General features: G+C 37.6%; 1 pseudogene; it reads right to left on the bottom strand.

The window, feature by feature from the left end:
- Positions 1 to 48,235: 48,235 nt before the first annotated feature.
- On the bottom strand, positions 48,236 to 101,818 carry LOC110678098 (annotated as a pseudogene).
- Between the last annotated feature and the right edge of the window lie 42,361 nt (positions 101,819 to 144,179).

Raw genomic sequence — 144,179 nt, 5'->3', positions numbered from 1 at the left:
TCACTCAAAAACATATGTTAAAATTTAAGTTATGTCTGATATTCTGTGAAAATTTCATTCAAATCGGTCCATAAATAACTGAGATATAGTTTATCAAAGTTGGTCAGTTTGCATGAAAAATCAAAAGAGTTGCAGTTTATTTTTCTCAGCGAAGAATCACACCATCAACGAAAATAGCGCGAAAGCAATAACCAATCGCGTGCGAGTAGCGAACGGAGTGACGAAACAACCAAGCGAGAACCCCACCACTCGCCATCGGTGAACGGAGCTCGAGCAAATAAAACCACTGGTTGTTCTGCTCCCAGCTCATTCACAAATCGAACGGCATAACGAACGGATCAAGCAGCGGAGCAGCAAACAAGAGCGCGTGAAAGCCACAGAAGTGTGCGAGTAGCGAACGGAACCAGAGAGCAACGAAGCGAAAGCAACAACTGAAAATCATTCAGTGGACGGATTAGTAGTCAGCGCCAACCGGCGACCTGTTGGAAAGTAACGCCAGCGAAATATACACCATCTGCCTCTCCTTACCATTCATATTCTTGTACTTGATGAATTCAATGAAATGGTTTGGTTTGGCGATGGAGCAAAGAGTTATTTAGGATGATTTTACTTGACAAAGAGTTGTTGATAAATATTCCAATCAATAAGAGTTGTTTTGAAAAAGTTCACTTTTAGCAGAATTTTCCTCGGAAAATTTATGCTTTACCAAAGAGTTGTTAATGAAATTCCTGCAGCAAAGGGTTGAGTTTCTCCCCACGAATATTTTCAGCCAGGACCAGTCATAGCCCCCGCTTCCAAAATTCTCGAGTACGGAATTTGGAAAATGTATTAAAATTGCGACAGATTTTAAATACTGTTCAATAAACTGTTTCTTGACCAATTGTAATAAGCAACTATTGATCTGAATTGATTTTTCTACATGTTGTCTATTGCGTTAATCTGAGAAATAGGCTTTATGAAATTGATGTCTTGGCAAGGGATGTACAAGATGAGCATTATGCTGTTATTGCATCCCGACGGCACTGTAGCAGCGTTCTCGGACCATCCTCAAATTGTCGTATTGTCGATTATTCGTGATAAATCAGATATTGTACGAGATGAATTAAGAGATTATAGCAAGTATGTGGTAAGCACATTAAGAAATATTACTAGCTACACTGTGTTTATCACGAGACGTTCTTACTAGCTCGAAAGTGTAAATGAAGTGTACCGAATCCTGTTGTTGTTACAGAGGGATTTTAATCCGAAGGTCATTCGTCCCTTAAATGAACCGAATCTGTCGAAGATAGTATGTTTTACATAATTTGAATTGCAGACGATACTCCTCCCTTTCGTATTCTTCGCCTTCTTCTGATTGACCAATCTAGGATAAGATACATGAAGTTGATGTCTTGGTTAGGGATTTACATACCTTGGAAAATTCACATGCGCGTTCGTATGGACAGTAAAAATATCAGCATTACTTTAATAGCTTACAATTAATTAAAATCACGCATGTTTTGGTTTCGTGCAAATTTTAAATATTTCTGATCAATGTTCAATGTGTTCTGATTTATATACTATGACATTTGCAATAGACTAACCTGTAGAAAAATTTCAGATCAATAGTTGCTCATTACAATTGGTCAGGAAACAGTTTATTGAACAGTATTTAAAATCTGTCGCAATTTTAATACATTTTACAATTTCCATACTCGAGAATTTAGGAAGTGTTCCCCCATTATATGATAAATCAACGATGCTGTTAGAAATACCATACAATGCTGAGTAGTATGGTGTTATTACGGTCCGACGGTGCTGCAGCGGTAAATTCTCAAATTCATGTAATTATGTGGGGTAAACTATGTGAACCAAATTATAGTATACCGTGATATTTAGATCATTATAGATAAATCAGTAAATATCATCCAATAAACCCTTTTATGAACGTATGTTGGCCCTGAAAAGGGCCGATTGAGCTTGGATGCTGTGACCACGAGTTTACCACGAGTCGAAATTTAGAAGCGTGGATCGGTCAACCTAGAAATCTTGAGCGATTTCACAAACCAGATGCTGGATTGGCAGCTTGAAGATTAACAGCTCAGCAGATTTCTAGCAGCGAGGTACTTCTCGCTGAGCAAGTTCGGAGGAGCTCTTACCAGCTCGAAAGCGGAATTGGAATGAAACTGAATCCGACGAAGGAAGCGTGTATTATAACCTCAGAATAGCAGATGATGCTCCTCCCTTTTGTGCTCTTCGCTTTCTGATCGACCAATCTGGGAAATGGGTATGTGCCAATAATGTGTTGGGCTTGGAATTACTTGAAAATTGCGGAGAATGCTAATGCGTGAGAAATTGGTCGAACGTGAATTGCTGGAAGGGTTGACATTAACTAAATATTCAATACGAGCTATTGATAATCAATAGTTTTCTTTATTATGACGGTAAATTTTCTGATCCATGGGTGCCAAAATTATTACAATTGTTCAATGAGAATGTCTTATCAAAAGCATTCTAAATAAGGCGCAATTTTGTTGCATGTGATAATTTTGCTAATCAAAGTGTTCCCAAAAAATATGGAACATCAAAGATGCTGTTGGAAATGCCACTCTATTTTACAATTGTTGTGGAATGTTGAGCACTCACCCCGACGGCACTGCAGCAGCGTCCGCGATTACAGTGTCAAAATGTTTAGTCATAAATTATTCATGACAAATGAAATTTTGTATGAAGCTGTGAAATTGATTTAGGAATATTAGAAGTCATATATAAAGTCGGAAATATTTCTCTTTTAACTCTTTTCCACTAATTTGATGGCCCTTAAAAGGGCCGATGGCTTTGTTAGCTTTGATGCTCTTACAGATAAATAACACTGCGGGATGTTATCAGTTGATTGCCATGGTCTAACGGGGAATCCTCAACTCAAATGTATAAATTTGAGCAAGTTATTTGCTTATACGACGAACCGAAAGTTTCGTGGCGTGGATGGCGCACAACAGTAACAGGTAGTGGATCACCGGGCTTAAGTCGAAATCTGATGATGGCGGCGATGACGATGGCTGGGTGAACGCAAACAAGCGGTGAACCACAAAGCGAGAATGACTTGCCCGATCGTGTTCACAGTTCGACCGCAAATTTTCCTGTGGACTGCTTCCCCTTCTTCTTCTTCTTGGCGGCGGCAGCGGTGATGACTTTGGCTTCGGACGGCATCTTCTCTCGCTCGCTCTACAGTTTGATTTGAGCGGATCAAGACAAACGGGGAGGTCCTTCGCTATCGATGTCTGTGCCTGAGAAGCATGCCCGGTCAGAGCCAGACGATCTATTGCCTGCTGAGATGCGATCCAAGCGGAGAATGGAAAGCAAATGACGTCAAATTTTCTCTAGCACCCCTATTTATAAATTTGCTTGAAATCAACGTTCTCTTTTAAAACAGTTATTAAACTATTTGGACAGGTATGTGGGATTCAGTAAGTAAACGACATGACCCTTTGATGTCTTGTCTTTCAATTGAGGTGCCATTCAAGGAATTTCGTTAAACCAGCAAACAGTTATAAGAGTTCAAAATATTTCATGCCAACGTAAGGCTCTTGGTTTTGAAATTCCAATTTCACTCCTGTATAGAGAATTTTTATTTTACTTTCAAACTGTGCGGCATAATCAAATGCAAACGCATTCAGTTCTCGATGGTTAGTACCTGTGCTCTTACTGTTCATAAGTCGCAAGGTGGAACTTTCCCCGAGGTCGTGTACGACTATGACAAAATCAGCAATTGGTATTTGTTGGTTTGTCGCGGGTTACTTCATTGAAAGGACTATTTTTGACAAACTCTGCTTTTTTCAAGTTTCATCACGCCAAAGGCAGCAATTTTCCCAAGAGGATTGACTTAAGAAATGAGCTGCAGCGCTTAGGAATCATCGATTAGTGACGCTTTGAGACGAACTGCGTGAAATACTGGATCATAGCGGCCAAGCCTGCATATTGATGAGTATCAATGTACAGAGCCTAAATGCTCATGCAATGGATATTGCTACAGACCAAAGCACTGGACCGATTCTATCGATTCTAACGATCGAAGCACCCGAGCTATCAAACATCTAATCTACTGGAGGAGTTTGGCGAACTCCAGCTGGAGCCAGAAACCGATCACCCAACCAAGCAACACAAGGAAGCAACGACCAAACAAACAAATTCAATCATCTGGCATTATTCCTGGAACACCAAACACTGGTTCTCGGAACCACAGAACGACAAATGGTTCTTTTCAGGACTACCAAAATGAGTCCAAAAAGAGTTAACTTCTGAAAACTTCATCCGATCAATAACAACACAAAACTAGTACACTTACAAATTCATACACATGACAAATCATATTATTAATCATCGTAGTTCTACGTCAACCCCGCGGTAATGTAATAGACATTACCCACCCCAATTTTTTCAATAGGGTAACGACTGTTTATTTTGATTTTAATCGCTAACAGTTGGCGCCAGTGGCAAAAAGTACAGACAACAACCCTTTGAACATTCAGTTTATCTGTGCTGGCCGACTAGCGGCGACACTGATGTGTGTATTCCTTTCACTGATCGCGCTACGCTGGAATCTCAAATTTCTCAAATTTCAAACACAAGCGCATGGAAGAATGGTAGTCGGTGAACTGTCAAAACGTAAGAAAAAATAATGAAAAACGTAAATTACTTGCAAATAGGAAACTGGATCGAAAAAGTAGTGATTAGAAATCAAACGTAATATGAATACATAACTTTTTGTGTTTAGTTCATTTTCCATTGTGCTTTCTTTGCTTCAGGATTTCGTTTTTACTACCACTGAAAAAGAGTCATCTATTGGCTTTTCAGTTTTGAATATCGCCCTATTGCTCATTTTCAATTTTGAGTTTACATATTTCTGCTCTTAAACACAGTAGCTGATCAACGAAGTCGTCAAGTTTGTTGGATAAAAACTGTTGACTTCGTTCGATATTAGCGAGTACCTTGTCAGCATGATTCGATAAGTATTCAGAAATCAACTCTTCTATGCTACGAGAAGACATTGTGCTTGTAGTTCAATGCTGGTCAAAAGATGGCGCTTTTGAAAAATCAAACAATGGATCAATGCACGCGTTCACTCATTGACGTTTGAGCGGTACCGTGTTATTTACGTGACCATAGAAACCAGTGAATTTGGCACCGCTTAAACGTCAAATTAGTGAACTCGTGCATCGGTCCATGGTGTAGTGGTTCCCTGATGTGGCCAAACGTCAACGTAATCCGATCGAGTTGTGTGATGCTTACCTACACACTTACACGGATAGTGATAGAACTTCTTCAGATGTGTCGGAGTAGGGCGATGATGGGTACGCAGGTGTATTCAGCAGATGATTACAGCAGAGCAATAGAACGGTGGTTGGACGGTAGCGGTAGAGCAGTTGGCTGTAGTGGCAGGGCGGCGGTGGGCAAATAAAAACAACCAGCAAAACACTCCGTTTATTTCAGCATATTCGGCAGTTCAAAATTATCGTCATTATCAAGATTCTTTGATTTACAGCAGCAGGACCACTGAGCGTTCTCTAAGAGTGGCGCAAAGCTTATTAAGAGCCTTCAACTTGGTAACAACAGCATATTAACAAACAGCATATCAACAACAGCAGCTGCAGAATTCACAAAGCGGGTTTGTGTTTACACACAGAAAAAAATCCGTTCTCGTATCCGTGAACAGCAGACGTGAACTCGTCAACAACAAAAATACACCGTGAACTAGATCATGTTTATGTGACCATATGTGGTAGTTCATGGTGTATTTTTGACAGTTCACGTTTTCCAGAATACTTTTTTGAGCGTGACGAGCACTAGTATGGCCGATGGTATCTAGCAGCAGCACAGCAACTTTACGGAGGAATTTCCCAGGAGTTTTTATTCACGTATGTGATCTTTGTGATGGCAGGACAGCAGCGATTTTGGAGCGATTTTTATGCAGCAGAGAGATTTTTTATCTGATATTTCAATCAAAATTTTCTCGATTTAGGCAGAGCACAGAACACAACAGCTAGTTCACAGTAGGGTTGCCAGCAGGGTATAAGTATAAGAGATGTTACATTTCTAATGTACCATAAATTTGTAAAACAAAAATTATATATACTCACAATTCAATAAACACTAAAACAATTGTGAAAAACTCGCCTATCAACACGCAGTAGGAAAAAAGTCCCTAGCTCAATATCCCCCGCTGTTCTAAAACCCCATTCGCGATACGAATGAGCGAAAAAGTTTAGACCATGCGATGCTGTTTCCGACTTGATCGGGGGGATAGAAGATCGCTCTCTTGGTGCTTGTGTCTCGTGAAATTTGGACGTGCTTGGCAAGAAGTTAAGAATACCTATACGATGCGGTGTGCATAGAAGTTAGAAAGTGAACCTAAAAACTCAATAAAACCTAATTGGCCCAATTGGCCGCAACGAAGTGGAATAAATTGTTACCCGGTAGTGCCCAGCGTAAATGAGAAGTGGCAGTGACCACGTGAAATGGCCCTGTAGGTGTGACCGCGAGTACCGTGTCCCGAAATAGTCCGAAATTAGCCAGTGGACCGGGGTTACGAAAGAAGATACAAAATTCTTAAAGTAAATTCCTAAACCCGAAATTAGTGTGGGAACAGTGCGGCGAGGCCCGCTGAAATGAAGTGTCCGCGCGGTGGAGTGGTGTGAACGAAAGGCATCCAGCATCCGACGGCTTAGGCCGTCATAAAGTAGAGAACGTAGGCTAGGCATCCCCTGGGGAATATAAAGGTAAGTCTGCATGCTCTCTTTGGCCTTTGGCAAACCCTTAACTTATAGAGAGTAACAAGCCACTAAGACCCACCTATTTGTCCTGGATGGTCGAAGTAAAAAAAATGGCTCAATCAGCATCTGAGTTTGGTTTCAAATCATGAGACAAGTTTTTTTCAAGTTCAAGAGTTTATCTTTCGATATCTAGGAGAGAAACGATTCCGAATCAGTGGAGTAGCAGACCTAACTTCTAAAATAAGCTTCTTGTTTCAAGGAATCTAAATGTCTCATGCGATGAATCCTGTTCACAGTTTCAAACAACGACTTTGAAGCTTATAAGCAGAAGCAATAACTTGATATGCTAGAGTACCGATGCATGGTTAAAATCAGTATCATTCAACCAGCTTAGTGGCCGAACCTGATTAAGGGGCGCGCTTTTGAGAGTTTAATGGTGACAAACTGTTTTCTCCAAAAGGTATACATAGCGATATATTTTTCTAAAGAGGCTCTTTGCAAAATGATAAAGAATGATATATGTATAAAAAACGACTACTTCATTATTTCTCAATAGTAATGGAGTAGAATGACATGCACTAAACAAAGGGCATGGGTATACCATAAAAGATAAAAAAACTGGTCGCTATGGTTTATCCCGAACAGAAATAAAAAAAAAACACCCATAATCTTCTAGCTGTGAGGATGCTGAAAATATATCCTCAAAACATATGTTAGCATCAAAATTCGTGCAAAATTGCTCGTTTTGTTGAAATAATTCAATTTTTGACCAATGTTAGGCAGTGTTGTAAGCAATAACGGTAGTCGACACGTTTTCGCCGATATTCGACAGCGCTTCCCTTAAACATGCACAAAACGGGCGATCAAACGAATGTCGAAAAGAAAAATGTCAATTGAATGCCACTGACCGCGATAGCTTCGCTAGGAAACATTACGGTTTTGTTTGTTTTTGTCCTGCTTTCACGGTATGTGTGTCACATTCGACATAACAGGCAAGATCAAACTATTCATGTTGCTTATGATCCGATGTCTGAATTTTATGTCAAACTTATGATTTATGCAAATGTCATCGTGTGAGACGACATTCAATAGATACTTTTTTGTGTTTGTCGACGTTCATTCTATAGCTTGTGCTGTGACTGCTGACCACGGCAACGAAACGAACGTCGCGCAAAGTGTCGAATGTTTACAGCACTGCCAATGTTAGGGAATTCTTCAGCAATTTGCCCAAATTTAGGCGTTTTACTCAGTGTTCTTGAAATTATCATCTGCGTATCATCTGTAGTAGATTGCAAAAAAGTTAGGATATTTTATCTTCATACTTGCAAAAATGAAAACTTTCTCGTAAACTAACCAAAACAAACAACTAAATTTCAAATTTCTCAACGATTCATCAACATTAGCTCTCAAATAAAGAAACCGTTTGCGAAATTGTGGAAATAAAATTATTCAACGGAAACATAAAATCCGTTTGCTGGCAATCAAGTAGAATCTATGGGAGCCATAAGCTACTTATCGAGTGTTTTAGAGCCAACTCCAGGCAATAAAACTTTCGAGTGGCCTTCTCCATTAGAATACCCATCGCTCTTGAAGGCAAACATTCCAGCTTTTCCATCGGCTTAATGCAGCAACGCTATGAATGCTGATCAAATTCCATTAGCCCTTGACTTTCCAATAGAATCGAAATGCGAAGTTTAATCCACTTCGAAGTATCACATGAATAAGCAAAGGCTATGCAATTTCATTTTCCAAGTATAAATTTTCGCCCGCACCACTCCACCATTGAATATTCGAAACCGATGATTACAATATCAACATTTATCTTCCGAATCTCTATCCTAGCTTCCGAGCGCAGCCTCCCAGAACTAACTGCGATAAAATGCGGCAGATACTTCATTTCCGGTCTCTCCGCCGCCGACCTTCTTCGTCTCGTCGTCGTCCGCGTCATCATCGGGGCCCTGTCGTCTGATAGACAATTCACCCCCTGGAGAACTCTGCCATCCTCGGGATGAGAAAGTATTTCTAATGCACAAACAGTCTTGTGTAAATTGCTCACACCATCACATCAACAGCAGAATGGAGAACGTGTATCCACCGCACGCCAAAGCAAAAGCCCATCCATCTTCGTTTCCGTCTCAATGCTACTTACCTTCCTACTTCTTGGACCCGTTTTCTTCCCAGCTCAATTCGATGCAGATGAGTCCCTCTTCAATTGCTTTCTTTCTGCGTTGAAGAATACCGAACTCCTCCTCCTTCTCTCCTTGCTCGTCCTCAAGCGTTCTTTGGAAAATTGCTGACACTACTTACTCCACCAGTCCCCCCACTTCCATTTCTCCAGAACAAACCAACTCTGCTGAAGAGGCGTGAAGGAGATCCATCCAAACCCATCAGAGAACTTCTCCCGTCGAACTCGGTATTCAAATTGCGTTGAAAGCTCATTTTATGATAATCAAACAAACAAATATTTCAGCTTACCGGCAGCTCTCGATTCCGGTTCCGGTTGAGTGGAGGGGTAGGGGAGGCTGTGAAAGATGCTCTCGAGAAGGAGCTACGTGTTTCGATAATGGCCTCTTAAGAGCCATTTGCAAATTAGCCACCAGTCCCATCATCATCATCATCATCATCGCCGTCGCCGGCGTCGTTTTCTGCCATCTTGACAGGGCGCGGGAAAATGACGACTGGCTAGCTGAAGGCGGGTTCGTGGGAAAATCGTGCGACTCTGACTACAGCAAGTCTGTCCAGGTCAGGCCGAACGATATCTTACGAGACGTGGAAATGGGGTTGCGAGGACAATTGGCTTCCGAAGATTTTTGCTTTGTGTTCGGAGAAAAACTTATTATTCACTTCATTATGAATTGAGTACATCAGTAGAAACATATTAAATTTTTTTTTGCAGATTTTCATCGTAATGTACTATTTTTTATCACGTAAATCTATCTTGAAACTAACTAAGTCCTTATATTGTTGTATGAAATCAGTTGGGTAATGACTCATTTCGCAATTCAATTTGATTGCGTTTGTAATGGCGAACGTTCTGTCAGGCTATTAAACGATCGACTTACAATGTCCATATAATTCGCGAAGCAAACATATCGACTGAATCTGTTGAAAATCGTTCCTCAAATATTGCAACAAATTATTGATTTTGAGCGTTAATAATTTACTAACGCCTTGCACCAATCGATTAAAAATTTAAGCACATGTCTTCCTTCTCTGGGTTAAATTACCAGTCGGTCCAGGTTCTTTTCGTAATTGATATTTCTTTGATGCCTTAACTTAGAGTAGCATCGTGCCTGCCTTACGGGCATTTTTTTTTTATCATCGTACAAATTGGGCCGAAGGGTCTCAGACTTTCATGAAATTTTTCCACAGGCAGGGCTCATATGGATAAATGAATAAAAAAAAATGAGAAAAATTCAGGGTCGCCTATTTTTCCGGAAAACTCAGGTGGAAATTTTTTGTTTTCCCTTGACACTACTTACATTGAAAAATCATAACTCAAGAACGAAGCATCGTAGAAACAAAATTTTCATATGAAGCATTTAAAGCAATTTAAGCAAATTTTCTCAAAAATCCAAAAAAAAATATGAACTGGAAAAAGTTTTCCTCAAAATTTTCCACCGTTGGGAAAATTCGTAAAGAAAAGCCGAAAAAACTATGCCCGAACTCGTGGAAAATTAAAAAAAAAAAAATTTTCGAGAAGGTAATTTTATAAGCTTTTATCACTGAAATTTTTGGAATGCACTTTTTTTTCGTTTTTGAGTTATGGCCAATTTTGTGAAAAATGTCCAGATGTGCCATATAAGACTTTTCTTTGAAAAATCATAACTCAAGAACGAAAGATTGTAGAAACAAAGTTTTTATATGAAAATTTAAGCAAATTTTCTCAGAAATCCAAAAAAAAAATATGATCTGGAAAAAATTTTCCAAAAAATTTTCCACCGTTAGGGAAATTCATAAAGAAAAGCTGGAAAATCTATGCCCGAACTCGCGGAAAATTTTTATTAAAATATTTTTGAGAAGGAAACTTTATAAACTTCAATTCTAGTAACTTTTAGGATGTACTTTTTTTGTTCCTGAGTTATGGTCAATTTTGTAAAAAATGCAAAGATTTGCCATACATGCCTTTTCGTTTAAAAATCATGACTCAAGACTCATCATGACTTGTCGAACCGGTAATGGAGCACTTCACGCAAATTTTCATCTTTTCCGTAATCCACCGAACTCCATTGAATGAAGCTTACTGATGAGGCCTTGGCTGATCGATCGTAGATTTGTCCTTACTGATTTGTGGCCGTCCAGTCCGAAGGGGTTACAGCATGAAGAATTGTATTCGTAATATTAAACTTTGTCCATTTCAACAGCTTCGGGAAAATTTTTTCACTTTCCAAAAAATAATAACGAGGAATATACAGCTGATAGACAACACTTGCACTTTCTCACTGCTCTTTGTTAGTTTTTGGTAAACTTATGATTCTCAAGCCATTTCAACGCTTTAAACTTGAATTGGTAAATAGCTATTTGTCATATTGTCTACCCATTTATTTAACTGTCAATTTTGTAGTTACCTAACAGGAAAAAATTGCCTACATTCTGATTGAAGAAAACTTTGTTTCTATGTAGTTTCGTTCTTAAGAAATTTTGTTTATGAACTTATAAATTTGTAAATATCTTCATCCTAGCAATATTTGATAATGTTTTAGGAACGAAAAATGAGCGTATTGAAAAATATTGTAGGATTGGATCTTATTGATCGCTCTTTTCAAATATACTTTGTTTGAAAGCTGGCATAGCTAATCGGGTTTTCATTATTTGTTTTCATAAACAGTGAAAAATGTCCTGGGAAACTGATTCCATTTCAAAAATTTCATATTTTTGAGATAATTTGAATCCGGTTCGACAAGTCATGATGAGTCATGAGTCATGATTTTTAAACGAAAAGGCATATATGGCAAATCTTTGCATTTTTTACAAAATTGACCACAGATCAGTAACTAAAGAAAAGTACATCCTAAAAGTTACCAGAATTGAAGTTTATAAAGTTTCTTTCTTAAAAATATTTTATTAAAAAATTTCCGCGAGTTCGGGCATAGATTTTCCAGCTTTTCTTTATGAATTTCCCCAACGGTGGAAAATTTTGTGGAAAACTTTTTCCAGTTCATATTTTTTTGGATTTCTGGGAAAATTTGCTTAAATTTTCATATAAAAACTTTGTTTCTACAATCTTTCGTTCTTGAGTTATGATTTTTCAAAGAAAAGTCTTATATGGCACATCTGGACATTTTTCACAAAATTGGCCATAACTCAAAAACGAAAAAAAAGTGCATTCCAAAAATTTCAGTGATTAAAGCTTATAAAATTACCTTCTCGAAAATTTTTTTTTGAAAATTTTCCACGAGTTCGGGCATAGTTTTTTCGGCTTTTCTTTACGAATTTTCCCAGGGGTAGAAAATTTTGTGGAAAACTTTTTCCAGTTCATATTTTTTTTTTGATTTTTGAGAAAATTTGCTTAAATTGCTTTAAATGCTTCATACAAAAACTTTGTTTCTACGATGCTTTGTTCTTGAGTTATGATTTTTCAAAGTAAGTAGCGTCAGGGGAAAACAAAAAATTTCCACCTGAGTTTTCCGGAAAAATAGGCGACCCTGAATTTTTCTCAATTTTTTTTTATTCATTTATCCATGAGCCCTGCCTGTGGAAAAAGTTTCATGAAAATCTGAGACCCTTCGGCCCAAACCCGTACGGTAATAAAAAAAAATCCCCTTACGATAAACGAATGCGAAAATGGCAGGTATCAGCTGGAGATTTTTTTTTATTTCCGTACGGGTTTGGGCCGAACGGTCTCAGATTTTCAAGCAACTTTTTCCACAGGCAGGGCTCATCAATATATGAATAAAAAAAAATTGAGAAAAATTCAGGGTTGCTTATTTTCCCGGAAAACTCAGTTGGTTTTTTTTTGTTTTTCTCTGACATTACTTACTTTGAAAAATCATAACTCAAGAACGAAGCATCAAAGTTTTTCTATGAAAATGAAAGCAAATTTTCTCAGAAATAAAAAAAAAAAATTAACTGAAAAAAGTTGTCCAGTAAATTTTTCACCGTTGAGAAAATTCTTAAAGAAATCCGGAAAAACTATGCTCTAACTCGTGAAAAATTTTCAAAAAAATGTATTTTGTATTATAAGCTTCAATCGATGAAATTTTTGAAATTGTATTTTTTTTCGTTTTTGAGTTATGGCCAATTTTGTAAAAAATGTACAAATGTGCCATTTTGTGCCTTTTCTTTGAAAAATCATAACTCAAGAAAGAAGCATCGTAGAAACAAAGTTTTTTATGAAAATGAAAGCTAATTTTCCGAGGAATAAAAAGAAAATTAACTGGAAACAGTTTTCCACAAAATTTTCCACCGTTGAAAAAAAATCGTAAAGCAAAGCCGTAAAAAGTATGTTCCAATTAGTGGAAGACTTTCAAAAATATATTTTTGAGAAGGTAATTTCATAAGCTTTAATCGCTGAAATTTTTCGAAATGGTATTTTTTTTCGTTTTTTGAGTTATGTCCAATTTTGTGGAAAATGACCATATAAGCCGTAAGCCGTGCCATTTTGAGCCATTTCTAGATTTTGGCTAGAGATGCTAGTATTAGAAAGTCAGCAGAAATTAATAACGCCAAACAATTTTTCGACTGGGCTGTGTCGCAAAAGGTGAAAGACCAATTTAAAAAAGATTGGGAATTTATCTATGCAACTGAAAATGACTATTCAGAGGCTGAAAAATTTCTTCAGGAAAGATTTTCTAACCTTGTTACAATTCCTGGAACAAAAATATCATTCATTTATACCAAAAAAAGAACGAAGCATTTTTGCTAGTGAATTCTCAGATGCACATGAAAACCAAGAAAATACATCATGCTTTGTACTTAATAATACAAAGAAACGAAAATCTTCTGGTGTTAGCAACCAAAGCAACCCGGTTGAAAAATTGATAGTATTAAGATGAAAATGTAAGTTATATACTGAATAATTGAATAAATAAAATTAAAAAAAAAATAATAATCTTATTTGTTCCATAGAAAAGAAAGAATCCCTTTTCAGTGTAATGAAAAATTAAGGCAGAAACAGTTTTTTTTCAGTTTTTCTTGGCGGTGTAATTTTTCATGAAAAATATCATCCATTCCGACTCCTACTTCATTAAAACCAATCCCATATCTTTTTTTCAGATGTTTTAGAAAATTTGCAATTGCTTTGATAAAAAACTTTTGTTTTTCCGATGCTTCGATTGAAATATGGGTTTTCAAAAAAAGGCTTATATGGTCATTTTCCACAAAATTGGCCATAATTCAAAAACGAAAAACAAGTACATTTCAAAAATTAAAAAAAAAAATACTTTGTTTCTACGATGCTTCTTTTTTGAGTTATTATTTTTCAAAGAAAAGGTTCAAAATGGCACATTTGCACATATTTTACAAAATTGGCCATAACTCAAAAACGAAAAAAATGACATTTCAAAAATTTCAGCGATTAAAGCTTATGAAATTAACTTCTCAAAATTTTTTTTTTGAAAATGTTCCACGAGTTGGAGCATAGTTTTTCCGGCTTTTCTTTACGAATTTTCTCAACGGTGGAAATTTTTTTGGAAAACTTTTTCCAGTTAATTTTTTTTTATTCCTGAGAAAATTTGATTTCATTTTCACAAAAAAAAAACTTTGTTTCTATGATGCTTTGTTCTTGAGTTATGATTTTTCAAAGTTAGTAGTGTCAGGAGAAAACAAAAAATTTTCAACTAAGTTTTCCGGGAAAATAGGCGACCCTGAATTTTTCTCAATTTTTTTATTCATATATTGATGAGCCCTGCCTGTGGAAAAAGTTTCATGAAAATCTTAGACCTTTCGGCTCAAACCCGTACCGAAATAAAAAAAAAATCCCCAGCTATCAGAAGGCCGGCTCCAGAGGCAAAATTCCGCCAATTGGAAGATTTGTGCGGTCGTTATATCTTTTTCATCATCTATTTATTTTTACAACTTAAATACACCACTATAAGCGTAAATCTCTAGCGCATTAAAACATATTTTTTTCACAATTTCTCATCGTAATAGGCTGTTTTCATCACGCCAATCTGTCATGAAACGGCCTACTTTCCTGCACTGAAGTATGCAGTGCAGGAATAGTCATTACGCAACTGAAACCAGTACTGTAATGATTCATTACGAAACGCTTTTTCATTACGCAACTGTTTTGAGTTGCGCAATGAATCATAACGCAACCATTTTTCAGAAATTGTAAAACAATGGTGAATGCATTACGCTATTATTTCTGATACCCTCAAGTGGTCTTCTACGAAATTGCAAAAAATGTTGTACGTAACTTATTCCAAAACTCGATTTGTACAGCACTCGTCGTAATTATCCTACTCGGCAAGTCTCGTAGGATAAATTTACGACTCGTGCTGTAAAAATCATCATTCTGCAACTTGTTCCGTAAACTACTATTACAGAATCGCAAATAACTTTTGATTAATATTTCTGATTTTTACACATTTTTTGTACAGCCTTCCATTAATATTAAACCTTCAAAATTGGTGCTTGCAAACACCATGAAAATACAGTTTTTCTAATATAATCCATATATATATATATAATATAATCTAATATAATCCATATATATATATGGTGACCAAATTTATTATGGCTGCCAAAAACGTTTATTGAAAGTGAAGCTCCTATGTTTACTCATTCCAAAAATAGGTTATTGCGTTTCTCTGAAACTGTTTTAAATATACTGGACTTCTCCAATATGACCATTCGAATACAGATTCTTTACTTACTCGACAAAAACTTTCAAAGAGAGCATAAATATAAACAGTTTGAGAGACCAAGTGTAAATAGCGGGACGGTTTTAACGAAAAATACTCACAATTGTTCATTCTCCATTGGTTCATCGATTGGTTTTCGGCGAGAGATGTCCCACCGATCGTTAATCAAACTGCAGGTGAAACTTGCGAAGCTGAATAACTCAAAGATTTTCCTTCTGAACTGCCGGTGGCTCAAACTAATGCCGTCATACCTGAATTTCTCCATTCACATAGGGGAATTAGGGGCATAATGGACACGTTAAGCAAATGTTCGTTTTAAGACCATTAAATGGCAATGTTTTTAATTTACCCCCGGCTAGTTTTCAAGTTTGATGTTAGTACGACGTGCCACATTCATTCATAGTGATAAAAATCATATCATATGTCAGAAAAGCGAGATAGAAAATTGGGTCGAAAACAAGGCTGGTAAAAAGGTATCGGGGCGAAATGAACACCTGCATGAAATTTAGTTATTCCAATATATTCAATGACTGCCAATCATTCCGATATGCAAAAGGGCTCTCCCTCAATCATAATAGCTAAAAAGAACCTTTCTGGGTTCGTTACTTTGCTCAAACATTAAATTCTTCCACGGTCTTGCTTATATGCCAATTTGAAACTGAGAAAAATTTTAAGTCAAATTTTGAAGAACAATTGATGCAAAAAATAAACTTTTATACCGTCAAACATTTCAAATGCATTACAGATTTCATGCAGTGAATGAACTTTTGATAAAATATGCGTATTATCAGATATTGAGATGGTGTCCATTTCGCCCCGTATGTTCATTATGCCCCTAATCCCCCTATGTGTGGAGAACAGTACATCAGCTGTCAAAGTGAACAAACTGAAAAACAGATTCAAGCAACAGCTTTTTAATGTATTGATCTCGGACATCATCACCAGCTGAGAGAGAGGAGACAGCTCACTGACAACTTGCTTGTTTTCTTGGCTTCTTTGATTTCTTCTTCTCATGTTTGGGTTGTGGACAATGGTTCGAAGAGCACAAACTGGGTCAAAACCATTTTCACATCCTATTTGTTATCAAAAAGATCATAAAATTTAACAATTTCAATAACAATTTGAGTCCAATCGACAATATTTAAATAATCAACGATTTTATATGCGAGAGCACAGATAAACAACCTGATTTTTCAATCAAATCCAGTTTAAGTTTGGCCAAATTTTGACGGTTTTTCGCGCTCTGCCCTCCGAATGTGCGGTTTTCTGACAGTTGATGACAGGTTCCCTTGACTTTTGGGAGCTCGCAATCTAAGCCAGCTGTCTCCTCTCTCTCAGATCAACAGTATCAGCAGAACCAAACGATCAGCAGAAGGAAATCAAAACAAGCTCGAGACTCGCCGAAAACCAATCGATGAACCAATGGAGAATCAAGTTCGCGGTGATTGAACCATAGAAACCATAATTGTTCAGTAAATCAAGGGCTAACATGTGGTGGTAATTGAAATGCAGAATTCTGCCACCAGGCGGCGCTAGTGAGCATGAAACTTTTGTTTTGCGTTTATCTTAGGATCCTGGCCACTAAGAAAGATGATTGCTTTGGCAAAGTTGTTCATTAGCTCAAGGACTATCATTATAAATGCTATGAGATTCAAAATTTTGCCTCCAGGCGGCGATAGTGAGCATGAAACTTTTGTTTTGAACCCTTCATGAAAAACTGGATTACAGTTGAAGAGTATTGCTATGTTGCTAATTATGACAAGTATTATTAAATGTATTGTTCATGATTTTCTCTAGGAGTTTCATCACAAATTTATTAAGGTATTCTCCCAAATGTTCAGATATTTCTCCGCAAATTTCTAAAGAAGCACATTTAGTGAATATTTCTCACGAGTTTTCCTAGAGCTTTGTTTAGAATACCTCAGGATCATCCGAAATTCTCCAAAAATTTTGTTAACAGTTTTCAAAATTCCTCCAAGATTTTATCCAGTGATGAGTCCCTCGATTTCCCTTGGACATCTTCCAAGATTTCTCCAATTTTTTTCTCATTCAGAATTTCCTTTCAATTGTCTTTCAGGATTTATATAAGATTTCAAATATGGATTTATCTTGAAATACCTTCAGCAATTGCTCCAGTAATTCTTTGAGATTTTCTCAAGTAAGTCCTGAACGTTTCTTTTTTCAGTAATTCTTGCAGGCAAGTGTCAAGGATTTTTTTCTGAAAAAAATAGTCCGGGAGGTATTTCCAAAGAAAATTCAAAGTAACCTCTGATAAAACTTGTGTAAGTTTCTAAGTCACCCTTAATGAACAAAATTAAATCGTGATTTCTTGAAGAAGTTTTTTAAGATTTCGTAGATAATTTGCTTAGATAATCGAAAAAAAAATCAATTTAATCTAGGGTATCCCGCGGGATTTTCTAAAGAAATTTTTCGAAAAAGTTTTACAGAATCTCTATAGATATTTGTGTAGGAATGATCGGAGGAATTACTGAGAAAAATGTTTGTTTAATAAACTTTTGAAGATTGCAGAGGCTTTTTAAGAAATATTTGGTAAAATTTCATGGAGTAAATGCTGGACATATTTCTATAAAATATATATTTGATTTGTTTGAAGAACAATTGAATTCTTGATGAAATAGCGCTGAATATTACTAAAGGACCTATGCACAAATGAGAGATTCTCTCCACTCTCGCTCTCTTTCGATTATAACAGTGGAATACTGAAGCAGATGTGAAGTTTTTCACTATAGATCGAAAGGCAATTTCCTTGACCTGCGTTTCATAGAAAAAGAACGCAACAGAAGTGGTTAATGTGACTCAGTTATTGATTAAAGAGAAAGTAAACAAAGAGAGCCTTGCAATGTTAAATAGGTCCTTTTGGAACGTTGCACAAGAAATCCACATTAACAGATGGAGGCATTCCTGCAGGGTTTGACAAAAACCTTGAGTTTTTTTTTCAAACATTTTGGAATAAACCTCTGGGGATATCCTCGGAAGAAATTCCGCAGAAATTTTTTGAAGAATTCCTAGAGTAACAACTGACGAGTTTGGTTGAAGTATTATTAAAAAAATATCTAGAGGATATTGTAGTTTTAGAAAAAAAACAAAGGAATACATGTTCTGTTTCCTGGAGCAAATTCTGGAGAAATACATCTAAGCATCCTTTGAAAAATTGCTGGGAGAACTTCTGGGATAATTGGTAGATCGATCTCTTAAAGACTTTCTGAAGAGATCCCCGTAGGAGACCCTAATAGTATTCTAAATAAAACAACAATGATAAATGATGGAGCTTTTCCTCTGGGAATCTGAGACGAAATTATTGGAGAGCCTGTAGAACCCGTTATAGTCTCTAAAGGTTTCTTTAGGTCATGTACAATTTTGCATCAGGATTCAAGGCACGCACCATTTTGGTTGAAATAGGAACTTTTTAAAAACTAGCATTGAAATGAAGACAAAGTCTCTGAATAAAAAATACTACCAGTCCTGTCTTCAGGATTTCATAGGATCGACATTCGTTATCATTCATATTTAATAATATGAATATCCCTTATGTTGATATCATTTTAAATTATTTTAATTAAACAAATTTTACAAAAAAAGATTAAACTGCTTGCCTTTGCAACCAGTAGGATGTTCTAATTTCCTCATCTATTTCTAGATAACAAATGGATGAATAGTGGGTGAGACAATCCTTCAATTGTCCTACCCAGATATTTTCGTGCGTAGTATATGTCCTACCCGCCCTACCCACTTCCCGCGATTGTACCCCGTTTGGCATAAAGTCGTTTGGCATAAGGTCGTTTGGCATAAAGCCGTTAGGCATAACGTCGTTTGGAATAATGGTCGTTTGGCATAATGATTGACTTAGAATGAATATTGGCATTTTCGAAGCTTTTACCGAGATCAACACCACTGAGCCCATAGCAAAGATTTTCCGTAGGTTCTAAATAAACGTGGTGATCGTTCAGAGATAATCCAAGCTATGAGTGTCAAAAATTGTAGTGACACTAGAGAGCATTACTAAATAAAACTCGTGACGGGTCTGATGGAAGATCTTTTCGGAATAAGAATTTTCTCTACATTCCAGAACATAGAGTATCTTTGAGATTGTTGCGATAGAGATATTTGAAAGTAGTAAATTGGCAAAGAATGTTTGCAGTTATTAATAAAGGGAACGCTCATAGAACAGTTTGCTGCAGATCAAGCTCTGTACCAGTTTGGACGTAACACTTAATGAAAATTACTTGGTAAAAGAAGGGAATTTGCAAAACATTAAAAGCTACAGGTTATTTTTCGTTTAAAATGTTTAAGGCTCTAACGCGAAATATTTCATCACAACATAACTCAAATGAACAACACATTTTTGAAAGAAAATATTTGTGGCAAAACTTTTGAATGATTCAAAATAAATTTTAGTTTTGAAAGTTTACATCAAAAACACTGTCTATTATCGAAAGGAGGGAAGTTTGACTAAATAGTAAAATAAAAAACAATATAAATATAAAGAACAGCCTATTTTTAAAAGAAGTTAAAATTTATGATTAAACCAATAGAAGATTGGACATCAAAAATTATTGCTGAATAATTAAACGAAAAGACATCAAAAATTGCGTTCAGAATCATATAAGTGATTGTGCTACCTTGCCTCTGATGTCGTTTCTCTGAATGCCGGTTCCCAGAATGTCATTTCCCAGAATGACTCGTTTCCACGGAAAGTGGTGCAGTTTAAATTGGCACTATAATTGTCTTTAGTAGCTGCCTGGTGAACGAGCAAGAACGATACGCAATCAAAAAAAAGGAGGTATTCTGTCATTCTCGGCTATACACATGGTGGCAAAAATGCTGAGGACGGTTAAACTCGAAAGAACCGCCAATTAAATAAAGAAGGGTGCATATCAGATGGCCAATTCATTCACCACCCTGAAATGTATAATGTTACGACAAATATGAGTGCCACAAACTTTTAGAGGAAGTGGACTATTCAGCGAAACGGGATATTCGGGGAACTGGCGTTCGGGGTAACGACACAATCCATCAAAGTAATTGCAGTAATCGATTTATCTTTTCGCTGATAACTTGAGTAGATCAATGTTATCAATTGCCGCCCTTTTGTCAGTTGGAAACAAAAAAATATCTAACATGCTTCAAAGAACATCGAGATGTGGAAAGTCGACTGTAGTAAAGCTTCAAAGAACGGTCTATGTATAAAAGAAGGTGCAACTTGTTTAAATTTCTAATCAACAGTTTTTATGCCTTTAATTAGGCTGATACAAATATTAATTTTCTTTTATGTCCGAGATCACTTGGAAGGTACGAGGGAGGGGGGGGGATAAAAATAAATAAGGAACAAAAAAATAAAAATGAAAAACATTTTTTTTTTCGAATTTTTATTTTTAACGATTGTTGTAAAACTTTTTCCAATCGTCATCTGGATCATTATTTTACCTGGTTTTTACTCTAAAAATTAAGAAAACCTTACTGATGTCAAAAAAATGATGAATCTTATTTTTCTCCCCTTCAAAATTTTTGAATTTTTGAAGGGGGGGGGGGTGACGTAAAAGAAAATTAATATTTGTATCAGCTTTATGGTTACATCATATTTAGAAAAAAATTGATTGAATTGACTCCACAACAAGCCTGATGTCATCAGAAAAATTCAATAGAAACGTAAAACCGAATGTCATCTTAAGAAATTCTTGGTTTCAGACTCATTATGCCAAACGACTAAAGTTTAGATTTTTGTTGCCCAATGATCACGGTGAAGACAAATTTCAAAGTTTTTATGTGGTCAAAAATCACGAGAACAGAAAGGAAGGGGGTCAGAAAATCCCGCAGAAATGTTCACGTGGTTCATGGTGTTGAAGTGTTAACCGAACCAACCAAAACTAATAACACAATGTCTAAAGTAGGTCATTGACATGCAACAAATAGTGTGAAAATTGAATAGATTTGTATCAGTACCTAGAACTCTTTTCTTAGAAACCGGGGACGAGACTGGTGTAGTGGTTAGAACGCCTCTCACACCGAGGACCTATGATCGTATCCTATCCCCAAGATAATCACTTATGACAAAAAGGTTATAGTAACGACTTCCTTCGGAAGGGAAGTAAATCCGTTGATCCAGAAATGAAGTAGCCCAGGGCTAAAAATCTCGTTAATAAAGATAGAAAAAAAAAACATTCTTACCGTCTCCGTACAAAATTCTTCGTTTCTTTTGTTTAAAAGGATACAATAAGTTTCTAAACCATAAAAACTGAATTTTTATTCTTGAAAGTGCTAAGATTATTGTTAACAAATATTCTTTGATTGATAAAATAGGTTTCAATTATGTGGTTCATTAAACAAAACAATTGCCATACAAGCTGGTAAACTTGAAAATTGACTTCAATCTTTGAATAATGCAGTAATAACAACCAATATCTCAAAAATTAGACGTGTTTTCTGAAAATAGCGTAAGTTTCAGCAACCCTAAATTTAGTAAATATCAGTATTTTTGTGCTTGAGATAAAAAAAAATGTTCCACAGTGTTAGGTATTTTTCATTCCAAAGCATGAAGTTGAACATTAAAATAGGCTTAGATTCAGAGAGCATCTTTTCAGCTTCTTGTTGAGCAAAGTTTATATTCAGCTATCATTATCATTATTTAACAATAGTTTAATTGTGGCTTGGTACCCAAACAACTGAAGTAGACTAGATACTGCGGAACGCAGTACTCAATATTGGAACAATTATCATTTTCACACCGTTCATCTCGCTTTATAAATATCAAGACACCACCGCATCTGAAGATCATTGAATCTATTTCGTCTTTGTCGTTTCGGAATGAGGTACGTATATGAGCAATCGCTCTTGAAGAGCACAAACACGTCCCCAGTATCTACCGCACTTGTACGAGCTCCTTCACACAATCCCGGACACTCCAGACCAAGAGGGATCTGAAATTTATCTGTTATGTCCTCTTGGATTTTTTTTCGCTTGTGCCATCTGCTTGGGGTTTCTTATATGGGAAGGTTAAGCAATATGTGAGTGCACAAACCAAATGTAGATACCTACCTACAATCTTATCAGCGGCGTGGAGGTATGGGGCAATGGCAATTCAGGGAAACACTTCTGCACAGAAGCGACTGCGATAACAATGGTCCAGATAATGTGACTGGCTGCTGCTGTTGATAATACCGTAGAACTGGGTAACATTGATAATTTTTAAAATGATCTTATTTTTCTGCATTCTTTCATTAAAATTGATATTTTATATTTTTAAACAGTATACCAGTCAGTTAAATGATTACGTATCGTGTCATATTGAATACATTTTGAATTTTTGTACAACTGATAGTTGATTTTGGTATAAACTTCTATATAGATGGATATAGATTGATTCTCGTATTTCGACATTAAATCCAACATAAATCAGTTTTGTAATATGAATAAGTATATTGCAAACAAAATCGAATGACTATCAAACTGTTCCGCATTACCAAAGAAACCCCGTTTTACGGTGGTTCTACTTTTCGACCGCCAAGTATAGAAAATGAAGACGGTCACGCCGGTGAGCAGGAATAGCTCCAGTACCGAACGACAGCACGTTCCTTTTGGCCAGTTTCCCCCAACGAGTCGTTGTCGTCGTCTTCATAGGAAAACAGCGACAAAAGAAGCCAAGGCGTCGCTCTTGATGATGCTGAAAATTTTCTGCACTTGTTCCGGGGTTGCACTTTTGTACGACCTTCGCCTTCGTTTTGCTTGTTGCCTAAAGTCCAATTGTGGTCGGTAATTGGCAAGGACGTTTTTTAAAGAGAGATTCATTATTTCATAAGTTGATGTTTTTTACGTTTATTTTCAATACAAAAGGTATGCTCTGGGGATTGATTAGTTATATTAATACAGACAAGCAGACGATAAACGCTAAATTGAACAATCGCCGGTATTAACGATCGTTTTGTAATTTTGAATTTTCTCCTTTCGGAGATTATGTACGAACCTGATCAACCTTTTCGAGAAATCCGTCCAACGTGGTAATTATGTATGTATGTATATGTATTCGTAAAAGTCTCCTGATAATAAGAACTTATAAGTCCCAGATGATCTTAGCAGAATTTCTGCATAACCAGTGGGGGATTTCTGACGTAATTTTTAAGTTTTTCAGAAAAGGATATCTATTGATTCATATTGTAGATGCTCATTTGGAATAAATATAGGGAAAGGGAGAGTTCGAGACAAAGAACAAATTTGTGATGTATACTAGATTGAAAACACTCCGTTGCCAAGAAAGTAATACACAAACAGACGTCATTTTGCACTCCTAATTTGTTTTGAATCCCAAAGCTTTGGTTTAGTAACCTTCGATCGATAGAAACCAGAGGCGCGTCCACGTTCGAAACCATGGGTAGGACAAACGTTGGCAAATATTTTGTGCATAGTGAACCTTAACTTGAACTTGAACTTACTATATGTAAGGGACCCAAATGCAAAGAAGTGTAAGTGCCATTGTGGTCGGTTTTAAAATGAGTTAAGGAAATTAAATTCTACTGTTTCCAAGCGTTCTAACGATATTTTCATGAGATTTTTCCGCTCAACAGGAAGAATGACATAATTCTCAGAAGATTAGTTTGTTTTTTCGACTCCCATACAATTTGTATAGAATTAAAATCTGTTGAAAATATCAAAATAGATTTTCTCAGAAATAGGTTTTTGTCACTTACACTTCTTTGCTGCTTACCCCCTCATTTCCATGCCACTTGTTAGCACAAGATTAAGAAAACCTTCCGTCTTTTTAAAGCTGGTAGCGACTAAGTGCCCCTAAAAATAGGAAATTGAAGATTTATTGCTAGAAAAAAAGAGCCATAAAAGAGGAAACATAATAAGAGCAAGTTTAATTCTTCATAGCATCAGAGCAAACATTTCTCAAAGATCTAATACGTTTTGTTTTGAAAATTTATCGGAACATTACTACAAGTAATACAGTCTACGAAAAAGATTTTCTCCAAGTATTTAATCAGAAATTTATTTGGGAATTTTTTTTTTCGCCCAAAGGTCTAGATATTGTTCTGGAAATTTCTAAAGGATTTCATTTAGTGATTATTTCCCAAGCAATTTCTCCAAGAGTTTTGTGTAGGATACCCAAAGAATTCTACTTATATTTTTTCAAAGAAAACCACAGAAATGTAATTTCTTCAAATATTATTTCAGAAATCATCTGAAGTTTCGAGAAATTTATCAAAAAGGTCCTAACTTTTTCAAGGTTTTATCCACCGATTCCTCCATCTATTTCCCTGGGACCTCCAAGATTCCCAGCCAAAACGTCCTGTAGAATTCATTCAATAACTTTTCCAGAAAATTCTAGGAATTTCTAGTCTTTCAGGAATCACATAAGATTTCAGCTAGGGATTTATCTAAAGAATTTCCAGCATTTGATCCAGAGATTCCATCCAAGATTTCTACATACATTGCTCCAGTAATTGTTTGAAATTTTCTCAAGTAAGTCTTTTTACGGAATTCTTCCATAAATGTCTTCAGGGAAATGCCAAGAAAATTTTTCAGAAAAATAAATCCGTAGTATATTTTTAAAGAAAATCCTAGAACTTTGATAAAACTTGTTATGTTTTGAAGTCACCATTAAAGAATAAGGATATTTGCAACAACTCCTGGAATCTTGAGGGAGTTTTAGAAAATTGCCTAGTTAGTTTGCTAATGTAATCGGAAAATCAATTTATATATAGTATGCCGAAGGATTTTTAAAGGAATTTCACGGAAAACATTGGACGGAGTCTCATAGAAATTTGTGTAAGAAAAAAATGCTGCAGTATAAACTGGCGTGATAACTTAAATAAACTTATGAAGATTGAATGGGATTTTTCTGATATACTTTTTAAGAAATGTTAAGTAAAACTGCAGAAGTAATACTTAAGTAATACTTGGATGAAATGCTGATAAAATTCATAGAAAAAAAAAACAGATTTGTTCGGAAAACCCCTTAGCACAGGTGGAGTAATTCTTGCATGGTTTATCGCAACAAAAAAAAATTAAGCTATTTTTTTCAAACACTCTGGAAGAAACCTTTGTAGATTTCCTCGGAAGAAATTATTTAGAGATATTTCGAAGATCTTTTAGAGTAGCTACTGGAGAAATTGGTTGAAGGATTAGTGAAAAATGTCTGGTGGAAATTCTACGATAATTTTGGAGAAAAAAATGTCAAATTTCAACCTTCTGAAATCACTGGAGGTAGTAGCTATGGTGTTTTCAAAGATTGTTGATGCAAATTTTGGAGAAATTCGTCTAAGCACCCATTGAATGTTATCATTCATATTAAAAAAAATATGAATATCTTTGATATTTACATCCCTTTATGTCAATTTTATTAACCAAATTCGTCAAAAATAGACCAAACTGCATTCCCTCAGCACTGCTGAGGTTGTACTAATTTCTTCATCAATTCCTAGGTAAGAAATGGATGAACAGCAAACATTCTGTGAATTTTGTGTAGTTGTTTTTATCTTTGCATCGAAGTGACCCGAGTAATTGCAAAAGTTTTCAGCAGAAACAGAAGATGCTTGAAAAAAATTTCATCGTGCAGAAGCTCTATCAAATATTTTGCTGGAATTTCTCCAACAAATCTGCAAAAAGAATCATTTCTTGTATCAATTATACAATTAGTTTCCCAGGAATTACACTATAGATAATCTCAATCGTTCTCCTCACGAGCTAGAATTTTTGGGTGTCATGCTCAAATACCATGCAAATACCATGCAAAACCTTATCGTGTCTTTCATCTTCCATAAGACTAAGTACGACATTGATCGAGTTTGTATGTAGATTGAACAGATGATAAATAGTTTCATTTATTTTTCAAGCTTCTGCTGACATTGTTTTTTTTTTATTGAATCGTGGGTAGGACAATCTTTTGACTGTCATACCCAGGTGTTTTTGTGCGTAGTACATGTCCTACCTGTCCTACCCACTTCCCGCGCCACTGATAGAAACGCATCGAGATATGGAGATATCGAGATAAGGAGGATATCGGGATATGGAGAGTGAAAATGTATGCAGACTGAAGGGACTTATGAAATCATCGACTAATGGAGAGATATCGAGATGTGGAGACTCGACTGTAGTTACCGGCAACACTGTTGACCGCAAAACGGAGGTGAAGCCACTGTCCGTTCCCTCACGACTGAGCCGATTCCGTCAAGTGGAATGACAGATCACGGCGTACATCAGACAAAATGGAGCACATAATACAAGAGAATAGGCACAGTTAGTCAGCAGTTTGTACAGTGAATCGAAGAGTGAAGTGCACATTTGTCGATTATAATTTAGTGAATAATCAGTCGATCTTCTTTATTTTTGTACATTTATATTGTAAAATTTTACTAGCAGTGTCAAATCCAGTACAGACAGTTGGCCCCTATAAATTTAAAAAGTTTGCAGTAAAGGTTTGTCCGACTCGAAGAATGTTCTAGTGAATTTGTAACCTGAAATTAGAAATGATAACAGTATGAATTCTGAGGACAGTTCTTGCCGTTTACGGATCGATCAGACAGGACAAACCGAGAGAAATACTGAACATGTAAGATGGCTAAATTACCTACTTATCACTTTATAACTAACTGAAATCAAATAAATTACAGCTTTGTAGTTGCTTAGTCTGTACCAGGTCAGTGGATTACAATAAAATCATATCACAATCATACCAAAATTTGTTAAAAATAACACATTTTGTTTCATTTTTGTTAGCAGAGCTTTGAGTTGGTCGAAAAAATTATGACACAATTAAAACAAAGTCAGTTATAATAACAAAAGCTGTTTCAAATTTGTTTCCTTTCAAAACTTAACTATAACACAAATTGTTATGAAAAATCTGAGAGCAAATAAATGAAAAATTGTTGTTATAATTCTTATAATTGATATGGGAAATAACAAAATGAGTTATAGTTTTGCTGGATTTGAAACAAAAGAAGTTATATTTTTGTTTAAATTCTAACACATTTTGTTTCAATTTTGTTTAGTGTAGTAGAAATTTTGTTATAATTTTTATTTTGTTATAATTTTTGTTAATTTAACTACTTACCAGACAGAGTTATAACACATTTTGTAAGAAAAAAATCGACGATCGGGAACAATTACACTGAAACAAAATGCCACTCCGGAAGCACTGATTATGACAAGGACGCATTTTACGCGCAATTCGAACGCGAGTACGATCGCTGCCCAAGCCACGACGTCAAGATCGTCATAGGACATCTGAACGCTTAGGTTGGCCAGGAGGAGGAGTTCAGACCGACGATTGGAAAGTTCAGCGCCCACCGGCTGACGAACGAGAACGGCCTACGACTGATAGATTTCACCGACTTGCCGCTCGACAACGGACCAGATCTTTTCCATGCGGCAAATCCTCCAGAAATTCCGTGAATACCAGGTCCCTATGCACCATCTGATCAACGATTTCAAGCCTGCATATGACAGTATTGACCTTGGATCTATGGAAGATCATGGACGAGAACAGCTTTCCCAGGAAGCCCACAATATTGATTAGAACAACGATGGACGGTGTGCAAAACTGCGTGAAGATCTCGGAGGAACGCTCCAGTTCGTTCGAGCTCGGCGGGGACTACGACAAGGCGATGGACTTTCGTGCCTGTTGTTCAATATTTCGCTTGAAGGTGTCATGCGGAGAGCTAGACTTAACAATCGAGGCACGATTTTTACGAGATCCGGACAACACTGCGGAACACGTTTTTGTCTCCAGCATCGAAATACCTCTATTAACTTAATAAAGGGTTGCTGAATCCATTGCCGTTTACAGAAATATCATAGCACGTCTAGTTTTTGAGATATTGGATGTAGAAAATGCAAAAATTGACTATTTCAGCCAACTTGCATGCAAGTTTGCCAGCTTGTAAGTCAATTTATTCGCTTAATTTGCCACAGAATTCAAACTTTATGTGTATAACAATACTTATCATCAAAGTTTATAATACTTTTTATGCGGAGAAGTTATTTTATGATGGTTTAGAAAAGTATTGTATTTTGCCATATAAGAGAAACGAAGAATTTTGTATGGAGACTGCAAGCATGTTGAAAAAATCGGTTTAATCTCAATTTAATCATGAAATTTCAACCAAAATGTATCTAAAACGAAAGTTTAAGTTCTCTTTTGCATGTTTGGTGGATAAGATCACAAAAAAGTTTGATAAAATATACTTCAAATTTGAGGTAAACATCAATAAAACCATTGTTTTATACAACTTTGGCGACCTGTTGCTAAAAATTGTGACGTGCTGGGAAATTTCTGAGAACGGAATCAGATTCAGTAACTCCAAATCTACTAGAGACACATAATTTGGTCCTTGAGACACGCAAAAATGTCATTTTTGTTGCGCTGTGCAATTTGTCTGCTTCGCGGACGACGTGGATATTATTGGGAGAAAAATTGAAACAGTGGCAGATTTGTTCACCCGCATGAAACGCGAAGCAACAAGAGTCGGACTGGTGGTGAATGCGTCGAAAACGTAGTACATGGTGGTTGGCGGAACTGAACGCAACAAAACCCGCCTAGGAAGCAGTGTCACAAAAGACGGGGATACCTTTGAGGTGGTGGACGAGTTCGTCTACCTCGGATCCTTGCTGACGGCTGACAACAATGTTAGTCGGAAAATACGAAGGCGCATCATCATTGGAAGTCGATCCTTCAATGGCCTCCAGAAGAAACTGCGGTCAAGAAAGATTCAGCCCCGCACCAAATGCACGATGTACAAAACGCTCATAAGACCGATAGTCCTCTATAGGCATGAGGCGTGGACTATGCTCGAGGAGGACTTGCAAGCTCTTGGGGTTTTCGAACGCCGAGTGCTAAGGACGATCTTCGGCGGCGTGCAGGAGGACGGCGCGTGGCGGCGAAGGATGAACCACGAGCTCGCTCAACTCTACGGCGAACCCAGTTTCGTGAAGGTAGCTAAAGCTGGAAGGATACGCTGGGCAGGGCATGTTGCAAGAATGCCGGACAACAGCTTTGTAAAGATGGTGTTCGCAACGCTAAGCTACATTTGACAAGTAATGGAAATAATAATATCCCTTAAATCAACATTAGGATTTGTAGTGTAAAATAATGTAACTCCATTGTTTCTTAACTGTTTACACCCGATTCTGTTTTTGCACGGGGGATGCGTACCGTGCAAAAAAAGTTTTCAGTTCAAAATTTCAAAAACCGTGTACAAAAAGTAACACCAGTTTTCGACGTTTCGTGCAAAAATAAGGTTTTGGCGGAAAAAAATGTATGGAAACTTTTTTTGCACGGCCGTGTAAAAAAAATCCGTGCAAAAACAGAATCGGGTGTATTTAGGAAATTACACGTAATGAAGTGTACCGTAAAACGGGGTAACTTTGATAGTTTTTTCGAAGAAAACTTGAATATTTATGCATGCTGTTTCAAAGATTTATAATTTATATTTTTAAAACAAGTACTGGCATCCTAACTATCGATTACAGTTGAAAGATTGCCAAAAGATTCATGCTGAATGGATATATAATTTTGAATATAATCGAAAGTCGGTTTTCTGCTTTGGGGTAACTTTGATAATGGAGTGCAAATCGAGCAAAATTGAATGAATTATTTAACATTTATAGGGCGTTGCATACCTTTAGGCGTTTAACTCTATATGGAAATTTCTGACTTAGGTTACAAAAATGGTCCCAGTTTATACAAATTGTTGTCGCTAAGAGATTTGAGACCGAATTTATGATCTAATATAACTAGGCTGTCAAGGATAAATGACGAACTTATTAAGACTTCATCACATAGTGATCGTAGAACTGATTGTTTGTGCGCATTTCAGAAATGCTAAAATCTTACAAATTTTCAATATTTGCATACAAATCCTCAAATGTGTTTGATTCCAACAAAAATAGCTTTGACATGAAGTGTCATACTAATACTCTTTACTTCTGCATTAGTTTTGCTTAACTGATTAATAGAAACTTTGTTATTTCGTTTAGTATGTTCTGGGTCTCGCACTATCAAAGTTACCCGCATTATCAAAGATACCCCGTTTTACGGTACCGTAAAATGGGGTGAAGTTGATCACTTTTAAGCGATTCTGCTCTATGGTTTCTAGTAGGATACATGTATTTTCATCCAAATATTTTTAAAACCTGTAATGGTTGGATGTTTATCGAATTATACAAACGACATTTTGACAAAATGTTACCCTAATAATAAAAACATTTTTTAGAAATCAAAAAGTGGAGTTTTTGATTCCGGGGTAAAGTTGATCAATTACTGCGATCGGTTTCCTAGAGTGAAGATATTTGCTATTTACTCAATTTGGGGTCACTGAATTTGAATCAAGTCTCAAAAATCTTACAAATTGTTAATAAATCGGTCAATTTTAGAATTGAATGTTGTGAATTACAGAATACACCACAGTAAACGCCTAAAGGTATGCAATGTTCTTTGAAATTAGCAACTCGCTCAAAAAAGAACATTGTTTTCTCTGAAAATGATATTTTATTATCAATGCAAATTCAAAACTGGATTCATAGAACATATCTGGAATGTATGTAACAGTTCATTTAAATGGTATCTTTATATAGCCTTGGCAATAGTCAATTGTTTAGAGGAGAAACCTTCAACAGTTTATCAAACATTTCATAAAAAATATGTTTTTTCATGGTATAATTATTTTCAATGTCAAACCAACTTTAGAAATATTAAGAACAACTATCAGGTAATTCGACATCATAGAAATGGAGATGATTGAAATCGTATCATAGCTCTCTTAACAGTTTATACATGTGGGTACATGAATGATCAACTTCTCCCCACTGAACAACTACACCCCGAATTACGGTAATAATTATAGCTTCTAAGCAATTAAAAATATTAACTATAATGACATCATGAAAAACGTGACCTGAACAGAACGAGACTGAACCGGTACCACAGGTTAATAAGGATTCCGCGGAGAATCAAACCAGACATGTCTCTAGGTCTTGATCAAAATGTCTGTGTGAATTCCTCGTGACGTTGTGTCAACTATTACTAGGAATATATATTCAGTGATTTTTTCCATAAATTTCTTCAGCACTTCATTCCGGTGTTAACTGAAAGTTTCCTTCAGCTATTATTTCGAAGATTTTATTGAGCGATTCCTCCTCAAACTTTTCTAGGAATTTTTCTCAGATTTTAGTATGGGATACCTTTTGGAATTGATCCTGATTTTTTTTTTCAAAAATACCCTCAGAAATTACTTTAGGGTTTTGTTAAAAGGTTCGTTCAACAATTTTTCAACGCGGTGATCTTACTCGGGACTCATCCAGCAACTCTTCCATAGATTTCAGAAATTACCATAGATATCTACTCGGAGTTTTTTTTTAGAATCTTCTTTTATGTTCGTTCAAAGTTTCTTTTATATTTCAACCAGAAATTTATCTAAACATGTCAAGAAAAATTTCTCATGAGTTTGCTTTACGAGAACCTTCAATAAATCATTTAACATTTCTCAAGGAATTTGTCCACGGAGGTGCTGATGATTTTTTTTTAGAAATAGTAGGTGGGAATTTATGAAAAAACCGGGAGAAATCTATGAAATCCATCCTAGAGATACCACCGAACCCGGTGAAATACTTGATAAATTCCTAGAAGAGAGAAGTCTTTTAGAGATCTCCAGATTTTAAATGGACTCTAGACAAGGTCTCTACAAAAACTGATAAATAATTATTGGAAAATGTACCAAACGGAACTCTGCACAATGTCCTGCAACATTTTCTAGAGTAAATACCTGGAAAATCTCGAGTGCAAGCCATGGAGGAAATACAAGAATAATTTCTGTAGCTGAAATTAAGGGGTTTAACTATCAAACTGAAGAAAGTATGGATTATTCAATGTTCGAAAGAACTCAAAATTTCTTGAGGAATTTATATGGAATCCCCAGTTTATTTATTTTGTTTTAAATTTCTTGGAAAAAATTGGTTTAAACCTTTTTATTTCTTTCTTTCTGTTTACGTTATCATGTTATGCTACAAACATGGAGACCAGCTCAGGCTCAAGTTATAGAGGGTTCTCGGATATTGAATTAAAAAAAAAACTATGTTGCTCTAAAAAGTGTTGTTCTAAAACGTTGAAATAAACGCTTCCTTTACCAATATACTGGATGCTATAGGGGCCCTAACACATTAATAATTCAGATCCCCTCCAAACCTGATCTTTCCTGCCTGTATACATTTTAGTTTGTTAAAAACTGAATCTCTACTTATATGAGAAGTATTCACTATAATTTCGGAGCCGGCATCTACCGCACCCCCTAGCTACGCTGCTGGGTCGCAGTCGAGGATGGAGAGAACGGCCATGAATCGAGTGAATTGGCGAAATATTGTTGGCAAGGTTTTATCAAGTTAATTGATGTAAAGCCAAATAAATAAAGAAATAAACAATAAATCCTTCATGAGAATCATTTCAATGCATTCCTGCATGCATGCTGCCTTTCATGATAATAGATTTTTTGGACTTTATTTGTGTGAATTTTAACTCATCCGGCTAGAACAGTTCTCTTCACTCCATGATAATAGATGTTCATAAAATTGCTTCAGTTATAAGCATAAATACTACAGAAATTTGTAAAATGATCCTTTTTTAATTTTTCCAGCAGTAATTAGAAGTTTACCCAAAGCATTAATGGTAACAGTTATTAGGGAAGTTGTCTTTTGTTCCATTTTAAAGTATCAAAAACAGTTTTCTAAGAAAAAGGGCTCCATTTATTGTGCTATTAATTTTGATAAATTAATAGCAACACGTTTTGAATACATGTTTTGAAATGCTAATAATCTCTGTTACCATTACAACAGGTGCTAACAGCATGTTTCCGATTAATTGCACGCTCCGTTCCTGATTCCACGCTAAATCTGACAAGAGCATTCCTCAAGCACGGCATGGCAAGATTCCTTCAGGAGAGTTGTCGTTTCCAGCAATAATCCCTCCAAGATCTCGCAAATAATCAACAAAGTTTCATCCGAAGCAGCCCGGGAATACTTACGATAAGCACCCATCCAGAAGGCAGAAGCGCATCCAGCGCCATTGAGTGACACTGAAATAGTTGCTTCAAAAATGCAGCTTCCGCCTTTGTGCACAGCGTCTCCCGTCCTTCCATCGAGAGTTCGCCGGGGCAGAAATATTTATTCACATCACGTTGAAGTGGATATATTGTTGGCAACTTTTCCATCCAACTTTTCTGGAGCGAGCGAGCGAGAGTTAGACACCGGATGATATAGGTGGATCTTCAGCTATACGGTTGAGTATTGTTGTTTGGCATCGGAATGACACAACGACAAGGACCTCCTCGGGCAACAATGTCTACGTTATTCTGCTCCAGGGGAGGCAGGGGAAGATATGAGGTACGTGCCGTAAGAGCTTTGCAGCGAAGACAGCAAACGGAAAATGAAAATGCTGGCGAAATAGTTAAAGAAAGCACAGTCAACAGCACTCAAGAAGCTAAATATCTGTATTGTTGCAGTTGTTGGGGAAGATGATTGCTACAGAGGGTGTGGATATGTTTGCAGCCCAGTACAAGTGATACTCTAGAAGAGGTAACTGAGCAACTTGCTTCACAAGAGTCGTTTGACAAAGAGTTGCATTTTCCATTTCAGGCGCCTTCTGTGGAAGGAAGCAGCAATTAACTTTATGGCATACTCTTTAGTGGTAATAAAGCTGGTGGTTGCATTGAGAGATTGGTTGGAATTTATGTCCTCTCGAGTTACATATGGGAGGTAAATTAATAAAACAATCAGTTTGAACAAAGCTCCTTAGGTTCGGATGTTTGAGAATTACTATCGTACATGGAATGTACAAGATATGAATAATCAATAATAAAAGAGATTATTATCAATTAAAAAGACAAGCTATGAAGCTACTTGAGGTTCCAATAACTGTTTCGGCAGCTCTCACTAACACGAGAATTCAGTCACAATTTATATTTAGTATGGTATTTGGCGTTACGTCCTAACTTGGACATTGCAATGACTCAATTTCCTTCGGGTTCTTAGTGTTTTTTTCTTTTATTGCTCACGCTTACATCAGGGGGCTGAAATATTGTAGCAGTTAACACGTAGCTACTCAGCCAGGCCAGGTTGAGGGTTATGGGTTCAAATCCCACAAATCGAGAATCTATTCGGGTTAGAAATTTTCATTACTTTTCACGGCATAGAGTATCTTCGTGATTGCTACTTTGTACATCGCAAGAATGGTCAATTGGTAAAGAAAGAGAAGAAAAATTTTAGCAAAAGCATGACACTTTCACCTGTCTCGGCTATCCGACTGCCAATGTGGTTAGGACTCTGTAGATTTGCCTATGTTGATTTATTACGTGTACCGTAATCCGGGGTACCGGGGTATCATTGATTAGCGGGGTTGATCGGAATGACTCATCTCGTTAAAAGTTCGTATCAGCATTTATTGATGGAACATTTTCAAATCATGAATGGTGCTTCACTTTCTCATATTCATAAGATAATGAAAGTCAAGATTTTTGCAAAAATTGCGTTTACCTTCTGCGTAAATTTGTCAACTTTTCGAAACAATGATTTCAATGGTTAAGGATGACACTACTGAAGATTCATGTTTGACATTAGTTCGGAAAACGATATGAACAAGGAAAATGCGGCTCTCACTAAAAATGGCATCGCCAAAAACGATTCCATTGTCAAAACTTACGTCAAGTACGCTCAATTAGGATACATTAACAAATTACTGTTAAGAATGTAGAATTCCCTTAGCATTTTTGCTAGTGAATTCTCAGATGCACATGAAAACCAAGAAAATACAGCATGCTTTGTTCTTAATAATACAAAGAAACGAAAATCTTCTGGTGTTAGCAACCAAAGACAATCTTCCCGGTTGAAAATACAGATAGTATTAAGATGAAAATGTAAGTTATATACTGAATAATTGAATAAATAAAATTAAAAAAATAATAATAATATTCTTATTTGTTCCATAGAAAAAAAAAATCCCTCTTCAGTGTAATGAAAAATTAAGGCAGAAACAGTTTTTTTTTCAGTTTTTCTTAGCAGTGTAATTTTTCATGAAAAATATCATCCATTCCGACTATACTTCATTAAAACCAATCCCATATCTTTTTTCAGATGTTTTAAATAATTTGCAATTGCTTTGATAAAAAAATCTTTGTTTTTCCGATGCTTCGATTGAAATATGGGTTTTCAAAGAAAAGGCTTATATGGTCATTTTCCACAAAACTGGCCATAACTCAAAAACGAAAAAAAGTACATTTCAAAAATTTCAGCGATTAAAGCTTATGAAATTACCTTCTCAAAAATATATTTTTGAAAGTTTTCCACTAATTGGAACAGAGTTTTTCCTGCTTTTCTTTACGAATTTCTCAACCGTGGAAAATTTTGTGGAAAACTGTGTCCAGTTTATATTTTATTTTTATTCCTGAGAAAATTTGATTTCATTTTCATAAATAAAAAATAAAAATAAAACTTTGTTTCTACGATGCTTCTTTCTTGAGTTATGAAAGAAAAGGCTCAAAATGGCACATTTGCACATTTTTTTACAAAATTGGCCATAACTCAAAATTGAAAAAAAAGTACATTTTAAAAATTTCAGTGATTAAAGCTTATGAAATTTTTTTCTCAAACATATTTTTTTGAAAATTTTCCACGCGTTGGAGCATAGTTTTTCCGGCTTTTCTTTACGAATTTTCTCAAAGGTGCAAAATTTTGTGGAAAACTTTTTCCAGTTAATATTTTTTTTTATTCCTGAGAAAATTTGCTTTCATTTTCATAAAAAAAAACCTTGTTTCTATGATGCTTTGTTCTGGAGTTATGATTTTCCATAGTAAGTAGTGTCAGAGGAAAACAAAAAATTTCCAACTAAGTTTTTCCGGGAAAATAGGCGACCCTGAATTTTTCTCAATTTTTTTTTATTTATATATTGATGAGCCTGTGGAAAAAGTTTAATGAAAAGCTGAGACCTTTCGGCCCGAACCCGTACGAAAATTAAAAAAAATCCCCAGTTTCAATTTCAATTTGTGCATTTGATACGTGTTTCGTCGTGTAGGGGGGCATGGGGCAAGAGCGACACCCGGGGCATTAGTGCCACCATGGTGCCCCGACAGACCGTTATTATGTAAAAAAAATGTCCACCAAATCTGAGCACAGGGCTCGATTCCTGAGGTCATTCTGCACCTTTGGGTCAATTTTTAAAAAAATCCCTAGGAGGAATCTCAAGAAATCTTGATTTGAAGTTTTTTACTTAAAAATTCAATATAATCAATATTAACATTTCGCAAAAGCACTTAAAAAACCTACAAAAACGCTCAAAAAGTTGGACAAACTGTTCTCAACTAGTATACAATTGTTACCTTTGTTACAATAAGAAATATTTACAACTGGCTTAACTTACCAGAGTGGCTTTAGTATATTTTTACATGGCTTAAACCAGTAAGCTTCGTTTAATAGAATGAAATCTAAGAAATAAATGTCAATATATAATTGATGTCACGTTCGATAAACGTGAAACATTCAATGCATAATATTATTAATTGACAGCTTATTTTACGACTTTCATACTAAGTGACCAGCCCACCAAAGTCTGCCGTATTTATTTTGCTTAATAAAAATTGCTTTTTGTACATCTGGTACTACTCTTGATGTTTACGTCAATTTTTTCACCGAGTATTGCCCTCAGCATTTTACATTAACAATGTTTTGTTCTACATTCTCAACTACAACAGGATTAAAACTACACGAGAAACATGATTGTCATATGGTCGGTGTTCAGACAGACTGGACCAAATGTTTTTTTATTGGTTTCAGGAAAACGCACCCGAAGCATTCGGTATAAATATAATAAAAAATGTGCATTTTTTGCTGTAAGAAGGGAACTTATCTATTTGAAGAAACATCAATAGAATTGGAAGTACTGTAATTGATGGAGTCCTTGACTTATCTTTGCAAGGCCACAATGTCATCTAGCCAGATCTGTCCGAACACCGATTATATGTAGCAAGTGTTCGACGATTAACAACTTCAAACAAATTCCCAATAAGTACTATTTAAGTATCAACTTCAATAGGACTTTCACTCTATATATTTGCAACCCTTCATTTCGTTTTTTTTCGGGATTCATCGTCAATCTGTTTATTGACTTCTAAGTCGCGTTTGATTCAGTAACAAAAAAAATAGCTGTTGCAGGTAATATCAAAGACTTAAGAATAAGACTTAAAGCTGATAAAGCTGACAAATACAATCAGGTGAAATTATTATAGACGAGGATCTTATTTTTTTTGAAAATTACATGGAATAAGAAGAGATGAGTTTACTCAATTTACTGTTCAATATTGCGTTTTGTCGCATATACTCCTTGATTTTGCAGACCATGACTTTATTGGAATCGATCGCGCAGTTCAGTAAAGAAGGGTTTCACTATTTCAAAGATGGACAACTAGGATAAGCTTGTAATGCCATTTAATCTACCGAAATGTATATGGTTGCATGTAGAAAAAGAAGCAAGTTCAGATGTGTTGGTGCTGAAGCAATGCTTGATTGAGATGTGGATGAATTTGTTGAAGAGCCGTATAACAATTGTGACGTATGATAATAATGTTTCCCTTGGAGTAAAAACACGTGTTCTGGCTGCGAATATTTCCTTTATGGATTACGTAACCAGCTTAGGGACCCGAAACTTGCAAAGGGAAACGAAATTTCTACACTGTTGCTTGATAAAGGCTTATCTGACTTCATTGATCCATTATTTCATTGACAACTTCGCCAAAACACCTCGTGATCCTTTATTGTACAACACTGAAAAGTGTTTCGAAAACCAAATCAGTTTTCAATAATAATGCAAAGAGAACAACGATGAATGCAAACATGCCTAAAAGAAACATCACTGTTAATTTGTCATGCTTAAAACACTTATTCTTGGCTCCCTTAGTACATTTATTTGACAACAGGAGCGAAAACTATTGAGCGAATAAAATAGGCAAACTTCAGTGAGCTGGTCATTTAGTGCGAATGCCGGAAGAAAAAGTTGCATCAATCAGGTGAAGCTCAGTGACCCCGTGGAAGACATCGGCGTATGATCATTCTGTTATTGACTTGAGCGTACCAGAGTAACCAAATCATTCAAAATTTGAAACAATCGGTAATACTAGCTCTAATTGACTATAAAAGTATTCACATGACTTATCTGCTAACTATTTTTGTGCAACAATTATTCTCAGATCCTTTTTTTAATAACTACATTGTTAATTATTGATTTATTTTTATTACTTTTCAATTTGTTTAATACGGAAAACAACAATCAATGAAATTTAAACCAGTAAACTATGAAAAAAAAAAAAAAGTTAAATCGAAGCCAAACATTAAATTTTTAAGATCACGAATCTGGAAAACCAAGCATCCGTTTAAGCTGAAAACCTAACCGACTGGTCACTAGCTGGTGGTGACCAATCGATTAAATCCTCAGCTAAAACGGGAATTCGGTTCTCCAGATTTGTGCTCTTGAAAATTTGAAGTATGGCTTCGATTTAACTTATTTTATCATTCATCTTCACTTTAAGGAGTGGATTAAGTTAAGCCAGTTGTAAATATTAACAACGGTAACAATTGTATACTAGTTGAGAACAGTTTGGCCAACTTTTTGAGCGTTTTTGTAGGTTTTTTCAGTGCTATTGCAAAATTTTAATATGGATTATATTGAATTTTTAAGTAAAAAACTTCAAATCAAGATTTCTCGAGATTCCTCCTAGGGATTTTTTTAAAAATTGGCCCAAAGGTGCAGAGTGACCTCAGGAATCGAGCCCTGTGCTCAGATTTGACGGACAATTTTTTTACATAATAACGGTCTGTCGGGGCACCGTGGCCACCTCTAATTTCACGTAGTTCAAATCTTTTTTTTTATGTTAAACTCAGGATAAGAATAAATTGAGTACTAATTGAGGGTTGTGTAAATATTACAGTTAAAAATGTTTAGTACAAAAAATTAGAAAAATGTCTTTAACTCACCAACGCGAAAAATGCGAAATATTATAAGAATGTATGGCTGGAAAACAAAGGTTGGACTCACAATAAATACAAAACATATTGATTTTTCCGCACAGTATTGATGATTTTCAATTGTTTAATATAGCTGTGAGGAATTTTTTTCAAAAAAGTCCTTTTCACATTAAGTTTTACAAATATAAAAACAGTATGTCTTATGGGGCAAGAGGGACACCGCAATTTTCTCATTTAAAATCAAATGAACTTTTATTTTTGTTGTTTAATATTGCATTAAATCAATGTTTCCTACTAAATGAAATCAAAATAAACCATTTTGGACATTCAAAATGGTTTCTGAAAATTTATACTTTTATTGTTACAGTCAAATAAGATGAGAACTAAATTAATTTCGTAAAATTACTTGTTAACTATAAGTCAACTTTTATCCCTCAGTTTTAATCTTTACTTACTCTAGAATTTATCGTTTAGGCGCGGAAATAATAATATACAATATTTGTGGAATTTTGCCCTGGTGGTCTTCTTGCCCCATACGAGTGGCACTCTTTCCCCGTGCCTCGTTTAAAAACCTCATAAGAAGGGACATTTTTAAAAATCTCAAATCGTCATGTGTTTCTTATACAGGTATGTTCCGTTTTTATCACGTTCCGATTTTGTCACGCTCCGATTTCGTCAACTAATTATTCCGTTTTTATCAACACACCAAAATCGATTTTTTTATTTTCAAAATGTTTAGAATATAAACTGAATATTTATTTTCAAGCAATTAAAATACTTTTCAATAGCCTCAGAGTTGAATTTTCCACATTATGTTAATGTTGAGCTTATACTATACATGGTAAGGTGTCAAGTCATGTCCCGGTCAACCAGTCAGTGATTTTCGTTTTGAACCGTTAGCGATCGTCATCGTTGGTCAAAGATCTATAAAGAATTATGAAGACTGGTTGGTGATTCAATAAGGTTCGACTCCTTGTTATCCTCAAATCAATTGGAGTTTTCAAACTTAGCATAGCCTGTTGGACAAGATTGGCCCATCCTTCAACAATCGTGAGTTGTTTTGGCCACGTCCTAGCAACAACCAGAATTTGTGACTAGTTGAATACGTACTTAAGAGAGTTGCAAAGACCTCTGCTTTTTCTATATAACATGGCATCAAAGAATTTCCTATGTAAATTTGATAGACATAGGGGCTTTCCATTATTAACGTCAGACAATTTTGGCGGTATCTCGATCCCCCTCCCCCTCTGGTATGATTTTTTTAATGGACGATCCCATATATGTTCAGTTTTTTTTTTATAAGAGATGCACTTGGGAATGAACTCAAGAATGTTTGAGCAATGGCAAGAGCCGTGATCGAGTTCATTTTATTTATGATAAGACTTTCGACCCCGTAATATTTTGGACAGTTTTTTAGCATAGCATTATAGCAAACATGTTTAAATCCTGTTCCAAGAGGTAGGAGAAGATGTCCAGAAAAACTTAGCAATCTATAGAACATTTTGTAACCTCCATATAATAAGTCTGCATCGAGGAAGAGGGAAAAGGGCTGAAGTGGCTGACAATTTGAGAAACTGTTGATACTGGACGTTTCCACGTCACGCACGTTCACATCCCTAATTTGCTGGGACCTTAATCTTTGAGCAGACCAGAACCCATTCCCCACATGGAGACTAAAAGTTTAATTAGGAGCCTTAAACCAACAGTCATACGCTTATTCATAAAACTTTACAAAAAATTGTCTTACCAAAAAGTTCTAATTTGGTGATGCTTGTTCTTGAGTTTGTACATTTTTGTGTTTTCGATGATCTTCTATATAAATAAAAAAAAAAATGGAATGGTGTTTGAATGTCACGAAATGGCTTAAGAACGGACTAATAGACTTACACGATTATTTCACTGTTGCTGGCAAAACGAAGTTTGACGGGGCCACTAGTATTTAATATTATTTTTACTTAACAAAAAAAACTAGAACTTAACCCTCTAATGCCCAAATTTTTATTATCGATCTTAACATCATTTTTAGATATCTAAAATCGTTCTAAGCACGTACTGGACAATGATTTATTTTTATTCGCAAATTTATGAATTTTATAATTTTCCTTGATTTTATAAAAAATGGGAATATTTTTATTTTCTTATTTTTAATATACGGAAAAACAGGTTTGAAATTATTTTAATATTATCAAGCTCTTCTTCTGTGATAGGTTGATGGTAGAAACATATAAAAGGTACGATTTTTTATAATACACGTTAAATGAACCCCAGGCATTCGACGGTTATCTAAGAATACAATTTTTTTAACAATTTTCAATAATGCAAAAAGTTCCAAAAGTCATATTTTTTTTTACAGATGCGTGTTATGAGTCAAGGTTTAAGGTGAAGATAAATCGAAGCCCTAGTTCAAATTTTCAAGAGCACGGATCTGTAGAACCAAACCACTAGCTCGTGACCAATCGATGTTTGGTTCTCCAGATCCGTGCTCTTAAAAATTTGAACTTTGGCTTCGAATCATCTTCACCTTAAGCCAAAAATAAAATCATTTTGATTTCCGAGCCTCGAAAAAATACACAAAATTCCAAAGTGTACCCCGTCTAAAGGCGGGGTTGAGTATTAGAGGGTTAAGGTTAGTTCATTGCAAGTCTATTTGTGATCTTACGGTAAAGCTAAAAGCCGATGGTGACGCTGTTCTAGATTGGCGATTTGGTTGGTAGTAATAACTTTAGAAGAAGGATAACCACAATCTTTTTACTTATAAGATTTTGGCACAGGAAACCGTAAATATTTATTGCAGTTCGCAGTTTTCCTCAACATAACTCCGCATTCAATCGCCAATCGGGTGTGGCCAAAAATGCAAAAAAATCACAAAACAAATAAGTTCTCAGTTGATAATTGCGGAAGTGTTTATAAGAACACTATGCTGAGAAGAAGACTCTTTCTCAATTGAGATGTAATGCCATAAAGAAGATGAAGCAAGAAGATGAGGATGAATAGTAGAAAAAGAAGTTGTTTCTTGTTTAATTTTTCTTGAAAAAAAGAACGAGTTATTTTTACAAATATGACGCACCATATAATGTAAAATACATTTATGTTATTCTCATATTTAATATTTTATTACATTTATTGAAATTTTAACTAAGAAAACTAAAACTATTAATGATTTATTACAAAATTTTATTGATTGGTAGGAGTCTGCAATCAACTTTCATTACGAACCTATAAGTATGAACAATCTAAATGCTCCTCACAGCTCCTGAACATCAATTCTGTGCTTTTTTCTGATGAAAATGTGTATTATCCTGACAAAACTTAAATTTTCTTTTCAAATTTGTGAAATATTTTGTCTAAGAAAATTATTCCGTTTTTGTTACGGTTCCGTTTTTGTCAACTGAAAATTGCCGATCGTGTTGATAAAAACGGAACATACCTGTATTTTTGAAATCTATCGATAACATCATTTAGAACAGGAGGTGAGCTTGGCCCTACACTGGAATAATCTTCGAAAATTGTGCTAATTAACCATGATTTGAACCTATATATCTTAAGGTGTCCTCAGCCCCCCTACATACATGTAAACTTCAAAACGTTAAAACCTTATAACAGCAAGTTTCCTTAAGCGAGAATTGCCTAATTGACTGTGCATGTAGCTCACTATTGTTTTTAATTTCGGCCAAACGGAATTCGGCCAAATGACCCGGAACCAAAATAAAAAATATTCGCCTCTGTTTTTTGACCAGAATGAGATTGGGTCAGCGAATGTTTCAAGTGTTGACACACAGTGATCGCCGCCAAACAGTGGGTGTTGTGTGTCTGTCTTGTTTTCGTTCATGTCTCGTTATCTTCCGCAAACGGTAAATGTTATGCGTGTTGTATGAATGCAAGCGAATAAATGGGATGAAATTATGGCTCGTGTGTCAATGATCGTTAAATTTTTCAAAGCCTGGGTCGGATATTCATGACCCAAGATTGTACTCATAGTTCGATTTGTCGATTGCAGTTCATCGTTGGATATGAGTTCGTCTAGATATCAGCACTTAACTACTAATTCACGGATTAAAGCCACGTTCGCAAGGAATTTCGCAATCAACATCTGGTAGGCCGAGCTCTTGATCACTGGATAACCATGTTGGAGAGCATTTCATTGTTCTGGACAGGACATGTTGCAAGAATGCCAGACAGCAACCCTATAAAGATAGTGTTCGGTTCGGATCCGGTTGGTACAAGAATGCGTGGAGCGCAGCATGCTAGGTGGGCGGATCAAGTGCATCGATTTGGCGAGCGTGGGTCAGAACCTAGGATGGAGAGATGCGGCCACGAGCCGAGTATTGTGGCGTGAAATAGTTGATTCAGTCTTATCTGTTCAGATGTTAACTAAATAAATGAAACGAATTCTCTAAGTGTTCTTATGTTCCCAAGTAATTGATAGAGAGCTTTCTTTACCAATTGATAATATGTGCATTTATGTAATGTGTGGCAGGTATGATGATAGCCGAGAAAATTTTCATTCTGAGAAGATCCTTGAACGGTGGGATTTGAACCTAGGAACCTTAGCTTAGTATTGCTGAAAAACTGCGCGTTTACCGCTATGACTATCTGGGCTCCCATGTGCTAGACTTACACAAGTTTAATATTCTCGCATGCCCAGTTGTTATTACTGATGAGTCCTAGTAAATATTCTTGCCAAGAAACCTAATCAAGTGCAAGTTCAATAAAAATAATATTGACCTCCAACGCTTTTCAAACATCGCACTTCTTCGCAATCCACACATCCATCGGCGATTGCAAACTTTGCATTGGCACCACCTTTCGCTCCAGCATAATCTTCTTCAGCGCACTTCGCGTCCCATCGGATTCATGGGATATCTTCTTGCTTCGATAAATCCAATCTCACCGGAAATCCCGCCGCCATTCACGGGATGAAATCGTGCTTCGCATCCGTAACCACTGTGTAACACCCGCGCGCCGTCCGGGCTTATCACTATCGATGGCCGCTTTCATCAGTGGGATCCCTTTTCTCAAATTTTACGGCAAACCAATAATCAGGGTTCTGGAGACTGGCGAAGCTTCATATGTGTGCGAAAAATAATACACACCATCGTACACATATTGACTGACTGTCTGGACTGGTGCTTATTGAATTTCGCAGCTGCTACTCGGGAAAACGATGATACGCTCGTGTAATCCACCCTCAGCCTTCTTCATTTCTCTCAACGGACTGGAGATTCCTCCTGGGGTTGCCCATTAGAGCAGGGTTTCTCAACACGGATGGTCCACGGATCTCTGGGGGTCCGTGACAACTCTTTACTTTTTCAAATCGACGTAAGTAACCATTTTGCAGAGTCGAGAGTTGAAAGCTTCATTATTAAATGTATTAAATGCATCTGATTCTAAAAAAACAGAATCACATTTTATTCCCTCATTTAATTTTAATTTTTTTTTTCTAGGGGACCGCAGGATCTTCGTAGAACTTGAGAGGGAGCAGAGCTGCTTGCTGTCACTATCAACGCTTGAAATTTGCTGATTTGTACAGGCCGACTGCGATACAATTCGAATCATTCCGTATCACATCAACATCATGCTGTCTACTCCATCACCAGTGCATTGATGGCGATAGACTATGGATATCACTGATGGGTCAAGTTTAGCCTTAAATTAAGCAATTAAAATGGCAATTTATCGGTACGATATTCTTGATAGTGCTGCAGACGGATTAAAACTGTGTGTTGGTCACTGAAAAACATTAATAGCGTGGGTAATTACCACGTGATCACTCATTCTGCAGTGATTGTGATCTAGAGTGCGATGTCGCATCACCGCTCTTGGTTGTCAGATCAAAGTGATATTGATAGTTCGGATTTGATATTAATAGTTTTAGTCCATCAGCCATCAGCTGATATGACTGATATTGTGCAACTCTGAGAGGGAGCCACGGCTTCAGAAAGATTGGGAACCACCGCATTAGAGTCTGTATCTCCCTTCTGTTTGGGTATAGTTTGCCCGAAATGGAAAAGGAAGATTTTCCAGATAATTTCACTCCTTATTAAACACACGCAACCCTTCTTCGAACGCTGTTATGGCTTCTGATTCGGTTGTCATGTCCGCAGCTGGAAGAAAGTTTTCATCCCCAAACGGTAAAGATGGCAAGATGAAGGTCCTTAAAGGATAGTGATGGGTGATGGGGATCTGTGTGAAGGAAACGATAAAATCAACATCTGCTGACACTGATTGTCGGATGGCTGTAAATCAGGAGAAAGGATGATACAGATTGTTGTGTCATGTTCGCCAAATTGTTACCACGTGCCAGATTTCAAGTGAGAGAAAAAGCATCTTCTGTTCTTCGATTGATTATTTTATGGGAATGGGAGACATGTTCATATTATTGTGTTATTTTCATTTATTCTAACAATTGGAATGTTTCAAATGTTTCTTCGTTATAATTAGTTCCAGCATTCATACCATCTGCAAGTAATTCCTTGAACGGATACCTCACAACATTCGATACAAAACTTTTATATGAAACCCCGCACCTAAAGACAAACAATCTTCTCCTCCTCATCGTGCCAGCGCATCACTAACAAATGATACCGACCGACATCGGCAGACACAATCTCAGCATAATCCAAGCAATGTTAATTAAATTTTCTCTCTCCGAAAACTTCTTGGCCTCTCAAACAAAAACTACGCTCGTAGCTTACCGGAGCTCTTCTTAATTTCTCCTTATTACCGCCGCCAAAGAGTAATACTGTTCCTGCATCAGAAATCGACACAATACGATACCGGTTGTAGGGGAATGTAGGGTAATGAGATCAAAATCTATGGCTTCTGTCTTTTTATATCTGAATTTTGATTTCTATCTTTTGGCTTCTGACTTTTGACTTCTGACCTTTGGCTTCAGTCCTTTGACTTCTGACTTTTAACTTCCATGTCTTCTATGTTCTTAGTTATAAGTTCTAATTTCTGATTCCGAATTATAGCTTCTGACTTCTCTTTTTATCTTTTGCTCTTTGCCTTTTCCTTTTGATTCTTCTTACTTTTGATTTTTCTGACTTTAGAGTCTTCTGAAATGTTACTCTTTCGAATTTTTACTTGTATATTTTTTTTTACTCTTAAGCAGGCGTTGCAGAATTCGCTCTCATTTGAGTATGAAGCACGATCAAAGCAAGCAAAGACAAACATCCCATCTGTTGCGGTCCACGATCGTCATTGTATCGCAAGGTGTAACAAGTCTGATAAATGGAAGCAGCGAGCGAGAGCCCCAATGAGAGAGCGATGATAAAATCCATTTTTCTCGCTTGTTTACTGTTGGGGATAGGTGTTTTTCTTTAATGGCACGATAAACAATCCACGAACTTCCAATAGCAATAGTGTCCCCCAGGCTTGGAGCATATTTAGAGGGGTTTTATCATGCACTACTATCGCCCCAATCTGATCAAAGTTGTAGCAGTATACGATAAACAGTCTCTCATAATGTGCAGCATGTTATGATAGTTACAGAGAGCGATACGTGAGAGATTCTCTCAATTTTCTCAGGATTCAATCCCTGCTCTTATGACTTTAGGCTATTCTTTGTTTGAATTCTTTTAGATTCGGACTCGTCTAACTGTTAACTCTTCTGAATACTTTTTTTTTCCGATTTTTGACTCTTATGATATGTGTCTCTTCTAAAACTTGACTCACCTAACTTTTGACTCTTCCGATTTTTGGCTCTCTGAAATATTCTTACTTTTCTTATTTTTCTCTCTTGACTTTTTTATTGTTCCTCTTGACTCTTCTGGCCCTTCTGACTCTTTTGACTCTTTTGACTCTTTTGACTCTTTTGACTCTTTTGACTCTTTTGACTTCTGACTCTTAACTTCTGGCTTTTCTTAATTATCTGACTTCTTAATCTTTTAACTGGTAACTTCTGACTTCTGATTTTTCTGACTTTATACTCCATTGAATTTTGATTTCAGAGTTTAAATTTCAGACTCTTCTGACTTTTCTGTATCTTGTCTTTTTTGACTTATGAATCCTCTGACTTCTGGCCTTCGATTTCTGACTTGTGGCTCTTTTGACTTCACACTCTTATGAATTCTGACTTTTGACATCTGATTTCTGACTTTAAAATTCTAGATTATGACTACTGAGTTCCCCTTTTGGCTTTTGACTCTTCTGACTTTTGTATCTTCTGAATTTTAACACTTCTTATTTTCGGCTATTTTGAGTTTTGGCTTCTATGACTTTTGACTCTTCTGACCACTGAATCTTCTGACTTCTCTACTTTTTGACTCTTCTGACTTTTATGACTTCTGACTATTCTTACTTTTCACTCTTCTGACATTAGACTCCTCTAACTTTTTCCTCTTCTACTTCTTCTGATTCTTCAGACTTTTCTCACTATTCTAATCCTTTGATTCTACTGATTTTTGACTCCTTTTACACTTGACACTGCTGACCCTTCTGACTCATCTGACTCTTTTGAATTTTATGACTCTTCTAAGTTTTTTGACTTGTCTAACTCATCCGTTTTGTTCTGGCTTTTGACTCTACTGATTTTGATTTCTCTAACTCCTCTGATTCTTTGAACTCATCTGACTTTTCTTGCCCTTGTAACTCATCAGAATTTCCTGACTCTTCGGACTATTCTGAACCTTTTGGCTCTTCTGAATCCTCTGACTCTTCTGACTCTTCTAACTATTCTGATTCTTCTGACTCTTCCGACTCTTCTGACTATTTTGATTCTTCTGATTCTTCTGACTCTTCGGGATCTTCAGACTATTCTAACTCTTCTGATTTTTCTGGCTTTTGTCTCTTCTGACCCTTTTGACTCTTCTGACTCTTCTAATTATTCTCATTCTTCCGACTCTTCTGACTCTACTGAATAATCTGACTCTCCTAACTCTTCTGATTCTTCTGACAATTCTGACTCTCCTGACTCTTCTGACTATTCTGACTCTTCTTATTCTTCTGACCCTTCTGACTCTTCTGACTATTCTGATTCTTCTGACTCTTCTGACTCTTCTGACTCTTCTGAATCTTCTGAATCTTCTGAATCTTCTGACTCTTATGACTCTTCTAACTCTTCCGACTCTTCTGACTCTTCTGACTCTTCTGACTCTTCTGACTCTTCTGACTCTTCTAACTCTTCCGACTCTTCTGACTCTTCTGACTCTTCTGACTCTTCTGACTCTTCCGACCCTTCTGACTCTTTTGAATCTTCAGACTATTCTGAGTCTACTGATTTTTCTGACTGTTCTGAGCCTCCCAAAACTTTTGAATCTTTTGAATCTTCTGAATCTTTTAAATGTACTGAATCTTCTAAATCTTTTGAATCTTCTGAATCTTTTGAATCTTCTGAATCTTTTGAATCCTTTAAATCTTCTGAATCTTCAGAATTTTCTGAATCTTCTCAAATCTTTCGTATCTTTTGACTCTCATGACTCTTCTGACTCTTCTGGCTCTTCTGACTCTTTTGACTCTTCTGGCTCTTCTGACTCTTCAGACTATTTTGAGTCTACTGATTCTACTGACTGTTCTGAGTCTTCCAAATCTTTTGAATCGTTTGATTCTTCTGAATCTTTTAAATCTTCTGAATCTTCTGAATCTCCAAAATATTCTGAATCTTTTGAATCTTTTGAATCCTCTGAATCTACTTAATCTTCTCAATTCTCTGAATCTTCTGAATCTTCGGGAACGGCGTGTTATAATATGTTATTTTTGATGGGTAGTTCTAATGCAAAGAAATATCATAACAAGCTGCTTGGCTTTGTTGAAGATATTGACTTTATTGGAATCGATCGCAGGGTCATGCTTCTGAAGAGGTTTGAAGTGTCTTCAGATACATAGGATCCATCAAGACGAAGTACATGGTTACAGATAGAGATACAGATAAATCTGGTGGCATTGGCGCTGAGGTCGTATTTGAATGAAGGTATTGAATAATTTGGTTATCTAGGAAAAAAACTTGTGACATCTGACAAAAACGAGTTGCCGCTACAAATAGGGCCTTTTACGGAAGACGTAACCAAATTAGGTCCCACAACCTGCAAATGGAAGCAAAATTCGTCGTATGTAAAACGTTTATACCATCGGTGGCGCTTTCTTCTGACATGACTTTTCATTATTAGCCTTTGACACATGACTTCTAACTTCTTGACTTCCTGTCTTCCTGTCTTCCTGACTTCCTCACTTCTTGACTTCCTGAATTACTGACTTCCTGACTTCCTGAGGTCTTGACTTCCTGACTTTTAACTTTTGACTTCTGACTTCCTGACTTTTGACTGCTGACTTTCTGATTGCGGACTGTTTGACTTCCTGACTTCTTGACTTCCTGACTTCCTGACTTCCTGAATTACTGACTTCATAACTTCCTGATTTCCTGACCTCTTGACTTCCTGACTTCTTGACTTTCTGACTTACTGACTTCTTGGCATCCCAACTACATGACTTCCTGACTAATGATTTGTTATTCTGAACATCTGATTTCTGACTTCTGATTTCTGCCTTCAGACTTCTGATTTCTGACTTGTGATTTCTGACTTCTGACTTCTGGCTTCTGACTTTTGACTTTTTGACTTTCCGACTTCCTGACTTCCTGACTTTCTGACTACCTAACTTTCTGACTTCGTAACAGACTTCTGACTTCTGACTGCTGACTTCTGACATCAAACTTCCTGGTTTCCTGACTTCCTGACTTCCTGACTTCCTGACAGACTTTTGACTTCTGACTTCCTGACTTCCTGAGTTTCAGACCTTTTGACTTCCTGACTTCCTAACTTCCTCACTTCCTGACTTCCTGACTTCATGACTACCTAACTTCCTAACAGACTTCTTGACTTTCTGACTGCTGACTTCTGACTTCAGACTTCCTGAGTATCTGACTTCCTGACTTCCTGACCTCTTGACTTCCTGACTTCCTGAATTCCTGACTTCTGATTTTTGACTTCTGACTTCTGATTTCTGCTCTCTGGCTTGTGACTTCTGATTTTTGCCTACTGACTTTTGATTTTTGACATCGGACTTCTGATTTCTGACTTCTGACTTCTAATTTCGGACATCTGATTTCTGCCTTCTGACTTTTGATTTTTGACATCTGGCTTTTGACTTCTGACTTATGATCTCTGATTTATGACTTTTGATGTTTGACATCTGACTTCTGAATTCTGACTTCTGATTTCTGCCTTCTGGCTTGTAATTTCTGACTTATGATTTCTAGCTTCTGATTTCTGCCTTCTGACTTTTGATATTTGATTTTGAACATCTGACTTCTGATTTCTGACTTCTGACTTCTGACTTCTAACTTCTAACTTCTGACTTCCTGACTTCTGACCTCTGATTTCAGCCTTCTGACTTTTGATTTTTGACTTCTGACTTCTGACTTGTGACTTGTGACTTCTGATTTCTGGCTTCTGATATCTGCCTTCTGAGTTTTGATTTTCGATTTTCGACATCTGACTTCTGACTTCTGAAGTCAGACTTGTGACGTTTGATTTCTGACTTTTGATTTTGAAATTCCGACTTCCTGACTTCCTGAATTCCAGGCTTCCTGACTTCCAGACTTCTGATGTTTCATTCAGAACATCTGAATTCTGACTTCTCAGTTCTGACTTCTGACTTCTGAGTTCTTGCTTCTTAGTTTTGACTTCTGGTTTAGAACATCTTTCTTTTGACTTCTGGCTTTTGTCTTCTGACTTCTGAGTTCTGTCTTCTGAATTCTGAATTCTGACTTCTGACTTCTGACTTCTGAGCTCTGACTACTGACTTCTGACTTCTGACTTCTGACTTCTGACTTCTGACTTCTGACTTCTGACTTCTGAGCTCTGACTTCTGACTTCTGACTTCTGACTTCTGACTTCTGACTTCTGACTTCCGACTTCTGACTTCTGACTTCTGACTTCTGACTTCTGACTTCTGACTTCTGACTTCTGACTTCTGACTTCTGACTTCTGACTTCTGACTTCTGACTTCTGACTTCTGACTTCTGACTTCTGACTTCTGACTTCTGACTTCTGACTTCTGACTTCTGACTTCTGACTTCTGACTTCTGACTTCTAACTTCTGACTTTTGGCTTCTGAGTTCTGAATTCTTACTTCTGTGTTCTGACTTCTAGTTTAAAGCTTCTGACTTCTGACTTATGACTTCTTACTTCTGACTTCTGACTTTTAATATCTGACTTTCGACATTTAACTTCTGAAAGCCTGTTTTCGATGATTCGGAAATTCATATTCTAGAAAAAAACAACGCAACCACTGCATCCTTCGACCCCTCTCTTCCCTGCAGACAAAACAAAACGAGGCCAGTAAAGTTCTTCGCTCTCATCATCAGCAGTAGCGATCGCCAACTTCAATGTTAACCCACAAACGAGTTAATTTGTTTTTTCTTCCACTCGACTGCTCGCTGCTGGCTGCTATGGAAGGGGTTCCGGTTCGGGCTCGAGTTGAAAACTTTATTCCCAGCTTTTCCATCAGCTTCCCATCGGTGTCGGGGAGGGATTGGTGCTTCAATCCACCGCGTGCAAGGGACTGGAAGTGAAAGGTTGATGAATAAATTCTAATTAACTACCATCGATAAATCAGGAAGTTTGCATCTGGGGCTGCAGGGATTCCCAAGGAGTTACGTTATATTTCGAGTACAGTGGATGCGAGTGAATACATTCTAACGGCAATTTGATAGCTTATTAAACTTTCTTTTAAAGAATCAGTTTGTAAAACTAGGAAATTTAGTCCGCTTAAATTTTCCTTTTCAAAGCTAGCTAGTAATAATCTCATCTGGCAAACTTTAACAAATTGTTTTTCTGCGGAACAAATAAGAATATCAGGTCACCAAGCTGCCTTCACGAAGATCATCACAGAGATCTGGAGGATTCCATCAAAGTCTCCACAGGAGCCTTCACTGATATCTTCATAGAAGTATGAAATATGTGCTGCAATATTTGCATTTGGAGTTTCTAAGAAACTTTTTGATGTTTACGGACAGCCTTGATGATCAGACTGCCAACGATTATGCTTAATAACAGCAGAAAATCATAAATTCAATCCTGATCCCGTCTCTTTTTCCGTACTTTGAAGGACTAGATATAATATATTTATTGCTTACTTTTTTTATCAATATACATCGTATATAAGATCATAGATCGCTACAAACAAAGTAGGACAAGAAACCGTTCGGTTCACTCTCCATACCCATGTATTTCCTTACGCCTGGTATATATGCAATCTGCTAACCAAAATAAACTCTTGTAACAAATAGCCTTACCTCAAATAATCATCCATTCGGAGTAGATTCGACGAAACGAATTGTAGTTCGTTAAGAAGAGATAAAAAATATATACACCACTGGAGGCATGTCTAAACTACACCTGATAAAATTACGTCCCAAGAAAGTTAAGCTTCTCCAGTTGGCCAGTTCTGTAGTATCGAAATAACAAAAAAACATTCATGCCACACCATCAAATAGATGCCGAAGATTGATTAGAAGCTCAAGATAAGAGAAAATCTTCAAACCGAATGACTCGAGATTCTCGAGATAAAAGTTTTGTTAATCGTTTCGTTGCCACCTTTTTTTTTTTTTTCTCCGAATACCTAGAGCTGGATTATCATCTAACTACAGCATGAGCATGATGATGGTACGGTAGAATTGCTCTTGCTCTTTCAAGTTGCCAGCCATGTCATAATTAGCTTTCGCCGGAGCAACCCCTTAAAGGTTGATTGGTAGATAGAATGGAAGGGCGCAAAACTTTCCAAATGAGTTCGGAACGGATTTCTGTGGAACTGACTGAGTTGTGGGTTTGTTTTAATTGCTTTATGAAACCATTGAAGTTATTTACAATTGTAGACATTTTCAGTTTATTCTTTTTATTACGGTCATCGAAAAAGGGGAAGAATGTTAGTTAGATAACCGTTGTTACTAGAGACCGAGTATACCTCTGCATCTCCACAGGTGTCATAGAAAGGATATTGGTTTAGTGGGATAAGGTGTAGATCTGGGCGTCACCAATGTTTGGTGATACGATCCATGATATAATCACGCCTAACCGAATTCACGAAAAAAAATCGATAATCGCATTGTACGCCGAACAAGTGTTCGTCACTCGCCCACGCAAGAGCAAAGAAGGTTTTTTTTAATTGTTTATTTCATTAAAGTTAAGAATATACAGAGATTTTTATCCATAACATAGCGTAACTTATACATAATTATGTTAACACATTTATTTAAACTAGCACACATTACAAAACTTTCCGAAATGTTGCTTAAAAGCAACTCTATGGTTCCAACGCATCTCTCGTAGTTGCTTTTTAAAACTGTACAAACCCCCTTCCTTATACAGATTAAAACTAATTGCCCTACACACAATAAACAAGGCCATTTTTTGTCTACTATTTTTGGGATTTATCTTCCACGATAAAATATTTTCCGCGTTTTTGAATTTGATTTTGAGATGGTTTCTTAGAACTTCTTTTGTCCATTCCGGGTTTGATGTCTTCAGTAAAGTTATTCAACAGATCAAGGACTATCTGACAATGAGGGGCCTTCCTTAACATAGTGGTTAGATTCCGCGGCTACATAACAAAACTGAAGGTGTCTGGGTTCGAATCCCGGTCGGTTCAGGATCTTTTCGTAATGGAAGTTTCCTTGACTTTCCTGGGCATAGATAATCATCGTACCTGCCACACTATATACGAATGCAAAAACGGCAACTTTGGTAAAGAAAGCTCTCAGTTAATAACTGTGGAAGTGCTCATTGAATACTAAGCTGAAAAACAGGTTCTGTCCCAGTGAGGACATAATGCCAAACATAACAAAGGTTCATTCACATATTTCATAACGCTAAAAATTGCTATTTTTGTCACCCACCCACCCCCTTGGAAAGTATGTTGTATAAATGGTCGGTGTTCAGACAGACCGGACAAGATGATATTTTGACGTTCTAGAGAAACGTTCAGGACTCCATCATTTCTGATTTTTTGGATGCTATTTCAGTACAGATGTATAATCAAATATATAAGTTTCTTTATAACAGCTAACAATGCAAACATTTTGACATTTCGAATGTCTGGGGTACATTTTCCTGGAACCATCTTAAAAACACTTGGTCCAGTCTGTCTGAACACTGACCAAATGTTCTAAAGTTTTGTATGAGCCATTACATCAGCAGGACATCCTACCACCCCCTTCAGCATTACGAATATGGGAATGAGCCCCAAGATCAAGATCTTGAGGTTCAGCTAGAAGATGAGTGATACCTAAGTAATGATATACAGCAGATCAAGAGCTATCGGGAGGTAGAAAATCTAATAGGGAATTTACCCTGTAGATGGCACTCATAACTTTTTTTTTATACTCTGTGTCTCAAGATCTTTATTTTTAACTCAAGCTAGAATATGTGTGATACCGGCAACGTTATTCAGCGCTAATCAAGGGTAGAGAATAGGGGCCCAGATAGCCGTAGCGGTAAACGCGCAGCTATTCAGCATGACCACACTGAGGGTCGTGGGTTCGAATCCCGCTGGTCGAGGATCTTTTCGTAAAGGAAATTTTCTCGATTCCCAGGGCATAGAGTATCTTCGTACCTGCCACACGATATACACATGCAAAAAAGGTCAATTGGCAAAGAAAGCTCTCAGTTAATAACTGTGGAAGTGCTCATAAGAACACTAATCTGAGAAGCAGGCTTTATCCCAGTGGGGACGTAACGCCAGATAGAAGAAGAAGGGTAGAGAATATAATGACAGAATATAATGACAGAATATAATGAAAGAGAATCAAATAATTTTGAAATACATCCGCAAGGAAGCTTTTATAATACTTCTTTTACACTTCTATATGTCAAGATCCTGATGAGCGAAAAGACTGGGGTAAAATATTCAAATTAAAGTCGAAAACTAATTTTAGGGCAGCTTAGCTTAGCTTAGCTTAGACTGACTATACATATCAATGGTTGCTATTCCGTGATTGACTGAAGTCAGTGAAAATGCACAAATAATCAACTAGAAGTTCGGCTTGGATTGGCCATAGTCTTCTTCAGTGTGCATAATTCAGTGACTCTATTTATACAAGGTCAATAACAGCACCGGCCACGTCCTTGCAGTCAGGTGGAATTGAGGGAAGGAATGTTAGTGTGTAACCTTTGCTATTTGGAGACCGTGTTTGCCTCTGCATCTCCACAAAGGTTACTGGGAGGGATGTTTGTTAATGGCGAGGATCATTGGGTCAAAGGATTCACTTTGATAAGTGATTAGACCATGATAAATAGTTATTTGTCAAATATAAATATGCTTTTATGACAATATTATTTTTCCTTTGAAGCTTACAAGCAATACAACATTTGAGTTAAAACAGAATTCATTTTTATCGAATTATATCCAAATTATTCCAATTTGTGTATGTTCCAATTCTAAATGGGCCACACCTTGTAAGACTTCATGCTATCAAAGACATCAACGTTCTAGCTAATAAGGAACTTGAGGTGCAAAATATTGAAGAAAATTTGTCATTTCCGCCCCTAGCGGATGTGTTTCCATCACATTTTCTATTACAAGACAGCCCTTGATTTACTGATCAGCTTTACTGGTTACACTAACCTTCTGGCCGATAAGAACCTTGAGATACAGATAATTAAAGATAATTTGTTACTCGTTATTAGTTGGGAATTTTACCGTAGGCGCGAGCTCAAAAAAAAAGTTATTATACGGAGCACAACTCTTAGATACGAGGTTAAATATATCTCAAGGTACTGAAGATTTGGAAGACTGATCAGTTCAGCAAAGTTGCTGCTGAATCAAAGGCTATACACTGCTTGTATGCTTAACTAAAAAAAACTGCCATTAGGAGGAACTGATGAGCTTCAGAGTTAAGAGTTGAGAGTTGATTAAGCTTAATAAGCTCATTAATCTCAAGTTTGAGTTATGTTAAAATTCTTCAGGTCAGTTGTCTTCGACGAAATTGTTCATTTGTTCAAAGGCTACAGATTGCTTGTTGAGTTGTTGTGATTTTTCCGGTAGGAGGTGCTAGTGAGCATTACAATCAAAAACTCATGTATGTCAGGATGCAGATCATATAGCTGGCTGGTGTTTTTAGAAAAGTTACTGGTTAAGTCAAGAGCCACAATTAGCAAACCTGACTAAAACGAAGTAGTGTCAATAGGTGGCACTAATGAGCATCAAATATTTCGAACCCGTATATTTCAAGATTCTTAACTCAATTTCGAAAAAGTTGTACCTTTGTTCCTCACTATTGAATTAAATCGAGTTAATACGTGGTTTCTCCATAATTTGGCATGGTCTTTCGAAAATATGATGAAGCAAACGAATAAAACCGGATACACGAAATTCAATGTTTCTCAACTGAGAAGCAACGAACATTCTTGTCGAAAATGTCCAAAAATAAGTTATCGGCATCTCACCGATGCTCCTACTTGTGGCAGAATAACGTAATAACACATAGTCCTGAACCTAACATCCTATTTTTCAGAAAACGTTCGCATAAAAGCAGTTTTGCATTATGACATATATTATGAACATATTTGATGCTCATAAGCGGCAAAACATTAACCTTGTCAGCCATTCCAAGAAAAAACGATCTAGTGGATCATCGAATTCTGTAGAAAATTTACTATTTTGTTCCTTATCCGAAATAAGGATACACGTTGTAGTGACTAGACCTTTTAAAAGAGCTGAATTTACACACTTTTCCGATCACGCTTCCCATAGAAATTCGATCGAGTTAGACTAAATAATTAACACTTTCTTCATCATCTTAAAACCACGTTATTCTTCCCAAAACACATCAACAAACTGATTCCTCTTTTCCTTTCGTAAAACCTATGCTTACTATCATCTGAATTGATTCCTTTTTCAGTGCTAGTTGAACGGTTCGTTGGCTCACGAACATTTTTTGTTTTAACTATACTCTGCTTCTAACTTCCCTACATTCCATAATTCCATAATTCATAATCCCTACATTCACCCCTTCCTCTACTCTTAGTACATAAATGTTATTTAAAATTTAGTTGCATATGCAATTATTTGATAATGATGAAAAGCTTTCTTCTGGTAGGTCACCAATTCCAAGTTTCATCATTACGATTCCGCTATCTGTTATAAAACTGTTAACTTGAATCTTGATATGATCCTGAAAAGAAAAAAAAAAGTAAATTCAGTATTGTCCAAACAGCTTTATGAATTCTTTGAGTAGTGTTCGTTTCCTGTATCCATCACGATTGAAGATATCAGCAGCTGCGGTTTTTCAACGTTTGATTCAAATTGTTTCTTCTTCGGATACCTACTTCTCATAATATTCCTCAACACCAAAATGAGCATAAAAATAAAAATCTTCTAAAATTACAATAACAAAAAACGCTTTAAACATTTTAATACCATATTATACTAAGTATCTATGCTTTTGCAATGTTACTTTGGAAAGAACTTTCCAGACTCGTGACGTTAAAATGAGCATAACACATCGAAATCTTCTAAAACTTCAACTGCAAAAAACGCGTTAAACATTCCTTTTTATTTTAATTTCTTCATTAGTATTATTCCAAACATTACATTCATTTCTTATATATAGGTGTTCAGTGTTATTAGACAACACTATCAACCTAATTTGGTGAAATAAATTTAAGATTTTATCAACATTTTGTTAACAACATATTACATTTCATTTGCTGTAGCAATGCAGATTTTTTACAGGTAATTTGATTTCACCTGCTTATAAGAGAAAAAAAAAACGCTTTGAATATAGTTAACCTAAACATATAACGCATTAATCGTGGCAATAGAAGATTGTAACGATTTTTGCCTGAAATTATAAATTATTTTATTTGACATTTGTTCCAATGTTTCAAAATTGGATATTCTATGTAACTCATTGGTACTATACCAGGGAGGAAGTTTCAGAATCATTTTAAAAATTTTATTTTGAATTCTCTGCAGAGCTTTCTTCCTGGTATTACAACAGCTAGTCCATATTGGTACAGCATACAACATGGCTGGCCTGAAAATTTGTTTGAATATCAAAAGCTTGTTATTAAGACAAAGTTTTGATTTTCTACTAATAAGGGGATAGAGACATTTTGAAAGCTAAATTCTTATCTAGCATGAGCACTAGATACTTAACTTCATCTGACCAATTGCGTTAAACATTCCAATTCTATTGAACTGGCTATACCTATTTTGAAAACCTGAAAGTATAATGGAAGAGTTTTCCAGGTTCACAATGTCAATGTGATCATAGGAGAACGAGATTTTCTAAAATTTCAACAGCTCAAAATGTTTTACACATTCTTATTCTATGTAACTGGTTATCATTGTTCTCAAAATGCTGTTTCGTAAAAAGTTGTTCACACTAATAACGTAAAAGTGATCATAATATATTGAAATTTTCCAAAACTGCAACAGCCGAAAACGCTTTAACATTTTAACTCTATTTAATTGTCTATCTGTAATTTCAAAATATTACTTCGGAAAGAGTTTTCCAGGCTTATAACCTGACAGTGAACATGAGAGATTGAAAAGTTCCGAAACTTCACCTGAACAAAACGTTGTACAGATTCGAATTTTATGTCACTAATTCTATGTTGGCAAAATGCTACTTTGAAAAGAGTTTTCCATGCTCATAACGCTCATTTGCAGCCAATCTCTTGAGAAACTTGCTTTTTTGCCGGTTGCCTTCTCAGGGGTCTCACTTTTAATAATTTACCTTATCAGATTTAGTTTTATCAGACTAGTTTTTTTTTTGCATATCCTCTTAGATGACTCGATTTTTTGGTAGCTACCCTCTCGAGGGACTCACTTTTTTTTAGCTTACTTTCTGTACCGTTTCAATTCAGCTACTCTCTTATGAGACTCTTTCAAAACAGTTATTCTGATCTCAATTATGAACTTATTTATTATATTCATTTTTATTACTGTTTTAAATCGAATTCACTCAAATTTTTAAAATGTTAATTTTAGCAATTTGTATGCATCGATTTTTATTTCTTTTAAATAATAAAAACGTTTAAGCTTAGTATTCTATTTTCTCTATCTATTTTTCAATGTGTGCATAACTGATCGAAAACTTCCAATATTTAAAGAGCATAATATGCTTTACACTTCCTAATCCTTTGTAACTGGTGATCTATTTTCTTAGCATACTACCTATAAAAGTTTTTTTTAAGCTCTTTACCCTTTTCTCATTCTGTGTTAATGGTTATTTATGTAACGTAAATACTTGTCCTTCTAGCTCATTGCATTAAAGAGAGTATGAGAGATCGAAATCTGTTAAAGTTTCAATTACAAAAATTGCTTTATTCATTATCATCATATTTTTATTAATTATCTTTTTTATAATGTTACTTTGGGGCCCAGATAGCCGTAGCGGTAAACGCGCAGCTATTCAGCAAGACCATGCTGAGGGTCGTGGGTTCGAATCCCGCTGGTCGAGGATCTTTTCGTAAAGGAAATTTTCTCGATTCCCAGGGCATAGAGTATCTTCGTACCTGCCACACGATATACACATGCAAAAATGGTCAATCGGCAAAGAAAGCTCTCAGTTAATAACTGTGGAAGTGCTCATAAGAACACTAATCTGAGAAGCAGGCTCTGTCCCAGTGGGGACGTAACTCCAGAAAGAAGATAATGTTACTTTGGCAGAAAGGGGACTCGCTTTCTGTAAGATATTCTCTCAGAGCCCTCGCTGTTTTGGCCAATTAATTTAGGAGACTCGTTTCATGTAAGCTATTTTCTCAGGGTTCTGGTCCATTTTTACAGTGGTTATTTCAGAAAACTCACTTTGTCACCTATCAATTTAGGTAGTCACATTATTACTGTTATTTATTCACAGGTCTCCCTATTTTTCTCTTCCCTTTCAAGAAACTCACTTTATCTCAATTACTCTCTCATTATATTCACTTTTTGTTAGCTACTCTTAAGGTGGCTTATACTCTTTTTAAAATTTGATTTAACTACGGTCTTAAGAGACACGCTTGATTTACCTATTCAGTTTATTCTTTAATTACCTTTCATAGTCGCCCTTTTTAAAAAAAATCTCTTTTGCCAGTTACCCTCTCAGAAGATTCACTTTTATCAGATACTTTCATAGGAAACTCACTCTTATCTAAAACAATTACCCTTTAAGGACACTCACTTTGTGCAGCTTTCCTCTCATAAGACTCGCTTTGTATGAACTACCCTCTCAGTGGACTCGTTTTTTTTATCGTTTACCCTCTCAGGGGACTTGCTTTCCTAGCTACTCTCTCAAGGGACTATTTTTCTATTAGCTACCCTCTCAGGGGACTAGCTCACTTGCTCTTTTGTAACTTACCCTCTCAGGGGACTTGATATTTTCATAGCTTACCCTCTCAGGGGACTTGCTTCTTTTCGTTTATCCTCTCAGGGGATTCACTTTTATCAGATACTTTCATAGGAAACTCGCTCTTATCTAAAACAATTACCCTTGAAGGACACTCACTTTGTGCAGCTTTCTCTCATGAGACTCGCTTTGTATGAACTACCCTCTCAGTGGCCTCGTTTTTTTATAGTTTACCCTTTCAAGGAACTTGCTTTCCTAGCTACCGTCTCAGGGGACTATTTTTCTATGAGCTACCCTATCATGGGAATCGCTTTTCTAGCTCACTTGCTCTGTTGTAACTTACCCTCTCAGGGGACTCGATATTTTTTGTAGCTTACCCTCTCGAGGGATTTTTTTTTATAGTTTTCACTCTTAGGTAACTCGCACTCTGTTTTTTTTTTTTTTTTCCTCATCTGTAGAGCCTTTTAACCACTGCTTCCATTATTTAGGAATATTGTGGTATGACCCATATTTTATTTGGTGCTCATCAAATATCCTTTCACAATTGAGATGTGATAGACATTGGTTGATGTGTCACACTGTCCCAACTGGGCACAACTCGTTTTATAAAGTCTATTACCCTATTATGACTACCTTGCCAAATTTCCAAGGGCTCTAATAACCCTTTTCCAAATGTTAACGTTCGTTGATTAAGCAATGCTCCGCAGATGCAGAGTAAATGCTCAGCAGTTTCGTCTTCAGCTTGACAAAAACGACACTCAGAGGATTGTATTTTTCCTATATTTTTAAGATGATACCTACTTGGGCAGTGACCGGTCATCAGGCCAGTTATTACCCTAAGATTTCCTTTATTAAGATTCAGTATAGCCCGGGCTTTAGCTAGACTGGGTTTTATGAATCTTTTCGCTTGCTTGGATGTATCCGTGGCGTTCCAATTGGATTCTACCATGGACATTTCCCAATTTTTCAGTTTCATCCTGAGAGTGCACTCAGGAATACCACAGAACGGTTCAGGACCGATAAAGCTCGAAGCTGCACCCTGTCTTGCTAGATTGTCGGCGATTTCATTCCCCTCAATTCCACAATGGCCGGGCACCCAGTACAATGTAACTTCGTTCCTACTGGCCAATTGCTTCAAAGAAAGAATGCATTCCCACACTAACTTTGATCTACATGTGAATGCCTTTAGAGCATTCAAAGCTGCTTGACTGTCTGAGAAAATACAGATCTTTGCAAACCTATAGTTTCTTTTGAGACAAACATTTGTACAGTCAATGATGGCTTGTATTTCAGCTTGGAACACAGTGGGACTGCGCCCCATAGCGATTACCTTGCTGATACCAGGGCCGAAAACTCCAGCTCCGGTATTGTCGCCCATCTTTGACCCGTCGGTATAAAACACAATAGAACCTGCACGTAAACTTGGCCCACCAGAATCCCAAGTATAGCGGCTTGGTTTAACCACTTTAAAGGGAACATCATAGTTGGTCTTCGTTGTCATCCAATCTTCTATTGTTTTGTTATCTGAATTCAAATTGAATTCCTTGATGATTTTCATGTGACCAATCAAATCACCATCTAGTATTTTATTATAACGAATAAACTGCAAGGCATTTTTTGCAGCTTGCAGTTTAATGAATTGATGCAAAGGCAGTATATTAAGAAGGGCATCCAAGGCAACCGATGGTGTACTTTTCATTGCCCCTGTCATTGATATACAAGCAAGTCTCTGCAACTTAGCCAGCTTCTTCTGAGCGGTTACCTCATTTGTCTTGGGCCACCATACCAGTGAAGCATAACTAATTTTTGGTCGGACTATTGCTGAATAAATCCAGTTTACCATATTAGGTCGCAGTCCCCAAGTTTTTCCTAGGGCTTTATTGCAGACCCATAGGGCATTAGTACCCTTACTTATGACCTTGCTCAGATGAGAGTTCCAGTTCAATTTCTTATCCAAAGTAACACCAAGGTGTTTAACTTCTTCCGAAAATTGAATTTGAACTCCATTCAAAGAAGGCTGTATAAGCTTTACCTTTTTCCTTCTGGTAAAAGGCACGATAGTAGTTTTTGAAGGGTTTACGTTTAACCCCTCTTTCCTACACCATTTGAGAGTAATGTTTAACGCAGTTTGCAACCGATCGGAAATCGTGTTATCAAACTTTCCACGAACCAAGATGGCCACATCGTCGGCATATCCAATTACCTCAAAACCTTGATCTATTAAATTTCTAAGGAGTTCGTCTACTACAAGAGACCACAGTAAGGGCGATAACACTCCTCCTTGAGGACATCCCTTCGTAGATCTTATAGATATTTGCGCACCTCCTAGATCAGCAGAAATTGTGCGACCCTTGAGCATGGTCATAACCCATTCGATAACACTTTTATCCAAGCCCCTTGCTTCCATGGCTGAACTCATAGAGCTATAGGATGCATTATCGAATGCTCCTTCAATATCGAGAAAAGCAACCACGGCTATTTCTTTGGCTTCAAGAGATTTCTCGATTTTATTTACCAGCGACTGCAGCGCCGTAATGGTAGATTTACCTGATTGATACGCAAATTGGTATTTACAAAGAGGCATTTCTATTAAACTTGTTGACTTGATGAAGTCATCAATTATTTTTTCCATTGTCTTTAAAAGAACAGAGGAAAGGCTTATAGGTCTAAAGGCTTTGGGAGTTGTTTTATCCTTTCTTCCAGCTTTTGGAATGAAGACAACTCGAACCTTTTGCCACGCTTTTGGAATATATGAAAGCGCAACACTTGCTTTGAATATTTCGGTTAAGAGCGGACAAAGCGTCTCTTTTCCTTGTTGCAGTAAGGCTGGGAAAATATCATCTTTCCCGGCAGATTTGGAAGGCTGAAAAGAACTCAATGCCCATTCGACCCTCGAAGGCGTGAAGATTTCACAAGCTTTCTGATAGGCATTTATCGACCATACATGTCTTGCCTCATCTGAGACCTGTTCTTCATCCGAATATGGGATCGATTCAGGGAAATGAGTTCTCATCATTACTTCCAGTGTTTCAGAAGAGTCAACAGTATAACTGCCGTCTTCTTTTTTAAGGCAACCTAGACCATTTGAATGGTCTTTTGAAAGGACTTTGTGCAGCCTTGCAGCTGCAGGAGCGTTGTTGATGGTTTCACATACCCGTCTCCAGTCCTTACGTTTGGCGTGCCTTAGTTCTCTGTTGTATTCTGTTAGGGCTTTTTTGTATTCAACCCAATCTAAAGTGATCTTTGCTCTATTGAACAACCGCCTGGATTTCTTCCTCAATCCTGCCAGCTTGTCATTCCACCAAGGCACATCCCTGTTAGATGACCTTTGTTGAATAGGACAGCTAGCATGATAAGATGAGACCATTTGGTCAATGGTCCCATCAGAGGCATTTTCCAGTTGTGAAACAGTCGTGAACTGTTCACCGTTATACGAATTCTTATTCGTTAAATGAAAACGATAGAGATCCCAATTGGTTTTCTTCGGGTTTCTATAGCTTTCTGTTATTTCTGATCCAGCTTCAAAATCGAACCGGATTTGTTTATGATCTGACAATGATTCTTCATCAGAAACATGCCAGTTCACAATCTTCTCCGATAACAAGTCGCTACAGATCGTGAGATCAAGAACCTCTTGTCGGATAGAGTTTACAAAAGTAGGAGAATCACCTCTATTACATATGTCTATGTTGTTAGACGACATGTAGTTTAAAAGATCTTCTCCTCTTTTATTAATATCGGTGCTGCTCCAAATTGTATGATGGGCATTTGCATCGCACCCTATTATAAATTGGGCATTAATTTTCTTACAGTAGTTGACAAAATGAACGACAGAGCATGGAGGCACATCTTCAACATCTCCAGGAAAGTAAGCAGAAGCAATACATACCTCCGTTTTCCCACGGATAGTTGGCACCTCTACTTTGATCGCAACAATGTCTCTACGGATAAATTCTGTAATTGGGACAAATTTTGTGTCCCTATTTACAAGAATAGCCGTCCGTGGTTTGGACTGAGTTTCGTCGTACAAAACTCTACAACTGCTCGCACTCTGTTAGATTCCCTCTCGGGAAACTTACATTTCCATAGCATAGCCTCTCAGAGGACTCGTTTTAATTTTGCTATTATGTTTAGTGGACTTTTTCAGAACAGTCAAACTACTATTTATTTATTATATTCAATTTATTTATTACCTTTTTTTGAAAATTTTCAACTTTACTCAAACTCAACCTGACAGAGCAAATTTAAAAAAAAAACTATGAATAAGCATAGAGTATACGTTGATTTTTATTTATTTTAAACATTAAAACCTGTCAGAATCGTATTCCATTTTCTCTATCTATTTTTTTATCTTTTCTATTATTATTTTTTTTTGTTCAAGTATTCTCATTATTTATGTTACCTTTTCACAAGTCTCGCTCTTCTCCCCCTCCCTTTCAGGATACTCACTTTATCTTAATTACCCTCTTATTCAATACAAATTGTGTTAGCTACATTTTATGTAGCTTATATTTTCTTTAAAGTTTGTGTTAACTATCCTCTCAAAATACACGCTTTATTTATTTAATCTTTTGATTGCTTTTCATAATAACCCATTACAAAAATCTATTTTTGGCGGTTACCTTCTAGCTTACCCTCTCATGGGGATTTGCTTCTTCTTTGTAGCTTACCCTATCTGGGGACTTTTGTTTTGTAGCTTATCCTCTCAATGGACTTCGTTGTTTGTAGTGTAATGTACCCTCTCAGGTGCCTTGCTTTCAGTGAGTTATCCTCTTGGATAGACGCTCCTTTAGCTTACCCTTTTAGGGGGTTCATGGTTTGTGGTGACCATCTATTTCCTCTTTATCTTACCCTCCGAGGGGTATCAACTATCAGGTATCAGAAGGCCGGCTCCAAAGGCACGTTCCCCACCAGTTGGGAGATTTGTGCCATCGCCGTATTTGAGCCTATTTCATCATCTACCCGATGGGAGAGGAAAGGGAAGGGAAAGATGGGAGGAAATAGGAGTGGGGTCCCTTGAAGAGGGAAGATCGCATAAGCGAAATGAGAGCATGTAGCTCCATACCACAATGGGTTCGAACAGCGCCCTAAAAAGGGCACTGCAAAACGCATGAGCGTAAAGAGAGCCTATAGCTTATTACCACAGCGGGTTAAGAATAACAGAATGTCCTGAAGATTCAGGCTTCTGAATTCAGTTTCACTTAATAAGTGTTTACCAAGTAATTGGAATTGCATTTGCGCAAAAACTGGACAGTTACATATCAGGTGATACGAAGTTTCATAATCGGAGTCACAACTATCATACACAAATGAGTCAGCACGCTGAATATTTGCCATGTGATTGCCATGTCGGCAGTGGCCTGTCAACGCTCTGATCAAGAGACTGCAATTCTGCTTTGACAGATTTGTTAAATACTTCACCACCCTTGGAGATGGCTCAGTAATGTATAATTTTGTTTGACGACATGACTCCAAACTATTCCAATATTGCTTGTGCTGAGTTGCCGCCCAAGAGTTTATCTTAAGCTTCACCCAGCACTTCGAAATTGGAATAGCCGGCTCAGGGCCAATGAAGTCATGCGATGCTCCATCGCGAGCTAGCTCATCAACCAATTCATTTCCAACGATGGAATAATGGCCAGGTACCCATACAAGGTTTACAGAGTTGACTGAATTCAGTTCCTCAATTTGAGTTCGACATGCGATAACAAGCTTCGACCTTGAGTTGGCCGAAGCGAGAGCTTCTATAGCAGCTTGACTATCTGAACAGAAGTATATGACTTTACCCATTACGCGCTGTTGAAGTGCTGATTGCACTCCACACATAAGCAAATATTTCCGCCTGAAAAACGGTGCAGTTTCTACCAAGTGAGTAAAACTGATTCAGCCTTAGCTCACGATACCCGTTCTGTGGCGTAGTTGGTTAACGCGCCCAGTCTAGCGTATTGGGAGTCGTGGGATCGAAGCCCACCAAACGATTCGATTGAATTTTGTGTCTACGAACTTTAGGTTTTTATAAAAAAAATTGTATGTTTCAAATTAATGAACATTTAACCAAAATTTTGTTGAAATCGGTGATGGTCGATTACATGTGGTGTGGACACTTGGTATGGAATGACTTATACATATATATGTTTTCATTTGATTAAATTTAGAAGATTGTCAAGTTATAAAACATTATTTTTAGTTAAGTATAAATGTTCTGCTCAACTAAAAATAATATTTGATAACTGTTATTAATTTACGGCAGCATAGCAAAAATTTTAAAACAGTTCCAAGATAACCAAGTAAAAGGAAGTCAATTCAATATCTGCCCACGGCATCCACCACCTACGTAATCTAATTGAATTCACCACAGTCCATCGTCAGCTTGTTCACTTGGGGAAGAGAAGGCCACTTTCTATGAAGAGTACGCCAGATAAAAGCTTTGGCGAGCAGCTCTGACCGATCGAGGAGATGATGGGTTGCGTGCGTGCTAAGAAATTTCCTTACTCAGCTCACAAACATCGTAGGTACCAAAGCCATTTTTCCAACATCCAGAACGTTTGCCGGCCATCGTCATCAGCACTATTCCCCCGGTCGACTTACAATCAGCTTTAGAAAATCACCTCCGCACGGTGGCAAAGGCAGCCAGACATACCTCCCACACACTCACATGCGAAACGATAGTAATCCCGGACGGCATTCAAGTACCGTTCAGCTAAACTCAGGTGAGTGGCTAGATGCAGTTTTCGGTATTGATAATGGAATAATAACTCATGTCCCTTTGTCCAAACGCAGGTATCTCTTCGGTCGCATCGGGATACCTTCTTCTACGAAATTCTACGACTCTTTAGGGTGTCACAGAAAAAAATCTTTGTTCAAAATCTTATAGTTCAAAAAGGGATTTACATAAACTATACATCTTTGTTATGAAAATTAAACAAAAGCTGATTTAAACGATAAGTTTGTGATCATAATTGATATTCTCTCCGCAGATATAGAAAAAAAAAACTCTTCGAAAACTGTTTGTCTGCTTTGTTTCGTAGATGTTCGCAACTTGAGGAAACTGACTTGTGACAAGTGCAGAATGATCTCAGGAATTGAACCCGGACCCAGGTAATATGGACATTTTTTTCATAATAATGGTCTGGTGGGCACCATTCCATAATTCTACAGTTGAGAAATGTAACATTTCGAACATTGTTTTTTCTGGGACACCCTAGCGGTACACACGTACCCCCACAACCCCACAGCAGGGAAGGGGAAACGAAGGTGGAATGCATAAAATTTCAACTCAAGTCCGGATGACTTCCGGTGGCCGCTGCTGCACTTGATAAGAAAGATGCATACAGCACCAGTGATGGCAGGGGCGGAAGAAAGTCCTTTTCTCAACAATAATGGGCTGCACGTAGCAACGGACTAACCGTGCTGAAGAGATTCCCCATAACGACGATGACGACAGAACAGAACGGAAGTGCGTGTCACGAAGGGAACGAAGTGTGCGGAGCGTGACTCTGTGAGTGTGGGCGTGTTTGTTTGGATGAGAGGGTTGGTGGGTGAGATTAGAGAAAGCTTTTTGAATTTGCATTATCAACAAAGTTGTTTCAGGCCTTTGAGCTTAGGAGAAAGTCGGCCCTGGTATACCTGGTAGCACATACATATCAGGCGATGGGAATTTATCATAGATGACTAATTCGATAACAATTTTAAGGGCCCTCGTACAAGATCGAGCTGAAAGCTTTCGAGAGAACACAGAGCCCATTCGTACAATGGTTGAAGAGAGTGTGTTGGAACGAGATAAGTCAATGCAGGGAAGTTAATTAGAGAAAATATATGGATGGAACAAATTGGATAGAGTTTTTGAAGCGGAATAACTACGATGTAAGATATAAATTAAATTGCGATTAAGCCTGTACGAGCACTGAGAGCTTTTGTTCAATGCCATGTTTGATTTGTTTATCCTCTCTTCTGCATCAATTCTAGGGTTTCATTCTACTTCGTCGTAAGCGCTATTATTTGTCGTATCAAACTTAAAATGTTCCACTACGGCGGATATTCCAACTTACCTGCAACATAGATTCATTTTCCAAGTGTATTTTTGTGGAAGCTGTCATTATGTGTACACTTGTGCACCAAACATGCAATAAAACTACTGTATTTCGCTGAATAACTTCAGTTCATTTATCCACTTTGCACTTTTTCACCGAAATCGCATGGGCGAACACGATTTGAGAAAAATACCTAACGATCGACTCCAGTCACACCACTTTATGATACAAGTTTCTTCCCGCCCCCTTGTGTGACTTAGTTCACCGGACGACGATTTTCCATAGTGAAAATAAGTCACTATGGAAAATCGTCGTACTTCTTCACTGAAGGATTTCATTCTAATCACACGCCGTAAAAGTACTATAATTCACGAAATTTCATGAAATTTCCTCAACGAGCGCGTAAAATTAAGAATGTAAACAAAGTTCAATCCGTCGTACTCAGGAAAAAACAACTTGTGTGCATCAATGTGTGCGCGATGCTCGACGTAAAAATACGGTTCCTTTGATTGTGTTGCTTTCGCTGCACTATGAGCAAATGCCATAATTGTGCGGTCGAAAAGAGTTGTGCTAATATGTTTGGGCTGAATTTTGATGACGAATAATTAATTTTAAAGGAAATTAGTATATTTCATCATTTGTATTTGTATTTGTATTTGTATTTAAAATAATCCATCTGACAAATTAGTCTTAATGAATAAAAACTTGAACATAACATACACTTAACACAGATTACTGAACTACAGATCGTATTCTGTTAGCAAAATGCCTCGTCGGTTCATCGAACTCGAAAAACTCTTCGACAGCTGAGAATGCTCGGATGCACGCTGAGATGGGTTCGTTGTATCCAAATACGGTGCGATGGAAACTTGATTGGAGCAGTGTTGTACTCCGGAGAACTCGGTTAGGAACACGAAATTTTAGCAAACTAAGCAGTTCTGGAGCATCGACTTCGCCATTTAGCAACTTCGCTATAAGCAACGATTGCTGTACCTTTCTTCGTCGATCCAATTTTTCTAGTCCCAGGAGTCGGCATCTATCCGGATACGGTGGCAGGTTATCGGGGTCCCTCCATGGCAAGTTTCTTAGTGCCAAACGAATGAACCTCTTTTGAATCCGTTCAATTCTTAGACTCCACGTGAGTTGGTGCGGATGCCAAACGACGGATGCATTTTTCAAGATAGGGCGTACCAGGGAACATTACAATGATTTCCAGCAGTGCGGGTCTGAAAAATCCTTGGCAACCTTGGAAATAAAGCCTAGCTGACGCGTTGCTTTTGAGATGATTGCAGAACGATGCAGCTCAAACGACATTTTCTCATCAAGCTCTGTTGAGAATGATCCCATCAATTTCGTAGTGAAAAACAATTGGATGCATCTTGCGGTGAAAAGAGATCACCTGACATTTCTCTACGCTAATAATTAGCTTGTTTCTGCGGCACCAGTCGGCAAACAGTGTTAACGAGTTCTGAAGACGCATACAATCATTTTCAGTCCGTACTACAATGTACAGTTTGAGATCATCGGCATAAATCAGCTTAAATCCTTCACCGAGAACCAAGCCAGCATCGTTAAAGAAAATAATAAATAGCAACGGTCCAAGGTTGCTTCCTTGTGGGACACCAGACTTGTTCGAAAAGGGTAATGATACACATCCATCGATTTTAACTCGCAGCTCTCGTCCCGTAAGGTACGACTCCATCCAAGAAACCAAATGCGTTGATACTCCGAGGCGGGACAGTTTGTGCAAAAGTATTCGATGGTCAATCTTGTCGAACGCAGCTTTTAAGTCGGTATAAATTACGTCAACTTGTGCCTTTTCTTCCATGCTCTTCATGCATTTTGACGTAAAAGTCAACAAGTTTGTAGTAACCGATCGGCTAGGCATGAATCCGTGTTGCTCAACGGAGATGTAGCATTTTTTTGTTTCGAAGATAATTCCACACATTATTATTTGGAACAGTTTCGAAACAGCTGACAGGCTTGTAATACCCCGATAGTTTGTAACATCATGGCAATCACCGCGTTTGAAAACGGGTGTTATGAACGATTGTTTCCAGATGCGTGGGAATTTTGCTTGCTGGAGTGACTGATTGAAAATATCGCACAATGGTTGTACCAATGCAGAAATACAACGACAAATAATAATTGCCGGTAATCCATCAGGACCAGGAACATACGACCGTTTTAGCTTTTTCGCGGCCAATAAGACCATATCGGGATTTATGGTAAATGCACTAAGATCAACAACATCTGCAGGGACATCTCGAGTTGCGTCAGCTACTTCCTGTATTGATGCGGTGTTTGCAGCAAATATAGCTTCAAAGTGCCTGACGAATAATTGGCTTGATTCTACGGCAGTCCTAGCACATTGCTCGTTCAAAAAGACGTTCGTTGGAATTGCAGACCTTTCTCGTTTGGAGTTGACGAAGCGCAGAAAACCACGAGGATTCCTTCATGCTGAAGGAATGAAGGGAGATGCCCATAGGTCTATATATTCTAGTAAAACATTTTATTATAGCGTTGATATGTTGTGTTTTGACCACTCAATATATTACAGTGAGCCGTAAGTTGTGAGACGAATCTGGAAAGTGATTGCAACAGAAATGAAAACGATACGACGGATTGAGAATACGGCAAGATGCATTTTCTTTGCATCATTTCCAAAAAGAGATCAAGATTTATCAATATCTTATTGTACAATGCTAAAGCCGTTTTAAGAAAGAATTGTTTGGCATCGGTTTGTATCAGCACCATTCACTGCAATACTGGGAAAATTGCAGTAGTCACTGATCAATGCTTAATACGATGGATACTAGCACATCACCCTACAGTGAATATTCAAGTTTTGTGTTTTAATTTTCAAAGTCATCTTCACAAGCGCTGTTCATTGTTCAATGTATTGCTTTGGAAACTGTTCCTTTAAAGGTATTTGGAATTCCAGTATCAATTTACAAAAAAAAATGACTTATTTGTAGTCAGTTTACAAGTTAAATTGAAGAAGATGAATCAGATGTACAGTGCATTGAAAAGGAAAAAAAGCCGTAAAAGAAAGCAAAACATCTTCCAAAGTTGAGAAGACTCTAAAGATTCAATCTCTTTTAAATTCTTATCCAGTTTTCAAATAGATTTCAGTAGTAACTCCAGCATTCATGTGATCAACTGGCAAAAAGATTAAAAATTCGGTCCTATAACCGTGGAGAGGATGAAAATTCCAATTTTATATATTCAAGCTAGGTATGCTGTTCAGCTCAAGGAAAGTCAAAATTTCTGCCCAAGAAATGGTCAAGAAATTTCCAACAGCGAGCTCCATTTGAATTGACATTTCTTTTCAACTGCGTACTACGATAAAAAAAATGCTTTTCTTGAGTATTTCTTGCAAGAAATTTCCCACGCATCGAGATAGGCGATTACTTTTCTGTTGAAGTGCATACTTCGCTTCAAACATATATTTGGACCCATTCTTCTTCTCATTATTTCTAATATTACGTTTGCACTAGAATAGCTTTTCTTTTGACTCTTTTGGGTCAATTGAAGAGCCTGGACTCTAGTCTGATTGCACGGTTCTTAACAATGCACAGTGGTCCAGATAGCAAGTTTACGCGGACATGAACTTTTCGACGCCATTTTGTGGTTTTAGAGTATAGGTTGCTTCCCAGAAGTGTCTCGAAATTAGTTGTTCTACAATTCGTACGAAAGGGATTTTTTTCTGCACTAATTGCAATAGTGTCCTGTACGCCAACTTTTTTATGTTAACAGATAGCAAGTTGGTATATTCAGCAGTTGTAGCATATTTCAATACAAAAAACTTTGTAGAACAAACTTTTTCTCTATATCTTATACTTTCTGAGATAATTTACTTTTTATATAAAAAAATGAAGAAAATCATTTTTCCACTCATAAGTCATTTATTTCCAAATTTAAGCAGCCTACTATGTTCTACAAAGTTTTTGGTACTATTATATTCTACAACTTTGGTTAATATACCACAGTTGTGTTTCTTCTGGTTTTCTTATTGTAGAAGATATTAATTTAAAATAATACCGTATTACAGGCCAAATAACTCGCAAAGATGCACTTGAAAATGAACCTACCTGTCACACCGTGGCTCTAAACCCCTTAAAGAGCATTTGAGTGAAATTTGGTGAATATATTATGTTTATATATATTTTTAAGACTATTTTCATGACGGGTAATTAATTAGAAACACATTAATTAGTCATCTTTTTTATAAAACACACAAAAGTCATGGCCGCCGCGATTTAGCATGAAATAATCAACACCTGTTTGATTTTGTAGAGTGTACTATATTTGTTAAAAAGCATAATTTTCAAAACTTTTCCAATAATTCTTGCGTTTCTTCGTGCAATTCCGAATGCTTCTGTGCGATTCGACGATTTGTCAGTGAGATCACTGCCCACACGCCAACATGAAAGTACCCATTAATGGGTAAAATAATACCCATTTCCAAGAAAAGTGGTTCAACTCATTAAAAGAGTAAAATCGATTTACTCATTAAAGAGTATTCGCATCGAACTTCAAATAATGGGTATTTTTCACTCTTGATCTCTAATATGAACATGGGTAATAAAACCCCATTATTTTGAGAGCGATGCTGCAGATTGAGGTTATGGCAAAGGTTTTGGATTACAATGTTCTATATAATAAAGAAAAGCATAAGAGACTCAATAACATACAACGTACATTTATTCCAATAGTTGCCCAAAAATCTACATGTTGCTTATCATTTCGGTGATCATCTAGCAGATAACCGAGGTACTACGGGAATCGCTGCAGTCGGCAGTGAAATCAGCTGGAGTCGTCCAAAATTCTGCAATCAGAAAAACGATTAATAATGGATTCACTAACCGGAATCTTTTCACTGATATTACTTACGTGTCGGAAACTGGTGCGTGCCATATTTTCTTTCCTTTAACTCCGAACAAATAAATTCAACATTAGTTTTTTACTAACACCGAGCAGTAGACAATTTGAATTGAAAAATGGCGCTATTGACTATCATGTGCATTAATTGCCCATTTATATTACCAAGAAGGAAACTTCATAATGAGGTTAAAATACCCTTTTTTATGTCACTGAAAAGTACCCTTTTTCATCTTATGTGGCCGTAGGAGCAAAGGAGCAGGACAACAACTCAACAATACGGGTGTCGCAGGTTCGAGACGCAAAATGAGGAATTTCATCATCATAAAACGAGGATAAAAATTTGGCAATTGCAAGTCCTCAAAAGGATGAAAACTACCAAAACGAATATGTCTGATACGGAGAAGTACTATCTGTATCACTTAATTACATTTTTTGCATATATACTATTAGAGGTTTCCGTTTCCATTCATTCATTTATTGACCTCGTGTACCAGTTGCTTGGCCGCATACGCGAAAGCTCTCTGGTTGCGTACGCGAAAGCACAAAATATTCGCCCTAAAAACCTGGCGAAAACAACTGACATTTCTCACGTGGTCTTATATCAGCATTAGTGGTACAGAGAAGCACGGTTATATCTTGGCACTATAATGGCACGCTATTTCGCCTTTTCTGGCATTATAATAGCATTATATGCATTTATAAAACTGACATGCATCAAATGATGACCCTATATGCGCATATAATGCTGTTACCGTGCCGCATTATCGTGCTTGGATCTGATGTGAGTAGCAATCGCAATTGTATTTTTTTGACATGGTTACTATGACTGATTTCAATACGACTTTAACTACTGTAATTATTACTGCTATACATAAATCAAAGACTCAAGATAAATAAATCAACTCTTGCAACATCCCAAGTAACCATAAGCACTAATAATAAGCCCTTAATCAGCATCATCAGTGGCGCGGGAAGTGGGTAGGACAGGTAGGACATGCACTACGCACAAAACCGCCTAGGTAGGACAGTCAAAGGATTGTCCTACCCACGATTCAACAAAAAAAGAAAACGGAAAGCTTGAAAAATTAATTAAACTATTTATCATCTGTTCAATATGCATACAAACTCGATTTCGTACTTATTCTTATGAAGGATGGAAGACACGATAAGGTTTTCAATAGTATGTATTCTCATACCTACTAATGCGTGACATGGTTGGTGCATGCATAACTCTCAAAAGTTCTAACTTTTGAGAAGATCGATTTAGGATATTTGTATGAGTCGTAACGCTTGAGCGTACTCCCCCCTCCCCCTAGAGCGTTACGTAATTTGTGGATGTCGTCGTAGAAGTTTCAAAAAAAATCCCAAAAAAATTACAGATAAATATATGTATGTGGCATCACTGATCAGGAGACACATGGCCACATCGCGCACACACTCATATTACGTTCATAGCATACGCATATATTGCCGTCTCGGCTGACAGCCAGTATCGCTTATAGGGGGAAGGGTTGCATACACACCCCATAAAACCGACGCTGATTTTTCAAATAGAAGGGGTTTTTACGAAGTTGTGGAAAACTGGCGCAAAATATCGAGAAACGAAAAAGTTATCGCGATTTGATTTTTTTTTTGTGATTGAAAAATTAAGCTGCTGGTAAAAGGGTTAATGTACTATCGAAACTTCCGTCAGTAGAAATAATTTGTAATGCACAGCACGAGAGTACGTTGCATAGTGAAAGTTTGACTATACATGTTTATAGTTATTCGGCTTTTTGGATTTTATTCTCGCAGCGGTGGAGTGATTGTTTTTTGTTTCATATTTTGCTGGGCTGTGCTTTGCGAAGGCCCAAGCCTAATAGTTTGTTTTTGCTTGCCATCGGAGTGACTTTATATTATATCCCTGCTTTTGCGTGTTGATGATTGTGACAGTCGAGGTTGGGTTACTAACTGGTGAGCTGGTTTCATGCTTGTAATAACACAACCCAAGTAACCACAAGCATTAAGGTATTACCGTATTTAAACTTTAATTCAACGAGTGTAATGTATCATTGCTTTTATTCTGCAATATGCGTGCAATAATGTTCGACAAAAAAAAGTCGTTCTGAATGCACAGAGACCGGACACCCCGGGCTTGAAATTATAAAAATAAACAAAAATAATGGCGTTTTCAGAATGTTCGTGTCTGCCCCAGGTCATTTTTAAAATACACTTGAACTTTTTGCATTTTTTATTTAAAAATCTAATCTAATCAATAAACCGACACAGTGTTTTATATTTAGTTCAGCGGAATTCATGTGCCATATAATGTTTTCAACTTTAAATACAATATGAGGAGTTGTTATAAGATTTGCAGGGAGCCCTCCACCCTTTTTTGTACCCTCCCCATTTTTAAAGTAAGGTACTGTGGGGGAAGTGTATCAGTGGGGTAAGTGGATCATTTGTCAATATACAGCATAAATACTTGAACATGTTGAATGTTTTCGCACCATTGCTTCGTTTTAGGTTATGTTTTTACACCCACACTGATACTATTGCAAAACTGGTACTACACGTACACTAACACAAGCTGCAAAAAGTAATTAATTTGAAAATTGTTTTCCATCAATCAAAAATCCATTGTATCTCTGTCTAAAAACGAATTCTATAAATTTTTTCGACACATGGTGAGCATTTCAGTTCTAATTGAATGAATCACAATGAAAAATATGTCATTTTTATAAATAAATACAAATATATTGGACATGGTACACTTACCCCTACTTTTTAATGGGGTGGGGTAAGTGGATCAAGAATAATTATCATTTATTGGCAGACTGCTTACGAGAATTTTAATAAGCTTTAATATCCGCAAATGTTGTTTTCCTTTATTTTGTACCATTCCCAGCTTGAATTTGTCAAATTGACCATAGAAAATTTGAATTAATCCACCAAAAAGTTTTTTTTTAACTTATCTGGTATAAAAAAATATAAAAAGAATAATAATTTCAAAATTCACACGAAACTGTTCGTGGTTTATCTAAGTTGAGTTGTAAAAGGGCAAAATATACTTATTTTCCAATCGAAAGCATAGTATCGTACCTTATTTGAACATATAAATTGTTCTAGACAGATGATACACATATATTCATAAATAAAATAGAACGATTTCAGTTTGTTATTCAAAAGTAAATGTAACTAATATTATTAAACCAAGAGTGTTTTTCGAAAATATCGTTAGGAATTATCTTACAATACTGCTGTGTAACTTATGCGTATGAATATATGAATATTCTCCAAATTTTTCTACTTACAATGTATTTTATTTGTTTAAATTAGTATGAGCTAATATATACATACTTTTTATTATATTTTGATTAAATAAAGATACTTTTTAATTTCAAAGTATTAAAATGTAACATTACTAGCACTAATAACAAAAACGAGGGTTATATGATTCTTATCAAACATAATCACACTACATTTTTTTCGAGTACAGATTTTTTTTAATGGTGATCCACTTACCCCACCATGGTGGGACAAGTGGATTATTTGACGCAAATTTTTAAGTCTCTCATACTCAACACATAACAATCAGAAAAATCGGAATAAATGACGATTTGAAGTATAATAGTCCCTTATTTGTTATCCACAGAAAAAAGTTTGAGTTACATTATTTACGTTAGCTGTACATAACAATGAAGCTAACTATTGATTTTTCTGTATCCACTTACTCACGATACCTTATCGCAAATGATGGAATGTTTGATATACAGAAGGTTGTCAAAATAACAAACACACAGGGACAGGCAAAAATTGGGCCAACTTTGGAATGCTGTAACTTTGACAAAGATTGACCGATTTCAATTCTTTAAGAAGTAATGGACGGGTCAGCTAATCTAGTTTTGAGGTGCATCCATGGAGATGAACTATGACACCGGATTTCCGGAAGCATGTCTTATGCAGTAAAATTATGACGTGTTTTTAGCAAAGGTCTCGGCTGAAAAATCAAAATTTTACTACACATGAAGATAGAAGATCAAATTCTGAAGCGATTGGTGTGCCAAGTATTAAGATCGGTCCAGAAACAACCAAGATATGGCCATTTCCCCGGAATCGGTGCCGGTAGTGGATCCGAGTTGGGATCAAACAATTTATTCACTCAAAATATGTCGCGCAATATTGTTTTCCCCCTAGCTTATCATAAAATACCCTAATATAAATTGAAAATGAGTCTTGTACAGATTTGGCCACTCATGGCGCTGCCAAGTGCTCAGGGGAACCTTGCATAGGGGACATTTCTATTTTGACACCAAAGCATGCGACGGCTCATTCTTCATATCTTGTCGTAAATAGGGCAACTGTAGACTCAAAATGGATAGTTGACTACAGTGACTACTTCCGGGACCACCGGATGTCTCCGAGGGAACCTGTAATTAGGGACAATTGAAATTGAACTCCAATACATATCGTGCGACGGTTCATTTTTCATGTCTCGTGCTAAATAGGGCTATTGTAGACCTTAAGTAGATATTTGACTACAGTGGCCACTTTTGGGACCACCGGAATTTCCCGGAGGAACCTGTCATTGGGGCCATCACAGCCTCCCTCAGGGATATCCGGTGGTCCCAAAAGTGGCCACTGTAGTCAAATATCTACTTAAGGTCTACAATAGCCCTATTTAGCACGAGACATGAAAAATGAACCGTCGTACGATATGTATCGGAGTTCAATTTCAATTGTCCCCAATTACAGGTTCCCTCTGGAACACCTGGTGGTCTCAAATGTGGCCACAATTTTTAAATATACACATTGAGTCAACAGTTGCCCTATTAACGACAAGACATGAAGAACAAACTGTGGCATGATATGTTTTGGTGTAAAAATCGAAATGTCCCCAATGATAGGTTCCTTAGGGAACTTTGACAGATCCCCAAAGTAGCCATTCTAGTTAAATATCCATTTTCGGTCCAAAGTTGACCTATTCATGACTAGACATGAAGAATGAGCCGTTGCATAATGAGTATTGGAGCTCAATTCAAATTGTCCCCAATCATAGGTTCCCTAGGCGACACCCGGTGGTCCCAAAAGTGGCCAATTCAATTAAATTCCCATTTTGAGTCTACCTTTATTTACGACAAGGCATGAAGAAAGAGCCGTCGCATGATATGTTTTGGTGTAAAAACAGAAATGTCCCCAATGACAGGTTCCTCCGGGAAATTCCGATGGTCCCAAAAGTGGCCACTGTAGTCAATTATCCATTTTAGGTCTACAATAGCCCTATTTAGCACGAGACATGAAAAATGAACCGTCGCACGATATGTATTGGAGTTCAATTTCAATTGTCCTTAATTACAGGTTCCTTCGGGGACATTCGGTGGTCCCGGAAGTAGTCACTGTAGTCAACTATCCATTTTGAGTCTACAGTTGCCCTATTTACGACAAGATATGAAGAATGAGCCGTCGCATGATATGCTTTGGTGTCAAAATTGAAATGTCCCCTATGCAAGGTTCCCCCAGGGCACTTGGCAGCGCCATAAGTGGCCAAATCTGTACAAGACTCATTTTCAATTTTTAATAGGGTATTTTATGATAAGCTAGGGAGAAAACAATATTGTGCGACATATTTTGAGTGAATAAATTGTTTGATCCCAATTCGGATCCACTACCGGTACCGATTCCTGGTAAATGGCCATATCTTGGTTGTTTCTGGACCGATCTTTATACTTGGCTCACCAATCGCTTCAGAATTTGATCTTCTATCTTCATGTGTAGTAAAATTTTGATTTTTTTAGCCGAGACCTTTGCTAAAAACACGTCATAATTTTACTGCATAAGACATGCTTCCGGTAATCCGGATAATCACCGGTATCCGGTGGTCATAGTTCATCTCCATGGGTGCACATCAAAACTAGATTAGTTGACCCGTCCATTACTTCTTAAAGAATTGAAATCAGTTAATCTTTGTTAAAGTTACAGCATTCCAAAGTTGGCCCAATTTTTGCCTGTCCCTGTGTGTTTGCCTGTGTGTTTGTTATTTTGAGAACCCCCTGTATACCAAATATTCCATCATTTGCTATACTTTAAAAATGGGGAGGGTACAAAAAAAGGGCGGAGAGCTCCCTGCAAATCTTATTACAACTCTTCATATTGTATTTAAAGTTGAAAACATTATATGGCACATGAATTCCGCTGTCCTGAATATAAAACACTGTGTCGGTTTATTGATTAGATTAGATTAAAAAAAAAATGCAAAAAATTCAAGTATATTTTAAAAATGATCTGGGGCAGACACAAACATTCTGAAAACGCCATTATTTTTGTTTATTTTTACACTTTCAAGCCCGGGGTGTCCGGTTTCTGTGCATTCAGATCGACTTTTTTTGTCGAACAGTGTAATGCTTCAATTCCATTTTATGAATGCAATGTAGCATCGCGTTGGTTTGACCACATATAATCTGAACACTTTTTAATCTGTACCCCGCTAATTTGCACATCGTTCAGATGAAAAATGGTTCAAATGTCATATAGCTCATGGAACGGAGTAAAGTGGAATGAAACGCTGTGGAACGGAATGCAGAATCAAAACAAAACAGTGAAAGATGTGACCAGAAACACGTTTCTAGGGTGACTAGATGTTCAAACTAAAAATTAACCCCGATGGTTTGCAAGAGGTTCCGGTCAAATTAACGGGGGTGCACGGTATCCAAAATATTATTTGAGGCTAAATTACAAATGCATCAACATAAATCAATTGCTTTACTTTTTAAGATAATAAAGACTTCCGAACCATACTCAATGTTCCTGGTTTCATTCTCCAGCGCAACAACAACAACAACAATCCATGCGTAAGCTCCGACGATTATCACCATGACCCCGTAGGCACCCATCAAAATCCAGTGTCCATGTTTCAATTGCTGCAACTCATCGGAAGGAGTGCTTCCATGGAGAAATCCTACATCGCAAACCGTATCTATCGCAAGCAGAAGGCGAAGAAATATTACCGACACGTATGGCCTAGAACGGGAGCCCATCGTCGCCGTTGTCCGGAATCATCGGCCACCAGAAGGCCCACGGGAATCGTCACCAATGGAAGGTGACCCCATCCAGCCGGAATGTTCCGAGGAGTGAGCCTAATAGTGCAAGATAACCAGCTTAAGGGAATAATGTACCGGTACCAAAGCTCGAACTGCAGCTTAAATGTCGAGTCAAGTTCCAGAACATTGCATGACAGCGGAGCGCAAGGCATCTAACATCCATCTGGGGGAATCGAGAGCTCTGCACGGCTAATGAATATAGATGAGGTATGCCCCGTGCACTGTGGGGCGGGAAGCTACGTTGGTTGGCCAAATCCTTTAGAGCTCTAGAATGCTTGTTAGAAGTTTGATGTCTTCGGAAAATAATCTTGGGTAAATCGGAGTTTATTTCTTACGTTATTGAATTTGATTCAAATAATTTATGACTTATCTAGATCAATTTTATCTCTTGGTAGAAGCGTCTATATTACGGAGACTCAAGGCCCGAAATTCCTTTGAGTACAGGCCTTCAGATCTATAAGTGACAACCATTGGAAAGTGTTTTAACCGTGTTTAGCACGAAATTAGATTGGACATGATTGAATGATTCTGTTTGAATATGAACCCCTTGTGTAAACATCTGAAAGATCCCTGGTTACGCCTATAGATCTAAAGGTCTTAACCCCAAAAAAGTTCAATTTAAACCGGAAAATGTTAAATTTTGTTTACCATAGCAGTATGAGCCTACATGAGTGTGAATCTTGTTGATTTATCTTCAGGAGATCACTGCATACATTTGTTGATCTGGAGTCCTGTGGATACCGTCGTTGGGGGTGAGAATTGGTCAAAAAGGGATATGTAAGATTTATTTATTGAATAACTATCGCAATTTAACTCTAATAAACTTCAAATTTGGTGTGTATGTACTTTGATGGTACATTAACAACTGTTCAAAATATTTAAAAAAATTATTCACGGCGGCACTACAAGTGAATGAAAAATGACCCAATCTAACCCCCTCATTAGGTCACTGTAATTGAAATAACTTGTTTTTGAGAATATGATTGCAAAACCATTCATAGCTGAAAAATATTGATGAAATACGATGCAAACAAGGCGAAAAGATATCTAAGATGTTTCACAAGTATGATAAACCCACTTAAATGAACGATTGCATCAAAAATTGACGAGTTATGAGAAAAAATATGTAAACCCTACATTTATCGTCAAGTTTACACAAATTCCCTTGTTTTTTCCTTCAAATTGTCTTCAAAGTCTCATTCCCATTGCCATAAAGCCTATTCCGTTTCCCCAAAGGCGTACTGAAACAGTAATTATTTTTAAACCTTTCAAATAGTTAAATTTTGGTGCGACATTCCACGATCAATACATTTCAGGCAGATGTTGACGTCATAATTCCGATATTTCAGCGATACAACTCATTTGTACTTACGTGAGATGTTTCTATGATATAAAAACACTGATAAATAATTAAATTAAAAAAAAAACTATTTTATAAAATTTAACAAAGTTGCTGTGCACGAAACACAGTTACTAGTTTGAGAAGTTGTCAAAATGCATTGCATTGTTATCCAATGCACGGAATCCTCAAGTAGACTTGTTTGATGTTTCAGCGATGCTGTATTTAGAAAGAATGAACATATCTTAATGAAAAAAGAGAACACCCGGCACTTGCGAAGTGTAATGAAAAGACTTTCACCCTTCTAATAATGTAAAGATAGAGGTTAAAGTACATGCGTGATACTTTTCACAGGAGAAATTTAATGTTGTAAATTTTATCTAGTTTCAACATACAAGTTTATTGATATAGTAAACAAAAACTACTATTTCTAAAAATGTATATTGTGATGAATTACGTGTAATAATATGTTCTCTAACATATGAATTATAAATTTTAGTAATATCAGCGTTGTTAGCTGAAATATTTCATAAATCATATTTTTTCGTTTTGATCGAATCTCACCCCCTAGACCCATTGTCACCTCCATCGACGGTAACCTAGAAAACCGTTCGGCTACAAAATTGTTAGAAAATGTTTGTTAAAGTCTGCTTAGGTATGAACCTGTGATTTGACACGCTTGAACTAACGTGTGCATGAATTGCAATGATAATGCTGCCGATGAGCACTGGTTACCATTATAAATCTGAATGGTGAGTTCAATATAAGACATAAATAACCCAAGATATTTTTTTGAAGGCATCAAACCTGTAGGAAACATCCCCAGAGAACTACAGATTTTGGCCAACCAAAGTAGTTTTCTGCTTCATAGTCCCCGCTTACACAGTGGGAAAGATACTGGGCTCTCCAAGTGCGGGCCGTTTTCTCTATCTTCGGAGTCAGGCCAACAAAAGAGTGGTTCTTCGGTGATGGTTGTCAGCTCTATTGAACCCTCGGGGGGACAGTTTGGATGAAATGCATAGGATGAGGGAAACGGCGCAGAACTACAAGCTACCATGAAGGATTAGCAGAGCTAATGCATGGAAAGTAGAGTTACCGCCAGGGCCAGGACGTTTTATGAATCGTACGTGCGCATGCAAATTGAAGAAAATTACTTTTAATTCGGTTGATGTAGGGGGCGTTCATCGGTGTAGCTGGGATAATGAATGCATTTTTGTAGTGTGGTTTATCTATTGATAGAAATATTGCTTGGAAAATACTTTCAACACTTTTGCGTTGAAAAGATTTATTGAATCACTAAACCTGAAACATACTATTTCCATTGGATAATTCTTGGTAATTCAGTATGAAGATTATCGTAGACTTGCAATTTCGAAAACTTCCTAAGTTTTGGCATATTAACCTTTTGGACACTCGTTCACCACCTCGAATTTATGCCCCTTCTATCGTCACATTGCTTCCTAGCCGAGCCCTGAGCTTTTTTTTCAAGGAAATCTGCAATCAGACCTCTGAGAAGGTAACTCAGGAGATTGTGCTACTTTTCCTCGAATGTCGGTTCCCCGAACGCCAGTTCCCCGAATGACCTGTTTCCCCGAAAAGTGGAGCAGTTCAAATAGGCGCAAAAATTGTTTTCAGTGGCAGGATGGTGAATAGAAAGAACGACAAGCAATCAAAAGAAGGAGGTACAATATGGCCCATAAAAAAATGCGAAAATTGTTTGAACGTGAATATAGCATCCACAAGCGTTAGTTTCATTGTTTTTGATAGTGAATGTAATTTCTGATTAATGTAGTATATTCTGACTCAACTTCGCTAGCAAGGACAATTTTTGTGATATTTTTCTTACTGTCCTAGGTAATGTTATAAAGCAAATAAGTTCAAAGGTTTTGTCCGCCCAAAGCTAGAAACAGTATCTGATTGTCGTATACTCTGGTGATAAACTTTCCACCATCAAAAATCACACTTTATTGTTGAAAATTTTAGTTTGTTTGGTATCACAGGATGGAGGAGTTCTTAGAGAACGTGTTTTTCATGATCACAATAAAATATTTTGTCAGGGTGATAGTTTTGAGGGCATTTGCGTCTTATAGGTTTGATATGCCTTTATTTTTTGTTAAGGTTGAATAAAAATTAATACAGAGGCCTATAACAGATTTTTGAGGAAGAAATTTTTTGCATCGGTTAGAGACAACTTATATCAATACTAGCTCATAGGTTTTAAGCAAAACGGAGCCGCTTATCACACTTATATGAAGATTCAATCAAAGCTCTGCAAAATCAGCCGTTTTTTCGGAAATATGTTTAAGTCTCCAATTACCCAGGTATGAACCAATTCTGTCATTTGATATGGGCGTTTGCTGGAGACAAGGCCTGTGAAGAATCCCACGTCATCGTTGATGTTTTAGAAGCTTTCATCACACAGATATTGAACTCGACGTCCGCATGATAAAATTTGAAGGTATGCTTCCAATTCCTCTCTGGTAAGGTGAAAGTAACAGATAAAAATCATATTCAAAGCGAAAAACTGAGTCTAAATAGATTAAACAATACAAATAATGAATAATATTTATGTTTCGTTCACATTTTCTATGTAAAAACTACCATAAAACATGATATGACCATTTTCGCATTTTTTTATGGGCCATACTGTATTTGGTAATTTTTGGCTGTACACATGTTGCCAAAAATGCTGAGGACGGTAAAACTCGTAAGAACCTCCAATGAAATAAAGAAGGGTGCATATCAGATGACCAGTACGTTCACCACCCTGAAATGTATAAATATATGGCAATTATGAGTTCCAAAATCTTTTCGGGGAATCAGGTTATTCGGGGAAACGGGATATTCGTGGAACTGGCATTCGGGGAACTGGCGTTCGGGGAAACGACATTCGGAGAACCGACATTCGGGGAAAAGTAGCACAACCAACTCAGGACTGTTGAATGGCATCCTTAACGTTCCTCAAAGTATTGGCTGGTTGGTTTATCCACAGGACTCTATGACAAAAGGTCGAATGACAGAAGGTCGAATGGACAAAAGGTCGAAGGGACAACAGGTCGAAGTGACAAAAGGTTGAATGGACAAAAGGTCGAATGACAAAAAAGGTCGAATGGACAAAAGGTCGAATGACAAAAAAGGTCGAATGGAAAAAAGGTCGAATGACAAAAAAGGTCGAATGGACAAAGGGTCGAATGGTCAAAAGGTCGAATGGACAAAAAAAGGTCGAATGGACAACAATTTAGGAAGAACAAAAGGCTATACTCTTTAGGTAAAAAAGTAATCACAAGCGCTACAGCTAAAATAGACGCGAAGAAAACGCGCATATTTTCAGAAAGACCATGCTGAGGGAGGTTCAATTTCAGCTGGTCAACGATCTTTTCGGATTGAAATTGCGTTAGAATTTTCAGGTCGTAGTGCATCCAGAGTTACTGTGTACGTGCTGTAGCCTTATGTGCAAGCCACATTCCTCTCAGCTCATCCGTGCAATGTACGTTTTGAGACCTTTGTTGGTGTTCTTCGCTTTTTTAGGGTAATTTCTCAATGCGTCTCATACGCTTCGTCACATGCGTTGTTCAAAAACAGTACAATAATTGGTGTGAAGACAAAATTTTAAAACGAGAATCGAAATTGTAGCTTCCAGATCGCGCATCTTCGACCGTATCATGTAGACCATCTAGACACCTGCATAGTTAGGTAAAAATAGCTGTAGAGACTTTTCGTTACTGAGCAGTTGTTTTACAACTTAGATACCGATGCACGGTGCTCCAATTACCGTTATTATCAAATAAAATATACCATTCAAAAGGCAGTCAGCAATTGATTCCTGATGTTGTTCTGCACCTCTGGGCCGATTTTGAAAAAAAATCCTTAGTCATAATTTTGAGTAACGCCCTTTTGAAGTTTATCCGATAGAAATCACACGAAACATGCCACTTTAACTTGTTTAAACAAAGAGATTATAATAAAAAACGGTAAATGGCTGGGCATGGCGTACCATTGGTACCTCGCGTACCTACAGGAATAAAATAGACCCCTTTGTGTGGTCCTTAGCCTCTTGCCCAGCAACTCCTATCCCTACCTCCTCGTGGTACTGGCCGGGGTACGAGTAACCTTGGGGAAGATCGGGTAACCAACCCCCGGTGGGAACTTTGGTCGTATGCTGACAGGGAAGGGGGGGTTTGCTTCTGCAAACCTTGAGCGTCAGTACTCCATGTTAGGAGCGGCTCACAACAGCGTCTGTTCCCCATGTCAGGGGCGGCTGATCATCGTCCGAGTGCCAGAGAAGGACTCTAAGCTAAACTGCGCACTATGGCCCTCCGAACATTTAGGGGGAATGGTCCTCCGGAAATCTAGGGGGTTGGTGTCAGGCCCTGCAAGCCAGCCGTAAAAATACACCAGCACAGGAACGTCAACGAGAGAATACGGACCGGAACAATCGGCAAAGACCACAGCGACGAAAATGGACTAGCGATTGGAAACTCGGTACGTGGAACTGCTAATCTCTCAACTTCATCGGAAGCACACGCATACTCTCCGATGTACTGAAGATCCGCGGTTTCGACATCGTAGCGCTGCAGGAGGTGTGCTGGACAGGTTCGATGGTGCGAACATTTAGAGGTAATCATACCATCTACCAGAGCTGCGGCAACACACGTGAGCTGGGAACAGCTTTTATAGTGATGGGTGATATGCAGAGGCGCGTTATCGGGTGGTGGCCGATCAACGAAAGAATGTGCAAGTTGAGGCTCAAAGGCCGGTTCTTCAACTTCAGCATCATAAACGTGCATAGCCCTCACTCCGGAAGCACTGATGATGACAAGGACGCATTTTACGCGCAGCTCGAACGCGAGTACGACCGCTGCCCAAGCCACGACGTCAAGATCATCATAGGAGACTTAAACGCTCAGGTTGGCCAGGAGGAGGAGTTCAGACCGACGATTGGAAAGTTCAGCGCCCACCGGCTGACGAACGAGAACGGCCTACGACTGATAGATTTTGCCGCCTCCAAGAACATGGCCATTCGCAGCACCTACTTCCAGCACAGCCTCCCGTATCGATACACCTGGAGATCACCACTGCAGACGGAATCACAAATCGACCACGTTTTGATCGATGGACGGCACTTCTCCGATATTACTGACGTCAGAACCTATCGTGGCGCTAACATTGACTCCGACCACTACCTGGTGATGGTGAAACTGCGCCAAAAACTATCCGTAATTAACAATGTACGGTATCGACGCCCGCCTCGGTATAACCTAGCGCGACTGGCCCAACCGAACGTCGCTGCCGCATACGCGCAGCATCTCGAGGTAGCGTTGCCGGAAGAGGGCGAGCTTGACGAAGCCCCTCTTGAGGACTGCTGGAGCAACATAAAAGCAGCCATCAACAACGCAGCCGAGAGCATCGTCGGGTACGTGGAAAGGAGGACATGTGACGATTGGTTCGACGAAGAATGCAGGCAGGTTTTGGAGGAGAAGGATGCAGCGCGGGCTGCAATGCTGCAGCAAGGAACGCGACAAAACGTGGAGCGATATAAAAGAAAACGAAAGCAGCAAACCCGCCTATTCCGGAACAAAAAGCGCCGCCTGGAAGAAGCGGAATGTGAAGAAATGGAACAGCTGCATCGTTCACAAGAAACGCGAAAGTTCTACGAGAAGCTTAACGCATCCCGAAAAGGCTTCGTGCCGCGAGCCGAAATGTGTAGGGATAAGGACGGAAGCATCTTGACGGACGGACGTGAGGTGATTGAAAGGTGGAAGCAGCACTACGATGAACATCTGAATGGCGCAGAGAACACAGGCGCCGAGGGTCACGACAGCGGAGGAAGTGGCTACGTCAGCACGGCGGATGAAGGAAACCAACCTGCCCCCACATTGAGGGAAGTTAAGGATGCCATTAACCAGCTCAAGAATAACAAGGCCGCTGGTAAGGATGGTATTGGAGCTGAACTCATCAAAATGGGCCCGGAGAGGTTGGCAGCCTGTCTGCACCGGCTGATCGTCAGAATCTGGGAAACGGAACAGCTGCCGGAGGAGTGGAAGCAAGGGGTCATATGCCCCATCTACAAGAAGGGCGACAAACTGGAATGTGAAAACTATCGTGCGATCACTATCCTGAATGCCGCCTACAAAGTGCTATCCCAGATTATCTTCCGTCGTCTATCACCAATAACAAATGAGTTTGTGGGAAGTTATCAAGCTGGTTTCATCAACGGCCGCTCGACAACGGACCAAATCTTCACTGTACGGCAAATCCTCCAGAAATGCCGTGAATACCAAGTCCCAACGCATCACTTGTTCATCGATTTCAAAGCGGCTTATGATAGCATCGACCGCGAAGAGCTATGGAAAATCATGGACGAGTACAGCTTTCCCGGGAAGCTCACAAGACTAATAAGAGCAACGATGGACGGTGTGCAGAATAGCGTGAAGATTTCGGGCGAACATTCCAGTTCGTTCGAATCCCGCCGGGGACTTCGACAGGGTGATGGACTTTCGTGCCTGCTGTTCAACATCGCGCTAGAAGGTGTCATGCGGAGAGCCGGGTTCAATAACCGAGGTACGATTTTCACAAGATCCAGCCAATTTGTTTGCTTCACGGATGATATGGATATTGTCGGCAGAACATTTGGAACGGTGGCAGACCTGTACACCCGCCTGAAACGTGAAGCGACAAAAGTCGGCCTGGTGGTGAATGCGTCAAAAACAAAGTACATGCTGATAGGCGGAACCGAGCGCGACAGAGCCCGCCTGGGAAGCAGTGTTACGATAGACGGGGATACTTTTGAGGTAGTTGATGAGTTCGTCTACCTCGGATCCTTGTTAACGGCTGATAACAACGTTAGTCGTGAAATACGGAGACGCATCATCAGTGGAAGTCGCGCCTACTATGGGCTCCAGAAGAAGCTGCGGTCGAGAAAGATTCACCCTCGCACCAAATGTACCATGTACAAAACGCTTATAAGACCGGTAGTTCTCTATGGACATGAAGCATGGACCATGCTGGAAGAGGACCTGCAAGCACTTGGAGTGTTCGAACGAAGGGTGCTTAGGACGATCTTTGGCGGAGTACAGGAAAACGGTGTGTGGCGGCGGAGAATGAACCACGAGCTCGCTAGGCTCTACGGCGAACCCAGTATCCAGAAGGTTGCGAAAGCCGGAAGGGTGCGCTGGGCAGGACATGTTGCAAGACTAGCGGACAACAATCCTGCAAAGATGGTGTTCGCGTCGAATCCGGTTGGCACAAGAAGGCGAGGAGCACAGCGAGCGAGGTGGCTTGATCAGGTGCAACAAGATCTGGAGAACGTGGGCCAAAATCGAAGTTGGAGAGACACAGCCATGGACCGAGTAAATTGGCGTAACATTGTTAACGAGGTTTTATCAAATTAATTGATGTAACACCAACTAAATAAATAAATAATAATAATAAAAAAAATTAGATTTTATGTTTTATATGGTTTTAGATATTGAAAAATATTTTTTTTTCTGAAATTTTTCTCGAAAAGGGCCAATGCTATGTTTAGTTATTACTAATAAGCCAATACACGAAAAATGATATCTACCAAATTAACGCCTGGTAGTGATTTTAGGAAATTGTCCAAAGCATTCAAATTTGTATGAAAAATTCTTGGACAGGATATGCAGATACGCCCTTTTGAAATGTATGAAAAGAATATTGAATATGGTGGATTGTGCTCCTTCTGTAATCAACGGTTAGCTAGGTGCATACATAATCATTGAACCTTTGCGGTTGTTCTTATTTCATTAAATTTAGCAATTTGCATAGGAGGAATGATTCAAATATAATGTAACGCAGAATTTTCCTATTTGAGACCCCCTTTCCTCTCCTACGTTACAGCTTTTGTATGGAAAATGTATGAACCGTAACACCGAACCCCCTCGTTACGTAATATTTGAACGATTTACACGTACACATTTTGTCTTTACTGACATTGAAAAAAGACCAAAGTATAATTGAAATATACACATTTCAATATAGCTGAACAATGACTGTATCAATGTTGACCGAAACACTTGAACATCTATTATCTGTATCTATATTATACATCTGTATTCTATTCCATTTTATTTAATTCTTTTCTATCCTAATCTGTTCTATTCTATTCAATTTTACTCTACTTAAATTTATTCTACTCTGATCCACCCTACTTGTTTTTATACATATTTTTACAAATGGACACTGTATTAATCAACAACTGCGCGCAAAAGATTTGAACGGTACTTTTTCGATATTTGTACGGCTCTTAAGCGCTCCCAGCTTTAAAAAAAATGGCTATGCACAGATTCTGACTCCTAATGCGTGCTTCTCATGAACATTTGAATTATTATTTCACAGTTAGTCCAAATAAAGGTTTCAGCTTATGTATAATAGTTGTTATGTTTTTTAAACAACTGAAGCATTTTGTATTTTCATTTGAGCTGGATCCTTGTTTTAAAGGTAATGTGAACAAGTTTGTCGAGAGCTGGGAAGAGCAGAGTCTGACAAAATCTTCGAAATATCATATCACCAAGTTTCATGTAAAAGACTTCTGCAATGCGAATGGTCGAGGACTAGGCTGACATAATGAGCTGGCGTCGGAGTCTGTGCATAGCGCTGTTTCACAGACCTGTCAGCGCTATAAAGTCGAACAAACATCGAAAGTGTACCGTTCAATTCTTTTGCATGCAGTTGTTGATTACAACATTGGCATTTGTAAAAATATGTATAAGAACAAGTAGGGTGGATCAAAATAGAATAAATTTAAGTAGAATTGAATAGAATAGAACAGATTAGAATAGAAAAGAATTAAATAGAATTTAATAGAATATAGAATTATGTAGATACAGATATGTTATGTTCGAATGTTGCGATCAACTTTGATGTTCAGCTATTTTGATGTGTATATATTTCAATTATACTTTGGCCCTTTTATAATGTCAATCTAGACAATATGTGTACGTGTAAATTGTATGCAACTTGCTAAATTTAATGAAAAATGAACAACCGCAAAGGTGTAATGATTATGTATGCACTAACCGTTGATTATAGATGAAACGGAATTCACCATGTAATAATTTTTTCATACACTTCATAAGGGCGTATCTGCATATCCTGTCCAAGAATTATTCATTCATATTTGAATGCTTTGGACAATTTCCTAAAATCACTATCAGGCGTTAGATTGTTAGATATAATTGTTCGTGTATTGATTGATAAGTAATAACTAAACAAAGCATTGGCCCTTTTCAAATGTCGGTCTAGATTTTTTTTAGGAAAATGTGATTTTCAATATTTAAAACCAGATAAAAAATCAAAACGACATTTTTTTGTATAATCTCTTTGTTTATACAAGTAAAAATGGCATATTTTATGTGATTTCTATCATATAAACTTCAAAAGGGCGTAACTCAGAATTTTGACTAAGAATTTTTTTTCAAAATCGGCCCAGAGGTGCAGAACAACATCAGGAATCAACTGCTGACTGCCGTTTGAATGGTATATTTTATTTGATAATAACGGTAATTGGAGCACCGTGGATGACGTAGCACCGAGCAGCGCATGTGTTGAATCTCCCCAAACGCGCGCTTTTAGAATTTTTGTGAACCTAGCGCAGCACACTACGATTCTGCTGCGTTGAAAGGTGGTTTGGTTGGAGACTCGTTAGTTTATTTATGTTCTCCTGGTAATTATGTAACTCTAAGTGCATCGAGGTGCATGCCACTCGTTGTGCTATGTGTTGGGATGCCAAGTGCTGGAATGCAGTAACTGCGGCTGTCATTCAGATTTTACAGGAATTATAGCACCTATAGCGTGCCACCATGAGTCGACTGCAGAGCAGAGGGTTCCCTGATGCTAATTCAAATCAGTCGAAACCAACAGTCAGTTAAAACTCTAATGCATAGCCCTAAAACAGCAAAACTTCAAAAGAAGGAAAATCCTTTACTAGAAATGCAATTGAAATGCTCATAAACACTGTAAAGCATGACAAACAGCCGATATTTATAAAAAGGCAACATTTCAATTGTAAAAAAATATAGGCAAGATGTAAAAGTGAAATTAATGAAGAACAGTCTATGTATAATAAAGGGAATAATCGTCGATACAAGTGTTTACAACAGTATAAAATCACTATAATGTATAACTGCAGAAGAACAGCCAATGTTTCAAAGAAGGACAAATCTCTATTGAAAATGTATCAAATAACAAGCTAATAATAATTACTTTATGCTTTGGAGTATCAAAATAATAACAACCGATATTCAGAAAATGAATCTTTTGATTGGAAAATAATAGTATTAATACAAATTATTGCTTCAAACGATAGTTCTGAAGAACAGCTATCATTTAAAAAAAAAAGGAAAAACTTCAGATGAGAAGGGAGGAATTTGTGATTAAAATGTTAGCAACTGAGTGTACGATAATCCTTTGGATGGTAAAATTTGGAACTTTCGTCCATTCGACCTTTTGTCCATTCGACATTTTGTCCATTTGATCTTTTTTCCATTCAACCTTTTGTCCATTCGACCTTTTGTCCATTCGACCTTTTGTCAATTCGACCTTTTGTCCATTCGACCTTTTGTCTTTCGACCTTTTGTCATTCGACCTTCTGACCTTTGACCTTTTTTCCTACAACCCATCTACAGCACTGATAGAGTTATTGCCTCCGTTGTTTTGCCTGCGATCTTATCACCATTAACCCCTCTACCGGCAGTTTCATTTTTTACCGCAAAATAAATATTCAAATCACTATAACTTTTTTGTTTTTCAATATTTTTGCACCATTTTTTCACAAGTTCTTAAACAACTCTTCTAGTTTAAGGATCTGTGTCGATATTAATTATTGGTGATCTGGTTTTAAAGATATTCCGATATTCCTTGGGGGACTGACATTTTCCATATAAAATGCCTTTGGCGGCCATTTTGTTTTTGATCAATTTATCAAAAAAAAAATAAATTGTGGGCTATATAATGCCAAGTAATAAGGAGCTTCTCTGAAAAAATCATACAAATCGGTTCAGTATTCTTGGAGATATTCGAAAATTACGATATGATGTTTTTTGAAGTTTTTAAGATCTTTATTTTACCAGCGTGGTTCCAGAAACCTAAACGGTCATTACTTAAAGACGGCTGCACCAAATTGCTTAATTTTTTCACAACATACTCTCATTTATGTATTGTTCCGAAGAGTGAATATCCGAATACGATAAAAAATCTGTAGCCTGAGAAATTAACGGGGGGTTTTAGTTACGGGTCGGTCCCCCAAAGAATTTTGGAATATCTTCAAAACCAGATGACCAATGATCAATATCGACACAGATCCTTAAACTAGAAGAGTTTTTTGAGAGCTTGTGAAAAACTGGTGCAAAAATATTGAAAAACAAAAAAGTTATAACGATTTGAATTTGAATTTTGTGGTAAAAAATGAAGCTGCCGGTAGAGGGGTTAAGGTGTTCATTGCAGTGCTGCTTCTCCTTTCGATCACCTCGCGTCGTCCATACTAGTTCCTGCGCATTTTTATTTATAGTTTTCTTTTTGCTTTCTCAACTAGGTCAAAGTATGCTTCGCAGCTTAGTGTTGCACGGTTATTAACTGACTGCCGGAAATTGAACCCACGATCTTCAGTTTGGTTTTGTTGAATAGCTGCGCGTTCATCGCTACGGCTTTTTGGGGAGTTTCAGTCTGCCCATCTTATTATCTGTTCCAACGTCAGATTATTTGATCAAAAGTTTTGCCATATCCGATTAAGATACTTCTCAACTATAGCCAATAATTGAAATTCTTTTGGTACTATAATGCAATCGTACCATCAATCAACCCCGGTTCTACGCCCATGACCAATGACCATACCTAGTCAACTGAATTGCGGATAATCACGAAGCGAACGACTCGATTGCATTTCCCACAGAATAGGTCAAATTGTTGGAACGTGTTTTAAAACCCCACAATCAGTTACAGCTGTTTGCCCTATCTTTGAGATTGGAGCACCAACTCTCCAACTGGTCCACGATTGAGGTAGGGCGGGGTGATTTATGAACGATTTGAGCTTTAGGGTTTATCGTGGCTCGCAAACGAACTTAATTAAATCATTCTGATATGGCACCCACGTGTGAAACGTGCTTCGCTTTACAGCTCGGTTGGTTGGTTGCTATCAAGTTTGGCTTCTTTGTGGTTCGTGGATAGTAAAATTCGACCTCCAAGTTAGCAACCCCAATAAAAGAATTTTCAAACATCCAGCGATTGCTCCCAAGGCTTCCAACGAAAGCGCGGTGGAGTGTGAACCGAAAGATTTCGAAAGATAGCATACACCCAATATGACAGTGGCAACATTGTGTCTGGCAAAGAAAATGTAACATGAGAAGCAGCACCCTCATGGGGTAAATATCCGCAGAAAAGTTTTGCTCTTTTAAGTCTGAAAAAGCTATTAAAACCGCAGACAGCTCCGGGCAGAGCGTCATCCTTTATTCGGTTGGAGAACAAAGCGGTATCTACGACTGCAATTACCGATCAGTGTGGGAATGCTTGCAAATTCAATAAGAGCATTAGGGAATGTAAAAATTTTATTCCTTTCCTTTCTAATTTGTGTTTTGTGATTCTTCTATGTTTCAAAGTTTCAGCAGAATGGTAATGTGATCTAATATGTGATTTTAATGTACCGTAATCCGGGGTATCATTGATCAGCGGGGTAACATTGATCGGAATGACTAATCTCGTAAAAAGTTGGTATCATCATTTATTGATGAAACATTTCCAGAGGATAAATGTTGCTTCTCTTTCTTATATTAATGAGCTATTAAAAATTTAGATTTTTGCAAAAATTGCGTTAACTTTATGCGTAAATTTGTCAAGCTTGCGAAACAATGATTTCAATGGTTAAGGATGACACTACCGAAGATTCATGTCTCACATAGGTTCTGCAAGCGATATGAGCAAAGAAAATGCGGCTCTCACTAAAAATGGCATCGCCCAAAACGATTCCGCTGTCAAAACTTTTATAAGTATGTTCAATTAGGCAACATTAACGAATTACTGTTAAGAATGTAAAATTCCCTTAGGAAATTGCCTACCTTTAGGCGTATTTCGCAGTTTGAGGTGTTTTTAATTTTAAATTAACTCAAAAAGTAAATGAGATGTAAGCGTTTGGACATCATATTCGGCTTCAGGGGCCATGATTTAAGTAAGTAACGACATTTTCAATATTACCGAACGTTGTTTGCATGGATGATCAATGTTACCCCATATCAGCTAAATGAAAAAATCACATAAAAAAACGTTTTTGTAAACATGCTTAAATCTTTCAAAAAACAAAATACAGTATGTAGTCACGAGCAATGGGTGGCAGTACTTGTTTTAAAAATATAAAACTCAGAACATTTGCATTTTTGAATTAAATATTTAAGAAATATCCTAAAAACTGACCAATGTTACCCCGGATTACGGTAATTTTATGTATGTTTTTTTTTCTTTCTGACAATACGACTCTACTAGATGTGATGTGTGTACTTTTGATTCCGTTGTATGCTCCTGTGATGTGAGCGATGGAATCAAGAGCAATTGTGTCAGCGGTTAACGTTGTGCGAGTGCGAAAAGGTACCGTAAACGGGGTAACTTTGATAGTTTTTTCGAAGAAAACTTGAATATTTATGCATGCTGTTTCAAATAAATATAATTCATATTTTTTAAAACAAGTACTGGCATCATAACTAGCGATTGCAGTTGATAGATTGCCAAAAGATTTATTCTGAATGGATGTATAATTTTTCATATAATCGAAAGTCAATTTTATGTTTTGGGGTAACTTCGATAATGGAATACAAATAGAGCGGAATTGGGCTTGGTTTTAATTTGTTTAAAATAAGAGAATCGAGGAAATCAGAAATGAAAAAAATAGTTATCCAAACAATAACAGAACAGTAAGCTGAGAAGCAGGCTCTGTGTCAGTTGAGAAGTAACGCCAGGAAGAAGAAATAGTCACCAACAGTTTCCATTTAGCTACTTAATGGGCAAGGAGAGGCCTAATCGCTCTTTTTGTCGTTAATCAAATACTTCTCATAAGCAATCACTTGATGTTAACCGGCACCCTTTACATTAATTTTGCTCGTTTTGCACACTGATGACGACTCCGTTTATGATCGTTTAGCATGAGCGAAAACACCACAAAAGCGAGTGCGCGCGAACAATCGTGAGAGTACGATTTACCATCACTGATCTACCCTCCTACAAAGCATGCCGACTGCAGCGAAGACGATGAGAAACAATCGAGATCGATGGCGTGAACCGGTATCCGGTCGGAATGTGGATTAATTATCCAGAGCAGAGAATGCATGCTGCGAGTGTGATAATTGTTTCGAGGCCACGGATTTTATGATGCAATACACGTTAATCGAAAACTGTCGCAGAAAATTTAAGACAATCGTTCTCCAAATGATTTAATGACAGTCGGTTCGTATTCGTATGCACTGATCGCATTAGTAATGAGGCTATTGTATTCGATTTGCCGATTCCCATAATGGGACGATCGGTGACTTTTGTGTGTTTGAGTTCCGTAGAAAAATATGGATCGCCAACGGGCGAAGCGAAGCGATGATCTGTAATTTATGATTGATAGCTGACTGACTCGAAGTTTATTAAATAGGGAGTCGATGCCGGTTATGGACCCTTTGCGTATTATGGACCCCCTACAGAAAAACATAAAATTAACACTCAAACAAACTTTATTCCTATGAAAATCCACCGGGGGAACTTCGATTACATTGTTAGTCAGCAGTTTCAGGCAAAATATTTGGTTTGAGATGCATAAATACAGATATTTGAACAGTTTTGTAAATGAAACCACACAAGAGGGTCCATAATACGCATTTCCAGGTGGGTCCATAATAGGCTCGTCGGCAGCGAGCCGGATTACATGGGAATCAAATGGAGGGTCCATAATACGCAACGTCAAATTTGTAAACAATCGTATTATGGACCCCGGGAGGGTCCATAATATGCTTTCGGACAATAGTTTTTCAAATGCATATTTCGCTGGAAAAATCGAATGATTTTGTATGTTTCATAGACGTACTATGAAGTGAAGACATTGAATGTGTTGATAGACTTCACAAAACGTATATGCGTCTGAGATATCATTACGGAAAAGCGTCTAGAATGAATTTCAGCTACTAAGGGGTCCATTACTAGCATTGAAACCCTACGATCACATAGCTCTGGGCAGCAGTGGAACAAAGAGAATCTTTTCGGTAGCGGTCAATGTCACAGTAGCTGAAACCTTGATTGTGAATAATGTGATATTCTAACAATCTAATGTTTAAGATAAAAAATACTTTAAATATGCCAACAATTGAAAAAAAAAAATCACAGATTACGAAACATGGGACTTACATCACACTAACTCTGAGTGCCTAAGTATTTTTTTTATCGAGGGCAATGTACATCGGCGGAAGAAAACTGACCAAAAAATTTTTTAAAATATGAATGAAGAATTTTAAATTTCTTATTTGGACAAAGTATATAAATACTTCCTAGGAGAATATTTTAAAAACAATTGAAGAATCTAAAGAGACCCTAGTTGGAATATTTGGAGGCATTCTTCCTGAAATCTCTGGACATTTTAATGAAAAAAAAAATCTTTATAAAAATACTAATTTTAGGGGAATTAGGGACATAATGGACACATCAGGCAATTTTTTTAAGACCATGAAATGACAATGGTTTAATTTACCTCCGAGTAGTAGTTTCATGGTTAATTTTAGTACGATGTGCTACATTCATTCATGGTACCTAATAAAACGCATATCAAATGTGAAAAAAATTGAGATAGAAAATTCTATAGAAAACAAGGCTGGTAAAAAAATGTCGTGGCAAAATGAATGTTTGCGTGTCTCAAGGATCAAATTATGTGTCTCTAGTAGATTTTGGGTCGCTGAATCTGTTGCTGTTCTCAGAAATGTTCCAGCACGTCACAATTTTTAGCTACAGGTCGCCAAAGTTGTATAAAACTTAATTTTGGATTTCGGCTTGCAGTCACAATCAAAAGCGTTGATAATTTTAATTCATCGCCGACGTTTCAATCCTATGGTTTGGATCTTCTTCAGGGCCTGTGTTTATTAAAATATTTCACGAAACATACAACATACAATTACATTCTGGTCTAACTTAACATTGATAAAAATTTGACAAAAATTACTCACTCGAAGTTAACCAACTTGTTAAGTACCGTAGCTTTACACGGAGGTATGTCGGGTTAGTTTCCTCATTTTCAAATGCGGTACCCTCACTGGTCATAACGGGTAACTGCCAGGTTTGTACACACGTCTCGCGCACGGATGTTTCACAGCCGGAGAAGGGAATATTACTGTGGGTCGAGCATTATGAGTGGTAACTGGGTGGTTGGGTTTGAATGGGTTAGTGGAGCGTGTTCGTGAGTGTTGGGTTGTTGTGTTCTACTACGGTGACGGTTTGACGATCCAGCTGTGTAAGTATATGGCGGATATCTTACAGCGTTCGTTCAAAAGTCAATACAACGCTGTAGACTCGAAGAGTTTCTGCGTGTATGTCAACAACATGCAAATACCGCCAGACCATATACTGGTATCGTTTGATGCGGTATCACTGTTTACCAATGTCACGAAGGTAACACATGACATCATCATGATGTGGGATGAAATTAGGAAGAACACAGAAATCAATCTAGATTTCTTCCTTGAAATTGTAAATTTCTGTGTTGATGCGAGTTTCTTCTGTTTTCGTGGGAAATACTACCACCAAATATCGGGCACTGCAATGGGGAGTCCGTTATCGCCGATCCTCGCGGATATTGTTATGGACAATTTGATCACCAGAGCAATCAATCTTGCAGTGGTCCCTCCACAACTCATACGAAAATATGTGGATGATCTATTTTTAGTCATACACAAAGACAAACTAGATCAAACACTGTCAATTTTCAATGCACAAAACGAGAAAATAAAATTCACGTCCGAGATCGAAGACAACGGAAAGCTTCCTTTCCTGGACCTTCTGGTAATCAGGCAAGAGGATGGAAGTGTAAAAACAGATTGGTATTCCAAGCCGATTGCTTCCGGTAGGATTCTGAACTTCTTTTCCTTCCATTCATCTGAACAAAAATTGTCAGTCATTAACAATTTCATTGATCGAGTTCGATCTTTGAGCACAACCAGAACCAGAGAAGAGCAAGACGAACTTGTACACAGTCATCTACGCAAGAATGACTACCCACGTACGTTGATCAACAGAATGATAAAGATAAGATAAGATCAATATTTTAATAAACACAGGCCCTGAAGAAGATCCAAACCATAGGATCGAAACGTCGGCGATGAATTAAAATTATCAACGCTTTTGATTGTGACTGCAAGCCGAAATCCAAAATTAAGTTCACAAAAATACCAGTCAAGATCACTAAAAGTTGTATAAAACAGAAAAAAATTGAATCAATTACGGAACAATTATAGGGCGCATACCTCTAGGCGTTTAACGCTATATAAGGATTACAAAAATGGCTCCAGTTTGTAAACATGATTTTCGCTAAGAGATTTAAGACCGAATTCATATTCTACTACGATTAGGCTGTCAAGATTAAGTGACGAGCTCATTATGACTTCATTAAATAGTGATCGTAGAACAGATTGTTTGTGAGCGTTTCAGAAATGCTAAAATCCAACGAAAATAGCTTTAACATGAAGTGCCATATTAATATTATTTTCTTATACATTTGTTTTGCTTAACTGATTAACAGAAACTTTGTTATTTCGTTTAACATACTAATTGTGGGTCTCGCACTATCAAAGCTTCCCGCATTATCAAAGTTACCCCGTTTTACGGTATTCGTGTTCAGTCAAGGACGGATGTGATGGTCAAATCTGATAAGTTCTACATATGTTTTCTTCGGGAAGCTGTTCTACTACCAATGTTTTTAAAAACATTAAACAAAACCATTATGAAAACTATCCACTATCAAGAATAAAAATGGTTGAAAAAAAAAAGGGCTGAGGATCACTGACTTAGTCGATGGAAAAATGCGTCGCCTTAATAGATTTGTTAGCAAAAATTCTCTATTCGTACCTAGAATTAGTTAACATTTTGACCTAGCCTTACAATTGTTGCAAATCTACTTAAATCTATATTAGCTTCAATCCTTAGCTAATAATGAGACAACTGGAATAGACTCACCTGGTGATACGATTCAAGGGATGTTTCGGTATAGTGTAGAGGAACAGGTTCAGCTGATTGAATTCAAGGCACTGGTTGAGGCACTCAGAAATCCAAATCCGATTCAAATGGATGTAGAATCAGAACCTAGTTAACTAAGTCATTGAGCAATTCAATAAATGGCGTATGGAGGTGATTCGCCGTCGATTTGATAACTCCCAAAACAGTACAGAAAAGTGCTACTGATTTTAGTGCTGAAAAGTAACACATTTTAGCACTGGCAGGTACGATGATACTCAATGCCCAGGGAAGTCAAGGCAATTCCAATTACGAAAAGATCCGTGACCGACCGGGAATCAAACTCAGACATTTTCAGCATGGCTTTGCTTTGCAGCCGCGGACTCTATCCACTCGGCTAAGGAAGGCCCCCATTGGAAATTGTGAATTGTTTATAACAAATGAGATATTGTATGACGCTACGAGAAGAATTAAGAGATTATAGCAAGCATGCGGTATACACATTAGGATATATTACAAAATTAACTCTTTAGTACACATTCGTTGGCCCAGAAAAGGGCCATTTGAACGGTGAGATTCGAGTAAAACGGACACACATTTTGACGGCGCACATGTTGGAATCCTCCTCGTCCGTTGAAGTTTGCGGTGGCGATGGCGATGGTAGCTTCAACAAGCCAATTCTGGAAGCGCGAGTCAATAAAGAAATCTTGAGCGATTTCACAATCCGAACGCTGGATTTGCAGCAAGTTAATGATCAAGAGCTCTGTGTCATAGGTAGCGAGGAGCTGAGCAGGTTAAGCTGAACTCCTACCAGTTCGAAAGCGAAAATATAATGGAACTGAATTCAACGAAGGAGGTATACCTTATATCCTTAGAATAGTAGATGATGCTCCGCCTTTTCTGATCTGGGAATTTGGCTATATGAAATTGATGTCTTGGCAAGGGATGTATAAGATAAGCAATATGCTGTTATTGCATCCCGTCCTCTGAAACATCCTCAAATTGCCGTATTGTCGATTATTCTTAATAAATCAGACATTGTATGATGCTACGAGATGAATCAAGATAGCAAGTATGTGGTAAACACATTAGGAAATATTTCACAAATAAATCTTTAGTACACATTTGTTGGCCCTGAAAAAAGCCGATTGAATTGTTGAATTTGAGTAACACGGATACATTATGATGGCGCACTGGTTGAAATTCTTCTCGCCCGATGAGGTTTGCGGTGGCGGCTTCTTCATCACGGTGGTCTTTGAAACTTGGTGGGGTTTTGCTTAGGAACTACCTTCTTCTTCTCCTTCTCCTTCTCCTTCTTGGATGCCAGCCACAGCCACGGGATTTCACTTCACTTTCGCCAATCTTGCTGACATCACAGTTGTAGTTCCCGTCGATGTATTTCTCGATCACCTGCAGAGAGGACCCGATCCGTTCGTTTAGGGCTGCGATGGCGGCCACAATCATCTCATTCTTCTGTGGACTGCTTCCTCTACTTGTTCTTGGCGGCGGCAGCGGTGATAGCTTTGGCTGCGGACGGCATCTTCTCTCAGTCGGTCGATGGTCAGTTTGATTTGAGCGAATCAAGACAAACAGAGGGCGGGGGGTCCTTCGCTATCAATGTTTGTGCCTGAGAAGCACGCCCTGTCAGAGCAAGCCTATTTGTTGCCTGCTGAGATGTGATACAAGCGGAAAGTGAAAAGCAAATGATGTCATCTTTTCTCTACCACCCCTATTCATAGATTTGTTTGAAATCAACGTTCTCTTTTAAAACAGTTATTAAACTATTTGCACAGGTATGTGGGATTCAGTAAGTAAACGACATGAACCTTAGACAAGACTTCAATGTCTTTCGATTGAGGTTTTAAGCAAGAAATTTCGTTAAGCCAGCAAAAAGTTATAAACGTTTAAAATATTTCATGCCAACGTAACGCTCTTGATTTCAAAAATCCATGTTCACTCCTGTATAGAGAAAAAAGACGTAGTCCAGGGGTGAAGTTGCCCTGAAGTTGGCAATAGTTTGAGCATTAGCATCGGCGCTGATGTTCCGTTAGTTAATCGATCAATGATAATATCACGGTTTAATTATCGGCACGCATTAGTGTCCAGTCCGGGACATCCCGGGATTCGACAAATTTCGGGATTTCCCGTTTTCCAGGATACAAGTTCTGACATCCCGGGATTCCCGAAATAAACGCAAAATTTGATGAAAACCATGTGATATTAATTTATAATCATGTCATTTTTTTCTCTGACTCAATTCTTATTCGATAAATGTGAATATTTGCTCAAATAGAAAGACATTACAGAGAAAAAAGAATAAATGAAAAGATCAAATTATTGAATGCGTAAAACATATTTCAATTTATCTAGTTGCACTGGATATTTATTCATTTTCCTGTCAACATTAGTCGCTTTTATAAGCCTAAGCTGTGAAAGCCAATCTGTAAGAACACTTACTAACTTAAACTTCAGTCGATAATTTTCAGTAAATAATTTTTAGCATGATCCACTACAATAGCCTCAATAACCTTAAATTTTTGACTTTGTTCTCCATAATTTTGATTACTTTTTAAATGTCTGAAGTAAATTGTTTCAAATTTAAAGTTTGAATGTTTGAAAATCCCTAGCAAAGCCGTAGTTGGTTGAGGTAGCTTTGATTTTTGTTCAATTACTTCATCAGAACAAACAAGTCATTGGTATAACTTTTGTTATACATCATTCTATATAAACCAATTCAATCGTATAGAATGCATGAAAAGGGTATATACCTACCAAAGTGGAGGCTGTATGCGTACTTGGCACGACTTTTTCAGACTTTCTGCGATCAGATATACGATGCCACAAAATTTGGATGAAAATAAAAAAAAAGTTTCCAGCGAGTCTCGAACACGGGACAGGAATCGGACACCTTACCACTGTCCCACTAAGGGTTACACATTTGACGGGTGATTATTTGCCAATATTAATACATGTTGCATGTACAGCGACATATACTTTGTTGTTCTTTGAGGCTGACGATGGAGCAGATACAAAGTTTGGGTGGCAATTTTTGCTAAGTTGTTGCGATTTCATACGATGCTTTCTGGATTGATATATGATCTGTCAGTTTATATAACATAACGCGATCTATGTTCAACTATTTTCGACATGTTTTGTTGTCAACACAGATTGTCGTTTATGAATCGTATTGGGGATTTATATACAACTTGTATTAACATTTATAACGCCTTATTTGGCATCTTGCGCGATTCTGATTTTGGACGCATGAATATGTGATTTTGGATGCACATTCTTATACGATACGTGGTTCACTGGGGTGTTGATTCGAAGTGTTCGGATACTTTGAATCCCGGACACCGGACTAACATCACTCAAAAAAAAAATTTTTTTCGACAACTTCCATGCATACATGTTAGGATTATAAGAAGTTACCTGTAATATTTTGAGGTTAGTAATGTTTGATCCTTTGGTCGCGTTGCTTGCTCCTGCGGGGGCGGGTGATGCGGACAGGATCAATCGTGTTGCGCGTCGCTCGCGCGGCACTATAGTATATAAGAGTCGCGGATCGCGTGATTAGTGTTAGCTCGATGGATTATAGTTTGCGTCCAATCAGCACGGTGTGCACGTCGCGATGAGTAAGCTCGTCTATATGAGCGGTGATTCCGATGGCTTTGTCAAGCCGAAGAAAATAAGAAGAAGAAACGCTGAAACTTCGAGCGTCGCATCCAGCGTAAATTCGGAGAATGTTTTCTCTGGTCTCCAGGAGGATTTCAGCAACGCGCCGGAAAACCAAAAACAACAAAAGTAGCTGCAGACTGACACGACGGACGTTCCGAGGAAGGTGAAGCTACCCCCGCTAGTGGCAGTAAACGTCAGCTATCACAAGCTCCAACCGCTTGTGGACAAATTGGGGGTCAGACCGGCCTATAAAATTACTGGAATAGGTACAAAAAGTTTGTGCCAATCGGAGGATGAATTCCAAAGGGTGGAAAATCTGCTCAAGCAACTGCAAGTTGAGTTTTTCACTCACGACAAACCAGGAGAAAGCCCGTTCAAAGCGATCATCCGTGGCCTTCCCGGTGTCACGACGCAGTCGCTCAAGCGGCAGCTATAAGAGGAGCACCAGCTGAATCCCCTCGAAGTAATTGAAGTCAAGCGAAACGACAAGTACAAGGACACGATGTACCTCGTCCACTTTCCCCGTGGGTCCACCACACTGAGACAGTTGAAGCAGATCCGATTCATCTCCAACATCCATGCTTCCTGGGCCCCATATCGGAGCAAACAAGTTGTCACCATGTGCATGAATTGCCTACATTTTGGACATGGCACTCGGCACTGCCATAGAATCAGCCGATGCAATCGATGTGGTGCGCAGCATGAAACCAAAGCCTGTAAAGCGGCGGAAACAAAGGAGCCCCAGTGCGCAAATTGCGCAGGTAAGCATCCGGCAACGGATAAATCGTGCGTGAAGCGAGCCGAGTTTTTGAAGATCCGACAGCAAGCTACAACAAGTCACCAGCCGGGACGCAAGCGTTTCAACAATCCGATGGATAATTATGAAGCAAACTTCCCCCCCCAATCCGTGGAAATCAGCCAGTCTATTCGACTCAAACTCCGAAATCTCATCCTCCAGGATTTCAGCAACATCCAAACGAGCCAGCCCCACCGAAATCTGCGTGGCATTCGGAAGCGTCTCTCTCGTTGTACACACCAACAGAGTTCACCAAGAACTTCAACGAAATGGCCAGTTCTTTCCGAGGATGCAGAACCAAATTTGAGCAAATTCAAGTGCTCGGAAATTTCGTCATCCACTATGGATACTAGTAGGTTAAATATTTAATGTAAGGAAAAAAAATGGCTTTTTGCCATCAAAATATGGCAAACTTTGATTTAAACTAAAAATTTATGAAATATTACTAAAGATGTAAAGCAAATGCAATATCACTTAAACTATAAGAACGTAAACGTTGAATGTGACAAAATCATACATGAATAAAGCTTGTACTTTTTTTTGTGATTAGTGTTAGTAGTGTTTGATCCTTTGGTCGTGTTGCTTGCTCCTGCGAGGGCGAACGATGAACACTTGTTCGGCATACAATTCATTTATCGAATAATATCGCGAATCCGGTCAGGCGTGAATATATCAAGGATCGCATCATCATCTGAAGACGACTCCCAGATCCTTACCTTATCCCACTAACCCAATATCCTTTCCATGACAACTATGGAGATGCAGAAGATTCTTCGGTATCTAAAACCAATGGTTGTCTAACTAACATTCCTTCCCTTGAAAATACCTGGAGGTCGTAGACACAAAAGTCAATTTGGACAAATTGACCGTAATAGACATGACAACCCTAGTTGAGTATTCCTTCCCTTCCCCGATGACCGTAAGGACGTGGCCGGCGCCGTTATTGACTTCTAAAGTCTCGATTTTTGCACATTGAAGAATGGTTAGCTAATCCCAAGCCCCATTCACTAAATCTCTGTGCAACTTCGATTGCTCTGGTCAATCATGGAGTAGCAACTACGAATTGTACGGTCATTTATGCTCATGCTCATGCTAAGAAGTTACCTGTAATATTTTGAGAATCAATCACAAACCAGCTCATTTGCCTTCTCCAATTTCTACCTTGCGGCTATAAAAAGCGATTCAAGACAATAAGTGAGTCAGTTCATATATTGGAGAAGGCAAAGGAACGGTCCTGTTGTTAGCGAGTGCTTCAAGTAGCGAATAAACGGTTGAACGTATTAGACAGTGTCTTAAATAAGCGATCCAAATGTCTTCCCAAACTTCGTTGGAAAAGTATTCCAACATACATAATGTAGAAGACATCTTAATTAAATTAAAAACACCGTGAAAAAGGTCAGTATCTGGCTTTCGAAGCGTTGGGCAATTCGATGCCGATGACGGTTTATAAAATATTATGCTGTACAAAATTAAAATTATATCATGTCACATTTATTTTATGTTGTAAAAACATTGTATTGTTGAATTTTCACTTCCAATTCAACAAAAATACTGATTCTTATGAAAATCTGAGAAATCCCAGGATTTCCCGGGATAAGCTTCCCGAAGTGTGTTCTGAATCCCGGGATAAGCAAAATGGCCGGAAATTGGACACTCTAGCACGCATCCAAATTGCAAAATTTACGTGATTGGGGTATCAACTTCCGTTAGGGATGAGTTTCCTCTGAGAGAACAAAATCTCCTGTTCGTTCACAGGCGAATTTTTTCAATAAGTTTTCCCGACGATCAGGCTTGATAAAAGATATTCCTCATCATCATCAGAGTTCGATGACATACTTTAGAGCAGAGTGCTGCATTTGCTTCTTTGCGAGGAAGCGAAAAAAATGCTAAGCAGAAAGGAGACGAAAAATGAAAGAGGAAAATGCAGCACAAAACACAACAGAACAAAATTCCATCAAAGCAGAGTGCTCTCACAACTCCCCGAGGACTGCCTTGTTCAGGCGGGACACTCGAAAATTCTTTTGAAGCGTGAGTAAAGGTGAGCATCGCAACAAGAGAGAGAGTACCAAAAAAAATCCTCGCAATTTTTTTTGTACTCTCACTCGAATCGCTGTGTTGAAAATTTTGAGTTCAGTTTTACTCCTCAGAAAAACGGTAAAATCGCCTCATCAGAGGAGTTCCTATCAAGCCTGCCCACGAAGGGTTTTCAGAAAATATACAGAAAAATGATTAATCAAATGCTAATTTATTATAATTATCGGCGTTACAAGAAGATTTTTGGTCCCAAGACTGTGTGGTATTGATTCCGTATTATTACAACCCTATGCTTACAGTCGTGTTCTAAAGGGTCAAACACAATGCAACGGCAGTTTCAAGGTATCTAGAAGGGAGGTAATCCAATCCGCCAGATTACCAATTCCGCGATTTTGAAATAACAAGTGAATGCTGTCGACTTTGTTTTGGTTGAAGAGATTACACGATACATAAAAACACCGTCCCATCATTCACTATCTGCGGCATGGTTCAATTTTCGGGCAAAAAGATGACTATTTTTTATTTCATTTCCCTAATTCGTTTCGTATTTCACATATTTTCAGATTCAGGACATCGTAAAGTTCACATTTTATACCCATATTTTTAAATTGAAGTTCAAGCCGCGTCGAGATAGCTCATGGACGCGCGAGAAAATTTTCACTCAACTGCTGTTACTAGTAGTAAACAACCCCTAACAATTCCATAGAAACGGTATATTAAAGAACAGAGTGCACAAACCCGCAAGCTGTAACTTCCACTTCCCCTGCAGCTAACCTCACTTCGCACCCTCTCACTGCTTAGATTGCTGAACCTCCCTTAACCCTTTGGGGCCGGCGTGGTCATATATGACCGCAGTACAAAAAAGGCTGTAAAAAAAGAACCAATGAACAAATGTATATACTGTCTTCGGCAAAGTTGTCCCAAATATACTCTTTTATCAGAGAAAAATATGAAGTAAATGCCTTTATGACCTAATTGACAACCTAGAACATCCTGAACATCCTGAAGTTTGGAAAATTGAACTATAAGTACATACGAAGCGTGAAATGCTGTTTGTGAACATAAATGATGTTCAGGCTAGATAATACAGAATTACTCTTTTAACGAAAACACTATTTCACTTGCTTTGCTATGTCCTGGGATGTTCTAGGACGTCCAAACTGTCCTGAAGCACACTCCTTGAAATCTACAACCGTAACAGTAATTGTTTGGGTTAAAAACAATAGCATTACAAACTCAAATAGAATCTACCAACCTCTGAGAATCTCAAGAGCTATTTCAAGGAACGTTTGGGATATTCCAGGCCCTCCAAATTACCCTGGAGTTCAGAACTTCAGGTCTACACTTGTTCCAGTAGTTATTCTCGCTAAACTGAGTGAAGTTATATAATCTACAATGTTTACTGAACCTTGTCACGGATCAAAAGGCTTCTTCAAGAAACGTTTGAGGTATTCCAGGCCCTCCAAATTACCCTGGAAATCTGAATTTCATGTCTACATTTATTACAGTAGTATTTCTTGCTAAACTGGGTGAAGTTATATAATCTACCATGTTCACTGAACTTTCGCACGTATACATAGGATGTTTTAAAGAACGTTTGGAGTATTCCGGGCCCTCCAAATTACCCTGGAGTTCAGAGCTTCAGGTCTACACTTATTCCAGTATTTTTTCTTGCTAAACTGAGTAAAGATATATAACTTACCAAGTTTACTGAACCTTGTCACGGATCAATAGGCTAATTCAAGGAACGTTTGGGGTATTCTAGGCCCTCCAAATTACCCTAGTGTTCGTAACTTCAGGTTTATATTTGTTTCAGTAATGTATCTCACTAAACTGAGTGAAGTTATATAATCTAACATGCTCACTAAACCATCTCATGGATCAATAAGCTCTTTCAAGGAACGTTTGGGATATTCTAGGCCCTCCAAATTACCCTGGAGTTCAGAACTTCAGGTCTGCACTTGTTCAAGTAATTTATCTCGCTAAACTGAGTGAAGTTATAAAATCTAACATGTTCACTGAATTTTCTCACGGATCAATTAGCTGTTTCAAGGAACGTTTGGGGTATTCCAAGCCACCCAGATTACCCCGGAGTTCAGAAATTCAGATCTACAATTGTTGTAGTAATTTTTCTTACTAAACGATGAAGTTATTTAATGTTCACTGAGCTTTCTCACGAATCAAAACGATATTTCAAGGAACGTTTGGAGTATTCCAGGCCCTCCAAATTACCCTGGAGTTCAGAACTACAGGTCTTCCCTTGTTCCAGTATTTTTTCTTTCTAAACTGAGTGAAGTTATATGATCTACTATGTTGACTGAACCTTCTCATGGATCAATATGCTGTTTCAAGGAACGATTGAGGTATTGCAGATCCTTCAAAATTTCCCCAGCACTTCAGAATTTCAGGTCTACTATTTTTCCAGTAATATTTCCTTCTAAACTGAGTAAAGTTATATAATCTACCATGTTCACTGAATCTTCTCACAGACCAATTGGCTATTTCAAGGAACGTTGGTGATATTCCAGGCCCTCCAATTTACCCTGGAGTTCAGAGCTTCAGGTCTACCCTTGTCCCAGTAACTTTTCTCGCTAAAATGATCAAAGTTTTCCCTTTGGGGCCGGCACGGTCATTTATGACCGCAGTCGGAAAATGGCTGTATAAAAAGAACCAATGAATAAAATTTACTCTCTTCGGAAAAGTCCTTGCAAATATACTTCCCTGTCAGGGAAAAATTTTAGATGTATGCCTTAATGTCCTACTTGGCAACCTAGAACATCCTGAACATGCAGAAGTCTGACAAATAGAATAATTAGTATAAAAGTAGCTTAAAATGCCTTTTGTACATACAATTGATGTTCGTACTTGGTAATACATACCTATTATGTCAAGAAAAACGCTGCTTCACATGCCTTTTCATGTCCTGGGATATTCTACGACGTTCAGACTATCCCGAAGCTCAATTCTCGAAATTTACAGCAGTAGTTGCTTGTGCTAGAAATAATCAGCGATGCCAGATTTCTTTGGAAATCATTCCGTAGACTAAAAGTGATAAGCGGGGGGAGAGATCCCCGGCTTTGCAATTCCGTAGATTTCCGTTAGAAAAATCCGTAAATTACCGTAGAATAATGAGAATTTCCATAGCTTTCTGTAGAAAATATACATTTTCCGTAGAATTATCTTACGGATCCGTAGAAAGTGCTCAATTCCGTAGATCTACGGAAATTTCCGTAGATCTGACAACGCTGCAAATAATAATATTTTCAACTCAAACGGAATCTACACTCTGAGAATCTCAAAAGCTTTTCCAAACTATCCTGGAGCTCAGAACTTCAAATCTGCCCTTGTGGCAGTGTTTTTTTTCGCTAAATAGAGTTCAGTTATATAATCTACCAGGTTATATAGGGCTCTCTTAGCCGAAGCTGTAAAGACGCGGGTATTCATCATGACCATGCTGAGGGTTCCGGGTTCGATTCCCGGTCGGTCCAAGATCTTTTCGTAATGAAAATATTCTTGACTGCCTTGGGCATAGAGTGGACATCGATGAAATTGCCACATACAAAATTGATTCGCAAAATTCGAGTATTCATCCGATTGCCATCAAAACTTCGGGGATTGAGAAATAACTATTAAACTTCATTTTACCATTTTACTCGTATTTTATTTACAGTCCATACGTAAATGCCCGCACCTTGGCCTCAACCCCGGCCATGAGATTCTGCACAACCTGTGAATCAACCGTTTTTTGCATGTAAACCCATACTTTCATGAACAACGAAACATATGTGAAGGCCGACTTCAAACAGATCCCCGGCAACCTGTTTTTCACGGCCAAGGATAAGTTCAGCGTTCCAGAGCATGTCCGCACTCAGAAGAGGTCCAAATTTGCGAAGAAATTCCTGGTTTGGCAAGCCATCTGCACGTGCGGGAAGCGGAGTGCACCTTTCGTGACCTAGGACACGATGAACGAGAGTGCCTCTAGACGCGGCTCCATCGAGAAGTACTGGGCGATTATGAAGCAGCACCTTCTTACACACTTAAATTATTTTGCCGACCTCAGCAAACGGATTGCCGAGAATCCAACAGCGGAGATTTCGGTAAAAAAAATTGCCGAATCTCGGTAAAGTTTTTACCGAAATATCGTTAAAATTTTACCGAATCTCGGCAAACGTTACCGAGATTCGGTAATGGTAAAAGTTTTGCCGAGATTTAGCAAATATTTTACCGAGATTCGGCTGTTGGATTCTCGACAATCCGTTCTACCGAAGTCGATTTCGGAAATTAAGTGTGTAAACGACCTAAGGTCGTCGGAACTGAAGAAAGTATGGGTTCACATGCAAAAAACGGTTGATTCACAGATTGTGCAGAATCTCATGGCCGGGGTTAAGGCCAAGGTGCGGGCATTTCCGTATGGACTGCTATCTGTTGCAAGAACCGCGCGAAGCACTGTCTGCCATGATGGATTTTTAGTTGACGTTTGCCTAACACGCACACTACTACACGAATTGCCTGTAAGTTTTGTTCGCATCATTCAGCAACGTGTACACTATCAAAAGTCAAAGCGGTCGAACACTAGCGCCTCTGGTGGAACGATCGCGTCGGTCAAATGAAATTCAAATTCATCGTTAAACGCATGTACCATGAGCATCTCAAGAGTGTTTGTCTGTTTGTCTGTGACAGTACAGTAGTGACGTCTCTACATGGATAGTCGTGTTGCACGATTGCAAAAAAGAAGTAGAGCTCGAGATTTGTATGACGATTACCGGATCTTTTCGTAAAGGAAAGAGTCTTGACTTCCTTGGGCACAGAGTATGGGCGCATGCCTGCCACACGATATATCCATGCAAAAAGGTCATTAGCTGAGAAAGATCTCAAGTAATAAATGTGGAAGCGCTAAACTAACACTAAGCTGAGAAGCCAGCTTCCTCCCAGTGGGAACGATATGCCAAGAAAAAAGAAGAAGATTCGTCGACAAACACATATATTCAAAACGTGTTTCTACTCGTTTACGCATTTAGACTCTACTGACGTTTTCACAAATTGTTCTCAAACAAAAGGTGAAAAGCAGGGGGGTTGAAAATAGTATATTTTTACGTGACATAATTTATGGATGCTTCCCAATAGATGTCGCTAATGATGACTGGATACTTTGTCGAATACACCATGTTTCGGAAGTGCTTCGTTTCGTGGTTATTAATTTATTACCACTAAATCCTGACTCTCATCGCGTTGTAGATCTTATGTACTGAACATCCCAACAAGTTAGATAATCTAGAACATTCGAAATGATCTGATAATATTTGCTGAACACTCAGAAGGTTCAGAATATACGGTAGATTACAGTTCATCACCTTGTATGATGAACAAGGTTGTTATTACAAGCATAGACTTCAAGTTATGAACTCAAGAGCAGTTTGGAAGACCTAGCACCTCCCAAAAAAATATTTGTCATCATTTCTTGTTATGTTTAGCATTTTAAGCACCAAAACTATTGAAAGGCGTTCAAAAAACTGTATAATAGTTCTTGGAAAAAATCAGGCCCCAAAGGGTTAAATAAATCTTGGTCCGTTTCGTTTTGCACGCGAATAGGGTTGCGCGCCAGTGTCTGCATATTTTAATATACAGTCAACAACGCCGATCCTCAGTAGGATCCGTCATCGTTGAATTCCTCTTTGTGTGAAAGTTTTTTTTTGACAATAAATGCACGAATCTGGTAGAACGTGCATAGAGTTTTTCAATTACTTTTTCTACACTGATAATCATCCACCTACTGACATTCGATGGCAGCAAATTCAATTTCGCTAGTGAAAAAAATCATTTCCGTCAAAATACCCCACAAAAACATCCGCAAATTGCAAAAGTTGTATTTTTTATTAAAAGACAATCATGATTCATCAACTGGAGGCATCACATTGCCGTTTTCTTACACCAGTTATATAAAAATCATTTGTAATTTTTTATATTCAATTTTCAATTTCAGTGCCTCTAGGTGAAATTGAATTTTGAAATGACACCAACAGTGGGTGAAACTGAATGTGTGCGTGTGTTGCACCCACTCTCTTTCTCGTCGCATTCGCACTCGAAGTCAGATTGGCTTCTTGCTAGCGGAGTTTGTTTTTATTCGTTTTCGCACTGATCGGGTATCATTCGGCTGATTTTTTACGACACTGTTGCGCGCTATGCCGTGTATCAATTCTATACTTATCAGAAAGAATTTGTGATTAAAGAACTCGGATTTTAGTTTCGCTTGAGTGTCAGACAAAGAGTTCTAATAAATTTTAATATCCAGCAGGAGGTAATTTCTATTAAAATTTTCACGTAGATGATTTTGAAAGTTAAGAAAATTTGATCAGTGCACCTGATCAAATTTTCATAAAACCTGGTGGTAGCGTAACGTTTTATGGTTTAAATTAAAAAAAAAATAATAAAAAAAAGTTTGTGAATATATGTCGTTTTTTTTTTTAAGAAAATTATTTGAAACTGAATTTGATTGGGCTCACTGTTAAGTAAATTGTCGATGAGGTTTGTGCCAAGACTAAATCTGTATTGTTTTTTTTTATAAGGGCTTATCTGAATTAATCGATTTCACTCCATCTTTGTTCTTATTGTGTTATTGCAGAAAACTGATTCTCTTTTCGTAACATATTTTTGTGCTGTATGATGAAGAATCACTACATCTGGCTTCATTAACAATAATACAAAATTTATCTAATTTTGCGTAGTTATTATCGAAAGAGTGAATCGATGAAGAGAAATCGCACGCAAATGGCCCCGCATCATTGGCGGCCCTAATTTGCTTCCTTAAGGACATATCTCCTTGAGTACCAAAATGGCCTCTAACATGGCACCTTACTCCCCCACTCACTTTTCGCTCCCTCCTCAAACGCTTCTCACAGTGTTTTCGAGAGCGATCACAAAAAATGATTATTTGAAGTTACTAACTTTATTGTAGAGGGGTGGTTTCTTAACTGAAAGCATTCCATAATGTGTTTTTTACATATTACCAGTTTTTGAATGCAAACACGTAGTTATTGCTGTGGCTTGTGCTGTAAAATACCACGCACTACCGAATCACTTCTTTTTCACGCACCGAGATATTGTTTGCTGGCTTTTCGGTGCCCGTTCTAAAACTCACTTTTAATCGTATTGCTACTCACCGTAGCACTTCAAAAATCTAATGAAATACTTGAAACACTTTGATTTTTCACGCACAATGTTCCTGGGGCCAATAAATCACTTATATTAGTCAATTTGTGCTCGAAAACAGCACCGGAACGCAAATTCACTGAGCCAACATTGTTTATGAATAGGATGCGCCGCTCTCTCTGATTGGAAGTGATGTCAGTTTTCATGTTTGGAATTAAAATTGTTTGGATATTCATAAACTTGCTACAACCACGAATTTTACAATTTCGTAAAACTCAAAAGGTGTACAATGTCACAAGTGTTGTAAAATACTTTTATGCGTGAGAAAAACAATGTGCGACGCAATTTAACAGCAAAAATGAATATAAGATATTATACAGTACAATTGACTGTGGAATCAAAATACATGCTGATGGCAACTTTCTCCGTCCGTGAGAGGCGAGAGAAGAGAGGAGAAAACTGCCAAAAAAGTAAACAACACACGCATGGTGTGAAAAATGCTTATAATTTTGGTCAAAAAACATGTTTTCACTACCAAATGAAATAAATTGTGATTTTGGGCTTTTATGAAGTTGTTGATGAATTCATATCGACAATAATACTTTTGTATGAAACGTGTGCTAGTAATACTGCCTACATAATTCGGTGGGTGGAGGTATATATGGAACATGATGATTTATTTTTGGCCGACGCACATAACATTGTGCTCCGCCTTGTTGGGTGGCTCGAGAGGGTGCTTTAGCGGGTGGCTCGAGTGGGTGGCAACATTATGTATACGTGCTCAATGAACTTTCACCTTAAGAAAACCAGACACTACTCCCGCACGTGACGATTCTAAGGGTATGCGAAATACCGAATGATTCCGTCAAATACGCTTCGAAACGAAATTCCGCGGAATTCCACGGAACTCGCACAGGCGAAATTTGTATTTTGCTATTTCGTTTCGTTTCGCCAAATTGTTAAAATATTTCCACGGAAAATTGAAAACAAACGGAATAAAACGGAATTTCGCGAAATTCGAGTCTAATTTCGAACAAAAGAAGCAAAGCGTTCGCTTCTACTCCTAGCAGCTACAGTCAAAAATGGGTCCGTATCATGGATCAAATCGACTCATATCATGGATCAGAACACTATAACAGCAAATTATCTGCGAGGCAAACGAATGGTGTGCTAGTAAAAGCATACGTTTTGGCGTTTCTTTATCGTCTTATCGTAGATTCATAACTGTGGTATGGGTTCTCGATTGGTTACTCGATGGCCAATCGATCAAGTGTTCAGCTTGAACCGCTGTCGAGTTCGTTAGATTTGTGCTCTTGAAATTTTGAGGTACCGTCAAGCTACCATTCACCGTGCATTTAAGAAACAAATGCACTTCAATAAATTATATAACTTTTCCAAATAATTTGGAGCGTACACCACTATGTAGCGTGCAATTATATCATAATTCAGGGAAAAATCTAAAACTAGTGATGCATAAAAAAAAATATTAAAAAATTACGTTTGAAAATGTCATGCTTAGGTCGCCTCATACCGTTCTATGTCACCATTTACCGTGCACACTAGTGCACCATTCACCGTGCGTATAGTTTTCGTCGTGATTTTATTTCGTATCTTGAAATAACGTTGTTGATGGAGCAACTATGTTGCTAATAGTGTGCGCACTGATTTTTAAGAGTATTCAAATCTACATTTACATTGAAAAGTTTAAAAAATGGCTAAATAATTTTTTTTCACTAAAATCGTTATAGAAGGTTTGACTGTATTGTCAAAGCCATTCCATATTCACTAAAAAACTAAATATGAAGTAGTTCAATCACGATATAACAATAAATCTAGTATTTCCGAATAATTTCATGCCTTTTAAACTAATGCACGGTAATAGGAACCATATATATTGAAGAGGGTCCATTCACCGTGCACTTGGGTTTCGACTTAAACACAATAACAAATTATTATTTGCATAAAATATCATTGCTCATACGATTAAATACATCTTACTAATAGTATCCACAGCAAAAACTAGTTGAAATTTTGAAAAATTTCGTACTCAAACGTTAAAATGAAAAATGTTAATTTTTGCGTTTCTACTAAGAGTGTTGGAAAATCTCATTATCAAACAGAATTCACATGATTTTGAATACATAAACTAGGTTTTTCAAAATGCTTTGTGACAAAAACTACTTCATTCCATTAGTTTTATCTTATTTCGCTGACAAAAGAATAATTTGTGAAAATTGTATGAATATTCAGTAGAAATGTGTAGATGTGCACGGTGAATGGAGGCCGCACGGTGACTGGTGACTTAACGGTATGCCTTCGATTTATATCCACCCTAAACAAGGAAGATGCGTACATTATTTTATATCAAAAAATGAATCTAGGTTTATTTCACGCTGTACCACACCACCAACTCCTCTCTCCTCTTATAACGTGACATAATTTCCTCACAACCCCCAATTAAAAAAAATGCGAATATTGATAATATATTATTACAAGTATTGGAATTTGGCCGCAAGGCAATGGTCTTAACCTTTTCAATACCGACATCAAGTTTCAAAATTCTCTAGTTTCGCCATCGTTCGATCGATTTTGATGATTTGTTTTAGTAAAAATCACAAATCAGTTATAAATGTGATACATGCATTGCATGCACCATCAAAATTGGTTCCAGATTTAGATTTAAGTTTGGTGGGGTACCTAGGGTATTTCACAATAGAAAAGCGCAAAAAAATGTTTTTTTTTTCGATTTTCGCACATCTAAATCTCGAGAAAAAAAATAAGCCAAACATTAAATTTAGCTCATTGAAATACGGATTATCTGAACGAACATGGGCGAACTTGTCAATCTTATTTGCGGTTCCTCTATGCTATGTAGTCCTGGTTCAAAACTTTTTTTTTCGAAATTTTCAAATATTTTTTAAAATACTCTCGAGGCTCAAAATTTAGTAAAAGTGTGATTTTGTAGTCAGTTTAAAACAAAGAATCTGAAAATGAGATAATATCAACAATCCTTAATTCTTCCAGAAATCGTCCAGAAATTCCTTCACAGATTTTGGAATAGGATCATTTCTCCATTATTTGCTCTACAAAATAATAGAAATACCTTCAGTATTTTCTACAAGGTTTACTTTAAAAGTTTGCATTCATCCAGATTTGATCCCTCCAAGAATTAATTCACAGTTTATGCAAGGCTATTCTAGAAAATTTATTAGGAACTTCTAAATTAACCTAAACAGGCAATCCTGGCTAAGTTGCTATCGCAATATCTTATTTAGAGTTTATTACTTTTGCAGTTCTTTGAAATTCATCTTGATTGATTTTTTAGGTATGTGTTGATGGATTTTTTTTTTAATTTAATTTAATTCAATACTCCAGCAAATATTCCAGTGATTCCTCTGTTCTACTTATTTTTCTACTTCTTTATGGCGTTATGTTCCACCTGGGACAGAGTCTGCTTCTCAGTTTAGTGTTTTCATGATCACTTATCGACTTGTGTCTCCAATCACATTCATCCAAGCCACAAAGCATAAAGTACAGCAAAAAAAAAATAATATCATTATTCCATGTTTTATGGTATATATTAGCATAACATCACATCCACATGATTAAAAAAATGTAAGGCATTTCTAAAAATCAAATTAATTTTGGGCTCCTCTCAATATTTTTGAGATTGATTTAAATGTTTGTAACTGCTTATTGTCCCAGTGGGGACGTAACGCCAGAAAGAAGAAGAAGAAGAAGAAGAAGAACTGCTCTTCGACCCACTTCTTAGTTGTAACATTTAAATTAAACCCACTCATTTCCTTGTGTGAGTGTCAGATATGTTGAAATGAAACCTTATAAAGTTATTAAGAAGATTTCAAACAAACATAAAAGGGTCTTACCAAAACATGTAAGGATTCCGCTGAGCAACGCTAAGGTTTCCATATGGTAAAGGATTTAAAAAGAGGTTTGTTATGCCTATTGTCAAATTTCCAGCTTTTGACAAGAAAAAAAAACAACTTAAATGTGTATTCCGCGAAACAAATTCAAAAATTTCGTTTCGTTTCGAAAAATTCCGTGAGATATTTGATTTCGTATCGAGTTACACGGAACATTTTTAAGTTTCGTTTCGTTTCGTCATTTTAAGCGCAAGATATTCCGCGTATCGTTTCGTTTCGTATCGACATGGAAAAAATCCATATCGCATACCCTTAGACGATTCTACAACCTGATCTCAGCTAAATCCACGTCAGAGAATACCTAGGATTGGACGATCGGTGGGCTCCCTGAAGACCTCTCCTTCGGGGATAAGTCCCATCCATCAATGAACCGGCAAGAATCTTCACACCGCCGCGACCGGTGGGCTCCCCGGAAGATTCCGTTTTCGGGGATAAGACCCATCCAACAACAAAGTCATCAATCGCAACCACGCCAACGATCCTTTCTCTTTTTCTCGACTGCAGAAGACGTCGGGCCAGCAAAGGCGCACGTACCCCTTTTTTAAGTTGTTTTTTATTGTCCTACGTTAAAAACCCACAATGGTGATACCCCATGGTTGGGCACAAAGTCTGGCCCCTTTGGCTTTGACCATCCTTCTTGACTCATTTTTCGTGGGATGGCATTCCCAGTCAGGTGAAGAACTAGTCTTACGCCAATGGGCTAAAATTCACCTTAATAAAGAAACAAAAAAAGAGAAATCGCTCATGTCAGTTAGGCCCTATTGAAGTAACAGCACAGAAATCTACTAAATTGGCGTCATCCAGTATGGGATATGTGTAGTGATGCGCAAACTTTTGTAGTGTTTTTTATTCGTTTAGCCATGTTCGTTTTCCGAAAACACCAACTCTCGCCATATCCAAATTAATTTGGGCACAAGTTTCATCTTCAAAATCTTCAAAGGCACGTTTTTGTGTCGTTCCATCACTTACATCATGTATCATTCAGTCATAACGACAATTACGTCCACAGTAATGTTCATTATTTTTAAGAGTGTGTGTAGAAAAACGTCATCCTGGTTAACCAAAGATTTGTTTAGAAGTTTACATTGATACATTAGTATTCAGATTTTTTACTTATCCCTGTGACTATATTTCCTTATCCCAAAGAATGTTTTTACATTTTTACGCCCAAGCAAGACGTGATTTCTGCACTCAATCCGACTTTGTCCATTACGCTTCGCATTCCACCCACGACGTACACACGAAATCATAATACCCTCCCGCAGAAGGGCGGCGTCGAATAAAAATATTAATCATGTTTGCAAACATGCTCATTTATCATCCGGAATGTGTGATTTGTGGTGCGTTGTGGCGTGTGCGTGATGCTCTTCGGTGGAAGTCGGTTTTCCGTTGCACCACTCCACTATGGGCCAGACATGGAAATTCCGCCACAAAATCCCAAGCGTAATATAAATCCAAATACACACGAAAAAAATCGACTTGAAAGTCATATCTAGGTAGCTTGGGTTGAATTAGAACGTAAGGATTATGAATTTTAGGAAAAAAAATGGTTACGAAGTAGGTAGTCAATCGTCAGAAATGTATTTTATGTATTTTAAGTATTTTAACCTTCTAATACTCAAATTTTTATTTTCGATCTAAGTATAATTTTTCGTTATCTAAAATAGATCTAAACACGTGTTGGACAATGGTTCATTTTCATTCGCAAATTTATGAATTTTGGGTTTTGATTTTTCTATTTTTTTTTATCTTTTTTCAATTTTCCTTGAAGCCTCTTCTGGGTACCGATTTTTAACAATAATAAAAAGTTAAGTGTTTGCAGAACTTTAAATTTTTTTTTTTCTTTGATTTGAAATTATTTCAATCCCACCAGGCTCTTCTTCTGTGATAAGTTGATCGTAGAAATATATAAGATCAAAAAATGTGTATATTACACGTTAAATTAGACCCAGGCATTTGTAGATTATAAAACTGTGTTTCAAACATTTTAAAAAAAATACAAAAATGTTTAGAAAGCCGTATAAAACTTTCCTAACATGCGTGTTACGGCCCAAGGTTTAAACCAAAAATAAAATCATTTTGATTTCTGTGCTCAGAAAAAATGTACAAAATTCCAAAAGGTACCCCGTCTAAAGGCGGGGTTGGCTATTATAGGGTCAATTCAGAAAAGCATAATAAATGTTTGGGTTGTTTAATCATCTATTTATTAAAACATTAATCGAAATTTCACAGTATATTTGCCCTTAAATTATCAGAGATTTATAATGAATTCTTTGTGCTGTATTTAATCTATGAAGAAGCCTTCGAGAAATACAAAAAAAAATAACACATAACTAAGAATTTGCTCTGTTGTAAAAAGGTAATAGTTTCACATTGTCCGAGACGTTTCAACCAAGTTAATGATAGACAAAACAATTTGTTTAAAAATACTTTAGCTGTAGAAGAGGATTTACTAGAAGAGATAAAACATTTTCTTCTCCTCATTGCAAAAAAAAATGCAATGGTTTATAGCTAAACGGCCCTAACTAGCAACTTGTGTGACTATAGATGAATGTTTTCACCCACCTATACTTTGATTTCTGACCCATTGTACACTCGACAGGCACGCACTCACTGATGGCAAATTGGGATCGGCCTCCGCACTCGGGAGTGCATACCGTCGATGGGTTGTCCGGTTTATATGGGCGCAGTGCGGCGGTGAGACCCCAAACATACAGTTAAGGGATTGCGGTCGTAAAAATATGGTACAGCTTAAGCTGTCGAGGTTGCTGCTCGAGATGATCCATACCGGACTACCACCACGGCGGAACATGTGTTTTTATGGATCCCGAAGTGTCCGTTTGGCTTGTTTTTTGGTTTTGTACTGTGATTACTCACGTTCGGAATGTGTGGAAACAATATGCGGGAATTTGTAATGAGACAAATCATCATTTGCTTCGAAAGTAGACCTTCGAATAGTTAATCATTGGAATTGTATGGTTGACTTCGTGTTCTAAGTGCATATCCAAACTTATGTAATGACAGCTTTCTTTGCCTATGTTACCTTGTTTCAATTCGTATATTTTGTGGCAGGCACAATGATACTCCATACTCAGGAAAATTAAAGAAGTTCCCACTACGGAAAGATCCTGGAACGATCTGAAATTGAACCTGGACACCTTCAACAAGCCTTAACTTTGTAGCCTAAGACTGTCCTAGAAGGGTAACATCGATAAAATATGAATAAAATGTACCAATCTTGGTCGAAATGAATCATTCACCATTGCTCAATACCCGTGAAACCGCCGTAATCAGACTTCCATTTCCGGTTCTTCACAGCCACACGCTAGCCCCTAAGCAGTACCCTTATCGGATTGCGTTAGACAATGACGGAATTGTACGAGTTTTACCGTGAATTCGGTAACAAATCCATTTACCATTCCATGTGCACTGTTCCATGGATACTTTACATCGCGAATGGCGGTGGCTCTCACGAATATGATTCGACAATCCTTGCTTCTCAGTATGCACGTATGTAACCGGCAACATTTCGTCGTTTGTACGTGGTGGGATCAACTTCAATTGCGATGCTCTATTTTTCGGACGAGATTCTGAGGGTTCTGTTTGCTGCCACATATCCTCTCGTCGCTCGCCATAGAGCATTTCCAGCTTAAAATGCGAACCGCGTAAACTTTGACTGCAAATGAAGTCTTCAAAGGAGTTTCAGGAAGTAATATGAATTATTACAAAAAAAAATATTGAAACAAAAATCATAGTGATTGGACGTTAGATTATATGTAAAGACAATTTTATCAAAACCAGTCCCTTTGTTTATACAGTTTATTTTGAGAAACATAAAGTGTGAGGATGATTTATCCAAAATCTCGGAAACAAACCAGTTTTTTGAGTTTGGCAAGCTTTAAGCTAAAATGGATAGTTTTATTTAGCATAACGGTAAATTTTATCCTAGTTTTTTTTTATTTGTAACACTTTACATTTCATGTCGTGTCAAGCTGGAACAGTTTATACATATCATTTTTTCGTCTTTCTCTGTCGAATTTTCTGCAGTGCATAATAAAGTGCCACCGTTGGGGCCTTCCTTAGCCGAGTTGTTAGAGTCCGCGGCTACAAAGCAAAACCATGCTGAAGGTGTCTGGGTTCAAATCCCGGTCGGTCCAGGATATTTTCGTAATGGAAATTTCCTTGACTTCCCTGGGCATAGAGTATCATCGTGCCTGCCACACGATATACGAATGCGAAATGGCAACTTTGGCAAAGAAAGCTCTCAGTTAATAACAGACAGATTCTATACCATTACCCGGAATACCATTACCAGGAATGCAAATTACCGGAAGACCATTTACCGGAATGTACCATTACCCGGAAAGCCAAATCTTCCATTTTCGACGACCTTTCATTGATACGCAAATAAATTATGTCACGCTAACTACGGACATTCTAGACTCTCTCGGTTTCCATTAACACTATTTCAAAAGACATCTTCAAACATCTATGGATCAAATATGTTGTTCTTCTTGATAGCGTTACGACTCAACTGGGACAAAACCTACTTCTCAGCTGTTCTAGCATTTCTACAGTTAATAGCTGAGAGCCTATGTCAACCGACCATTTTTGCATTTGTTCATAGTTTGACAAGTATGTAAGTACTCTAGCTTTGAAACGTTGTCAAATTTGTCAACCAGAAATAATTTTGAACCGGCGGTATTCAATTCTACCAACTTCAGCTTGATCTTTCTGAATAACTTCACTTTGCCGCAACGTAAGCCTTAAACTATAAACGAATATCACGATACCAAAAAATGATTAAACATGTTATTTTACTGGCGACCTAGTTAAAAAAGAATCGCCTGATATAGATCGGAATACTGTCTTCAACTTTAGGCTATAAAACTAAACATTACAGTCAGGCATTGCAGAATTCGCTCTCATTTGAGTATGAAGCACGATCAAAGCAAGCAAAGAAAAACATCCCATCTGTTGCGGTCCACGATCGTCATTGTATCGCAAGGTGTAACAAGTCTGATAAATGCAAGCAGTGAGCGAGAGCCCCAAAGAGAGAGCAATGATAAAATCCATTTTTCTCGCTTGTTTACCGTTGGGGATAGGTGTTTTTCTTTACTGGCACGATAAACAATCCACAAACTTCCAATAGCAATAGTGTCCCCCAGGCTTGGAGCATGTTTAGAGGGGTTTTATCATGCACTACTATCCCCCCAATTTGATCAAAGTTGTAGCAGTATACGATAAACAGTCTCTCATAATGTGCAGCGTGTTATGATAGTTACAGAGAGCGATACGTGAGAGATTCTCTCAATTTTCTCAGGATTCAATCCCTGATTACAGTCAATGATAGAAAGAATGAAAATAATTATTAATTTTCTTTTATGTCCGAGACCACTTGGAAGGTATCATAATCATAATCATAATCAAAATAGAATAAGCCCAACAAATAAGGTAGGTTGCTTTTGAGTAAATAGAACATCTCAGCATTTGAAAATGTTTTGAGTTATGTGGTTTTCTTATTCTTTTACGTTAAAACAGATCAGAATCCAATTTTGATGTTGTATCAAAATATAAAAATACACTTATCTTGCAACATACAACAGTTAATTTTTCATGTCAGCTCTATGGTTTGGGGAAAGCTAAAAAAAATCAAAACGAAAACTACGAGTGCCTAGGTGAGTGAGTGTAGGGACACTATTCGCCATTGTAACGTCCATCATTAGAACCTCAATAGATCTACTCTTCATTTGAATTTGATTGATTGTGCTATTTTTCTCCAAATGTCATAACTCTAAATATCTGTACCCACAATTCAATGCCAGTGTAATAAACAAGAACGAACAATAAGCAATTAAAATAATAAGATATTTGGTAATTTTCGACTAAACACATTTTGGCAAAAATGCCGAGATCGGTGGAACTCGAAAGAACCGCCTACCAAATAAAGAAGGGTGAATATCAAATGACCCGAAATGGGTTATTCTAAAAAAGGAATATACGGGGGATTTAAAATCGGTTGATTTACGTTTGCGGAAACGACATTCGGCGAATTGGCATTTGACGAAAAGTATCAAAAATTCTAATCATTGCTTATTTATTAACATTTGGACACTTGGAGAATCGACAGTCGAATATTAAGTTACATAGTTGTAGCCAAATTAAGCCTGTTCAGCCGAGACAAGCTGAAAAGAAAAGTTGAAAGAACAGCTTATTTTTAAAAGAAGGGCGAATCATTTATGAAATGCAGATATGGTGCATATTGACATGATCAAGTATGAAGATATCTTAGAATCCTCTCTGGTGCTTATGTATTTTAAAATAAGAACCTTATCGTTAAATATGTTTAAGTCAACAAAGGGAGCCGGACCCAATGCCTGGCACTTTTGATTCATTTCGGCAGTGGGGTTTTTTGAAAGCTACACAGCTCATATTTGGCCACAATATGCGTTGCAGTGAAATGCTCCTTATTGCAAAGTTTCAGACAATTCGGCCGAGAAAAACCCCCCATGCTAAAGTGAGTCATGGAAGTGCCCAAGTGGTTCTGCACACTACTGATATGAATGACCGTAAAACGGTTAAAAGGACTTTTATGAAAAAAGTCGAGAAATGGAGATATAATTTTCCGGTAAATAGTTCTTCCGGGTAATGGTTTTCCGGTAGACGGTTCATTCTGGTAAATGGTTTTCCGGGTAATGGTCTTCCGGTAAATTGCATTCCGGGTAATGGTTTTCCGGGTAATGTCGGAGAACCGACTGAGGCGTTTCGTAGTGCAAATCTATGTGATGGTCGCTCAAAGTTTTGATTATGGTGCGCTTCTTGATTGTGCATATTATTGTGGGTCTGCAACAGGCATTGCAGTTCTCGCAACCCGGATAATGGTAGAATTGATGGAGGACTACCCTTGTATAAATCAACAGTTGGATATAAAGGGCGAACACGAAATTTTTGCGACACATTCAACAGGGCATAACTTTTCTACCATTGGGTAAAAATCAATCAAATTTTGCACACTTTCTCATTAATGTGTATTGTTTACATGCTGTCAAACTCAGAGTCGTGTTCTTCGATTCAACGAAAATGGAGGTGAAGCAACGCGAGTCGAGAGAACAAATTCTCTCCAAACACCTGGAATTTTCTGACCTGTCGCACCGGCAGTTGGGAAAAATGTTGAACATTCATCATTCAACCGTCTCAAGAGTGTTGAAGCGGTTCCAGGAGCGGTTGACGTTGGACCACGGCAAAGGAGCTGGAAGAAACCCGGGACCGGAGAACAAAAAGACGGAGCGAAAGGTGAAGCGGATGATTAAAGCAAATCCCAACGTCTCAAGCCGTGATTTGGCTAAAAAGATCGGCATGTCGCAGAGCTACGTCCAGAATGCAAAAAAAGAGCTGGACTACATACATACAAGGTACAGAACTTCCCAAACCGCGATGAGAAGATGCTGACAAAATATGGCTGCTGTGTGATGGACGACGAAACGTATATAAAATCTGGTTTTAAGCAAATTCCGGGGTTGGAGTTTTTCACCGACAAGAGCAAGTTCCATGTGGACGACAAATTTAAGAAGAAGAAAATGTCGAAGTTCACCTCCAAATATCTCATTTGGCAAGCCATCTGCTCTTGCGGACTGAGGAGTGAGCCTTTCGTGACAAAGGGCACAGTAAATGACGAGATCTACAAATCTATGTGCCTCGAGAAGCGCGTTTTGCCGTTCTTGCAGCAGCACGACGAAGCTCCGCTATTTTGGCCAGATTTGACATCATGCCACTATTCTAAAAGTGTCCTGGAGTGGTATGAGGGCAATTCTGTCCATTTTGTTCCAAAGGACATGAATCCGCCAAACTGTCCGCAGCTGCGCCCGGTGGAGCAGTACTGGGCAATAATGAAGCGGGAACTTCGGAAGAGCAAGAAGGCAGTCAAAGACGAGAAGGACATGTTAAGAAAATGGAAAAAAAAAACTGAGAAACTGGTACCGGATGACACTGTAAAGACTTTGATGGATGGCACCAAGCGATAATGCCTTCAATTTTACACTCAAGGCTCCATCGATTAACTTTTCTTTTGATTTTTGAACCCTAAAAGTTTGTGCCACGTTCACCTCGCTCTGCGTTTTTTTTATTCGATTCGGCTTGTGAAAATTAGATTCGGCGGATGGTGCTATGCCACGTGCAAATGTTCTGTGGAAACAAGGTTTTTAAAGTGATAAAAGGGTGTCTTTTTGGGAGATGATTTGCTTGCGTTTTGCTCGAAATTGCTCTGTGATATCTCTAGCAATTCAGTTCGTTTCACGCGACTCGTTTTTTTATCTCCTGTGTGTGTTAAGCGTGTTGATTGAAAAATTGAATGTGAATAGCGACGGATTGCAGAAAAGTTTCGAAAAAGGAATTTGATGAGTTTGTGCTGATCAGCAGCGCATGACAACAATGCATAAATATTAACCATTTGTTGGCCAGAACGTCTACCAATCGTATCCTATGGCACTACCTTTTCCATCAATATTCCAAAATATCCCGTAACATCTATGAAAGGTCGTAGAGTTCTCTGCATATTTCTTAAGTAGGTGTTCAGGTGCGTCTTCACCACCGGAACAACAAAGATTCGTACACATCCATCTACGATTGATTTGGTCTTAACCGACTCTAGTAATCTTTGTAGCCAACTGATTACTCATGCTGATTTTGATTCTGATCATGTCCCTGTAACATTTCAAATATCCCAAGAAGCGATTCTCAATCCTATCAGCTCCACTTTCAATTATTTACGAGCCGACTGGAATATATATAAAACATTTATTGACTCTAATCTTGATGTTAATATTCCCTTACAAACAAAACTTGATATTGACAATGCTCTTGAAACTTTAACTAATTCCATTGTTGAAGCCAGGAGCATTGCAATTCCAAAATGTGAAGTAAAATTTGAATCCGTGATTATAGACGATGATCTTAAACTCTTGATCCGTCTTAAAAACGTGAGGAGAAGGCGATTTCAACGCACTCGCGATCCTGCTATGAAAATTATATGGCGGGATTTGCAGAAAAATATCAAGAAACGTTTTGCTCAGTTAAGAAACAAATCATTTGAAAATAAAATCTCTCAATTGGACCCTGGCTCTAAGCCCTTCTGGAAATTATCTAAAATTTTGAAAAAACCTCAGAAGCCAATACCGGCATTGAAAGAGGCAAACAAATTATTACTAACTATTTGTGAAAAAGCTCAAAAACTTGCTATGCAGTTTGAAAGTGCGCACAATTTTAATTTAGGACTTACTAGTCCAATTGAAAATCAAGTTACTCAGGACTTCGGAAATATTCTCAATCCTGGGAAATGCCTGGGAGACTGATTTGGAAGAAGTGAGAACTATTATTAAAAAATTTAAAAATATGAAAGCTCCTGGCGATGATGGAATTTTCTACATCCTCGTCAAGAAACTTCCAGAAAGTAGCTTATCATTTTTAGTTGATATATTTAACAAATGTTTTCAATTAGCATATTTTCCTGACAAATGGAAAAATATTTGATTAAGGTTGTTCCAATTTTAAAACCAGACAAACATCCTGCAGAAGCTTCTAGCTATCGTCCAATCAGTTTGCTATCCTCCATCAGTAAACTTTTTGAAAAGGTCATTTTGAACAGAATGATGGCCCACATCAACGAAAATTCAATTTTTGCCAATGAACAGTTCGGATTCCGCCATGGACATTCGACCACTCATCAACTTTTACGTGTAACAAATTTGATCCGTTCCAACAAATCTGAAGGCTATTCTACTGGTCTTGCTCTTCTAGACATAGAAAAAGCATGCGACAGTGTTTGGCATGAAGGTTTGATTGTATAATTAAAAAACTTTAATTTTCCAACATACATTGTTAGAATAATTCAAAGTTATCTGTCAAATCGTACACTTCAGGTTAATTATCAGAACTCCAGATCTGAAAGACTTCCTGTAAGAGCTGGTGTTCCTCAAGGCAGCATTTTGGGACCAATATTATACAATATTTTCACATCTGACTTACCTGAGTTACCTCAGGGATGTCAAAAATCTTTGTTTGCGGATGACACAGGCCTCTCCGCCAAAGGACGAAGCCTGCGTGTCATCTGTAGTCGATTGCAAAAAAGTTTGGATATTTTTTCTACATACTTGCAAAAATGGAAGATTTTTCCTAATGCTTCCAAAACTCAACTAATAATATTCCCACATAAACCAAAAGCTCTTTATTTGAAACCTTCAAGTAGACATGTTGTCACGATGAGAGGGCTTCCAATAAATTGGTCAGATGAAGTTAAGTATCTAGGGCTCATGCTAGATAAGAATTTAACTTTCAAAAATCTCATTGAGGGCATTCAAGCCAAATGTAATAAATATGTAAAATGTCTCTATCCCCTTATTAATAGAAAATCAAAGCTTTGTCTTAAGAACAAGCTTTTGATATTCAAACAAATTTTCAGGCCAGCCATGTTGTATGCTGTACCAATATGGACTAGCTGTTGTAATACCAGGAAGCAAGCTCTGCAGAGAATTCAAAATAAAATTTTGAAAATGATTCTGAAGCTTCCTCCCTGGTATAGTACCAATAAGTTACATAGAATATCCAATGTAGAAACATTGGAACAAATGTTAAATAAAATAAATAATAATTTCAGGCAAAAATCGTTACAATCTTCTATTGCCACGATTAATGTGTTATATGTTTAAGTTATGTTAGGTTAAGTATATAAAAAACTTTTTTTTTCTCTTATAAGTAGGTGAAATCAACTCACCTGTAAAAAAATCTGAACTGCTACGGCAAATGAAATGTAATATGTTGTTAACAAAATGTTAATTAAATCTTAAATTTGTTTTACCAAATTAGGATGATAGTGTTGTCTAATGACACAGAACACCTAGATATAAGAAATGAATGTAATATTTGAAATGATACTAATAAAGAAATAAAAAAAAAAGCTTTATTATAAGTTGACTTTATTATTTTTCACGTTAAAATAAAAACTTGAATTCTTCCAAGAACTTATCACAGAATTCTTTCAAAAATACTTATAAATAATCCTTCTTAAATTGGTCCAAAGATTTTAAAGATTTTTTTTCCCAATTTTCTTTGAAGAATTTCTTAAGCGTTTTTTAGGTGATTCTCCAGGAACCCAGAAATTCTTTCTTGGATGGTATTAGTAATTGATTCAAAATTAGGAACAAAATATAACAGGTTACTTGAAATTTCTCATGCTTCAGGAATTTCACTATGAATCACACCATGGATTTTTTCCTTATTATTTTAGTAATTTTTCCAAGTGTTGTTTCAAAAAGTCAACCAGAACTTTTCCCCGGTTTTCCTCAACAAATGTTTACTAGCATAACTTTTATTATGGGTCCTTTCAAGAAGTCTTCTAGAGAATATCTCCTTACCCCAGATTGCGTTTGGAAATTACTCTGTGACGAATCCCGTTTCATAGCTTAAATTCACAAAATATATTAGCAAACATTTCTCTCAGAACTTATCTGCCCATACGAGCATAACTGTCCTATACGGCAGAAGTAGGCATTGAGTAAATAGTATTCAAAGTTTGAAGTTTGTCATCTCATACAGAAGCTTATAATTTTCCAGTACATTGCTTTTTATTTCTCATATAATGAACCTAAAAAAAACGTTTCATATTTTTTATTTCTCATATAATGAACTTAAACACCGCTAGCGCATGACGGCTCACCATAGTAGCATGTCCGAAAGAACTTGATACTATTGAGAACCAGAGCTACAGGTCTAAAGCCCTGATAAAGGTGGATGGTTGTGATGGGTATGACCGTGGTCATCATGTAAACAACAAGCGGACGATGCTGTATCGTGTCAGCACCGAGGAGGCAGCCCCTCTAGCACCATGTAGGTAGCGCCTATCGAAGACTCTTCACCAACCAAGAAAGGCAAAAGTAGAGCAAACGGATTGGTTTTACGGCAACAGACCCGGCAACGAATAAAGGACAACGATTGGAAAGTTGGATCTTGGAACGTGAGAACTTTGAATGAACCCGCGCGTGTTGGGCTCCTGGCTCGTGAATTGCGGAGTGTCGGCGTGAACGTGGCAGCTATCCAGGAAATACGCTGGCCGAGAACCGGAGAACGCGAATTCCGAGCGGTGGACCCCATCGCCAACACTTCATTCAAGTACCACATCTATTACAGCGGTGGCTACAGAGCAGAACGTGGAGTTGGCTTCATAGTGATTGGGAAGCAGATGAATTAATAATTGGTGGAAACCGGTAAGCGACCGAATCTGTGTGTTGAGAATGAAGGGCAAGTTCTTCAACTACAGCCTGATCAGCATATATGCGCCAACGAACGATAAGCCCGACGACATGAAGGATGAGTTCAATGAGAGCCTGGATAAGGCCTACGGAGAGTGCTCAAAACAAGACGTCAAGATAGTCATCGGCGACGCAAATGCGCAGATCGGGAAAGAAGATTTCTTCCGACCCGTCATTGGAACGGAAAGCCTTCATTCCGTTACCAATGACCTGCGGCTAGTAACCTTCGCTGCTGCTAGAGGGATGGCAATCAGCAGTACCTACTTCGCACGAAAGAATATCCGCAAACACACCTGGCGACACCCGAGTGGCGATGCCTGCTCCCAAAAAGACCACGTGCTGGTTGATGGGCGACATTTCTTAGATGTCATGGATGTAAGGACCTTCCGAGGCCCTAATATCGACTCGGATCATTATCTCGTTGTAGCTAAAATACGGGCGCGGTTATCCAGCGTCACGAGTTCCACAACAAACAGAACGCTGCGCTTCAATAAACAACGCTTGTCGACTGATGGGCTAGCTGCGCAGTACCGTCAGCAACTAGACGAGCAGTTGGGAAGAATCAACGTTGCTGGAGACGTCGACAGCCTGTGGGACCCTATCTACGAAGCTGTGACAACAACGGCGCGGGAAGTGATCGGCACTGGTCAACGACGAAGACGAAACGACTGGTTCGATGAAGAGTGCCAGAGAGTGACAAACATGAAGAATGTCGCCAGAAGCCGTATGCTTGTGGCCGGTACCCGACAGAACAGAGAGCGGTACAGGGCAGCGAGAGCCGAAGAAAAGCGGATCCACCGCAGAAAGAAAAGCCAGAACGAAGAAAGTGTGGTAGCTGACGCTCAAGAAAGCATGAACCAGAATGATATGCGGAGATTCTATGCAACGGTCAATGGTGCACGGCACAATACCGTGCCAGTACCCGCCATGTGCAATGATCGAAAGGGAATTTGCTGATCGATAAAACGGCGGTGGCTGTCAGGTGGAACGAGCACTTTCAGCGATTGTTGAACGGTGGAAATGGAAATGTAGCGAGGAACATAGATGGCGACGATCAAGCTGTGGACCCACCGACCATAGGAGAGGTTAAAAAGGCTATCAGCGAGCTGAAGAACTGTAAGGCTGCTGTGAAGGACGAGCTTCTCAAGCACGGAAGCGAGCAGCTTTACCAGTCGATCCACCGAGTACTTCTGAAGGTATGGGAGGACGAAGAATTGCCCGCTGGCTGGTTGGATGGCCTCATCCGCCCTATCTACAAGAAAGGGCACAGACTGGAGTGTGCCAATTACAGAGGAATTACCCTGCTGAATTCGGAGTACAAAATTCTGTCGCGCATCCTGTTTAACAGACTGCGACCGCTCGAGGAGTCCTTCGTCGGCGAATACCAAGCTGGTTGGCGTGTTGCAGCTGCGAATTGGGCCTTTTACGGACTACGTAATCAGCTTAGGTCCCGCAGCTTGCAAACGGAAACAAAATTCTCCCTGTATAAAACATTGATTCTTCCGGAGGCTCTCTACGGGCACGAAGCGTGGACGTTGAAAGAGTCAGACCGGAAAGCTCTCGGTGTATTCGAGCGTAAAGTGCTGCGGACAATACTCGGTGGGAAACTAGAAAATGGTGTATGGCGCAGACGCATGAATCACGAGTTTTATCAAGTGTACAAAGATGCGAATATTATCAATCGTGTAAAATACGGCCGACTTCAGGTCAATTAGTGCAAATATCGGAAGAAAGAATTGCGAAAATAATATTCAGCAGGGAACCTGGTAGAGGTCGGCGGCTTCGGGGAAGACCACGAATACGCTGGCTGTATGCAGTGGAAGAGGACCTGGCGACCCTAAACGTGCGGGGCAACTGGAGAAGTTTCGCCCAAGACCGACGAAGATGGAGCTCTACAATACGCCCGGCAATGGCGTGACGCTACGCTGTAGCCATCAAGGTATCAAGGTAGGTACCTATAATGAAGCTAACCATGGAGGATGTAGGGGAGATAATGTTTGAAAATCGAAAAAAAAAACTATTACATAACTACCCGACCAGTGGATTACAACAGAGGTGTAACAGATTTTGTTACACAGTTAGCGCATTTTTTTTCTCGCAAAATATGTTATAATTGTGGCTGGATAGTAATTAAAGTAACTAAAATTATAACACCATTTACTCTACACTAAACAAAATTGAAACAAAATATCTTATAATTTAAACAAAAAATGTAACTGATTATGTTTCAAATCAAACAAAAACATATCTCATTTTGTTATTTTCATAACTGAATTATAACAAAAATTGTTATAAGCAATTGTTCCCAATTTTTTCAATAACAAATTGTGTAATAATTATGTTTTAAATTGAAACAAATTTGAAACTGCCTCTGTTATTATAACTGGTTTTGTTTTAATTATGTTATAATTTCTTTCAGCAACTCTAATTGCTCCTAACAAAAATTAAACAAAGTTTGTTGTTTGCAACAAATTTAGATATAATTGAACTTCAATTTTGTTGTAATCCACTGGCTAGGTTATGACCAGCTCCAAAGGAAATCATATCTTACATATTTGTGGGAACCCAGGTAGCCGTAGCTATAAACGCGATAAAGCTATTCAGCAAGAATAAGCTGATCGGTTGAGGATCTTTCCGGATTGGAAATATTTTCGACTTCCCAAGGCTTGTAGTATCTTTGTACATGCCACCGATATAGATATGCAAAAATTGTCATATGGCAAGGACAACTTTTAGTTAATAACTGTGGAAGTGCTCAAAAGAGCACTAAGCTGAGAAGCAGGCTCTGTCACAGTTGGGATGACACACCACAAACACAAGCATTTGATTGTACTATAAGTTTCATATTAATCAAGTCAGAAAAAGTACTCTTACTGGCCAAGTTTCCAGCTAAAAGGATGATCCTCAGCTTTTCAAGGTAAGTCGTACTGCGTACTATAACACCGCTGAAGACAGTAGAAAATTCGCCATTAGGAATCGTGTTGGAATTCATAAATTTACCTTATGAAACCGAAATTTGAAAACAAAAATAGTTTTCGCGGCAACCTGGAATTGAACCAAGGACTTTCCGATCTATAGGCTCGCGCGTACACACCGCGCCTATCGACGCCTTGATGTGGAGTGATGCTACAACGATACATAAAGCGTTTGTTTTGCGATATTCGTTCCATCTTTTATAAGGCAAAATGTATAGTCCAGTATACATTTAGTATGTTCGATAATCCAGTTCGCTGTGTGTATATAACGCGTATTTGTATTACGCTCTTCAACCGTGTGTGTGAGTCAGGTATCACTGTAGTTTCTTTCACTCTTCGGTTTCGCCATCTGCAGCCGGGTGTTGTTTATAATAGTCTTCAACCATATTCTCGTACAGCGACTGATACAGCCGTATTGGCTGGCACGCATTATATGAATAATAACTGAAAGTCATTACGCAGCCATGAGACTCATGACGCAACCAACCTGTTTCTCATGCACCTCGCACTTGGCGCGGACACAAGAGTATTTTTTCACTTCTTTCCATGTTCTTTGTTAATGTACCGCGGGGCAAGTGGGAACGAAAAAAACGATAGTTCCAACAAATTGTTCAATAAAATTTTCAAATGTCAATATTTTTCAAATCCAACAACACAATCACATTTTGGCAACATATTTGCTGGTGTGTGCATGAAACTGATCGAATAATTTCGAAATTGTGAAAACCTTGGAAGAAAGTTTTAGAATGAGCCATTGGACGCAGTTACCTCGCTAAACGGGGCAAGTGGGACCAATCCAGTTTCATGCGTCAATCCACATCAGTAAGTCAACCATTACAATAATAGGATTGATAAATCATAGATTTTTAATTCCAAGTAAATATTTGATGTACATAAGGGATCAACCATAAAATACGTAACGTATTATGAAGAAAACCTTTATTTAATAGTTTGTTACCTCACATTTAATATTAACTGAAAGTTCTTCAATAAAAGCGTAAAAAGGAATTAAACATGTTCAAAATATGTCATTTATAAGTTGTTAATTAAAATGTAGCACATAAACAATCAATAATTGACGAAATTATAAATATATTTTTTTATATTTTATATGCATGGCAGAAAACCACTCAATAAGGTGGAATTGTTTTCCATCACTACTTAATTTGGTAGAAATAACAAATAAAGTTCAAATAAAATAGAAAAGTAATCGTTCTCATGATGCATTTCAAATTTCATCTTTGTGCTTGTTCAATTTTGAAGTCGTATTTCTAAAATAAAAAAAAAATCAAGAATAATTACACTTTTCTTCTCCCTCTTATGCAATTACGTAATTTGAGATTGATCTTTTTTGATAAAAATCATTTGTTTGAATGTTTTAGTGCTACTCTCTAGGAAAATGTATGAAACGTATACGATAAGTTTTGATTCTGGTTTTTGTTTTGATAGGTCCCACTTACCCCGGGTACAAACATATTTTGGGGTAAGATAGACCATCAAAAATTTCATATGAAATGAAAACAAAATATTGGTTTATCGTTAGCAGCTTGTAATAATACTTACAATTGTAGCTTACAGATGAATATTCGATTTATAACACATTTATTTTTTGCGAGTCAATGCAAGACGTGAAACGTGTCGCAATTTGTCATGCAAGTTCAAAATGGTGCTGAATGGACACATGATGGATTACATGAACCACATGGTAATAAAAATAACAATATTTTTAGTACTAAATACATTCCTTGTCATTGTATCTTCGACTTTCTAGAAGAATACCCCCATGAAAAACTTTTCCTAAGTGAACTATGACAAAACGCCCCACTTACCCCGTATTCTCACTTGCCCCGGTGTACCTTATACAATGCCTTGTATTATCCATTACAATTTCTGAATATGCAAGAATCTAATATAATTTCTTTTTTAGAATTATGCAGACCTATCATATTTTATTATTACTGATTTACCATCTTAGGTTGTATTCAAAATATTGGCAAGCACTTTGGCTTCGTAAAAAGAAAAAAAAACGAACTTCATACTTTAGAACAATTTTCTCTCTATATCTGACGTGGATTCGTGATGTTTTACATTAAAATAAGTTGGTCTGAAAGTGTAATCTTTATTAGCGTTTCAAGCTGGAATTGCTCCCTATCATCGGTGAACAATGTGAAACAGTCTTGACGAGGAAGACGTTGACGTCGGGAGTAGCTCATGTCTTATGGATGGCATTGCCGTCGCAGCAGTGGCTTTCTTTCGCCGTACAACTGTCTCTGTGTTTCCATATCGTCATCCCGGTCCTGTGTGAGCTCCAATGCACATCGTGGCATCATATTTGCTACCAATTTCATGCAACCGTGAGTAGCTCATGTTGAACCGGGTTCGGACGTTGGGATGCCCAGAAGCGTTGCCAACCAAGGTTAGGAATTCTGGCGAAAAATCTCAACGACATCCCTAAGGATTGTCATGCGACAGTACAACAATGGAGGAGAAAGGATGTGGTTCATAACCGAAGAAGCGTAGAACTGGGACCGGTTTCGACCCAGGAATGTCGATGGAAATTGAAATTGAAAATGAATCATGTATGCTGTGTTATGAATGGTGAAACCAAAGCCTTGTTTCAATTCGTTGCAAAGCTGTCATGGGTAGACACAACGAAGAATCATTCCATTACCAACCCTCCGACCGTGGGGTACCTCTACCCTACCTCTACGGATGATTTCGAACTGTGCAACCAATAAACAATCCTCTTGTACATCGGTGACGACGAGTGACGATATGATGCCGTCGATGCGACATGAATCGTTTGCAACTATTTGAACATTGTTGTACAGCAAATTGTAAAACTGCTACATGGGTAAAAGCGCAAATGGATTGGTTGCATACACTTGGTATTATGTGTTTATGATGATGGATGTGTAATTGTCTTGCGATTTTTTCTATATTCTATCTTTGGCAGCGATTTGAAGATGGAAATTATGAGAAAGTAGTTAGATATGGCTTAGATTAATTCCGAGAATATAACTTGCAGACTCACCACTCTGTTTATTGATTTCAAGGCAGCGTACGATTCCGTGGAAAGAAAGTGGCTGTGGCAGATAAAGCCTGTACATGGTTTTCCGGCGAAATTAATTAGGCTGATACGTGCAACACAAGATCATTCTAAATCAAGTGTTCGGATTGCAGATGAAGTGTCAAACTCGTTGGCGACGTTAGACGGATTGAAGCAGGGAGACTCAATTTCAAATTTACTGTTCAACATTGCACTCGAGGGTACTATTAGGAGGTCTGTGGTGCAGAGAAACAGCACTATTATCACACGGTCGCATATGCTGAAGGAGGCCTTCGTACCTCTGAAGAGGAAGACAGCGAGGATAGGCCTGACTATAAATTCTACCAAAACGAAGTACATGTTTGCAGGTAGAGATAGAGGTAGGCCTAGTGGTGTTAGTGCTGAGGTAGTGCTTGATGGGTACTTGTTTAAAGGTGAAGAAGAGTTTCCGAATCACCTAAGAGAAAATATTTCCATGACATCTGTAGAAACAAAACCATTATGTTTCCTATGCAAAAAAACTTCTATTCAGTAAACGTTTTCCTACAATCCACCAGAAATTCCCTGATGCAAGTAGTAACAAGTAACAGCAATCAACGACGGTACAGAATATCCATTACTCCTTTGATTTTGCTTGCTGACAGCCCTTCGTTCAAAGACATCGCTAAGTTAAACAAAAATCCAACAACTAACGAACAGAAAAACTTTCTCTGAACGCCGACGGCTTCGTTCTGCACTCAGGTGTCAATCGTAATGATGGGGCGCTATTTTTTTTTCGTTTTTCCATGGCGTCGATCCGCTTCCGGTGTATTGCTTTTGTTTCATCAACGATAGATAGAAAATAGGGAGAAAAGTGACGTCAAGGCTTCAATGTTTAGTTGGGAAAAGATAAATTTGCATTCGAGTTTCACAATTTGCATCGCAACTGAGACATTACGATACGGTTCCAGGATTATCGTTACATCTGATTGACTGAAAGGTGCTTCGGAGGCGCCTGGGGATTGCAAATTGAAACTACGGGATTGGTGATTGATTGCAGTTCTTGGGTGCTTTTTGAAAGGGATGTGATGGTGGCATAAAAGCAAAAACGATTTCCAAGAGCATTATCTGTTTGACGTGAAATATGGATAAGTTTACACGACAAACAGAAAAGGTCGATCGATACTGAGAGCAACATGTTGTCAGAGTACACCGAAACATCTATTTACGTAAGGGGTCAAGGGTACGTAAATAGATTTTTTTTGTTACGAAAGACCCAGCCGAGGGTCTTGGGTTCGAATCCCACTGATTAAGGATCTCTTCGAAAAGAAAATTTTATCGACCTCCTAAGGCATAGAGTATTTTGATGAACTTATAAAAGTGGTCATTTGACTAATAAAGCTTTCAGTTAATAACTGGGGAGAAAGCTTTATCTCATTATGTACACCAGAAAGAAGAATTAGAATCAATGCCTTCGAAATTCAGCTCGTATTATTTCTTTTAATGACCATCAACATTAACAAACTGAAAACAATACTTGTTTGTCACAGTTTGTGTAAACCTTTATCGGTTAAGTGCTAGTTGCCTTAGTGTTGGGGATTTTTTTTATTACCGTACGGGTTCGGGCCGAAGGGTCTCAGATTTTCATGATACTTTTTCCACAGGCAGGGCTCATGGATATATGAATAAAAAAAATTGAGAAAAATTCAGGATCACCTATTTTTCCGGAAAACTCAGGTGGAAATTTTTTGTTTTCCTTTGACACTACTTACTTTGAAAAATCATAACTCAAGAACGAAGCATCGTAGAAACAAAGTTTTTATATGAAAATTTAAGCAAATTTTCTCAAAAATCCAAAAAAATATGAATTGGAAAAAGTTTTCCACAACATTTTCCACCGTTGGGAAAATTCGTAAAGAAAAGCCGGAAAAACTATGCCTGAACTCGTGGAAAATTTTCAAAAAAATATTTTCGAGAAGTTAAGTTTATAAGCTTTAATCACTGAAATGTTTGGAATGCACTTTTTTTCGTTTTTGAGTTATGGAAAATTTTGTGAAAAATGTCCAGAGGTGCCATATAAGACTTTTCTTTGAAAAATCATAACTCAAGAACGAAACATTGTAGAAACAAAGTTTTTATTTGAAAATTTAAGCAAATTTTCTCAGAAATCAAAAAAAAAATATGAACTGGATAAAGTTTTCCACAAAATTTTCCACCGTTGGGGAAATTCATAAAGAAAAGCTGGAAAATCTATGCCCGAACTCGCGGAAATTTTTTAATAAAATATTTTTAAGAAAGAAACTTTATAAACTTCAATTCTGGCAACATTTAGGATGTACTTTTCTTTAGTTCCTGATCTATGGTCAATTTTGTAAAAATGCAAAGTTTTGCCATACATGCCTTTCCGTTTAAAAACCATGACTCAAGACTCATCATGACTTGTCGAACCGGATTCAAATTATCTCAAAAATATGAAATTTTTTAAATGGAATCAGTTTCCCAGGACATTTTTTACTGTTTATGAAAACAAATAATGAAAACCCGATTAGCTATTCTTGCTTTCAAACAAAGTAGGGTTTTGTTCTTCTTCGTCGTAAGCGCTACCATTCGTCGTATCAAACTTTAAATGTTCCACTACGGCGGATATTCAAAGTTACCTGCAACATAGATTCATTATCCAAGTGTAATTTTGTGAAAGCTGTTATGGTTTGTACACTTGTACACCAAAAATGCAATAAATCTACTGTATTTTGGTAAATAAATTCAGTTCAATCATCCACTTTGCACTTTTTTACCAAAATCGCATGGACGAACACGATTTGGGAGAAATGCTTAGCGATCGACTGAGCCACACCACTTTCCAACACAAGTTTCTTCCCGCCCCCGTGGGTGACTTACTTCGCCGGGCACTTATTTTCACTATGGAAAACCTTCGTACTTCTTCACTGAAGTATTTCATTCCAATCACACGCCGTAAAACTTCAATAAATCACCAAATTTTACGAAATTTCCTCAACCGCCGCGTATAATTAAGAATGTAAACAAAGTTCAATCCGTCGTACTGAGAAAAAAAAAGCTTGTGCGCATCAATGTGTGCGCGACGCTCGACGTAAAAATACGATTCCTTTGATTGTGTTGTTTTCGCTGTACTGTGAGCAAATGCCATAATTGTACGGTCAAAATTTGAATTGTGACATATGAACGTGCTGAATTTTGATGACGAACAATTAATTTTAAAGGAAATTAGTATATTCCATCATGCTGAAGGAATGGAGGGAGATGCCCGTAGATCTATATATTCTAGTAAAACATTTTATTATAGCGTTGATATGTTGTGTTTTGACCACTCAATACACACAGTGAGCCATAAGTTGTGAGACGAATCTGGAAACTGATTGTGACGGAGTTGAAAACGATACGACGGATTGAGAATACGGTAAGATGCATTTTCTTTGCATTATTTTCAAAAAGAGATCAAGATTTATCAATATCTTATTGTACAATGCTAAAGCCGTTTTGAGAAAGAATTGTTTGGCATTGATTTGTATCAGCATCATTAACTGCAATACTGGGAAAATTGCAGTTCTCACTGATCAATGCTTAATACGATGGATACCAGCACATCACCCTATATTTGAAAAGAGCGATCAATAAGATCCAATCCTACAATATTTTTCAATACGCTCATTTTTTGTTCCTTAAACATGATCAAATATTGCTAGGATGAGCTGTTTGAACCATATATTTACAAATTTATAAGTTCATAAACAAAATTTCTTAAGAACGAAACTACATAGAAACAAAGTTTTCTTCAATCAGAATGAGGCAATTTTTTCTTGTTAGGTAACTACAAAATTGACAGTTAAATAAATGGGAAGACAATATGACAAATAGGTATTTACCAATTCAAGTTTAAAGCGTTGAAATGGCTTGAGAATCATAAGTTAACCAAAAACTAACAAAGAGCAGTGAGAAAGTGCAAGTGTTGTCTATCAGCTGTATATTCCTCGTTATTAATTTTTGGAAAGTGAAAAAAGTTTTCCCGAAGCTGTTGAAATGGACAAAGTTCAATATTACGAATACAATTCTTTATGCTGCAACCCCTTCGGACTGGACGGCCACAAATCAGTAAGGACAAATCTACGATCGATCAGCCAAGGCCTCATCAGTAAGCTTCATTCGAATGGAGTTCGGTGGATTACGGAAAAGATGAAAATTTGCGTGAAGTGCTCCATTACCGGTGACCAGAAGGCTCTCGTAACGGATCTTCCAGAAGCAATGGCGTTTGAGGAACAAGTTTCACCACTATCTTCGATGGCGTCGCCAAAAGAAACTCCTTCCTCGGGTGAGTCAGTTGGTTCTATAAATAATGTACAAAAAATACAAGAGCTTGCTATATTCTTGGAAATTTCTTTTCAAGTAAAATCTTCACGTTTGGATGCTTCTAGTAGTAACTATCGCAATGCTTCTATGGACGAAATGTTCAATCAAATTTTGAGTAAAATAAAGACTTGGTTTCCGCCTAATATTGTCGATGTTACAGAGGATTTTAATTCCGTTTTATTAAATTTGAACTCAGCTGTTACAAAAGCCGAACCTGACAAGCAAATTGAACTTCTAAAATTACTTCCTAGGAATTGGTCATATGCCAAAGTTAAAGCTCATTTTGATGTGTCTCAACACGTTATAACTAACTGAATCAAAAAAATACAATTTAGGGATTCAACCACTTTCAAAAGTAGGACGACCCTCGCATGGATCAGATGTCCAACACATAGTTTCAAATTTTTACCTAAGGGATGATATCAGTCGGCCATTTCCTGGCTTGAAAGATACCATATCTATTAAGTTACCCAATGGAGTGCGCCAAAATGTTCAAAAACGCCTTTTGCTTGACCCTTTGGATACTTTATATAAACAATATTTGGAAACCTGTAAGAGTGAACAGGAATCTGTCTCATTCACATCGTTCTGGAAATTTAAACCAAAACAATGTGTTTATACAAAGGATTCATCGGCCATGAATGTTTGTGTTTGCATGATACATGAGAATATGAAATTCATGGTTGATGCATTGAAAAAACTAATTACTTTGAAGTTCATAATACAGAAAAAAACTTAACACCCTTTTGACTAGTCAAATGATATGTCCAGATAGTACAGATGATTGTTACTTGAGGTCCTGTGAGGATTGTAAATTAAAGAAATTTGATTTTGTTGCCAATCGCTTAGATAAAAACAACGTTGAAGAAGTTAAGCATTGTTTTTGGATTATTTCTCCTCGTTGTGAAATTATCAACAAAGAGGAAAATGTAAATGATTTTGTAGAAAACTTGAAAAATCTCACAGAGAAGTTTCTTGTGCATCAATTCAAAGTAGATAAACAAAATAAATTTATAAGAGCTAAAAAGGAATCACTAGTTGAAAACAAAGAAATAATGTGCCAGACGGATTTCGCGGAAAATTATTCGTGCGTGGTACAAGATTCCATTCAAAGCCATTACTTTGTACGACCTCAAGTAACAATACATCCATTTGTAATTTATTACAAAGACAAATCTTCGATCAAAGTCTTAAATTTTGTTGTAATTGCTGACATAAAAAAGCATAACATGACATCAGTTTATGCTTTTCAAACAGAACTAATTTCAAGATTGAAAAATAAATTTCCTGAGCTTGAAAAAAGCATTTATGTTTCTGATGGTTGCGGAGAGCAGTACAAAAATAAATCAAATTTCAAAAATGTATGCAACCATGAAAATGATTTTAAAATTAGAGCAGAATGGTACTTTTTCCCAACCTCACATGGAAAAGGTCCATGTGATGGTATCGGTGGCAATATCAAGCGAATGACTAGAGATGCTAGTATTAGAAAGTCAGCGGAAATTAATAACGCCAAACAATTTTTTGACTGGGCTGTGTCGCAAAAGGTGAAAGACCAATTTAAAAAAGATTGGTAATTCATCTATGCAACTGAAAATGACTATTCAGAGGCTGAAAAATTACTTCAGGAGAGATTTTCTAACCTTGTTCCAATTCCTGGAACAAAAAATATCATTCATTTATTCCAGAAGACGAACGAAGCATTTTTGCGAGTGAATTCTCAGATGCACATGAAAACCAAGAAAATGCAGCATGCTTTGTTCTTAATACTACAAAGAAACGAAAATCTTCTGGTGGTAGCAACCAAAGGCAATCTTCCCGGTTGAAAAAATAGATAGTATTAAGAAAAAATGTAAGTTATGCACTGAATAATTGAATAAATAAAATTAAAGACATATATAAAAAGAATCTTATTTGTTCCATAGAAAAGAAAGAATCCCTTGGAATGGAAAAGAAACAGTTTTTTTCAGCTTTACCTAACGGTGTAATGTTTCATGAAAAATATAATCCAATCCGACTTATACTTCATTGAACCAATCCCATATCGTTTCTTTCAGATCTTTTAGAAAATTTGCAATTGCTTTGATAAAAAACCTTGTTTTTCTGATGCTTCGATTGAAATATGGGTTTTCAAAGAAAAGGCTAATATGGTCATTTTTCACAAAATTGACCATAACTCAGGAACAAAAAAAAAGTGCATCCTAAGGGTTACTAGAATTTAAGTTTATAAAGTTTCCTTCTCAATAATATTTTAATAAAAAATTTCCGCGAGTTCGGGCATAGATTTTCCAGCTTATCTTTATGAATTTCCCTAACGGTGGAAAATTTTGTGGAAAACTTTTTCCAGTTCATATTTTTTTTGGATTTTTGAGAAAATTCGCTTAAATTATCATATAAAAACTTTGTTTCTACAATGTTTCGTTCTTGAGTTATGATTTTTCAAAGAAATGTCTTATATGGCACATCTGGACATTTTTCACAAAATTGGCCATAACTCAAAAACGAAAAAAAAGTGCATTCCAAAAATTTCAGTGATTAAAGCTTATAAAATTACCTTCTCGAAAATATTTTTTTAAAAATTTTCCACGAGTTCGGGCATAGTTTTTCCGGCTTTTCTTTACGAATTTTCCCAACGGTGGAAAATGTTGTGGAAAACTTTTTCCAGATCATATTTTTTTTGGATTTTTGAGAAAATTCGCTTAAATTATCATATCAAAACTTTGTTTCTACGATAACTTCGTTCTTGAGTTATAATTTTTCAAAGTAAGTAGTGTCAAGGGTAAACAAAAAATTTCCACCTGAGTTTTCCGGAAAAATAGGCGACCCTGAATTTTTCTCAATTTTTTTTATTCATATATCCATGAGCCCTGCCTGTGGAAAAAGTTTCATGAAAATCTGAAACCCTTTGGCCCAATTTGTACGATAATAAAAAAAAATCCCCTGTTCTAAGCCAGCCTCTAATTTTTTCAATGTTTATTCTCTTTCAACTCTTCAATGTCTTCAGTTTCTCCAATCTGTTCAATCTCTTCAGTCTCTTCAATCTTTCGATCTCTTAAATCTCTTCAACCACTTTAACTTCTTCAATCTCATTCAAGAGTGAAGATTGAGATTGGATTATTAAAGATTGAAGATACCACCAATTAAAGCATACGTAGCCGTCTTCGTATGTTTTGCGACCAAGGCAGTTCATCTCGAACTTGTAGCTAACTTGACTACGGCCAAGTTTTTACAAGCCTTTCGACGGTTCGTGGCTCGCCGAGGCCTCTGTGCCGACGTATGTACGGACAACGGCATGAATTTTGTGGGAGCAGCGAACGAACTCAAGAGGCTTTTACGAAGCAGGGAGCACAAAGACCAAGTTGCTCAAGAGTGTGCTGAAAACGACAAAGGTTGGCATTTTAACCCTCTCAAAGGATTCCATTTCGGCGGCCTATGGGAGGCAGCAATAAGATCGGCTCAAAAACATTTCGTGCGAGTATTGGGGCCAAGACTGATTGCGCATGATGATATGGAAATTTTTTTGGCTCAAATTGAGTGTTGACTTA

The sequence above is a fragment of the Aedes aegypti genome, chromosome 3 (assembly GCF_002204515.2).
Source record: "Aedes aegypti strain LVP_AGWG chromosome 3, AaegL5.0 Primary Assembly, whole genome shotgun sequence".
NCBI lineage: Eukaryota > Metazoa > Arthropoda > Insecta > Diptera > Culicidae > Aedes > Aedes aegypti.
Note: the sequence above shows the minus strand (reverse complement) of the source record. Positions and strands in the feature narration are given on the sequence as shown.